The sequence below is a fragment of the Lagopus muta genome, chromosome 2, assembly GCF_023343835.1.
Source record: "Lagopus muta isolate bLagMut1 chromosome 2, bLagMut1 primary, whole genome shotgun sequence".
Lineage (NCBI taxonomy): Eukaryota > Metazoa > Chordata > Aves > Galliformes > Phasianidae > Lagopus > Lagopus muta.
In genome coordinates, this window is record NC_064434.1 from 9443751 (window position 1) to 9587929 (window position 144179).

The 144179-nt window shown below is 44.9% G+C and overlaps 2 protein-coding genes and 2 long non-coding RNA genes across 5 annotated transcripts; 2 read left to right on the forward strand and 2 right to left on the reverse strand.

Annotated features, from left to right (window-relative positions):
* The first annotated feature begins 8944 nt into the window (after positions 1-8944).
* On the forward strand, positions 8945-31216 carry SDC1 (syndecan 1). Its single transcript, XM_048935080.1, has 5 exons — positions 8945-9262; positions 26483-26564; positions 27393-27883; positions 28086-28215; positions 28957-31216. The coding sequence occupies exons 1-5, from the start codon at positions 9206-9208 to the stop codon at positions 29121-29123; spliced, it is 927 nt and encodes a 308-aa protein (XP_048791037.1). The 5' UTR covers positions 8945-9205; the 3' UTR covers positions 29124-31216.
* A 4335-nt stretch (positions 31217-35551) lies between these two features.
* LOC125688736 (uncharacterized) lies at positions 35552-105442 on the forward strand. 2 transcript variants are annotated; one of them, XR_007374855.1, is made up of 7 exons: positions 35552-35625; positions 50416-50545; positions 61505-61716; positions 91707-91775; positions 92796-92981; positions 101100-101253; positions 102578-105442. It is a non-coding gene; the product is annotated as an uncharacterized LOC125688736 (long non-coding RNA). The 2 variants fall into 2 exon arrangements; XR_007374856.1 differs by lacking the exons at positions 101100-101253; positions 102578-105442 and adding an exon at positions 93932-98765.
* LOC125688729 (uncharacterized) lies at positions 36103-40843 on the reverse strand. The gene is made up of 2 exons (XM_048935081.1): positions 39257-40843; positions 36103-37198 (listed from the first exon to the last, which is right to left on the reverse strand). Exons 1-2 carry the CDS (start codon positions 39823-39825, stop codon positions 37072-37074), a joined length of 696 nt encoding a protein of 231 aa, XP_048791038.1. The 5' UTR covers positions 39826-40843; the 3' UTR covers positions 36103-37071.
* LOC125688737 (uncharacterized) lies at positions 85534-112988 on the reverse strand. The gene is made up of 4 exons (XR_007374857.1): positions 112893-112988; positions 99884-99968; positions 98698-98778; positions 85534-89628 (listed from the first exon to the last, which is right to left on the reverse strand). It is a non-coding gene; the product is annotated as an uncharacterized LOC125688737 (long non-coding RNA).
* Positions 112989-144179: the final 31191 nt, after the last annotated feature.

Sequence of the window (144179 nt, forward strand, 5' to 3'; positions counted from 1 at the left end):
AGCCATCATACTACTTCCATCACAGATGCTAGATCTACTATTTCAGTGCAGTGCACGGATCCTTGAAGTTTTTGAGGCCGGAATGCCTGGATGTTCTTGAGTGCTGATGGCAGTTAAGAGGCAGATAATCTCTCTTACCTCCACTCTAAAGAACAGGCAGTTTTCCTTGTGTCTGGTTGTGTGGCAGCATGCTGATCGGGCTGATCTATGGAGCAGGAGCATTTCCTCCTCCAGCCCTTTGGATGCAGCCTGCTCCTTTGCATGCTAGCTCTGCAGTTAGGGAATTCACCTGCAAATAAGATGACTGAATTAGTTTCCTTTTATCAGCCTCGGGGTTTCAAACCCACCTTTCTCACTTCACAGGAGTATGTCCTAACCACAAGGAGTTGGGCAGGTTCATTTTCTGCTCCCGAGTTTGGGCTGAGCTTGTAGCACAGCTTGAGCCATTCGTTGCATCACAAGCAGCGCAAGACGGAGCATGACTCCCGAGCACGCAGGTGGGAGTGGGCAGGTTCTGCTCCTGAGATCCTTGTCTCCACCTTGATTCTCCCAGACTCAGTTCATGTAAAACAGATCTTGGGAGCGGCGTGCTCCCATCATTGCCATACTGGAAATGCTCCTTGAGGCTTTTTATGTTGCAGTTGAAATGTTGGAAGGAGACTGGTCTCTAAAGATCTTCAGCTTGTGAGGAAGAACCAATGTCAATATAACGTACATGCTTTCACCAGTGTTAGTAGTTCTGGAGGCCCTAACCAGCTTCATTTCAGCTCCAGACCTGCCCAGAGGGTTCAGATTTACTGGCAGCACCACAGCCCTTTCCCAGCTCGGTTGCCATGCTTGTCCCAGCCAAGCCCAAGGGGGACAAGAAGAGACCATTCTCCTTTCCTGGCACAGCAGTGCTCAGGTGCGGAGGCTGTTGAGGACTTGCTGCTTGGCTGCTGATCACGGGGCAGGTTCACACAGATAATCCTTATCCCCTTTCCTCTATCAAAGCTGCAGTACAGCATCAGAAAGTGTACTCAGTGCCCCCTTGCACAGGATCAGTCCAGGAGAGCATCCAGGTGAGTGTGTGCTGGTGCCAGGAGAAGTCCTGAGCAAGGATTCGCTGTTCTCTGCGTAGGGCTCAGTTTTGATGTGGCTGTTGAAGCCCTTTGCATACAAGCTGGCTTCCAGAGGCTGATAGAGCATTCAGAGCAGTCACTTGTTAAGCAAGGGTTACAGAGGGCTGAACTGAGCTGAAGAGCAGAGGACAAACTCAGTGCCAACCACAGAACCAATTTCCCACTTCTGCACGGAGAGCCGGGATGAAAGGAGCAGAGTTTCCTCTTGTCAGATCCAGGCTACACACTGATCTCATTCAACTCTTAAAAAGCCTTTTTTGTTTGAAAAGCGACTATCTTAAGTACTCCAGGTTTCACATGACGTCTCCTATTTCCTTGAAATGTCATGTGCCTCATGAGAATGTGGGGTCTGATTATTCATCCCACTTTGGGAGCACCACAAGCTTGGATCCTGTTGGGAAAGAGACTCTTACCCAGCCCTGCCCATCATCTTTGGACATTCGGGCAACCAAAAGCCTGGAGATCTGGTGGGGGCCTTAAAAGTCACTCACTGCATGTTTCTTGGGTGCTGCACAGCTCTTGCTGTCCCCGTAGATAGGAACATAGGATCACACAGCAGCACTGTCAGCAAGGCTCTGGGGAAGCCATCCCAGTTAAGTCATTTCTGTTTAGGTGTGGACACTTCCATGCAGACACATGCACTGGGAACAGGCCCTGTTGCCTGCTTGTCTGTCTGGTGCCACCTGAGGCACCCTGAGGCATCTGAGACACCTGGACAGGGCATGCAGGCGTCCCCAGCAAGCAGCACTCAGCCAAGCCTCCAACATCTGCTCCAGGGAGGCTGAGATGGCACTGCGAACCTCCATACTTCATACAGGTTCTCGTCGGCTGGAAGGCACCTGAAATCAATGAGCAGTTTTTCATAGATGAGAAGTTAAAAAGAGGAGGGAGAGAAAAGAAAGGTAGAGGTGGGCCCAGAGGGGTGGGAGTGAAAACAGCTTTATTCTGCAATCAGGATGGGATGAGAAGTGGAGAGACAAAACATAAGCATCCCCATATGCATACTGAAAACTGCTGTAACCACCATCTAATAAACAACCATAATGGCTCTTGATTATGAATACTGAGCAGAGGGGAGAGGGAGAGGAGGAGCACTCTGGGAACCCACTGATATCTTTAAAAAGTAATAAAAAGGTACAGCAAAACCTTCACTCCAGGCCTCGCTGGGCAGTATAGCTAATACCACAATCACCTAAAAATAATTCAAACATACAGGAAGAGGAAAAAATTGCAATTAAAATATCTGTGTTCGTGACAAAGCACTACTCAGAGTTGGGCAGGCAGCACACACACGTGCCATACAAAGCTTAAAGGAAAGACAAAAATCCACAGATAAATAAGTAGGACAGTGTTGCAGAACCCCACCCCACTGCCCGGGCAGAATTACAGCCTTTGTTCCCCTTGTTTCATAGAATCATAGAACATCCTGGGCTGGAACGGACTCATAAAGATCATCAAGTCCAGCTCCTAGTTCCACACACCTCGAGGCTGTCTGCACTGCCGTGGGCAGCCTGTTCCATGCCCACCACCCTCTGGAGCAGAACCTTTTCCTGATATGCAGCCCAAACCTCTCCCCTTTCATCCAGTCCTTCCCACCCCCTCTATACTCCCCTTGGCCCTGCTCTCCTCCACCTGGCTGTATGCCCTGCCTGCCACCTGGGCAGCTGTTCCCACAGTGGTGGTCAATCACCAGGAGCACTTGCTGACAGACAACCCGAGCAGGGCCTTGCCAACGCAGCTCATCCTTGTGGCACAGGAGCACCATGCCACCCAGGGCTGGGGTACCACAGTCCCAAGCCCGCTCCCAGCTGAGGTTACAACAGAAGCTGGGCAAAGGCGTTGCCTCTTGAATGCGTGAGAAGGTCCAGGTTGGAGGAAGAGACAGGATGGGTGGGGAACCGATGGGTGAATCAATGCTATGACAGTGAGGGCTGAGACACTGGTAGTGCCTGCAGGGATGTGGCAGAGGAGTGACTGCACACAGCTCCGGGACAGCTGGTATCTGCGGAAATGTGCGAGCGGCCTCAAAATGCTAAATGAAGGATGATAATTAAAGCAAGATGCATCCTTTTAGCTAATCAGGAAGAAAACCTGTACGTTACATCACCAAATTCACGGCATAGTCACGACCGATAGCTGGCGTAAATCAAAAACACTGATGCTGGCCCAGGAGCAGCATTCCTCAGAGATCCTCAGCAAGGATGGGCTCCAGATCACACCAGCTTACTGAAAAAGAAAAACCAAAAAGATCAGTATTTTTCCCAGTGCTGCACATGTTGTCTAGCAGGTAGTTACGACGCTGCAGCCTAATCCTTCTCTTGGTAACTGCTCTGCTACAGCATCTGCTGCTTCCAGGACCACGTCTCTTCAGCATCCAGAGGAGTGCTAAACCTGCTCTGGCAGAACTCCTGCAGCTCTGTGTGCTTGCTCACATTCCCTCTACAGCAGAAACACCTGAGCCAAGCCTGTCTGCCAGTGACAGCATGAGAGTATCATGAATGTGTTTCTAAGGACTGAGCACTGCTGCATTTTGGTTAAAAGTCTTTGTCCTTAATCTGGACCTTTTTAACAAGCAGAACTGCACTGGTTCATGCGAATGCTGATAGCTTCCTTCCACAGCCCGTGGTACAATTGCTACGGTCAGAAACATCTCATGGGGAGAACCTGCACTAAAGTTTTATGTGAGTTTTATGCACCCAGCAGCCTCTGTGACAAACCAAGACAGTAAAAAGGAATACACAGAGGAAATACAGGAGTCCTTTGATAAGAGATTAAGTACCTCATTCCACCTGAAACCCACACCTCTCTCAGGCAGATAATGGCTCTCTGTGGTGCTGCCAGAAGTGGCTGTAGGATTACAGCCATACGTGTCTTTTGTATTCTCACAGCAGTCATCAAGGCACTAAAAAGGCATTAAGAATCACATCTCTCCTCTGCAGGATGGCAGGGGCTGTGAATGATGGCCTCTTCTCTGTGCTCATTTTCACAGAATCACAGAATGGTTGGCTTGCAATGGCCCTCAAAGTCCATCCCGTTCCAACCCGTGTCACAGGCTGCCAGCTCAGGCTGCCCAGGGCCCCATCCAACCTGGCCTTGAATGCCTCCACAGATGGGACAAGCACAGCTTCACCACCCTGGGAGTTAAAAGTTTCCCCTGAACATCTAATCTAATCTAAATTTCCTCACTTTTAGTTTAAAGCCATTCCCCCTTTTCCTTTCACTATAAGGCTGTGTACAAAGTCACTCTTCCTCCTGTTTATAAGCTCCCTTTAAGACCTGGAAGGCAGCAATGAGGTCTCCCCAGAGCCTTCTCCAAGCTGAACAAGCCCAGCTCCCCCAGCCTTTCCTCACAGAGGAGGTGCTCCAGCCCTCTGATCATCTTCATGGCCCTCCTCTGGACCCACTCCAACAGCTCCACCACATCTTTCTTGTGCTCTCTTGCCAGGGCAAACCTCATTATGTGTTCAAATTATTTGGGGTCACAGAGGCTGAGGGATCACACATGGCAGGCCAGTGTTAGTCACTGCAGGTGAGTGGTGAGTTGCCCTGAGCTAACCACGGAGGTGAGTGAGTCACAGAAATGCAGGAGAGATTAAGGAGGCTCCCTGGGCAAAGAATAGTAAGTTTTAAAAAGTGGTTATTCAGGTGGGTGCTCTGAGAAATGCCTGTGTAGGCCGCGAGCCCTGAGACTGGTGTGCCAAGACAGCTGAACAGTGCAAGCACCAGCCAAAAGAACAGCACACCATAGAATCATTAAGGTTGGAAAAGACCTCTAAGATCATCAGCTGCCAGCCCATCCCCATGCTTGTCCATGCCCACCGAACCGCGTCCCTAAAGGGCCTCACCAAGGGAGAGCCTGTTTGTGGGCAGCAGCCACCTAACTTCAGCCAAATCCCACGGAGCCGATGGGAGCCCCTCTGCAGGCTGTCTTGCACCTGCCCCCAAAATCCCATCCTGAGACTCTGAGTAACGAAAATGCAGGATCCAGACCCTCACACACAGCGTTAAAGAAAGGCAGCTGGTTTTGTTACAGCTGCTTATGAAAACTATCACAATAGTAGCATGCAACCGCCAATTGGGATTTTGCCAAAGGAAGCTCAGTTTGGAAGAGAAGTGTTTGGCTGGTGGCACAGACATGCTGATAGATCATTTTCAGTGTCCACCTACAACTTGTAGTTAGCAGGACATAAGGAAAGGGGATGGAGGAGAAGAAAAGAAGCCAACACATTTTTGGGAGAGGCAGCCAAGTGGACTCAGCTGATTTCTATAAGGCAGCTACACTGACACTTGGACAACTAAACATTGCATTGTTCAAGCTGGAAAAAAAAAAAATAATAATGAAATAGTTTTTGCAAGAAGGCTTCTTGTCCAAATAAGCAATGCCATCCCTTTGCTTCTGTTAGAGCGTTACATGGGGGAGAAAGAAGCCCGGGGCAGCTCTGTGCTGCCTGCCTCGGGGTGCACGGCTTTGCTCTCACTTCCTGGCAGTGAAAGGTGGGAGGCGGATGGAGCTGCTCACAGCTCTCTGACTCACTGCAAAGAAGGCCGGACAGAACAAGCACAATCAGATATCACCGTGCAAGCACGCTGGGTGGCTTCACATGATCTGGCTGCAAACTACCACTGGCATTTAAAAGGGTCAGAATCAGTTATTTCTATGTTGGAGCAAATTGACAGCCACACAAAACTCACCAAGGCATCAGAGGAGGCAGAACAGAGGTAAGCACAGCTGGCACCATCATCCTGAAGAACAAGCAATGGGCTTGGGAAGTGGGACCACAGTGCCTGGGCTCCCAGAAAGCAGCCAGCACGGCGGCTGGATGAAAATGCTGCGCATCAGGGACAAGTTTTGGTAACACAAGGTTGAAAGTGCAGGCTGTTTCCTCTGCAGACTTGTTCTTGCATTCCAAATTGATTTATTAAATGGGCGGATTGCTCTTTTGTTATTGCAGGGAGCTAGAAAGATGTTGTGAGCCATGGCTAGCAGCAGCACTGGCCAGATGGGCTTAAATTGGAAAGAGCAGAGAAACAGCAGGGTAGAAGGAATAAAACTCAGATCCTCCTGGTCCCTGCAGGACTACCAGCCACATTGCCCTAGTCTCCCCCTTGTGCTTTCAGGACACAAATCCTTCTTCTTCCATCCCCAGACTTCAGGCTCCTAATGTCTCATTGCCAGCACACTGTTCTAAGGCACCATCATCCACAGGAAAAGCTCAGACACAAAAGGGAACTGCAGTGACAGCGCTCCAAGCCCTTACCAGCCACCACCACTTGCTTCAGACCTATCTTCCACCCCATTCCAACAAAGACTCCATCTGGATGCATTTAGCATACCCTGAGTGCCGTGTGTCTACCCTCTGTCCAGTGTCCAATGGATTCAAGGCTTTCATTCAAGGTCTTCTCTATACATTATAGCTGAGAGAAGTGGAACGCATAAAGAGGTTAACTGAGCTACCCAGTAGTGGAAAAAAAATAAAAAGTTTTTTCTCTGGTACAAAAGCAGCAACAGAGAAACTGTCAATCAGTAGCAGGGAGGCCAACCAGAGACAGCACCCATTAGTGGCAAGCTGTCAGCTCCACAACCCCAGGGGAGAAGCAGCTGCCTGTGCACTGAGGACAACCCCACTCTGCATACATTCTAACCTCCCACTGTGTGTAAGGGAATCTACTCTCCTTCATCCCAAGTTGTCAGGCTGTGACATCCTCAAACAAGTTTGTCTATGGCAGAAGTCACAGAGACGTGACGTGTGAGTCTACCAGCTTGAAGCCATAGGTACGACACAGCCCTTGGTGTAGAGCTCAGCTTCTCCTAACCCAAATCCACGCGGTCACACTCCATTCATAACCCATCTAAAGAGACACAGCAGCAGACTTCAGCCAAGGAGGAGACAGTCATCTGCTCCGCAGGCCCCACAGCTGCTGGTGGGCACATGTGAGGGAGCAGAGGACACAGGGTGACAGCAGCCACAGCCTCACATGCTGCTGTGGGAGGGTCTGGCACCTGAAAAGCCAGGCAGGCAGCTCTGCTTGCTGTTTGACACATCCACGGGGCAAAAGGGATGATGCAGAGCGCTGCAAAGAATGGTGGCGGCTGCCCAACAGCAACAGCCGCCATTCCTGCTTGCCCCACGCCTGAGGTGGTGGCGGAAGCAGCGGGCTGGACACGTCCCCCTCTTTCCATGGCAGGACACAGTTCAAACCAACCCCTCGTCCCCGGGGAGGGTGAGTTCAATTGGGCTGCACTGCTGGAAGCCCTTGATCCAATGCTGGGAAATCCCCACAGCCCCACTGTACTGGGCAGAGGCAACCAGCTCGCATCATCCCCCGAGCGTGGGGCTGCCAAGAAGCGCCTTTCCATACAAGTCTCATCTGGCTTTTCAGCATGGAGCTCTTTTGACTGAAACCACAATACTTAGCATGCTTCAATGATCAAGCAGAGGGCACGGGAATGTCACAGCAAACACTTGGCTCCCAAACACATCATTGTTCTTCCCCCTTCCCCATTCACAGATCCTGACCAGAACATCCCGAGCAAGCTTTAAATGTTTTCTAGCAAATCCAGCAAGCAGTACCACAGGAACATTTGATCTGCCATCTTTCTGAACACACACACTCACATGAGATCCATATGTTGCCGGGCCCTGCCAGCACATCCATGCAGCTCCTGGAGGCAGCCCTCATGGCCATGCACTTCCAGCACAGCCAAACCGGCCTTTCCCAGGCTGCAATTAGCCAGGAAGGCTGATGAGGCCCCGCATGCTGATTGCCAATCACCATGGCAGCTGGGATGTCTCCTTGCTTGGATTTCTTTACTTGCACATGAAGCGCACCTCACATTTTCTCAGCCACCTCAGTGTCCCCCCTGGAGCATGGGTTACCCTGTGACACCTGCATGCCCCCACAGCTTTAATTTCACCTTCTTCCTCCATTCTGCCTCGCCCACCCCTCCCACTCAGAGCCGTCTTGGCCACAGAGCCGCATGGGTGCCATTTTCCCCTCAGCAGCCCCAGTGCCAAGAACATGGCGCCCAGGCGGCCCCACGGCCAAGATGGCGCTGGGTGTGAGGCGGCCGGGTGGGAGGGCGGCCCCACAGTGGCGGGAGCTGTTTGGAGGAAGGCTGCATAAGCAATTGAAGAGAGAAAGTGAGCTAATTAAAGACACGTGATAAAGTCATGAGTTTTAGCCACGCTGAATATCTCATTAGGTCTACTGAGCCTTGTGGGAAGGGATCCTCGGCCTGGCGGAGGGCGGCCATCACGCTCCTGAAGCCTCTCCATGGCAAACGCCGACTACGGCTCTCCTTGGGTGCCCCCCAACACAGGGCAGCACAGCCCCGCGCCTGTTGTCCCTCACCCATCATGAGGGCACCATCCATCGCACTTGGGTCGCTTTTAACTCAAAAGGGCAAAGTTACGCAGGAAGGGGCTGCTCTGGAAGCAGAGACCCAAGGCAGCGTGGTTTAACCTCGTGTCACCCCGTTAGAAGGCCCGTCCTTGGTGCCATGCGGACTCGGGTGCACAGCCGCGCTCCCCCCTTGCTTTTGGGGAGCAGCCCCCGCCGGTCGGAGCGCCCCCCCCCCCGGGACGTTCCCACCATAGAAAGGGAAGGGAGCGCTATAAAGTTCCCATTATTTTTAGCGAGGAGGAAGGAAGCTCGGCGGGAGCAACGCCGCCGCAGAGGAAATGCGGGAATGCAGGCAGAGGGGAGCCGGGCTCCGGGCGGGGGGGAGCGGGGCGGCGCGCAGGTACGGGGCGGCAGGAAGCGGGGGCGGGCGGCGGGGCCGGGCCGAGGGGAGCGGGGCGGGGCGGGGCGGGGCCGGAGGGGGGTGGCCGTAAGGTGAAGGTTGTTGCCGTGGGTTCATTAAAAGACAGAGTTCAACTCCTCGCGGCCGCAGAGCGCTGCTGGGACGCTGGTTTGGCAGCGCGCGAAGGGGAAGATAAGAGCGATAGAAAATAGGAGTTCATGTATTGAAAACTCCGGGGGGAGAGGCGGCGGTCGCTTAAAAGCGCACTCCGAGGAGCGGGACAGGAGCGGCGAGGCGAGGGCAGGCTGCGCGCTCCCGAGGCCCGCCGAGGAGGAGGACGATGCTGAGCGCGGTGGCCGTGCTGCTGGCAGCGCTCTGCTTCCACGCTGCCGTCCCGGTGAGCGGCGGGCGGGCGGGCGGGAGGAGCGGCGCACGTGGGCGGCGGGGATCCGGGAGGCGCGGGTTCGGATCCTCGCGGGTTCGGCTCCTTGCGTCGGCGGGGTTAGCGCGGGGGGAGCGGCTCCCGTGGCCTTTTGTGCTCCGGGAATCTTAATTCAAACCAGACCCGCTGCTGCCGCTCGCGACCTGCTGGCGGCCCCGCCCCAGTGCGAGGCAGCGAGCGCGCCGCGTCTCGGGAAGCGGGGAGAGCCGGAGCGCGGCCCCCGCGTGCGGTCCTTTGTGAGCGGGGCAGGCTGCGCCCGGGGCTTCTGTGCCTTACGTAGAGCTCCCGGAGCCCGGCTCGGCGCTTCCCCGAAGCGTGCGCCGTCCCGGCCGCCCCGTCAGCCCCTCTTTCTCTGCCGGAGAGCTCCTCCCAGCTCCGGGAGTGCTGCCGGGGAGCGGCCCGGAGCCTCCATAGGGCTGAGGGCAGCGTGTCAGACCGGCAGCCAGGCTTCCGTGCAACTGCAGCCGCCAGATGTCATCCACGAACAGAGGATGGCTCTGCCTTTCCCCGGCAGCGTGGCACTTGTTGCGGCTCCCGGTCTCCGTGTGGGGCATCGCTTGTGGGGTCTTCTGCCCCTCGGGGGAGGTTAGGAAGGGAAAGGACACGAGAAAGGACGAGGGGAAATGGTTTCAAGCGAATAGAGGCTGAATGCAAGGAAAAAGTTTTTACAGTAAGAGCAGGGGAGCAGTGGCACAGGTTGCCCAGAGGTGGCGGATGTCCTGTCCCTGGGGACACTGAAGGTCAGGCTGGATGGGGCTCTGAGCTGGAGCTGTAGGTGTCTCTGTTCACTGCAGGGGAGTTGGACCAGGTGACCATTAAGCGTCCCTTCCAACTCAATACTGTAATTTGGAAGTGCTTTGGAGATGCTCTCCAGCAGTGGTTGGGTAAGGTGTGGCGGAACATCAGGACCTGAGCTGAGCCCAGTACCTGCAGCTCTGCTGTGCTGCCCTGCCTGAATGCTGCCTGTAGGTCAGGATGTCTGGTCCTCGTGGTGGTCAGTGGTCAGGCTGTGAGGTGGCTAAAAATGACGGGCGTGTGAGTGTAGGCGCCTTGTGTTGTGGGAGAGGGCCTCACTCACTGCTTCTGAGTGAGTGTTTTAAGAAATAAAGTGGAAAACCTGCAGTTTATGTGGCCTCTGGAGTGGATTTGGGTAAAATTACCCTATGATAAATGTTTCTTATTAGGCATAATATAGGCATGAGGCGAACACTCATATGGAGTTTTCCAGTGTGTGGGAGATGCTGGATGATGCTTCAAGTTGAGGGGTGTCTGGCGTGAGCACGGAGTAAAAGTCCTTGGGTGCTCAGCAGTGACTCAGCATCACTGCTTCCATCCTGGGGATCACGTGGCTGACTTCCCATGTTGAAATGTCAGTGAAGAAGCTGCCTTTCCCACCAGTCTGGAGTCATAGTGGCAGAAGGACTCAGTGTTGGGCATGGGAAGCAGGGTGACCTGGGCTGGTCTTTTGCTGGGTTGCATTCTTACGGGTCTGCCTGGCTCTTGGTGGTCTGCCTCTGGCATGTCACTTGGCCTTGGCTATTGCTCTGGGGCTTTGCTAAGCAGCCAGGACAAGAAAGGAGCCAAACAGCAGTTTTCTTTCTGGCTGCTCTTACATGCAGGAATAATAAGGGGGTTCCTACTATGTCCTCAAGATGACACTGTCTTGCTCAAACATCCTGTATTACATTCAGTTCCCTCTTTGGAACAACAGGAGCACTGCTTTTCTTGAAATAAGAAGGTTGACCCATCCTAATGGGTTTGCCTGTTTATTCTCTCATGGGAGACTCCTTTAGGATGTAGTCTTGTTGGGAATCCAGCCAAGCTGGGGTGCATGACCTGCTGCAGGACAGTGGATAACCCAGCCTGTGCCTTGAGGAAGACACAGTTTGGATTGTTCCAGCAGGTGTAGATGTGCACTGTTGGTTAACGCAAGCTTAGCAGAGCAGGCAGAACTTTTTTTCCAGGAGTGATGTCATTCCTATCTGAACATAAGCTAATTAGAAGAAATGAGGTAGCCCAGCTCGCTTATTAAACATGTAGGCAGCAGATGAGAAGGAAACACTTTCTTCTGCAGGAATACACACAGAGCAGCGTCACATAATTTATCAAGTGCTGTAAACAGTGCTTGCTTGTGTGCTTGCAAGCAGTGAATGCTTGCCTGCTGGTAGCTCCCTCCCAGTAAACAGTGATTCAACTCTGACAAAGCAGAGAGCTGTAAGCTATGGTTGGTATGGGGCAGGGGGCTCCAGTGCAAGCCTTTTGTTCCAGGCTGCTCTCGGCTTTAAGTGGCTGGAAGAGCTAACATTTGTAATGGCAGCACTCTGAAACTTCTGGAAACCAAACAATCCTCTTTAACAACCTGAGACGTGTTACAGCAAGTGCTGGGAACTTGTAAGCCTTCTAAAATTGAGTGCACTAACCTGAAGTGTAGGCTGCTGTTTTAGCAGCAAAATTGGTCCATTTTAAGTATGTATTTTGCATTGCTAGTGTGTAGATGTCTCCAGGTGGCCTGTGTAGTAGAGCCTTGTTTGATGTGGCTCTTGTGTGTTTAAGGACCATAGCAATGCCTCTGAGGTGGATGTTCCACAACTGTGTATGCCATCGCACAGCTAGGGAGCTGGGGCTTTAGCAGGGCCAGCTGTAGGAGTAGACAGAGAAGGAATCCTCTTGGGGGAGAGATGGCCTCTTTCCTGCAGAGGTGATGCCAGTGAAGTCACTGCAGCTTGCAGTTCATGGAATCACAGAACTGTTTGGATCAAAAGGAACCTCACAGACCATTGGGTTCCAACCCCCTGCTGTGGGCATTGTTGCCAACCACTGAAATCGGGCACCAGATCAGGCTGCCCAGGGCCTCATCCAGCCCAGCCCTGAATGTCTCCAGAGGTGGGGCATCCACACCCTCTCTGAGCAGTCTGTGTCAGCACCTCAGCCGCCCTTTCAGTGAAAGATGTCTCCCTGACATCTAATTAAATTTCCTCTAAGATGTCACCTTAGACATCTCTTCAGCTATTAATACAGGACTCCAGCACAGCCAGACCCTGTCGTGCCTGCTGACACCTGGGGTGCCTCAGGTGGCACAAGCCCTCAGGACAGTGTCCACTCGGTGCTCAGGCACCTAAATGTGCATTTGTGTGTGCGAGGTAGCAAAGCTCTTATTATAATCACAGTGGTGTAATCGGTGAGCTGGAGTGGTTATTTGACCAGCCCATGTGTCTGCTTCAGGGTGAGTGGCTTGTCTGGCTTCTGTTGACTAGATCTCATTTTGACCATAAGGGAGCATGGATGCCTTTATGTCTGTATCTGAGAGCGATAAGCTGAAAGTGCTGCTCTACTCTGTGCAACTTTCCTGGTGTCCCTCTGCATAAACAAACAGGCCAGACAGGTGCTGTGGCTGTGCCAAGAGAACCAACAAAGCGGTGGGAAACATCAGCTTTCAGCTCGCTCCTGTTCTGGTGCAACTGGGTCAGTGCCCCCAAACAATGCCCTAGCCTTGCCCTGCTGGAGGCTGGAGTTGGGGACTACAGCTGGGCCCTGGATCTTGGCCTCTCCCATCTGTTCTGATGGGAGAAATGCAAGCGTAATCATGAAGGTGCAAAGAGGAAATTGTTGTGACAAGAGGCACGAGGGCTTCCGCTGAGTCTTACAGATTCATTTCTCTGTGCTGAGAAGATGCTCTGAAATGCCAAGGTCGTGTGGTTGTCCCTTTTGGAGCACTGAGGTCAGTATTCTTAACGGGTCCCTAAGTTAGAGCCAACTGGCATGCTCCATTTGAACTGCTGCTCTGCTGGGCTCCTGTTGTACTGCAGCAATGAGCTTTATCTGGCCTGGCTGAAACCTGATAGTGCACTTTCTGCTGTGAAGATGCTGGTGGAAAAGTTACTGTGCTGTGAAGCCTCACCTCAAGGCAAAATAACATTTGTTGCTCCACAAGAGTTGCTTGTAGGAGGTCCATCTGCTAATGCGGTGGTTTCCCAACCCCTTCGTTTCTCAAGCAGTGCCTGGCTGCAGCTGATGTTCTAGGTTTCGTGGAACCGGCCTGGATCCAACAGTCTGTTAGCTTGGGCTCCTTGCCATGCTCGGCTGTAATGTTTGTGTGTCACTGCTGAGACCAGTCTCACCAGTGAGGCCTGCTTCACTGAATGGGAACCAAGAGGGTTAGTGGGCTTTGGATGGAGCTGGTAATAGAACTTCCTCTTGAGTCACTGGAGCTGCAGTTACAACTGAGTCACAGAGATGTTGTAAGCTATGGCGTTCCTGCAAGGCTTCTAGTTTGAAACCTTCTTGGGGTTTTGACTCATGCATCTTGCTGCCATGCTCTCTGGCAGAACTCTCCATTGACTTTATTTTTGCCGTGTGATTCACTTTTATGTCCGTTCATTTTGTCTCCTAGTGTTTGGGGTTCTTCTGATACCTGAAAGCCCTTAAGGACCTCTTTTGCAGAATGAATCCCAGCTAAATTGAAGGCAGTGATAAAAGATGGGAACCCGCTTGCCAACCAGCTGAAAATACTCAGGCTGTCTTGTCTTGGAGACTGTGCTCCTCTCATGCTCCACCCTGTAACTTCACTGTGCTGCAATGGCAGTGTCCTCAGCCTCTGATGGAGCAAAGGCTGATATGTTGATGCTTGGCTGCAGGCAGTGCTGGGCACAGTGGCACCCAAGCAGCTCTCTGCAGGGTACAGCCGGTTCATGCAACAGCTCCTCTGGGTGCCCTGGCTCCATCAGCTGAACTCATATGTGCCATGCTACAGTGGGTTGCTCCTTTGTCTGCCTGCGCCACGTGATCTGGGGCTGATTGCCTCTTAATTGAAAGGCAACTTGAACTCTGCTCCAGTTGTAAGGAGCCATCAAGAAACGCTTCCTGGGCAGCAACTGCAGACCACGGCTGTCCCACGTGGAACACAGAAAAGCTTTACTAATTACTTTCTAATGGTGGTGGTACACGGTCAGCAGCTCCATCCAGCCATTTGCATCTAGGGGTTACTAGGGGAGCAGACTGCATATTGAAGCCAGAGGTAGGCAGAGGAAAGTGGAGTCAGGCTGCCATCTGGAGAGCAAGCAGTGATTAGTGTAACTGGTTCCAGATGAGAGCTGTTGTGAAGCCCTGTGTCCTGGCAGTACTGCTGTGGCTGTGTTGGTGAGAGCCTTTGTCTGCTCTCTTGGGTCAGCTAGCAGCTCCAGTGTTGTAGGAAGAGATTACCTGGCTCTTTCCTGTCCCAAAACAGGAAATGATGCCTGTTGGTACACTTCTGAGGCTAACAGGGGGTAGAGGTGTACATACACATACAGGTTACTCTGTCTTGTGCAGTTTGTTGACCAGCTGACAGCAGGATGTGTAGGCTGTAGCCCTGACCCCAGGATAGGTGGTGTGGGAGGCTTGTGTGCTTGTGCTCTGCACTCCTACAGGAGCTCAGGGCATCCTGTGTCTAACAAAGCAAGCAGAAGAGAAGCCCTATTATCCCACTGACCAGCTAATAGGCACTTTCTTTAGTGACAGAGCCCAGGCTGTCTTTGGTCATGTGGTTGAGAGGTAAGAGGAGTAAAAGTTCAAACCAAAGGAACCACAGACTTTGCTTGAATTAATATCAGACGCAAACAGTAACATGGTATTTTTCCAGTGCTCAGCTGTACTCTGTGCTAATGAAACTGCAGTGGAGCCTCTCGCCTGGCAGATTTGATGGCCGAATGAGACTTACCCACCCTGCTGGCTCTGCCATGTTGCAGGTAGCACCTGCGTGCAGTGGAAGAGTGGTAGGTAGTGAGGCTTGCACCGAAACTTGCCTAACAGCCTGCAGCTAGACAGCGTTGACTTCTAAATCTCTTTCGGTCCTAATGGAGGAATCATCTAGATTGTGACTACTTTCCCATCAGCGAACAAAGCACCTAACTAACAAAGGAGGCTGACTCTGGCATGTCTGGGCAGTGGCAAAGGAGTGCTCTGCTATCGGGCACTTACATCAACTGACTCATGGCCCCAAACAGGGAAGCTGCAAGCTTAATCCTCCAGTGGCATCAGTTCTGCTCTGAAGCATCTTTAAATAACTTGTAAAAAGTTCCTTGGCTTGCTTCTGTAGCTGGAAAATGGTGGGGAGCTTCTTAGTACAGAAGCTGGGAGATGTGATAATGAGTAATATGAAGTCTGAGCTATCATAGCCAGAAAGCACTGAATGCTCAGCACCACCCCCTCCTGTCCCAGCATGCAGCCGAAGGGAGAAGTGGGGGTAGGGGGAAGTGACTCCATGTTATACTGGTTCCTGTAAGTTAAATGGGCCAGAAGCTACTCTGTCCCATAGCCAACTTAAGTTCCAGATCACAGAGCAAACCTTATTTATTTTTTCACCTATCCCATAGCAACACCCCGTGTTCCCTTCTGCATCCAGGTTGCCTGCTGGGGAGTGTTCCCATGCATCATCTGGGGGCACACCAGTTGGCAAGGCTTGAAACTGTGCCTGAGATCCACCTAATAATTTGATGGTATAGATTGCGTTCCAGTGCCTGGGGATGTTCACTTATGTTGTTTAATTTAGGAGTATGCATGTAGCCAGAGGGTCTCTGGCAACAGGCCCAGAATATTAGGAAATTGTGAAAACTGCAGTATACAGTAAAAGGAAAAAAAACAACAAAAAAAAGCCCTTAGTAGGATATGATGACTCTCTCATTGAATGCTGACCCTTTTAGGGTGTATCAGGATAAGCAGCAAAAGGTGCTGGAGAAATTCTGTGCAGTCAGTCCTGACACCCGTAAGGTGAATAATACAAACCTGTAACGGCAAAGCATTCAGTGTAGTAGTGAAGGTGTTGGTAGTACCCAGCCTGCAGTTTTGGAGTTAGCCCATAAGGCTGTCCTGGAGTCCTTTATGCTCGGCTTTCTTTAGAGGTCTGTTGTGCCGACTAGAGCTTGTAGTCATTGAGTAGACCTAGAACTGTATTTCTCTACAAAGCATCTTTAAGGTACTGCTGTTTGAACAGTGTTTTCATAGAATGCATTGGCTTGGGTTGGAAGGGACCTCAAGGATCATCAAGCTCCAAACCCCAGCAGCAGGCAGAGCCACTGACCTCTGTATCTAATATTAGACCAAGCCTGTTACTCAGCATCTAACTGTTCTGTCGGTGTTGCTTGTCAGAAGCTTGTCTGACCTATGGGCTGTTGTGCTAAGACTAACTTGATACTGAATGCTTTGCACTCGTCCGCTCTATAGGTACAACACTGAGCAGTTTGAATGAGCTACTCTGGATCAGAGTCGATTTGTTTAACGTCAATCCACATGGTGTTTACTCAAGAAATGCCTAATGTCCTTTCTGTAGGCAGTGAAAGTATGGGTGATTGGTGCGCAACTGCAGCAGCAGGTTTACTACGACTATTTCTGAAGGGAGGATTTCATTCAAAGCTTCAGCTTTGAAATGATACTCGAACACCCTCGTGATTCAGTTTGGAAATACACCAGCCAGCTTCCATAATCTCCTATAGGCATTGCATAACTTAACTGTGAACGGGGCAGTGGTGACTGCTGTCAGACCTTGGTCTTAACCAGCAGGATTGACAGTGCATCTGTAAACCTGAATGCAGAAGCCCTGGTGCTGGGAGTGTGATCTCAGCACCATTTATGTGGGCACATCTTTCTGCATGCTCCAGTGGTTGTGGGAGTGTGTGTTTCTCATAGGAAATGTGTCCAGTTTGACCAGTGTTCTACATCAGAATAATTTGCTGAAATGTGGTCCAGCTTGTGCCCAAAGACCATCTAACTTACTGCTCTTGATTCCAAGGAAGTTGGTAATACCTGAAATACTGGCAGCTCTGTTTTCCTTTGCCACAGAGCACTTGGGAACTGCTGAGGCTATGTGGAAGGAAGGGGTGAAGCTGGAAGTGCCTCTTTAAAAGGACTTTTGGAATTGGAGAAGGGAGGTTTTCTCAACCTGAGGTGTGACTGCTGTATCTGGTGATGTTCAGTCCTTTTGTGCATGGCTTAGTCATGCTAATGCAACTGCAGCTGTTCGCTAGGGAGGGCGTCTGCATTCTCAACGGGCTATGCTTAGTCAATGCTGTGAGATGCTGTGGATAAAACAGGCCTTGTGGCATGACTCATGAATGTAATGGAAGATGCAGTGTCTTCGCATCCATGCTGGTTTTCTTAAAGCTGGAAATGGTGGGGTGTAGAAGTAAATGCAAGCTTGCAGTTGCATTCATTCTTGCCTCGTATCTTCTTTCTGCCTCCAACAGTTGTTATTCCTAACTGTATGTTAACTTCCCTTCGTAAGGTGAACAGATCATTATTCCCTCTCAGAATACCATGTAGCATGGTTTTGGTGTCTCCTCTGACTTACGGGAATGCGTCTCTTCAGGTCAGGGCACTGGTGCAGTTGTGGCCCTGCTCATGCTGACGCAAAAGAATAGAGTTCATTTGAGATGGGTAGCAGTTCCACCAGCCAAGTTGTGTGGCATCTGTTCCCCAGGAAATAGGCTTCCCAGAGACCAGGGCACACGCATATTTTCCTGGTGCTGCTGAGAGGCAGTGTGCCACCAGCCTACTTTGAGAAGCTGTAGAGCGTGTCGTGCTTTCCTACAGACATTGTCCAGTTTCTGAGCTGGAACTTCCTGGGCTGAATGACTGATCACAGGAGAAGTGCTCCTGTCCTTTATCTTGTCCTTACACTGGATTCTCTCCAGTATGCCCATGTCTATCTCGTATGGAGGGGCCCAAAATTGGACCTAACCATTACCAATGCTGAGTGAGTAGAGAGGAAGAACCACCTCTCTTGACCTGCTGGCAATAGTTTGCCTAATGCAGCCAAGATGTAGTCTAAAACTGGGTTTGAGATAAGAGCTGCAACAAATTGATTTGCTTTGCTGGGACTTCAGTGATGGTCTGTAACACGGGAAGTGTGGACAGCTGGAGATGGTGCAAGGAGAGGAATTTGTGCCCAGCTGCAAACCACATTGTTTATGGCAGTATTGGTGAGCACGTGGATGGGCACAGGGACTGGTTTTGCTAGGTCTGCTTTAGAGACCTAAGGTTAACGTGTATGTATGTGTTAGAGGTAGCACTGCAAAGATAAGTCTCCATTTAAGTGGCTGCCAATGTCATGTGTCTGGTCTTTGCAGCAACTAGGCATGTTGGGATGTACGGTAACCAGAGGGCACATGGCTATGCTGCTGCAAGGGGGTGAAAATGTGTCAGGAGCTGTAGCTCTTGTCACTTTCAGTTGTTGTACGGGAGGGTCATGCTTGCCTGTGCTGTGTGCATGGGTAGTGGTTTTGAGATTCTGAAGTCCTCATTGGAAGGCATTGTAGTTCATAGAATGTGACCTGCAGTATAGACTTGCCTTTCAGTCTGTATTGCTCAGGGTTTCTGGGACTGGCAGCCCACCACTGGCTTTGGGTGGAAGTAGGCCAATCTGCGTCAGTGCTTTTCCAATCCAGTAAGTGAACAGGCTGTTGGCTGCAAAACTCAACCTTTGCTGCTAGTTCTTGTACACCACAAACTAAGAAATGCTGGTGACCTTAAATGGAAGGATTTGAAGACAAGTTAGATAAGTCCAGGTGTCAGCTATTGCACCTTGCTGCTCATCTCTCAGACCAGCTGAAACTGTAAGTCATTCCCCAGGATGAACTGATGCTGTCAGCTGCTGGGCCTTTTTTTGCTACATCTGCTAGGTGCAGCTCTTCAGGATTTTGCATTGACTGTGGCTCTCTTGTACTATCTGAAGAAACATATGACTGAACTATCAAGTATGTTAAAGAGCTGTAGCAAAGGCTTCTTAAAGAAGAGCAGTTCTAGCACAAGACTGAACTGACTGCTTCTCATGAGATTAAGGGGAAAGAGCTTCTCTGCATCTTCCAAACAGGCTGCCTTGGATGTGGGAAGTGAGGTACTGAGCTCTGATTGTGACTACTTGGGCTATATTGTGACAGGCCACACCTGCCACTGGTGCAGTTAAACTGGGTGCTAGTTTGTAGGCATGTTGAGATCCAGTCGTTGGCTTGAACTGTATTGCTTGGCTGTACAGAACAGGTCGACATGAGTAAAAGCAGTGTGTATTAACTCTCCGGTTTGATACATCCAGGTGAGAGAGCAGGAGCACAGACTTGTTTCTCTGTGTTGTTGAAGGACCCGCTGAACTTGTAGAAGAATTGGCTGAGAGATGGTTGGGAGGCAGCTCAGCTGTGTCAGAACTGAGTCTTAAGAACAAACCTTACCCATACCAAACAAAGGAACTCTCCAGAACAGAAGTCTTCTCTCCAGAAGAGAAGCAACCTCTCTGCTTGCTCCCTTTTATATAAGCCTGTGCGGTCCTTTGAGTCAGCCTCTGCTGTGCATGCTGCCTGCAGTCTGAGGGTGGTGATGCACATTTCCATAATGCACAGCTGCAGCAGGGTATTTCATGGCCCCTCTGCCTCAGGGTGCTGAGTGTGTGTCAGCATCCCAGGAACCCGGGCTGTGATGCTGTAGGAGCTGCTGCAGCAGCCCTGGCTGCCGTGCTGTGCCAAGACAAACACTCTGTGCATTCATGCGCTGAGCAGAGAACTGGTCTTGCTGGAAAATTATTTGCATGACAGTGTTGGTTTTCTTTGTTGTTTTTTTTTCTTCTTTAACCAGACCAGTTCCCTGATCTGGGTCACCACAAGACTGCATGAATACGGGGGACGGTCCAGGGAGTGACTCCTTGTGCAGGAGGCGGTGGGGTGAACTGCAGTTGAAAGGGTTGTGCTGCAGAATGTGAAACCCAAGCTGACGGTGACAAGCTGGCTCATTTTCACTCTTGGCATGTTGATTGCTGGGTTTTGGCCCTACTTAATTACAAAAGTTGCCCTGTCACAGTAAGGAGGAGATGTAATGGTGGTTGGGCAACAGTGTGGTAGCAAGCAGGTGAGGCACTGCAGCTAATAGAGCTGTAGCTGCAGTGCATATGTAATAGATATATGGAGAGTGTTTGAGCCCTGGAACGGCTCCCCTGGCAGTGGGCTCTGAGCTGCCAAAGTTTGGGGAGCATCTGGACACTGCTCTCACAGACAGGGTCTGGATTTTGGGTGGTCCTGTGTGGAGCCAGGAGTTGGACTCGGTGATCCTGTGGGCCTGTTCCTATGGGATGTTCTGTGATTCCGTGCAGTCTGTGGGCTGCTTGGGGAACAGTCTGTAGCTGGCTTTCTGCTGCTAGCCTGCTTCTTTGGCACCTCTGAGATGAGAACTATTTCACTAACCTGCAGTGTCACCAGGCTGCTTATCCTGAGCTGGGGAATGACAGGAGGAACATCTGGAAGAGCTGCTAGCTGAGATGTAGCCGTGCTGCTGTTGGCTTCTAACGAGTCAGATGTGCACACCAGTGTCGCTTCAGACTTGTCACATAAAGAGCATCAGTTCTATTTCAGCAACCCCAAAATTTAAGTCTGTCCATTAAAATGAAGGGTACACGTGGCTGACAGTGCTAGCAGGCTGCGGGAGGAGGATATTGGTGAGGTTGGTGGTGGTTCTGCCTTCTTTTTGCTGAACAGCCGAGGTTGTCTGAAGACTCTGGAGAGCTGGGACTGGAGTTAATCATGTGTGGGTTATTAACTGCAGAATATCAAGGTTTAACAAAGCTAAAGTTTCTTTCAGCAGGAGGTTTTATCTTCCCACGCACTAATATAAATATTTTGAGGCCAGAAGCTCTTCAGGCTGCCCTGCCTCAGATAGCAGAGCTAGCCCTCCTAACAGAATTGTCCTTCAATATGTAGAAAAAGATCAAAGAGACCTTTTCACGTGGGTTTATTTTAGGGCTGCTCAAATCCCTGTGTAAGTCTGCAGCGTAATATGTGGTAGGCAAATTAGAAAGCAAATACTTATTAGTGTAAATCTCTTCAAACAGCATGGCAGGCTGTTGGTTTTGCTTCCCATAATGCTGGCAGAATCTTGCAGGGTGCTCAGGGAGGTGTTTGAGCTGGAAGAGCTCATTCCTTCTCAGCTCAGTGAGGAGGATTTACGACTCAGAGAAACAAATGTGCAAATTTAACAGCATTATTCAGGTAATGGAGGATTTCAGGTGTTTTTGACGCTGCTGTAATTGGCTGATCACTAACTAGGATTAATATAAGTGGGATACAAATCACCCCTAATCTAGTTCAGGGCTTGTAGCAGCTTGTGGCAAAGCCAGTGGTTTTGCTTACCTCAAAGAGCAGTTTGAAATGTGCTGCTTCCTTTTACATACACCCCGACTTGAAATTAAAGAAATGTGGCTCCCAGTTTGGGTGGGGTGAGATCAACTAATAAACTATAAATCTTCCCTGCATCGTGAGACAGTGCTTGAGATAGATCCCTGCTTGAGCAGGGACTGAGGAGGATTCTTGGGTAGAGATTGGGAGCAAGATGAAGACTGAAGAATGGGTAGAAATGATGCTTTAAATTTTTTTCTTTCCAAGTCTGGTGTGTGTCAGACTTCTGGAGCCAATAATATTGCTAATGAATTGTGAAAGTTCTTGATTAAATTGAAGATGCCACCGAGCAGCTTTCTGGTTGTCCCAGCAGAACTGAATAGCTATTGTTGTGTAACAATACAGCCCTCAGTGAGAGCAGAAACCAACGGCTTCCCGAGGGTTTCCCCTAGACGGGCTGCTTGAGACTTGAGGAAGTGCTTAATAGGCACTGCTCAGCACTATCAGAAGTGCTGGTAAAATGCTTATCTGTCGTGTTATGCAACTGAGATCCTTGAGAGCAGCCCTGCAGAGAAGGACCTGGGGGTCTTCATGGATGAAAAACTGAACATGAGCCAGCAGTGTGCCTTTGCAGCTCAAAAAGCAAATGGTATCCTGGGCTCCATCAAAAGAGGGGTGGCCAGCAGGGACAGGGAGGTGATTGTCCCTCTCTGCTCTGCTCTTGTGAGGCCCCATCTGGAGTACTGCGTCCAGGTCTGGAGCCCCCAGTACAAAAAAGACAGGGAGCTGTTGGAGAGGGTCCAGAGAGCCACAAAGATGATCAGAGGACTGGAGCACCTCCCCTATGAAGACAGGCTGAGGGAGCTGGGCTTGTTCAGCCTGGAGAAAAGAAGGCTGCGGGGTGACCTCATTGCAGCCTTTCAGTACCTAAAGGGAGCCTATAAACAAACAGGAGAGAAATCAACTCTTTGAAAGGGTTGACAACTGCAGGACAAGGGGAAATGGTTTGAAGTTGAGGGAGGGAAGATTCAGGTTGGATGTCAGGGGGAAGCTCTTTACTATGAGAGTGGTGAGGTACTGGAACAGGCTGCTCAGAGAGGCTGTGGATGCCCCGTCCATCCCTGGAGGTGTTCAAGGCCAGACTGGATGGGGCCCTGGGCAGCCTGGTCTGGTATTAAATGGGGAGGTTGGTGGCCCTGCACGAAGCAGGGAGTTGGAGATTCATGATCCTTGAGGTCCCTTCCAACCCTGGCCGTTCTGTGAGATCAGTGACATCAAATCGCAAAGGGTTTTGCTGTGCTTGGCAAGTATTTCTAGTCAGTTGTATGAGATGCATTTAAAAATAATTAATTTAAAAAAAAAAAAGCTTTTGAATCATGGGGTTGATAGTTGGATGAGATGATTTTCTTCATCTCAGACCTTAATGATTCTATGATTCTATCAATTTTCTTCAAGTAAAAAACATTGTAAGTGCAATAGCAAAATCACCAAATCTTCAGCTAGAATACAAATGCCATCAGAGCTCTGTCCTTAAAGGATCCTCAGCTGTACTTAACTGTGTTCATCCAGTCTCATCAGTTATGTAGGCTGCTCTGAAAGTCATGCTTTTATTTCTGTGGAAAATACAACGGATACAAAGAGTGCAGTGACACTGGTGGATAGAGGAAATTCTCAGCTACAAAGCACTATTTTTCAACATAGTCACTGCCATAAGCTGTGCATTTTTGTTAGTGATGTACAAGAGCATGTATGCCACACTTGTAGAAATCTGCATGGCTGCCTGGAGCGTGGCTTATCTCTAACGTTCTTGTTGCCACTGCTGGAAAGCAGCACCCACTGCCTCACTATGCTCACACCACTGTTTGATCTCCAGAAATGGCATGCACTGACATTCATTGATGTCTGCTGAACGTTTTTTTTTTCTGCCTGAAGGAATTCATTTGCTCACCTTTGCTTCATCCACACTTCCATGTCAGACTCCATGCTCCAGACTGCCCCTCTGCTGCTGTCTGTCACATGGCAATAACATGTAATGGGGTATTGATGGGAAGGTTGGATCTCTGCTGCCATGCCACTGACATCCACCTCTGACCTCATGGGCCAACATAACGAAATAGCAAGCTTTACTTTCAGAGCAGCTCTTGCATAATGTGAATGGTCTGCGAGTAATTCCAGGGGTCTGAAAATTCAGCTGGGTGATGATAGAAGTGATTTCTAAAAGCACACCTGCAGTACACACAGAAGCCAGTGTGATGCAGAGTTTTCAGCAGAGCGAAGCTTTGATTTCTTTGATTTGAAGCTTTGATTTTGTAACAACTTCTATAACACAGCCTGGCAGTTCTATCTGTTCTTCACTCCTCATCCTCTTGACTAACCCAGACCTCTCCCCTTGGTGAAAGTCATTTGCAGTGAAAGGTCACGGATGGGCCTTGACCATGAGGTGTGTGTTTGTCTGAACAGCACGGTGCCTCTTCTATTTTTAATCCAAACCTGGATTAGTTCCATCTCTTCCAGTGCTGCTTTGAGTCACAGTCTTACGTTAGCCTTATGTCTGAAGTTCTTCAGCAACAGCAAATCATTACAGAAGCATGACCTTCTTGCAGTGCTTAAATTCTGTGGTGTCAGAAGGACATTGCTTTTCACACCTTCTGAAGCTACAATTCATGGAGTAAGAAGAGTAGTCTATATCGGTAAACAGATTTGCCTTGATGTTTGTGTCATGAAATTGGATGGTGTCGTGAATTACATCACTTTGTGGGCATTCCTACTGGTAAAACATGCAAGTGGTTCTGTAATGTCTCCTGAGGTTTCTTAGAAATCCTGTATAAGCTACGTCTGAAGGTTCAGATTTGGAGGGAAGTTAATGCTGATCCTAGATAAAGACTGTGGTGTCAGGTCTTAGCCTGTCTTGGTAGTCACATTCTTCAGCTAAAACCTTGGAGGAAACTGTATCCCCCTTTTGCACCCAAAGCCAAGCTGGCTGACAGAACAAAGGATTGTGATTTCTGGTGCTGATGGAACTGAAGTTGGAGAAAAACGCTCTCAGTCCCCCAGTCCGCCCCAGTTGTGTTGTTTATGAAGCCTGACTTGGCTTCTGAACTTACTGGAAAGGAAGAAAGATCAAGGGAGTGGAATTTGGGAAGCCTGGCAGTCTTTCCATGTTCTTTCAGCACCAGTAGTTCATACTCAATACTTGAAGTGCAGTGAGATCAGCTCGGGTGAGTCACTGGCCTTGGACGGAGCAGGAAAGCATACAGGAAGTACTTCTCTGACCTGGTTTCCATGGATGAGTGCATAAGCACAGAGCAGACAAGCAGGGGCAGATCTGAAAATCCAGATCAGCCCATGACGTGCAGCTGAACAAAAGATTGAAAGACAACTTAGAAGTTGTTCTAGAAGTATGCTAGAAGCCTGAAGAAAACATGTATTTTTTACCAATAGTGAAGTGGCAACCGAAGAAGGATGCTAAAAAGGCTCAATGTGTGTGTTCTTGTTCTTTTATTTTTTTGTCCTTAAATTATCTAACAGTAGTGATTGCTTTGAAGAGGTGAGGTCATGGATGTGAATGAGTTGTTGACAGGCTGCCTGCTTGTTTGTGTTCTGAGACGTCAAGCCTTTTAAACATCTAATGGGCTAGTTAACCACCTTGGGAATGAATTGTTCTATAGAAGCATCTGGAATGGGTAAGGCATAAAGGAAGGGAAAGAAAACTGTACAAACCCAATACATTAAAAAGAAATGGAGTGAATAAATACAGCCGTGTAAGTAACATAGTTGATAATGAGGAAATTCAGTTGCTTTGTCTGACATCATTCCACTGCTGAATGACTCCTTCCTAGATTGGAAACAAGCCTTGTTTCTAAACAACACTGTATTGATGCATACAGGAGTTACAGTGGGCCTGGTGCAAGGCCAGTAAGGATACCTGCTCCTACTTTTGTGTAAATGAACTCAGATTTCATGGTCCCACTAAAGCCAAAATGGGAGACAGACCTTAGTTAGATGGTGCAGTATCTGCTAGACTTGAAGACTGGGCAGGGCTGGAAATGGATGGTGAGGGCTTTTTGAGAGGAAGGGTCAGATTCTTTTCAGTGGTGCCCAGTGACAAGACAGGAGGCACAGGGCACTAACTGGAACACAGAAGTTCCTGTCTGAGCATGGGGGAAAATTCCTTACCCTGAGGGTGACAGAGCACAGGCATAGATTTCATGCTCCTTGCTTGAGCAGAGGTTGGGCCACCCAGAGATCCCTTCTCACCTCAGCCATTCTGAAATAGGGTGTGTGTTTGTGTGTGAAGATTCTGGATATGTAGTTAAATGAGGAAAGATGAAATTCAGAAGCAATGACTGGTTAGGTTGTGGTAATTCAGTGGTGGAACAAAGCAAGGGTTTGGCCTCTTCCTTTGGCACTAAGTTTGGCTGCTGGTTATTGTATTCCTTGTACAACACAGGGAGAGAGAGCTCGGGGCTGTATTCTCCTACACATAAGACTGGCTTCTATCTCAGAACTTGATATGAGTGTCCACGCTTTTTAAAAGCAAATCTCATTCCACTTCATTAAATGCTTTGGCTTCAGATAGCACAACAGCATTGGAAGGGCTCAGAAAGACAGAGAAACCAAAGTACTCTGTTTCCCCTTCCTTTCCTTCCCTTAAAAGTGATGCAGGAAATCACCAGTTGAACAGGTTGGTAGACAGCAAAGATGTGAGGAGCTGGAACTTAAAGCGGCATGGTTATGTTGTGTATGGACTGAGCATTGGCTGCTGCCAAGATGAAGCTTTCTGAACGCATTCCTTGCTTTCTACTTTCCCAAAGTAAGTGCCGCCTGTACGCAGCACAGAGAAGGGAGACAGCAAGACTGACCTTTCTGACAGTGAATAGACTGATCAGAACTGCTTTTCTGGGGCAGGAGAAGGAGTGAAGAATGTTAAGAAAATGTAGTCTGAGCAGAGAAAGTTTGTGCAACCTTCAGGAGCCCTTAGAGGACTTCACACAAACAGCACGGTTAGTTTAAGCAATTGCATCACCAACATCTTTTCCCCTTCTCTTTAAAGCAAACTACAAATCTGAACCTTCCTCCTGAAGATCTTGATTCTTCTGGTGACGACGATGATGGATTCTCAGGTTCAGGTGCAGGTGAGTAACTTGCATTTGCGCTGTCAGTTTTTTCATCCTTCCAGTGAGCCAAGGTCTGGATGAACATCGTGAACATCCTGGCTAAAAGGAGGCTGGGGGGAAGAATAATCACACATATCCCAGCATATTGGCTTTGGAACAGAAAAGGAGCCTGACCTGTTTGTCTTGTATTGCTCTAGAGACAAACAATTAGGAGAAAATGAATTGTAGGAGTATTGAAATGGAGCAGAAGCAGGTATACCATATATCCCTGCTGATACATTGCTTGCAGAAGTATGAAACTGCAGTGATTCTTCACTTGTGAGGCAGGAGACTATAAGAAGGGTGTTTGGCCTCTCTCACGAGCTGGAAGGAGATACCATTTGAGGGTGTGTGAACCTACTTGCCAGCATACATCCAGCACATACTTTATCATCAGATATGCAATTTCCTATGGGCCGTAGTTTTTTGTTTTGTTTTTTTTTTTTTTAACGTTATAAAAGGTTTTTAGGGCGGGGAAAAAGTCTGTCAGAATGATTACTTAAAGGCATGAGAGGCACCTTTTGACATTCAGTGTTGGATTGAAGTTGAGGAGATGCCAGTGAGGAAAAGGCAAGCTATTGGAAACTAAACCATGGTATCCTTCTGCTTCCCTCCAGCTACGTGCTTGTATTTTATATGGAATTGATCTGTGCCTTTCTTACTATGCTGAAAAAGGGAAGTTAGAAAAGTGAATTGCTGTTACTACAGAAATTGGCTGTGCAGGTTGAGCTTCCTCCTTTAGACCAGCATCCTGCAGATACCATCAACAGGTCTCTAAGCTGTCTGGGGATATTTTTGGTTTTGCAGGTCCCCTCCCTGATCAGTCTCTCACCTGGAGAACGGCAACAGATCCGACTAATTCCTCATTACTGGCAACACCAGGGGTTTTCAATGAAAAGCTGTTTCCTGGGATTGAGAGCCGAACTGAAAAGAAAGTAACAACTCCACCTGCAACTAGTCGTGTAGTGACAGAGGAGCCAGTTGTAGCTGTGAAGGATGAAACACCCTTGTTGGGCTCACCTGATGAGAAGCCCACAGACAATACAGTTGTAACAACGGCAAGAAGTCCTACTACTCGCTTCCCTTCGGTGCTTCATGTAATTCCTTCAGAAGCCTCAGGCACAGTCCATGAGCTCAAACCTAAAACCCCTGGCTCTGAGATGCCAGGCACTAAAGACGTGCCTGAGACCAACTCTACCACCCATCCAGAGGGGGACATCGCTGCTGCTCCCACAACAGCTCCAGGCGACCTTGCTCCTACACATGAGGAGGTTTCTGAAGATGGCTCAGGAGACCCGGTGAGGACTGGTAGCTTTGGTACCCTTTCCAGGCAGATTGCTCTGGTTGTATGTACTAAGGCTGGTTTGCTTGTTTGTTGTGCAAACAAATGATCAGTTTTATCCTTTATATTGGTGGGGGGGTTTAGAGAAGAAAAGAACCATAGCTATAGAAAGAGACGTGATGAAAAACATGAATAACCTGCTTTGTACATGCCAACAGGGAGACTTCATCTTGGTTAAAGATGAGGACTTGGTCCCTACCCAGGACTCTGAAGTGCCGGCTGACTCTGGGAGGAATGCCAAAGCAGCGGGAGCCTCGGGAATTATGGACAGAAAAGAAGTTCTTGGAGGTACCTGATATTCTGGATTTCTAGTTGGCTCTCATAGGAGCCTCCCAGGCAGCAGAAGCTGCAGCTCTACAAGTATGCCTCAGAGATGAGAGTGAAGCTTTTATGCTAGACCTCTCTGAAATGAGGGTGGTTCATGATTCTGTGTTGCTGAAAACCCTGATGGGGACAACGTATTAATCTGATAATAGCAAAGCAGTCACCACTAGTTATCTGAAATTCTAAGTTCCTTCACTCAAAAATTACTGTAAAACTGCCCTAATGCTGCTTGGGTCTATTTTCTAGAGTTCCGCACACTGTCTGGCTCTGTTGTTGGTGCTCTGCAGCATGGCCCAGTGGGAGATCTTCTTCAGTAGATTTGTAGATGAGGGTGGTGAGACATTGGAACAGGTTGCCTGGTGTGGTTGTGAATGCCCTCTCCCTGGAAGCATTCCAGGCCAGCCTGGATGGGGTTGTGAGCAACCTGGTCTGAAGGAAGGTGTCCCTGCCTATAGCAGGAGATTGGAACTGCATGATCTTAAGGTCCCTTCCAACCCACTGTATGATTCTGTTATTTACCTCATGTAGATGAGTGGGCTCTCGGCAATGGAGGAGTGACTGTTTTGGTGGGGCAAAAGGACAAATTCATATTTGCATGTAATGAATTCAGGGACCACGCTTTAAGGAACAGCCTGGAAGCACACAGTCATACCATTGTTAGCTGGCATGGCATCTGGAGTAATCTGTGTCTTTATCCCCTTCTAGGTGTTATTGCTGGAGGACTGGTTGGCTTGGTGTTCGCAGTGTTTCTAGTTGCATTTATGCTGTACAGAATGAAGAAAAAAGACGAAGGAAGCTATTCACTGGATGAACCGAAACAGTCTAACGGAGGATACCAAAAACCACACAAACAAGAAGAGTTCTATGCATAAACACTGATCTTCAGGACACTTCGTTACATCTTTCTTGGACTCTTCTCTCCCTGCACATGGACCTCTTAGTGCGCTTTGCATTGAACTTAAGCCATATGATCATTGGGTTATTTGCCCTTACCACCTTGCCGTTGGAAATTTTATAACTACAGAGTAGATCTGGATTCACTGAACGTTCCCTGCTTTCTTGCACAACTTTTTTTTTTAAACAGAAGTGGGACTGCAAGTTCCTAAACTCGCTTTGGTTTATCTTAAAGACTGCTTGGGCAGGCGATGGGGAGAAGATAAAGGAGCACTGTATGTATGAACCGTTTGATATTTAGGGAAAGGGATGGCAAGAATAAATGATTAACAGTGCTCAAATTCTCTATTGCAGGGATCCTTCCTATTTAACTCATAGATGTGTTTTTAAGTGTAACAAATGGCTGCACTGGGCAGAAGTTTGGTACACTGCAATACTCTAGCTCTTTCTAGCTGCCGTACTTGGAGCATTTAATGCCTATGAAACATCATGCTGAACATGATTGCTAGTGAAAGGAGGTGTGAGGGGAGGGGTAAGCAAATGACTTAGTGGTTTAGAATAACTTATATTTGGGAAAGATCACAATGTTATCCCATATGCTGAACCAGCTCCTATGCAGCTGGCACATATACTAAAACCAAACCAACCTAAAGACCCAAAAACTAAGTAGAGATTTCATTTTACCAGTTGCATTGGTCTGTCTCATCACCATCTTGCCTATTCTAGGCTTTGGTAAGAAATGGATTTTTCTAAGCAATCTCATCTCAGATATTCCCTCTTCTTCAGTGCTGAGTCTTCTTGGCTGCCCTGCTGTAAATACTCCAACCTGTGCTGTGTAGTTGCCAGATGACTGATGGCACGTTGTAGCACCTACCACTCTGTGCACTGCTTACAGAGTTGTCTCAGATTGTGGCCTGCCTCCTTCAGTACAGAAAACCTTGGCACAGGGGGTGAAAGGTAGAAAGCAGCATATTGTAATTTTGCAGCTAAGGAGTAGAGAAACACAGCATCTGACACAAGCCTGATGAAGGCTTAGTGTAGATGACCTTAAATATATACAAGTTGATGTGCTTGACTCTCATGACTCTGGAATGCCTCTCTTCAGGGGCTGTTCCTGCACTTTGCAGAGAAGCAACCCTTGGGATGTCAGACTAGCAAGGGTTAAGAAGCACCTCCTGAGGGAAGTCTGGATGCCTGACGCTCTTGGTGATCAATGCATTGCCAGATGGAAGGCACTGAAGCCTCACTGAGGGTTTGGAGTTCTCCAGAGCATCTCAAACCGAGCAGGAAGAGAAGTGTGGTGTTCTGCACAAGCCTTACTTCTGCTCTGCCTTCGCCTAGCTCCTCACAAGGTCAGTTGGACATCACTCAGCACAGAAGGCATGGGGGGTGGAGGAGCATTTACAGCTGATGTACGTTTTTGTGCTGGTGAGCCAGAGGGAATGACTGGAGAATACTGGAGAGCATTGCAACAGCTGGTAGAAATGTTGCACGTTAACACTAAAACTCAAAAACCTGTATAATTAAATGAAGTATAAAACACTCCTGAGCTGCTATGCAGCTAAAATCAGTGCCTTCTCTACAAGCCCAAGAAAAAACACTTTTTGATTCAAAACTCTTCTTGATGCCTAAGAAACACTTGTGCATACATGTAGCTGGCTGTTTTTAAGTAAAGCTGCGAAGTCCATTATGTCTTTTTTTTTTAACTGAATGATTTTTTTTATAGGTTAATGCAACAACCAGACGGTGTTAATTTCAGCTGTAATTCTTTGCTTTGTATAGGAATGTAGAAATGTTGTTTGATAGGTTTATCTATGAAAAGATTCTTGTAAAGCACAGGAAGATAAAATGGTAAACTTCAGTTGTACCTCAGAACCTTGCTGAGGGAAAGGAAAAACTGTATATTTTGGTAGTCTAAACTGACAGTTTGTGAAACAAACACGACATTCTGTGTTATTTAAGTGGTACAAATGAAATACAAGTTCTAACAGAAGATGCAACATTCGGATATCTGTATGCCGTGTAAAGGTATACTGCAATAAATGGCATTTTGGCAAGAATGTGTCCAGCTTGTGAGTGTTGCTCCGTATTGTGCTTCACAAAGTAGATGAGGTTTGTGAGACTTTCCATGCCTTTAAGGAATTTGAATTCTAAGTATGAAATGTGAGGTGTGGTGCTGAACATAAGGAGATTCAGCTCGGAATGGGGAAGGCTCTCCCTTGCTCTGGATGCCAGGTTGGTGGCAAGCCGCTTCACTGAGCACACACAGATAGGCTGGAGCAGAGACCAGTGTGAAAGCAGATCATACTGTGCTTTCCTGACGGGGTGGAAAAGGCTACAAGTCTTCCACAAGGCTTGCTCTTATGACCTGGCTTCTGCCTCTAGGATTTTGAGAGCAGGGAAGACTCCAGTATGGGCAATACCAACTCCTTCCTTCCGTGGAAGCGTTCCAGGGCAGCCTGGATGGGGCTGTGAGCAACCTGGTCTACAGGGAGGTGCCCCTGCATATAGCAGAGTTTGGAACTGGATGATCTTAGAGATCCTTTTCAACCCAAACCACTCTATCATTTACGGTTCTACTAAAACGTACTTTGCAGGACAAATTTGGAGATCATACCTTCAGGAAGGGAGAACAGAGCAGGCCTAGGTATTTAGTTTAGGCTCAATTGCTCCTGGGTGCAGCAGCTGGGTGTTGAAGGAGATGAAGGAGCAGTGAAGTAGAGAAAAATGTCCTTCAGGAAATGGAGAAGTCAAAAGTTCCCCTGCTTGTCTGGGTGGATCTGCACCTATGTTGTGGCTGTCCAAGCTTTTGGCTTGCCTGGGCTGCATTGAGTGAACAGGAATTGTCTTGGGTTGCATATAAAATATGTAATAATGTTAACACATATAAGTAACAAAACTTTTATTGTATGCATATTTATTAAAATATAAAAGAGAGCAACAAAAACATGAAACAAGTGAGATATTTGACCTTGCACTATGAGCTATGCTGGGCCATCAGCTGGAATACCTTGCAATACCTTTCATTGTCAGTGCTCTGATGTATAAGAAACTTTTGTTTTGTAGCTAGCCACTGTATTTTTAATTTATAATCTCTTTGCTTGCACAGGAGCCATTTTGGCTGTTCATTTCACAACAGAAGGTGTCAGGAGGAGTGTTGGTAGTTGGTAGGCTTTGAGATGAGGCTGAAGGATGGTGGGACTGTGTTCAGAACTGTATTCTTGCTTCCATAGCAAAAGAGAACCATAATGCACTTTCTGCTGCATGCCAACTTCACCAGGCTCTTAAACTGAGTAAAACTACTTTGGGAGCAGTGCAGTTTCCTGTATTGGGTAAATATCTTCACAGAATGGTTCCCTTCTTCGGGGATTCCCAAGACCTCTCTTTCCACTTCCTCCATCAGTGATCTTATGGGAAATTAGTGTGGCAAGGAGGGGAAAAATTGGTCAGGAAAAGGGGGAAGAATTCTGTGCCCAAACCATTACAAATGAAACTGATCCTCAGAGAACACTTGAAGGAAATTTTGTTGTGTTACGAGAGAATAAGGAGAGACAGCCTCTGTGCTCTGGCACAGGGTAGCCTGGGTTTTCCTGAGTCGTGTTTCTATTCACTGTGCTTCCTGACTCCTTTTCATCCATACTGGAGCAATTATCACATTTGATCTTGTTCACAAGTGAGATGCAAAGAATGCGGCTGGCAGAAAATCTGACCCCTTCTTTGTTCTGGAAAAATGAGCAGGAGGGTGTAAACGTGCCGAGTGTCAAGGCAGGCAAATGATGAGAGCAGAAGGACTTCTCACAGTTCTCACTTTGTCAGGTTGCATTAGGCCCTTTCAAGGGAACTAAAGCAAATCTAAGAGGCTGTATAATCTTGTAATTGAAATAGAAAATCAGGGAATCCCCCCCCCCCAAAAAAGATCCACTCTGTGGACATATTGAGAAGAAAAACTATTTTAGGTGTGATCTGTATAAATGCCTTATCTGAGACCCCATCATGACTAAGATGTAAAGTATAATGCTGAAAACAAGTAGTGGAATAAAAGTGCAGTGTGAAAGTTGCTCCACTTGAGGTAGTGGCAAAAGAAAATAGTTTAAGTATGGCAAGAGATGAGAGAAAGGTGCTGTAACCCAAATAGTTGCTTGGGTATTGCTAACCAATAGTGGCTGTCTGGGGTGGTGTTCAGCTCATGAAACTGGAAGCCAGATGGGCAGCATTTTTCATAAGCTTGTCAAAGCAGAGGACAGCAATTTTACTGCAGAATATGAAGTCCAGTGTCTGCTAAGGAAATCAAAGGTCTGGCCTTGATTGTATGCAGGATCTTGCAAGAGAAGAGAAAAATTAAAAGATAGGGTGCTGACACATGGGATAAAATATAAAGCAGATTCACCGAAAGTAGATGAAACCAGGCTAATCAGATCTCTTGCTGTTTGATAGCTTTTTTTTTTTTTTTTTCCCAGTTGCAGGCAATCCAATGAAATTGGCCTTCAGGAAAGCAATTATCAGTGTCAAGCAGAAAATGAATAGTCAGAAGGCTGAAGCAGGGATTAATGGCAGAATTGGGAAGTGTGAGGAGTGGGCTATGGAGGAGTTAGCAGAGAGAGGAAACCTCATTCTGGGGGCTTTTCTTGAAATGTTTTTATTAAGCTGGAAAGGAAAGGAGTACATGGGATTATACTCACTGCTGGGAATCTGGGGGCTTCGATAGCATGGGGTACTAAGAGTACTTGAATGTTCTGATAAGTAACAAATAGGATCAACTTCAGTGGGACAAGGGAGTCCAGCAAGAGGAAATTCTGCACTGGGCTGGGAATAAGAGAGGGAAAGAAAGGGCACTGTCAATTAGCTGGTTTTAGAATAATTATCTGTGTGATGCACATAAAAAAAGGAAGAAAGAGACGAGCAGGATGTGCTGGCAAAGGCATTTCCAGCAAATATAGGGAATTTTCACCATCATGGATATCATGGCTTGGGTTGGAAGCGACCAACCCATCATGATGGGTGACATTGTACAAAGCACTAGTAAGCTTTTCACTGACCTTCTGTATATGCTCAAGGATTAATTCATGCTGAGAAGAAACAAGGAAAGCACTGAAATCAGGAATAATGCACTCTGCTTTGTGTGTGTAAGCACACATATATGTATGCACATACGCTCGTGTATTTGCACGTGTGAACTAGAAATCAGGAACTGCAACTGCTGATCTTAAAACAGAAAACATGCAATGCTTTTAGAATTGCATTATTTGTAAATGGTGTAAAGCAAAGAATATGCAGGTAAGATTTAAAAATAAAGGTTAGCACTCGGATAATTGGCTTGATCTCATCACAGCTGTTGCTGCAGTTTAACTAAGCTCTGTAACTTTGTTGGGTAGAAAGGGCCTCAACACGAACTCCTTCTGGGCTGAGCATCGAAGCATTTCTGACCCCAAAAACCCGAGTGGGGACAGCTCTGTGCTTAAGATGTGCCATCAGTCCTAGGGTCTTCAAACTGTGGTAGGCATAAACTGTTCCTAAATTGTATGCACCACCAAACCTCAAGAAACCCACGATCAAAGCCAGTCCCATCTGCCTTTCCTCTGGAGGGGACGAGCAGGAGCCAGCCAGATCCTTTCTGTATGCAGAGCTTGGAGCTCAAGGATGGGGGACAAAGACTGGGGAAAAATGCAGCTGAGAAATGCAGCTTCTGAATGGAGAGCAGGGTTTGGCCAGTCCTTCAGGGGCTGTCACACGAAGCAAGCAGGACTGGGCATGCTGCACGCAGCCCCGCTGGTGGAGGAACCAGTCCTTCCCCATTCAGTGCAGCCAGGCCTGAAGTTCATTACAGGAATAACTTAAAATAGCAGTTGAGAGTTAAATCGCAACAACCCAGAGGAATGGGTCAAGGTCTCACTGGAGGTTTATTGCTCTCAGCATGGCACAGGAGAAGTATGGAGGGTTTGTGGCTATGGTACATGCATTTTTGGGGGGCTGAAAGTGTGGTTCTATTGCTATTGCTGTTAATATGATACTGGAAGGAAAGAGAATTTGCATATGCTCTTGGAAATATTGACTGAGTCTGCTCTTCCTGCTGAAATACTGCTGTTAATGTTTGATAGCAGCTGCCCAACACCAGAAGCCTTTGAGCTGTTTATTGCTCTTGAGAGGTGTTTATATTTATTTATTATGTGTTTGTTGTTGTTTTGTTGTTGCTTCGCTACATACCTAAACCTAGCTGAGAGTTTCTGGAGCCTGGTGCAAACGATTAGAGCTCTGTTCAAAAGTGCTGTTGGCTTTAAATAGTCTTTTCAGATGTCACCATTTCTCCTTTCAAGCAAAAGCCCTACTGATGAGGCACAGCGCTGTGTGCTCCAAGGAGTGGTTGTGTGGTTACTCCACAGTGAGGATTAGTCACACATTAACCGCAGCTGTAAAAACATGTCTATGGGAAAATCACATCCAAACATGGAGGGCCTTTCAGTCAGCCGCTTGTTACCGAACGAGGTGAGTTTCTGTATCATTTTTCCTCAGCGTTGTGCAACATGCATCAGAGCTGTTTACTCTGCTGATCCATCATAGCTTTTCCTGTGGAGCTCTACCTTCCTCACTTCCACACACTGCGGTCTGCTGAGGTCCTACAGGTGGAGCTGACTCAGCCAACATTTCTAAGCCAGGAGGTCTGGGGTGGGCACTCACAGTTGAAGTGCTTGGTTAGTCACCCTGTTGCATTGCTACCTGAGGCAAAGCAGGTGGTGACAAATGATGACTTAGGGTTCTGTGGTTGAAATGAATTTAGGCCTGTGAGGAGCAAGTTCACCCTTTCTCATAACCAAGATGGCATCTGAAGCCTGAAGCATCTCTTATTCTTCACTCAATAGAAAATTATCACCCATTACTGTTGTCCTTGCTCTCCAGACCTTCCCAGAGCTAGTAAAGCTGAAGAGCTCAGAGTGGAAAGAGAAAGAGGACTGCATCCCCCCCCAGGAGCTTGTGACTTGGCGTGGCCATTCTGTGCATCAAGCACTTGTCCCTGCTACGAGTACAGCAGTCTGTGCTCCAGGGCTTCCAGCAGAGGATCCCAGATTTTTATTAACCAACCATGGATTATGTTATCCCCCGTTGCTGCTGAATTTCCTTCGAAGAAAAACAGATCTTCTTAATGGGAATTTTCCTTGTGTGGGGGGAGGGCAGAGCTGATGCGAGATACACAAATAGGAACGCTTTCTCTAAAGTTGCTTTGGGCAAAGAAAGAAAAGCAGGGCTCATGAAGAGCGTGTAATTACCATGTCCTCTGCCCCACCCTTACCTTCTCAAGAGAAAATTCTCTCTTCATACATTAGCTTGGCTTCTGAATTTACTGGTTTGCTCCAGGCCCATATCACATGGCCCACTGCAAGTCAGCAACCAACAAAGCCTCTTTCATACAGACAAGCAAGACTCCTTAAGACTCAAGCTGCTTGTTGACTATGCCAGGGATAACTGACCTTGCTAACAAGGTTGAGCAGTTCGCTGGTGTTTCAGGAATTGAAGTCCCTGTAAATGGGGACTGAACATGGGAATCCTCAGCCAGCTTTCATGGCCACTTGCTGAGGCCATGTCCTCACCCTGTCTCCTTCCTCAGTGAAAAAATTTAGGCTGAGATTTGTTTGCTGGGTCTGTGCCCCCCTGGACCCGTGTAAGGAGAAGAGGGAAGAGGGCAGAAAGAGCAGGGGCTGGAGGCTCCAAGAGTCTGTTGTCAAGGTCTGTCTGCCCTTGAGGACATCAACAGCTCCTCCCAATTTAGTGTCATCTACAAACTTGCACAGTACACCTTCAGATCCTATATCCAAGTCAGTGGTGAAAACATGATGAAAAAGATTTAAAACGTTTTTTATTAAAGCATTTTTAAAAAGAGCAACAAAACCATGTAACTAGTGGGATATGTGACCTTGTTTTAGTGAAACTGACGCATCACTCTGGTTTGATGGCAGTGGGTGCAGTTCTCAGTGAGCTCTCATGGTGCTTATCAGCGATTTTTGATGAAATCTTACTCTTCTTGTACTTCATCCTTGAAAACAGTTGCTCACAAATGTGCGTACTGCCAAAAAAATGATGGCATGAATAATGATTGTGAAATGTGAGATATCTTTATCTGGTAAGAGAGGGCTTATAAAAATCTGGTAAAGAGACATGGTCACACTTTTCTTTGCAGTGAATATCTGATTGCAGCTCTATATATTCCATTTGAAAAATCGCAGGTAAGGTATTTATAGTGACTGAAAATGGAGTTGCAAATTTACAAAAAAATGGATTTTTCTGACACTCTTGAAACCTGTTCTAAAAATTCCTTTATCAAAACGCACGAAGATGGTGAAGGGCCTGGAGCATCTCTCCAATGAAGAAAGGCTGAGTGAACTGGGTCTGTTCAGCCTTGAGAAAAGGAGACTGAGAGGGGACCTGATCCAGGTCTATAAATATCTAAGGTGTGGGGGGCAGAATGGTGAGGCCAGACTCTTTTCAGTGGTGAGTGGAGACAGGACAAGGGGAAATGGCCAGAAACTGGAGCATAGGAAGTTCCGCACAAACATGCGCAACAACTTCTTTACAGTGAGGTGACGGAGCACTGGAACAGGCTGCCCAGGGAGGTGGTGGAGTCTCCTTCTCTGGAGATGTTCAAGACCTGCCTGGATGCCGACCTGTGCGACCTGCTGTAGGGAACCTGCTTTGGCAGGGGGGTTGGACTCGATGATCTCTGGAGGTCCCTTCCAACCCCTACAATTCTGTGATTCTGTGATTCTGTGATTTTTCAGTCTTTGCAGGACAGTGTTCAGGCAGTGTATCAAAATGCATATAATTATTTGCCACCACTTTGATTGGCACTGCACTGCAATGTCACCTGTTTCCAGCCTACACAGCACTGACAGCACACTGCTGTGTGGTTGCTGTGGGTGATGGGTGTGATGGTTGGACACACAGGGCCAGGCAGGGCTGCTCAGTGCTGCCATGATGGTGCACAACAGGGGTTGGCAGCAAAACATGCTGGGTTGGGTTGCAAGCAGCCTGTGGGTTGGACATGGCTACTCTCTAGGGCTTTCACAGTCCAGTCTTAAGGAGTTCCCTTGCCCTGTGGCACTGCTAGTTCTTCTGGATGGAAGGGTAGGGATCAGAATCACCACCTTCTGTACCCTGTGAGTTCTTGCATGTGGGGGACTGGGGGGTTGGCTCCAGTGGGATTTGGAGGCTGTGGCAGACCTGGAAGCAGCACACGGGCCAGCTCCCTACAAGCAACAGAAGCCAGCATCTCAGGTGCCTGTGGCTGCTGCCAACCTGGATCTATCCTTTCCTGTCCCTGACCTCACTGTGGTGACCCAGTCTGAGTACCCACATGGCCGTGCAGGTCTCTGGCTGCAGGGAGTGCCCGAGCCTGGCACAAGTGTGGGGGGTAACAGGGATAGGTCCTTCTTTGGAAGTGAAGCAGGGGTTTTGAAGAAGACAATTACCACAGCTAGGAGAGGTGGTGCCCACAGAAGCATCTTTCTGCCGTTCACAGGTCGCTGCCTGTCCTACAGCAGCAAGAAGAATAGGTGCTGGGGCCTCTATCTTCTCAGTCCCACTGTGGACACCCAGCCTCATTGCTTTCTGCCCTTTGCTGCCCTGCAGGACTGCCACAGCTCCCAGCCCATGCTGAAAGCCTCAGGGAATGTCAGGCTCAGGTTCCTGCCCTCAGGGATCAGCACAGCCACTGTGTTCTCTCCATAGAAGATGGCTGAGTAGTGAGAAGAGGAGCTGCAGCTGCTGCTCCTGCACAGGAAAGAGGAGACGAACACCTGTGACGTTGCTTCCAGAGATAGATTTCTTGGGAGAGCTCCTGCTCCCTGGAAGGGTGTGACAGGATCTGCTGCTTACTGACTGTGTGTCCTGGTGGGCTCCCTCCTGCAATTACAGGGGTTGATGTCCTCAGCCAAAGGAGCTCCTCTGGCTGCTGGTCTGCAGGAGCATTTTTCAGGCTTGCTGCCTCTTGTCCCTGTCCTCATGGGGGGATTCTTCTCTCACAGTCTCTTTTCTTGCACCTGGGGCTGCAGATTAATGGGATTCCATTTGGTGGGAGGTGACTGGAGAGGGCTGCTGTGCTCCAAGAGGGGACAATTTTACTTACTGCATCCTCGCGTGCTGTGAAGACGAGTGGAAGTCCGAAACCGTTGGCAAAGGAGACGGAGAGAGTGGATGTGGAGCACCTCTAGAATCTTCCCGGTTACCTCCGTGTTGGCACTTCCTCTGTCTCTCTTCCTGTATGGGCACAGAAAGCAGCAAGTGAGAGGGGAGCATCCCCAGCAGCCTCAGCGGCACCCACCAACCCAGGGCACAGCCAGGCCCAGCCCCGCGCCTGCGTCGGGACTCCCGGCCGAGCCTGGCCAGCCCCGCTGGGACACGGCCTCTCCTCCCAGGCAGGGCCCAGCCCAGCCCTGCGGATGGCCCTGACCCCTCCGACCCCCCTCCCTGTGTTGCAGCGCCTGGCTCAGCACCAGCCCTGACTCCTACCTTCCAGTTCCACAAGGCCGTCATGAATGCAAATAATGCTATGTTCAGCATGATCCGGAGGATGGGGTAGAAGATATCGTCATCCTCCAGGCTGAGGAAGAAGCTCATTCCCCAGAAATCAGCCATGTTTGTCACATATAAAGAGAGCCAAGTGGAGCTTGAGGACAAACAGCTGGACACAGACATACCTCTTGTTCAGAACTCAAAAAAAATAATCTGTGGCATTACAGATCCAAGAATCCAATTTTGTAATGCTGAAAGGACACCATGAAAGTCATTGATGATGTTTTAACTTGAAAAGCAAAAATGATGAGATGTCACTGCTTAAATAAACACTACTTGCTGCACTCTCAGCAAGTTCTGCTGATGATATAAACTGGGAGGAGCGGCTAAGACACTGTGGGGTTGTGCTGCCAGCGAGGACAGGCTGGAGATTTGGAGGGGCAGGAACTTTTAGAAGCTCAACAAGGGAAGTGAGAAGTCCTTTACCTGTGGAAAAACAACCCCATGCACCGATGTACACTGGAAGCTGCCTGGCTAGAAAAATTTGCTAGCACGTTAAGCTTGATTTTGTCATTTTCCTCTTCTAAAACTCTCCTTAGGGTTAACCTCATCAAGCTACTGACTAATTTAGGAAGAAGAACTCTTGATCTGAACTTCACTTTGGCACTGCTTATCTCTGTTCTTCAGCTGTTCCAGCTCTTTGCTTAGCTGGATGCTCAGAGGTAGTGCAATTATTGAAGACCTAATAGATGCTAAATGATGAACTAAATGATGTATCTATATGGTGGTACTTGGGCTTTGCGTGAGCAACCTAACTGAGCTGATAGTGTACAAAAATGGAATAGAGTTTATTTCATTCTGCTTTTGCTGTATTGGTTTGATAAGACTTAATGTTTTCAATAACCAAAAAATTTTCCTAACAGTGAATATACACTGAACATATCTGTTAAGCAAAAGAGTGCAATTTATTGTGCAATTATTCTTCAGAATCATACCATATTTGATCCAATTTTCTGAAGGAATTTGTAAGTCTTCCTCTGGTAGCAAGAAAGATCAGACATATGTTTAAACAAAAAGGTTAAAATGTTCCTGTTACATAAAACATTTTCTTTGTTTTCAAATCTGCTGTTTTCATTTTGTACATCCATTTCTTTCTAGTGTCCTCTTACTACTTCCATCTCTTGCCCTATTCTTTGTAGATCGTTTTTACCCCGTTTTTTGAGGATAAATGTTCAGCCCTTGGTACAAAACACTTGGGCTGTTAAAAGACTGAGCACACCATGCAAACATCTGGAAATCTTGGCAGCAAGGCATTGTTTTGAATAGCCAACTAGTTGGCCAAGTCCTTGACAGGGGATTGCTTGGAGAATGTCCTTGAAAATTTCTTGGAAAAAAACTGAGATCTAGAGGGTGAAAATGGGAGAAATGTCATTTCAAAAGAAGAAGTACGCATGCGTACATGTAGACGTGCATGTCTATGAGTGCACAAATGTCAGTGTGCAACAGCTCCAGCATTCTGCTCTGCAGATGCATTTCAGATGTCAAGGCGCCTTTTGCCATGGCACTGTTCAGTTTTGCATCAAGAAGTGAAATTCTGAGCCAAAGCACTTTGTCCAGTCTTGAAAACCTTCAAGCTGGAAGGGATATTGCTGCATTAGGAGAAATTTAAAAAAGAAGAAAAGATGTCTAAGGTAGAGACCAAAGTTTTGAGTGACTTAGAAAGATCGGAGAAATTGAAGTTGTACAAAAGTCATTTCAAAACAGACTGTCTGCTTGCCCAGAGCTGTCTGAAAACTCTGGAACTTTACCAACGCTTTCAAATCAAGGCTGTGCCCCTGATATCCAGAGGAATTCTCCTGCTCTACACACATCTGAAGAGAGCAAGGAACATAGCCTTCCAAAGACTCCTGTGGGTGTTTCACAGAATCACAGAATCACAGAATTGTTTCATGCAGATAAAGTTCTCAAACTGACATTCCCAAAGTTGTGTTAAGCAGTCTTACTCTAAGAGTCTTACTCTGAGTCCATTGATGATAACTTTCTGGTTCAAATACTGAACTGACTGACCAGAGGTGAAGTGCTGCTGGACCTGGTGCTCACCAATGTGGAGGAGATTGTTAAAGATATAAAGATTGGAGGCAGCCTGGGCTGCAGCAACAGTGCCCTGCTTGAGTTTGTGATCTCAAGGAACATGAGCCTGGCGAAGAGTAGAGTCAGGAACCTGAATTTCAGGAGAGCAAACTTCAGGTTAAGGAATTGTTGCTTCTTCCTGGGAAGAAGTCCTTAGAGGAGGAGTGGAACAAAGCTGGTTACTCTTTAAGGATGCTTTTATGAGAATGCAAGAGTTCTCCATCCCTCAGAATAAGAAAGTAGGAAGGAAAAGGGCAATCTGATCTAGCATGGGCTGGCAAGGGCCTCCTGGTCAAACTGAGGGAAAAGAAGGGCAGGTACAGGTAGCGGAAGCAAGGACATGCCATCTGGAAAGAATACAGGGGAGATAGGATTAGGAAAACCAAGTCACAGATGAAGGGGAACTTGGTGAAGGATGTTAAAAACAACAAGAAGGTACGGAAGAGACAGGCCAAAGAGTGTATCTCATCTCCTAAAAGAGAAAAGAGAATTGGCTGCAACAGATACAGAGAAGGCTGAGGTACTCGATGAGTTCTTTGCCTCAGTCTTCACTGGCAGCCAGGATTCTCACATCTCTGAACCTGAACTTCTGGTTGGGAACTGGGGGAGCAAAATCCTCCACCACTGTAAGGGTGGAGCAAATTTGACATCAACTCATGAGACTGAATGTGTATGAGTCCATGGGGCTGGATAACGTGTGAACCCAGGGTCCTAAGGGAGCTGGCTGATGTGATTGCTGAGCTGCTCTCCATCCTATTTGAAGAGTCATGGCTGTCAGGCAAAGTCCAGGGGACTGAAAAAATCACTCCCACTTTCAGGAAAGGGAGGAAAGAGGACCTGAGGAACTACAGGCCAGTGAGCCTCACCTCTGTGTCTGAGATCACAGACAGATCTTACAGATCACAGAACAGATCCTCCTGGAAAACATATTAAGGCACATGAGGGATGAGCGGTGATCTGAGACAGCCAGCATAGCTTTACCAAGAGAAGTTCATGCCTGACCAATCTGGTGGCCTTCTGTGATGGAGTGACAACATCAGTGGACAAAGGGAAGGCAACTGATGTCATCTATGTGGACTTCTGCAAGGCCTTTTGACATGATCCCCCACCACATCCTTATCTCTAAATTGGGAAGATATGGATTTGAAGGGTGAACTATTCAGTGGATGAGGAATTGGTTGGAAGTTCACAGTCAGGATTGTGGTCAGTGGCTCTGTGTCCAGGTGGAAGCTAGTAATAAGCTCTGTCCCCCAGGAGTCTGTCTTGGGACTGGTACTCTTTAACATCTTATCAGTGACACAGATGATGAGACTGAGAGCACCTTCAGCAAGTTTGCTAGTGACACCAAGCTGAGCAAGGAGGTTGATATAGCAGAAGGAAGGGGTGCCATCCAGAGGGACCTTGATAAACTTGAAAGGTGGGCCCTTGTGAACTTAATGGTTCACACTGCCCTGGAGGGGTTCAGGGCCAGGCTGGATGGGGTTCTGGACAATCAGATCTACTATTTGATCTATGGTTGGCAACCCCACCTGGGGTGTGGGGGGAGGAACTTGATGATCCCTGAGGTCCCCTCCAGCCCAAGCCATTCTATGATTCTATGATTATAACAATGAGTTAAGTCGTTTCTATTCATTAATGGTATTTCCTTTTGGCTTGGCAAGCCTGACTGCTGCTTTAGCTCTGGTGACAGTGCACCAGAACTATATCTCACTAGTAAATACAGAACAGCTAAAAGTGCCTTGCATTTAAGAGATATCTTAATGTATTCTTCGTTCACGTGAGAAAACTCCCTTTATCACTGTAGCAATAACTGTTGGATAGACTGACCAGATTAAAAGAACCAAATAAGTTCTGCTGACTTCACAGGTTGAAAGGGTTTCATTCAACTCACAAAATTTGGCTAAACAAAATCATCATGTAGTTTGGTTAGAAATGCTTAGCAGGAGACAGATAATGTGTGACCTGATTAATACAACAAATAATTAGGCATCTTGTCACCTGAGTGCCTTCAATTAGACAAAGCAACACAACTAAGAACGGTTACCAGCTCTCTACTATCCACAGGAATACCACCTCTGCACATATCGTCCTCTTAACTTACTGCACAAAGTAGTGGAGTTTGGAGGAAGAGGTTCTCCCTGTTGTTTTGCCCTGGGCCATCTTACTCCCCTAAAACAAGGTTGCTTTCATGTACTCAGCAGCTGTTTTGAACAGCGAGTCCAATGGATGGTGAAATATTAACCAGCTGCCTGCTGCCCCCTGTATTAACAAAGTTGGATCAGTGATTAACCCTTCAGCCTGATATTTGAAGCCTTGGGTTTGACATTCTGAGGGTGGGACCCAGCCATGCTCGAGTGAGGGCTGTGAGGCTGATCCTTGATGTTCAATCACCACACAACTGTCACAGCTGGTGGCAAGCTCCCAGAAAGTGGAAATAGAAGAGCTGCGTGATTTCATGAGAAGTATCATAAATCAGTGAGATTATCCTTTGTACATTGGATACTGCATTTTGCTGGTGCTTTAAATGTCTAGAAGTGCATGGCCCTGTTTTCTCTTGGAGGAACTTCAAGCATGACTGAGTTGACTTTCAGGCCCTTCAGAAATTCCTCCTAAAGAGGAATTCACAGAACAGATTGCTGCAGTCCTGTCCCTTGCCTTGCAAATTGCTTAAATGGTTGCACTGGATATTATCTTCTCTAACACGTGTGGAAGTATGCAATAGTACAAATTTGATCTGAAGTAGGTTTGAATAGAACAGGCAGTTTGCTTATGGCACCTGGTCAAATGAATTAGTCATGTCTGACACCCTGAGGTCTGGAAATGCTCACAAACAGAACTAGCGAAAGGAAAATACACAGCAACTCAACGCAGATTTAGAGACAATTTTAAGCCCCTGACCACTCAATAAACTGGTGGCTCCTACTGAATCTCAAAGCACATTTGTTAATTGGCTTCCAGCAGAGAATAATGACAGCAGAACCTCCCCTCCCAGCACAGCCTCATCTGTCTGTTCAAAGTGCAGTGAATTGGTCCTAAGGTGCAGCTACTCTTTTCTCCACGCAGTAAAAAAAAGCCCTTTGAGTGTTTAAAATTTAAATGGGCCAGAACTTAAAATGCAATTTAATTTAAATATGCGTTCAATCCAACAGCCTAATCACTGAGCATCTTGAAAGAGCATTAGAACTCATTTAACTAGTAGCTTTTACAGGTCATTTAGCTAATAGCAGTCTTTATGGCATTAAACAATTTTAATGGAGTCTGAAATCTGTAAAGGCGCTCATTAACATGGTTTAGACAGATATGTCTATCAGGCCGTACATGGGTCCAATCCATTCTAGATCTCATAGGGTGTAATACTGTTTTCCACAAAGGTCATCATGTGTGTATTTAAGATCCTTTTCTATTCAGGAAAAAACAAATGCTACTATACTCTGCACCACGGCTGTCCAACTTTTTGGCTTGCCTGCACAGCACTGAGTGAAGAGGATTTGTCTTGGGTCACATATGAAATAAGTAGGCTGCTCTGAAAGTAATGCCTCCTATTTATTTCCATGGAAAATACAATGGATTCAAAGAGCACAATAACACTATTTGATAGAGCAAATTCTCAGCTACCAAACACTATTTTTCAATGTAAGCACTACTACTAGCTATGCATCTTCACAGGCTACGAACAAGAGCCTGAATATCATGCTTATAAAAGTCTGTTGCTGTTGCCACTGCTAAAACTCATGGCCGACTGCCTCACTGTGCTCACATCCACTGTTTGGTCTCCAGAGATGTTCAGCAAGTGTCAGTGAATATCAGTAAGTGCCATTTTTTCCACATAGAGGAATTCAATTCCACATTTTGCTACGTATGCACTTCAGGTTCTTCCTTTCATTGGGAAACACCACACACCATTATGATATATTACAAATCTGCCCACACTTGCTGACTTTGATGCTGAGAAGTGAAATATTTTTACAACAGCCTTTGCAAAGCGAGGCGTATCTGATTAGAACAGAAAGAAAGAAGAGTAATGATGTTAGGGATTCCTTCTTCTCTGGAATAAGATAAGCAGTGCCACAGAGCAGAACAGTGCATGAAGATATGAGTGGTTGGTGGTGATGGCACAGAGTGTACCCTCAGCATGTTTATTGATGATACCAAATTGGGTGGAGTGGCAAATAGTCTGGAGGGCTGTGCTGCCATTCAGAGAGACATGGACAGGCTGAGAACGGACAGAAAAGAACATCATGAAGTTCCACAAGAGCAAGTGTAGAAACTTGCACCGGAGGAGGAATAACTGCGTATATCAGTACAGATTAGGAGTTGACCTGCTGTAGCGGAGCTCTGCAGAGAAAGACTTGGGTGTCCTGGTGTAGGGGAACTTTTATGTCATGACCTCAACTGATGATTGAATACCTGGTGAAGGGGTGGCCGGCCCAGGAAGCAGAAGTGCAAGCAGTTCACCTGAGCTTCCCTTGTGACTCTACCCCTTCCTGGGCTCATTTAAGGGCTAGCTTCCTGGAGAACGTTTCCTGGGTGAAGGTCACTTCTTGAGAAGGGATGTGTTATAGCTAGAGAACTTAAAGCTAGTTGAATGTGTTAACTTTTTTTTTAATGTATGATTATTGATATTTCTAGTAGTACCATCTGCAGCACTGCGTCCAGGCCTGGGGCCCCCACTACAGGAAGGACGTGGAGCTCTTGGAGCGGGTCCAGAGGAGGCACTGAGATGATCAGAGGGCTGGAGCACCTCTCCTATGAGGAAAGGTTGAGGGAACTGGGCTTGTTTAGCTTAAAAAAGAGAAGGTTCCAGGAAGACCTCATTGTGGCATTCCAATAGTTGAAGGGAGTGTATAAACAGGAGGGGAAACGGCTGTTTAGGAGGGTGGACAGTGATAGGACAAGGGGGAATGGTCTTAAACTGAGACAGGGGAGGTTTAGATATTGGGAGGAAGTCTTTCACACGGAGGGTGGTGAGGCACTGGAACAGGTTGCCCAAGGAGGCTGTGGATGCCCCATCCCTGCAGGCATTCAAGGCCAGGCTGGATGTGGCTCTGGGCAGCCTGGTCTGCTGGTTGGTAACCCTGCACACAGCAGGGGGTTGAAACTAGATGATCTTTGAGGTCCTTTCCAACCCAGGCCATTCTATGATTCTGTGATACTTTGTCTGGTATTGCAAAGAACTTGTCAGTAGCAGTTCTGCTGCTTCTTAGGGCCAACATCTAGTTGTAACAGTTTGGCTGTGAGCCAGTAGTGTGTTCTTGTGGCCAAAAAGGCCAATGGTGTCTAGGGGTACGTTAAGAGAAGTGTGGCCAACAAGCTGAGGGAGGTGATCCTCTCCCTGTACTCTTCCCTTGTGAGGCCACATCTGGAGTACTGTGCTCAGTTCTGGGCTCTCCAGTACAAGAATAACCTTGCTGTGCCCAGCAAAGGGCTATGAACAGGATTAAAGGCCTGGAGCATCTGTAATGCAAAGAGAGGCTGAGAGAATTGTGCTTGTTCAGCCTGGAGAAGAGAAGACTGAAAGAGGATCTTATGAACATAGCCTAGATGATCCCAAGTGGTTCCTTCCAACCTCAACAGTTCTGTGACTTTTCTTTTTTCTGATGAATCAGAGGAAGGCTGAAAAAAAAACTGCTGAGGGGGCAGGAGAGCAACCTCACACCAGTAGCCACTGTGCCCAGTACCATTTCCCGTCTGTCTGTCCTGTGGTTGTTGTGCAGTGTGAGGTTTTTGAAGTCCAGAGAGTTCAGACTGAGGCAGTCTGTGCTATGCAGGTTCTCATGTTCTTGTTTTTCTTGCATGGTTCTGCTTATCCAAGGGGGGAAGGCCAAAAGGTTGTCCGAAGTCCTTAAGGAGCAAGAATTATGGAGAAATGTAATACCAGTCCCAAATGTCTTAATCACTAAAACCTGTGCCTTAGTCCTGTCCTCTGTCTTTGGGAACAGGCTTGGCTGATGGAGTCACACGTATGGCTGCCTTCATTGCTTCTTCTGGGAAATCAATCTGGGGGAAGAACAAGTTGGACGCTGTGCAACATAGGTTGGGGGGGAAGGGTTGACACAAATTTCATCTGCACTGATTTGCAGGACAACTGCAAGCATTTCCAGGATCCCAGTATGGTTTAAAGCTCTTCTATGCGCTCCTGGCTACAATGTCACATGAACACTGTATATACTCGTTATGCACACATGCACACTATGCTGACAGAGATTAGAAATACGGTGAAGTGAATTAAATGAACGTGATTAAGAAATACTCCCACCCTAGCGAATATATATTGACTGACATGGTAACTTAGTGTTGATGAGTCAGGTAGCATAACCACACAAAACCTTATATTCATATGGCCAGCTAAGAAACATTTGTGGGTAGCAGTTGCAAAGATCTCTATTTCCCATAGATTTCATAGCTATAGGAAAAGAAAGCAGGTCCCATTCGTGCATATACAGATGGAAGGCTGCAATCTTAGTATAGCCCCTATTAGGTGACTGAATAGACATAGATCTTAGTACATTGGAAAAGACCAATAAAATTCACTGTCAGCTCTCAGAATACTTCTAACATAGACAGGAATGATCTTGTAAGGATGAGATAAAAAGAGCAGAGTGATGAGATTCAAGCAACTTCAGCCAGTACTGCTCTGTCTCACAACTCCACCACATTGCAGGCAAGAGGCTGTGCTTCTGCACTGTTTGCAGGGACAGCCCAATGGAGACTGGTCTCTGCCCACACTGAGCAGGGCACATGGCTGTTTGTGGCAGACTGCAGCAGCCTGCAGAGCTCAGCCCAAAGCCTCTGGCTGCTTTCTGACCTCATGCATGGTTAGGAACACAGGGATGCTCATATTGGGACTCTTGGCAAGCCCACATGGGGAGATGAGGGGCAGCTTCTCCCTCAGCTCATTTGGCAGATGTGCTAGCTCCTATTCTAGCTAATACATAAAATATTTAAACTTGAATTTTGGAGCCAAAATCCTGATTTTCTGCATTTCAAGCTAGCATGGCCAGGTGAGAAAGCCTACTTTTGTGGTGCATGGAAAGCCCTGTATTAGACACTGCCTAATACAGCCCTGTATTAGGTACTGTCAATGACATGAACTGTAATCTCGCTCTTCATTCTTCTTGCCTATTGAACTTCTCTAAGGCCCGCTTCTGCCACCAGTGTGTAATCCATTAAGTATAATTGTGTATGTTCAGTAAGGCTTTTTGGGGGTGAATTATGCAAAGCAGTAGCAGATAATGTGATCTAGTGGTTGGCAGCCCTGCCCATGGAGTTTGATTTCAAGCCATTCTATGATACATAGTGCATTTCCAAGCTGTCAGCCTTTGTGAAGCCCTAAGAGTGGTTATAGCTGAGAACTAAGTGTTGAGATGTGCTCAGCGCTCCAAGTGTTTGTTACCTGCTTTAGGAGTAACAGAACTTGTTAATTGCTTTCCAGGCTACTGATGGATAAATCTAGAGGAAAAGATTCTGAGCAGAACAGTGTATCATTCCTGCTTTTCTAAGTGCTCCCTGAGAGCCAGGTACCCCAAGAACCTGCCCATGAACTTTAGCCATGTGAGCCTGCTTGGCAAAACCTAACCAATTGCGCCTGCCTACACCCCTATTCATATCAAGGCTGAAGTTGTCTGACTCATTATGGTGTTTAGTGAAGAATCAACAGCAAAATAATGGTCTCTCTGGGCTTTATTTCTTCCTAATGTTTTATCAGGATGATCTTGTCCCGTGGGAGAAGCTGTCCTGGTCCTTGACCATTGGAAGATGCTAACAAAACCACATGTGGAGAATTAAAATACATAAAACAATTCTGTGGGCTGAAAGCATCAGTGGCTGTGCAGGTGTTAAATTTCAGGATTATTTATACTTGGTTGGGTTTTCCTAGACCTTGTACTCTGCATATGCACCGCCACCCCCTCAAGAGCACAAGTGGAAAATTAACAAGCTAACTCTTCATGTAAATAAATGAAAAATCTCAGCTTTTTTTTCCATCTGTCGTCCTGAGAACATATATTACAAGTATTTAAACATTGTTCCTCCCAGAGAACACCACGGGCTGGGGACTGTTCCCGGTGCTTTTCACAAAGGGGCAGCGAGATCAGCCATATGGATGGGAGCTGTGCTGCCCACTGTTCCTCAGGGCCAGCACATGGTCCCTGGCCTGGTTTATTTATTAATAGAGACTAAAGAGATAATCCAAAACTGGAAGCAATCTGTTAAGTGATTTAAAAATTGAAGTCATTTGAAAATGTGAAATCAGGCACTTAAAAATATGAAGTGTGAATTATTTGCACTGAGTAGACATGGCTTACATTCTGGGCCTACTCATCTGCCTTTCTGTTTTCTGCAACAAACGCAAGCCCCATCTTTCCAGCACAGTTGTTCAGAAGATTGCTTTCACAACATTCAATTAAAGCATCTTTCAGCAAGTGGAGGCTTTTTTCCCCAGTGTGAGCAACTACAAAAAGATGTGCTGTCAGTCTGTCGTGTGCCATCAGATAGGCATTTAGCAGGTGGGAAGGCTGAGAGCATCAGAAAAGGTGTGACAAAAAGCCTGAGGGATGAGCCATAAACCCAGATGATTTTATTGTGGTAGTGAAAAGGAAAGAAAGTCCTTTACTCTCTTTTTCACATATTTTTGGTCCTTCACAGCAGACACTTGAAGCAGTCCCTGTCGTCGCTGCCAGGCCATTTGCCCAGTGGTAGGAATGGCTACCAACAACCATCCAGCCTTGGAAACATTTTGTTCCCGGGAAGCTGCAAAACCTGCCAAAGAAGATGGGTAAGTACCTGAGCCTCAGTCAGCCCAGGAGCTTCCTTAAAAGGCTTTTGGAGTCAATCCACGAGTGGAACAACGTGAGATTTTGCAAACCGCTCACCTCCAGCTCTTAGTCTACTCCTGTTAAAGTCACTGGAGAGTTTTTACTGAGGGTACGGCAGTGTCTGACAGTCTGACTACACCCAAACTTTATGGGCATTGAGGTGTTATGCAGGTCAGCCCAGATGTTGTCATGGCCTGGAGCAGTGTTCCGGCTCCCCAAGGGCTCCTCACCTCTGTGCTCAAAGGCAGAGCAGAGGGCAAGTCCCGCTCCTCTTTTCATCTGATGCACCAAACACCTCTTAGAAATGGCATCTGGTGCCAAAACAGCAAGTAATGAGCTATGTGAGGAACACTGCATCCATTGCCAGCCTACTGTTTTTCTGCGACACCACGATGAGCTACTAAAGAACGTGCTCAGTGATTTTCACTTAGCACAGGTTTACACAGAGATTTTTTTTTAATGGCCTTCAAGAGTAAAGAGTGCTGTGTACATAGGTCATGGCATTACATCAGTGCATATACTGCATTATTTCATATACCACGTAACAGATTATGGAGGATACTGTAGGACTTCCAGGCTCCCATCTCATTTTCACAACAGGAAGCCTCCACCTTGCTGCTGTACTGCTTCTAGCTGTGCCAACAGATTGACAGCAGAAATACCATTAGAAAGACCATCAAGAAATAACATCTATTTCTGAGCTGCAGCCAACTCCTGACACAAGAGGTCAAACATTAGCAGTGTACAATCAGGCTCCTAGCAGTCCGGGAGAAGTGACCAATACCTAATTTACCTGGACCTGCAGAAGGCTGGAGCTGCATGCAAACCCATCTGATCTCCTGGAAGGAACTTCAAGGTCAAAAAATGAGCACCTCCAGTCACAGAACTTAGGATTTCTACAGCTCGCATCATACTGAATATTAGGCTCCAAATCATCACCACATCTATTACTTGTTAGCTTTGACTTCTCTCAGGAAAACTCACATGCCAAGATCACATCTTTTTAAAAACATCCCTCATGGGACAGGACCCTGATAATGGGATTTCACCATCTCAAAGTCCATATACTAACTTTTTAATATATAAATGTGCCTCAGCATAATTCTCAGTTTAATGTGGTTTGCATCTTCATAGCTTCACTTTAATAAAATGTTAATCATTTGTAATAATACTAATTCTGTAAAGTAAGTAAGCACTACACAGCTGTTTAACTTCTAACTTTAAATATCAGAACAAACATTTTAATAAGCAGATAGATATTGCTTTCACATATACTCTGTACACTCTTCTCATCTTTAAAATGTTTTAATATATAAGTATACACATTTTATGAAGGAAGTTGTATCATGGCCAATTAGTAAAGATGCTACAATTGATACCATCTGCTGGGTTCAAGTGATGTTCAAGCCTTAGTAAAATGATGGTCAAATATTGGCCTGCTCTCACGCCTTTCAGCTTCAATGAAAATGTGACTGACATCAATACAGTCATGTGTGACATGTTTCACTGATAAAAGTGTTCTGTTCTAAAAGTTCCTTCTTTATTTGTGGCTAGAAGTTTGGTATATTTGTTATTTGTTTAGGTGAAAAGCAGTAAGTCTGAGAGTGACTCATGAATGGAAGTTAAGTACATTACAGTGGGCGATAATGCAATCTGAAAGGTCAGGTAAATATAACCCCCAGAAGGGAAATTTACTTTATTTGTTCCCTGGAAGATCAGCTGAACTTTGTGGCTGTCAGTCATGAACCTAACAAGTTCTGGCTAGTTCCTGCAATTTAGGAACTTTCACCCTCCAATTTTGATGCTTTGAAACTACCTGGGAGAATTTTATTTCGAGTTTGACTTTATCTGGATTCTGTCATCATCTCCAAGGAAAGAAACCAATGCAGAGCTTTTACTTCAGGGCGATGTATGACTTTTTTTCTTTTCCAACTGAAAAATCACATGATGGAAGTGCAGCTCCCAAGTTTTACTCCTCAAAGCTGCGCTGCGCTTGGCATCTGCCCTGACTTGCATAGGCCACTCCGCACGTTAAACAGCAGTCCTTAATGACTTGTGTAGCCAAAAAGAAACAGTGTTTCAGTGTATGTTAAAAGAAGTCTTGCTTCTTCTGATTTACTATTGACTTTCCTCATCTTTTACGTTTTATATTTTATGTCTAACTTCTTTTAGGAAAAGCAATCACACACCCATCCCCCTCTTTTTACTTTTGTAGGTTTCTATGCCTATCCCTTTACAGACATCCTCTGCAGGGGGGAACAGTAGCAACAAGTAGATTCCTGCACTGCACAGCCTCGCTTCTGCTTTTTGTTCTTTGTCCCAACCAGAATGTACCTGTGTTTGCTTTCCTGCGTGTGCTGTGGTACTATGTGTGTTTATTCTGGTCGTGGTATGCTGTGAAAACAGCTGTAATAACCACACCACAGGTTCCAAAAAGCTTTTTGCTTTCTTCCTTTTAGAATCATAGAATCATTAAGGTTGGAAACAACCTTCAACATCATCCAGTCCTACCATCAAACCCATCACCATTGTGCCCACTCATAAAATCACAGAATCATTAAGTTCGGAAAAGACCTCTAAAATCATCAGATCCAACCATCAGTCCATCCTCTCTGTGCCTGCTAAGTATGTCCTAAGATGGTGTGTTCAGTGCCAAAAACAGAGCCTCAGGTGGGGCTCACTGGGACCCGCAGGCCCCAGCCACAACTAACCAACCTACACAGCACTGCTCTTTGTGGTAGAACACAGCACATGTTGTATGTTGCAGCATGCACGTTGTCATCTGTGGCATTTTAGGTGTCAGTTTTGCAATCTGATTTTAATCAAATTATTAAAAAAATAAGTATAATTTGGAAGGGAGCTCTGGAGCTATCAAGCACAACCTCAGAGCAGAATCAGCTTCAAATTTAGGGAAGGTTGCCCAAGGCGTTTTTCCACCCTTATCAGTTGGTCTAATAAAAGATTAACGTGCCCCACAAAACTTGCCCCAGTTACCCACTTTCACATCAGCTTTTAGAAAATCCTTAAGGACGGAGACTCCAACACACCTCCACGGTACACAGCTCGCAAGTTCTGAAGAAAACTCAAATCCTGAGACGGTCCCAGGCAAGATTATAGAAAATGCATCACGAATTAACACTTACACGGCCGAAGCGTGCACTTGTGTTTTAATGTGTGGTTTTTCCTTTACGTTATTCTCTGTGTGCCTTCACGGAAGCGCGCTGCATGGCTCTCTGTTGACGCTGCACAAAGGTGACGCATGGGAAACACAAGGAGGTGTGATGACGGGCTGAGATAAGCGGAAGATCAGGAGGCACCTGAGAGCCTCACCCCGCAGCAGGCGGGCGATGATGTTTTGCAGGAGAGAGGTCTACGTCTGCCTTTCCTCTCTGCTGAGCAAGGTTAGGTCTAGATCTTATCTGAAAGTAGCCTGTATTGCTTCAATGACAGGCACAATCCCTGGGCTGTGAACGTAGTCATAAAAAGAGTTTATTTCTTTGTATATTGAGAATCAACAGGGAAGGGAGTGAACTCTGCTGCTATACAGTACTTTAATACTGGAGATAATCTCTCTATATTGATGATAAATAATGCATATTTAAGTGGCTTTATGACAGCAGGATGAAAAAAAAAGAAACACCAAGCACCTGGATACAAAAGCAGGTCTGTAGTTTTTTTATCATGACTGAAACAAGTAGAGATCTATGTTTAATTATTTCATGCAGAACAGAACAGTGTCAGCTGGAAAGGCTGAGCAAAGGCCATTCAACCATATAGCTGGATGGAGCATTTACCTGGGGGCAAGAGGACAGAGGTTCAGTTCAATGGAGACATTTTCCTGTGAAATGAAGTTTCCCTGTTCCTTTGGTTCAGTTCTCTCACCACTATGCAAGAGAGCTTGGGAAAGAATGGGCAACAGCTTCATTCTCAGCATTCTCAAGAAGAGGGCACCTCCAGTCTGTATATGCATATATATAGGAATGGTTTTACGTGCATATTTCTTTCTATGCATATGCATGCACATGCTTTTTAACTAGACTTCACAGCCTCCCTTTCACAGGGTTGCATCAAGGGTTACTTTGGAAATAATCTTGATATCTTTCGCGATAACAAAACTTTCCATTTGTTCCCAGATTCCAATTCATGGCAAACACTTCTCGCAGTCTGTGAGCTCTCTGAGCACCTTTCAGTACTTAAAGTACATACCAGCCACTGTAAGCTATCCTTAAATATCACGTGCAAATGTTTACATTCATGGAAACTAAGCTGTTGCTGCTTCTTTTTTCTTGTCTTGCTCTCATAGGCACCAGATTCTTGTGCACTTACTGAGAGTGCACATAACCATCAACAGTTTTATCGTGAACTCATAGCTAGAAACCCCACAAAAAATGCTTCCCTGTCCTGTACCTTCTCTCTGTACTGTGGAACTGTCTGGGGAAGCTCAGCCCACCTGCCCAAGCTGGGCAGGACATTGATGGTTATTCATCATGTGGGGAGCAGCCTCAGTGGGCAGCTTTCTTAATGAAGTAATCCAGAAGTGAAAGGGTAATGTTTACCAAACCTGTTTCAAAATGGCTGATTAATCAAATACACGGGTGTTTATTGAGGCTGTTGCTAGGTACTTACTGTTATTGAGATAATTGCATGACTCAACCAAGCTAGACAAAGAGTGTTACTGTTGCTCTAAAGCACCAACCCGCTGCAAAGTTTGGATCACGACACCAGGGCAAGGCAGGAACTGCATTTTCTTCTTTTTTTCCACGAAGCCAATCAGTTGCTATATCAACACATCATCCACTTTTACAGTGAGCTTCAATTGCCCTTCTTCCATTAAACAAGACACAAACCTACTCCTTCTGCAGAATCACTTCATTCCAGCACAGTAGCAATGGGTTTTCATTACTGACACACAAAAATCCACCTTTTGTTCACTTCTTTTCTCTACTATGATCATAGAATCATAAAATGGTTTGGGTTAAAAGGGATATTTAAGATCGTGTACTTCCAACCCTCTGCTACAGGCAGGGACACCTCCCTCTAGACCAGGTCGCTCACAGCCCCATCCAGCCTGGCCTGGAATGCTTCCAGACAGGGGCATCCACAGCCTCTCTGGGCAATAAAATCATTAAGGTTGGAAAAGAGCACTAAGATCATCTAACCCAACTGTCTAGCTACCACTAATATTGCCCACTAACCATGTTCCTCACTGCCACATTTCCACATTTCATGTACACCTCCAGCGACAGTGACTCCCCCACCCCTGGGCAGCCTGTGCCAATGCCTCACCGCTCTTTGCAGAGAATTTATTCTTAAGAACCAACCTGAACCTCCCCTGGAGCAACTTGAGGCCATTCCCTCTCCTCCTGTCAGTGATGTCATAATATTCCTGCTGTTGTCTATTAAGCATCTACATAAACTGCAAGCTCTTAGCCATGCAGAGCACTTGTTTGGTAAATAATTGAGGAAAGTTTTGTGGGGGATGGCAATCTTTTATTAGACCGACTGATAGAGCAGAGAGGCTTTCAGACATACAAACTCCTCAAGTCGCACTTCTTGCTTGGCAGCCTGTCTGCTTTTCTAACTGGATGTGGGTTTGTTCCCCCAATAAAACCTGTTACCGACCCCTGAAATTAGTGCTGCACATATTCTGACCTCCCACAGGCGCAAAGACAACGCTACCAATAAACAGCAGACAATAAACACGTGATGAGGCAGGCTGCTAGGGAAGATTCTATGACAGAAAATACGCCAGTCAGCTCCTGCTTCACATTTTTCTTCCAGAAACAAAAGGAAGCATTTTGAAGAGACAGGTACTAATGAGGATAATTACAGAAAATTTTCCTTGCTTCTTGTCAGAGGAAAGCACTGTGCAGAGCCTGGTGTGCAGGGCTTCTATCTGCAGATCTGGGGAACAGTAAGGCCACAGGCCTACCCTCTGGTTAAGCTCCCTCTCACTATTTGTTTTAATATTGTTTCAATGTAATTGGCTTTTATTTTTTCATTCCAAAATAGCACGTCCATGCTCTGCTGATGGCAGTTTGCGTAACTGAGAGATATGGGCTACTGGAAAGCATAGGGGCACATTTACTTCAGATGTTAATTACTTCAGATGTTGTTTCCAGTCCATCAGTCTCCAGTCGAACCAGTCCAAATTTAAGAGCAGCCCTGTCAGCAGGGTGTTAGCAGCAGGCTTACACCAGGAGACCCAGCAATAGAGTTTAACTCTGGTGATCCATGTTCCCTAGCAGTTTTAGAGTGGGTTTTTTTTTTTTCTTTTTACATCTTTAACAAATTGAGTTACACTGTGATGAAACAGCTTTTCACAGCCTGGAAATGTCCAACAATTATTCAGAACACTTCACCACCACTTTGTTATGGTAACATACAGTTGTAAGGAGCAGAGTGAAGCCAATTCTGTAAGAAAATCTAGGGCTGATAGAACAAGGTCTGTGCTGGGCTTTGAACCGGGAAGCTGCTTTGTTTGAATTGCCCACACTTGCATTTGATTTCTCGAATTAATGTTTTACCTGCAATTGGCAGTGTGTTCACTGAAGGCTGAGGATGGTCCCACTGCTAATTTAGCAGTGCTATAGTCCCAGACATGTTATTGAAAAGATAACATAAATGCCTCAGTTGTCTTTTTGCTTCTAGTGTTTCTGATCATGAATCATTTTATGTATGTGAGTCTGGGGCCAGCATTCCAGATGTGATGCTGTTTTAATGGATCTGCGGATATATGAAATGGAACAACTGGGAAAATATCATCAGAACGAGCCACTGAACAGAGGTAGTTCATGAGTGATTGTTGAGTGCTAAAGGAAAGCAAGTGAAGGGTGGAAACACTCTCTCATATTCTACATGTGGCCCAGGGAGGAACAAATGATCATAGAATCAAAGAATCATAGAATGGCTTAGTTTGGAAGGGACTAGGAAGATCACCCAGCTCCAAGCTCCCTGCTACTGGCAGGGTGGCCAACCACTGGACCAGGCTGACTGGGATGCCATTCCCAGTGATGGTGTGACCCTGACCCTCAAAAGGCTGCCCTCTCCAACTGCTTGGCTGCAACCTCAAACCGTCACATGGCTCCCGCTGAGCTGGCGTTTGTCCCATTGGGAAAGGACCACTGACAGCAGCGAGGCGTGAAGCAGGGTGGGAAAACGAGAAGCGGGGCAGGATCCAAGGTTCAATATTGATCCGACTGCCTCCAGAGGGCAGGAGGACTTTTCAAGCCAACAGCTGTCTGAGGGACTCTTCTGCAGGCCTATGTAAACTGGCCACAATAGGAAAGCAATAACAATGGTAATTCTAAAAAACGCTTTTTGTACCAGAAAAGGTTAAGAGGCAGCAGCCCTCTGTTGAGCTGTCCTTTAGTTTGTCGCAAAGCCGAGCTTCTCATCTCCCTGCTGATAGGACACTTGGAGCTGGGACAGAAAATCAACAGCTTTTTTGACATCAAATTATTTTGCAGCCTGAATGCTGAATATGTGTAACGCTTCTTCTCCAGTAACTGCAAATGGCCTTTTGTGACAAAAAAGTTTATGAGCAAGTTCGGCAGCTCAGCTCCACCTCAAAACACTTCTGGTAGAGAATTAACTATATTATTATTAATTTTGTGACAATCCTGCACATAGCATGGGGGTTGAAACTAGATGATCATCCACCCAGGCCATTCTATGATTCTATGAGTCTGTGATTCTATGATTCCATGATTATTAAAGCTTGATTTTCATTACATTGCATTCCATCAAAAACTTTTTTGCACAGAGGAATCCATATACTGAGAACATTCAGCCCTTCAGCCCCTCGAGGCTTGGGAAAAAATGAAAAAATGGTACACATCAATTGATAGTTGATTCCTGTTTTAAATATTCAAGGTCAGCTTTTTCTTTTTGCTTTTTTTTTTCCTGTTTGTGAGCATTTTGGAATGACAAGCCTCAGCTCTCACAGCTGTTCAGGAGAGTCCCTCTCGCTGCCTTCTGACTGCTGGGGTGAGCTGAGCTCTGTGCGTGCTCTGGGTGCTCACATTCGCCTTCTGTACCGCCCAGCCAGACCTTGCTCACAGACTGCAAATCCTCTTGGGATTAATTCTGCCAGAAGACACCGATTCCTTTCATTCCTTTTCCATTACCAGTTCCTTGGATGGTGCTGAACAGAGCAGGGATGGGGCTGCACGCTCCAGGTCCTCCTGACCGACCGTTCTGCCAAGGGCGAGGCAGCCTGTTTGCAATCACTCCTGCTATGAGTGAGCACAACTGGCCAAACTGGGGAAACTGTTTGGGATTCAGGCTGTCTTGTGGAGCATTTTTACACCACGCCTAGATCATCTGCAACATGCATGATCCTGATGAAGGACAAATGGTTTATCTTTGCTTTAACCCTGCAACCCATGTACACGTTTGCACAATTCCAGAGAGTGGGTGAAAAGGAGGAGAAGCTGTGGATGTCCCATCCCTGGAGGCGTTCGGTGCCATGTTGAATAGACCCTGGGCAGCCTGAGCTGCTGCTCACAGCAGGAGGGTTGGAAATAGGCCATCTTTGAGGTCCCTTCCGACCCAAGCCATTCTATGATTCTGTGAGCTCCCAGAGGGTCTGTCCAGATCTCGTTTCATAAAGAGCTATTAAGCCAAGCACATGATCTGATGGAGTTTGAGTGTTTCCTTATCTGCAACATTGCTTCTGCATGTGCTCTTCACCTACTGCAGTGCAAGGAGATGCTCCAAGCTAACTCATCCTCCACTGGGGCAAGAACTACTTTTACAGTCTAAGCTGCTCTGCCTGGCCGTATCCTCATCAATCTCACTGCAGTTGCACACAGTTTGTCTTCTTTTAACCCTCACCTATGATTAACAGTCTGAGCTGCTGTGCATGATATACAGGACGAGGACTGTGAGCTGTGGGGTAATGCATGCAATACGTCCTTATTTCAACTTTTAAATACCTCTTAAATAAAACCAGCTGCACAGAGCAATTTACAAGCATGAAAAGAAAAAGCGAAACAATTAGATTCGGGAGGAAGAACAAGAGCAGTTGCAAGTTCAGTAAATGAATGACCTCTTTTTTTTTTACATCCAGGCAAGAACACATTTTCTTGAATACAGAAATGTTTCAAAATAAATTACTGTATGCTCACATACTATAACATGTGTGTGTGCACACATTGTAATTAAGCTGGCACAGCCATAGCTATCGGAAGCAACATTTAGAAAATGCAGAGTCTGTTCTGCTTTAGAGTTCTGCTTTGGCAATGTGTTAAGCAGAGTGTTACTTATTGCCTGCTGGAGCAGTGTAATGCAAAGAAGCTGTTACTGTCGTACAACTTTTATTTATAATGGCAGCACTTGCAGCTTGCATTAAAAAGACCATTCTTATTTTTAAGTAAATTGTTGAAGCAGTTGTTGAAGTCCTCCCTGGGAACTGCACTAGATAAATTTCTTTTTTGCTTCTGGAGGCAAACAGTGTCCCCTAATGCCACTGGTGAGGGATGAAGGACCACACTGGGATGCATTGAGCACTAACCAATGAGGAACGTGATCAAAGGAAGTGATCAACCCGTCTGCCACATGCTGTGCATGGCTTTACCAGTCTCCAGACTAGTCCCCACCAAGACCTTCCACCCTGTAATGAAGAATTAGGAGCTGTTTATCGTCTGTGTAACACTGGTCAACCTGAGGGCCATGCTGTCCCCTGGAGACTGAGATGAGAGCTGCCTGGCACTTTATGGCAAGAGCAGACCCAGCAGCTCACAATATCAGCCCAGGACCAAGCTTACAGCAGACCTTGGTCTGAGCCTTCAAAGCAGAAACATCTCCCAGCCAGGAAAGCAAAGCTGTTGTAACACCGAGGGGTTGTATTGTTGCACATCCCATGACTGTTGCATCCCAAACTTTCATTTTAAATGGATGCAGACACATAGAAACTGGTGGTTCTCTCTCTTTCCCCCAGTCTCCTACTATGGCCATGCTGATCACTGCAGGTGACCCTGCAGCCCAACTTTGTCTCTTACACAAGGCTGTGGGAAAATAAGGGAGCTTCTTAGTGCAAAGAACAAGATTGAGTGCCAAAGAGGTGACAGAAAATGATGAAAACCTTCAGGTAGGGCCATTTCCATTCTCACCTGGCCAGATGCAATCACCTAGAAGTTCTTCATATAAATGTCTGGGAAACCAAATGATGTGTCCATATGGGTGGTAGTCAGCACTTAGAAATATGCAAACAATACACTATATTATATATATACAGGTTGAAAAACATCTGGAATTTGTTGGGGGAACATCCATTGCCTGGATCCATGCCTGGCTTCAGGCTAAGCCGCAGGGCTTTAGATCTATGCCAACAGAAGCAAACTCACAAGGCCCTCCACTGCTTCTCCCACTGCTCTGAGTCCTCTGAGCTTACCAAAGCTACCATTTGCTGCTCCCAATAAGAAACCATTACCAAAACGGCTCCTCTTGGTGGCTCATGATGCATTCTCACCAGTCTGGTGGTCACAATCCCAGATCCCTCTACCACGTCTCCACTCTGCAGAAAAGGATGAGAAGCCTCATGAGAAGCCTAATGGGCTCCAGCAGAGGCTACATCGTTGCAGACCCTCCTGAGCAGAGCCCTTCCTTTCCTGCTTCCTCCTATGTTTTATTTCTCCCCTGTGCTCCTTTGCCCCATAGCTGCAGGCTACAGTTACTAATAGTGACTAATAAAGAGGCAGGGCAGCACCAGATGAACCCTGAAAGGTCAACCTAAAAGCAGTGGTTTAAGAGCAGCCAAAATGAATTGTCCAAAAGCAGTCTGAAATCAATTATTCTTCAGCCCAGCATTACCCTCCTACATAAAATAACTCCTCTTGACCTCAACAAACCTTTGATTTGCTCTGAGAAGCTCTGCTATTGCTTTCCATTCAGAAATCTCATCTTCCTTTGTGCAGGTACTGGGGCAAGTTTCCCCAGGATTGATGCCAACCAAAAGTGAAGCTCCTGTGTTTGATCTGAACCCAACCACAGTCTCTTGCTGAGGTTAGAAGCACCCAAAATTCAGCCCATGCTGGCCCAAAGAGTTTACAAATCTCAGGGGCCTTGAGGCAAGCCAGGAGGAAATTCTGATGTTTGGTGAATGCCTGTGCTATGGAGGAACCTTCTGGTAAGTCCACATGGTTATCTCTTTTCTTCATGAATCATACTGAATCCTTTATATTAGCTGTACTAAGGATTTTATCAGAGAGCTCTCCGCAGAGACTGCAACGTAAGAGGGAAAGAAAGTGGTAGCAAAAAGATGAGAAATGCAAAAACGACTTTTTCGTACACCTACACTTTGTAACAATGAGCTGTCATTGTCCAGGCCCACCATAAATATTCAGTGAAGTGTTAGTCTGTGTTTTGTAAAACCAGAAAAGTTAGAGAATTAACAAGGACTCAACAGCTGGACATTGCAAAGGCTGCCCAGAGAGGCTGCGGGTGCCCCATCCGCAAAGGTGATCAAGGCTGGGTTGAACGGGACCCTGGGTTGAACCACCCTGATCTGGTGGTTGTCAAACCTCACCATGGCAATGGGTTTGAAGTAGATGATCTTTGAGGTCCCTTCCAATCCAAGGCATTCTATGATTTATGCTAATTAGATGGGCATCCACTACCCCAACATGAGGATGACATATCACAAAATGGAAGCAACAGTGGAAACTTTCCAATGAATGTCTAAGTTTGGAGTTTTCTAAGAACGTATGTCTGTCTTTTCTATTGCCAATAAGCAATGCAGTTGTCCAGAATTTTTGAATATCACACCACTGTTTAAATACCTCACTGGGGAATTAAGAGCTTGCTTAAGGTCTTGTTTTTGATGCTTCACCTGATAAGTATTTAAGGAATTTGCTATAAAAATATTTCTTTCCACATTCTTTTTCGGCTGAACATAAGTCTTACGCTCTGTGGATTTTTAAAAACAGGTTTTTGTTGCTCCTTGCTGCACAGAGTAAATGAACTTTGGGTACTTTATAGAAATATTAAGCTACTATTGGGACTCATATATGAGAAGTTTTCACTGGTTGCTACTTTTCCTAAATCACACTGGCTAGGTGTTAATGTTCTGATCTTGCAAATATTTATGCCAAAGGGCAAATATTAATTGCATGCGTCAAAGTAGTTGCAGTCACAAAAATGAGTCAGACCATGGTTTCATATTGTAAACGTTCACTTGTTGAAATTAAAATCATAGGAGTTCCTGATCCATTGCTTCACGGGTTGATGGCTGGAATAGATGATCTTAGTGGTCTTTCAATCTTATTGGTTCTGTGATTCTATGATTCTTTTAACGGCAGACATTTGACACTATTGTTTGGGATACTTTATCTCACAAGGTGCTTAGTGCTGAAACTGCTCTGTTGTAACCAGGTGGCAGATGACAATTTGTACATTCACGTGAAGGAATACAGGATGCCCCTCTGCCTCGTGTTTTGTGGCAGCTAACTACAGAAATCATCACTAGCAGTATTCTTCAGGGAATGACCTTACTTCACTCTTGACTTCCCATATTTTCTGGCCAGTACCAAGAAAAGCATGTGCTCCTGACACAATAGGATATGATGAATTAAAGCAAAAGCATCTAGCACTGCAAGCAATTGCAAAGGACAGCAGCACCGCATAGTCCATGCATCCAAGCACTGGTGTTGCATCTAACCCCTTAACAAGCCTAGAGAACAAAGTTAAGCAAAATGCAAACACCTAATAACAAAATGTTTCATGCTAGGAAGCCTTCATAAAATGGTGAATTTTTTTTTAAAGGGAATTAATCCAGCTGCCCACCATATTATTACAGCAACAGAGTTGCATCATTTCTAAGAAGGAATGTGAGAAGGAACAGCCTTAAATTGCAGGGGAGGTTCATGCTGACTATTAGGAAAAATTTATTCTCTGCAACAGTGGTGAAGCATTGGCACAGGCTGCCCAGGGAGGTGGGGGAGTTGCCATCCCTGGAGGTGTTCAAGAATCATGGAGATGTGGCATTGAAGGATGTGGTCAGTGGTCAGTATTGGTGGTAGGTGAATGGCTGGAGTAGATGATCTCTGGTCTTTTCCAACCTTAATGATTCTATGAGCATGCTACGAGAGATCACCAATATAAAGGCATTAGAGCAATGAAAATTAGGGCTGTAACTCAAGATGCATGAGCAATCTTTTCCCACTCCTTTAGGACAACATGAGTATTCTCTTAGCAATCTTTCTCCATTACTTGACAAGGCAAATATTACATGGCTTAAAAAAAAACAACAAACAACAACAGAACAACAGCCTGAAATGGGAGAACACTTTTAAAACAATTTAAGGCCTATTTTGCTCCTTGGTGAAAATTTGTTTTACATAAAGACAACATAAAACCAGATCAGCAGGAAAGTCCTGACAAGGAAACAAACACGTGCTGCACGGAGCATCCACACTTCAAACACCTTAATGCAGTAATTTGTTTTTAATGATCCGTGCAACAGAAAATATGAGGAAAATGTCATGTAAGTGTCCAAGAATAACAGTGGTTTGTTGTTTGGATTTAAACTCAAAGGAAGTTTCCATGCTCTTGAAGGTTTCCATACCAGTGGGCCTGGGGGAACACGGGTACGGTAGGCTTACATCTGCTGAGAGGGTGGCATCCATCCTTCTGAATCTCCTCCTGCAGCTCTGTATGCTGTGTGACTGCATGGTCGGAGCCTGCTTTGAGTCATTCATCTTGCTGGGGCCTTAACCTCTTGCCCAAGCCTTGCTCTGGTGCTGCCCATGCCCTCACAGCTGCTGGCAGCCCCTGGTGCGGCACTAGGCTGAGTTGTTGAACCATGTTGAACCAGAACAAATATCACTTCTTTCCACAGTGATGACAACAAAATGGCTCTCTGTGGTCACTTGGGGTGAGCAATCTCTCCTCTGTGTGCAGCGACTCTCCAGCCTGGTTTGGGATGGAAAGGAAGTGAATTTTTGTCATGGGGAAATGGAAGGCAGAAAAATCTCTTACGCACCTGTCTGTTTCTTTTGGTGCCTAAATACCTTTGAAAGTCTTGCCTTGAGTGCCAAAGCTATGATGGATCACACAGTATTTCCTTTTTATTATTGCATTGCATCCTTTGGGCCTCACATTAACATAATGAGGGCCATATGGCGTCAGAATTTCTGCTGGTTCAAACCAAGGCAGCTCCTTTGAAGTCAAAAAGCCTGTGCCAGTTTATACCTGCTGAAGATTTGGTTTATGGCCTGGGAAACGAGAGGGAAGGTGGGGTGGGGGAAAAGGGAGCCAGCCACATTTTTGTAGTTAATTAAGAATTATGTAGATATACTTGTGTCCTGCTTCTGCTGTCCACCAGGAGCTGTGCCTGAAGTGCCTTCATGGTTGTAATATTCTTTGCATGACTCTCATTATCAGCTGCTATAACTCAGTATTTCAGTGGTTGGTGGTGAAACTGCAGTGAGCCGGAGCCAGACAGCCACCTCTGGGCAGTGACCACAAACATCCCGTGTTCCTGGCCAGCAAGTCATAAGGACATAAAGATTTCCTTGAGTAACCATGACTTTTGTGCTAGGAATTTAATATTCTTGAGTTTTGGTTTTCCTTCAATTAATTGTGAAAACACTTGATAGTTATAACTAAACAAAATCTTATAGAAATATCTGCTGAATATCACCAAAAGTAAAGATTAAAGATTAGTCTGCTTAGAAAGTAAGCAACCTAAGTAAAAAAATTAAGGCCTAGGAATGAAAGCTAGGGAGAAGGAAATAAATAATACGCCTAGATAAAATTTCAAACTCCATTGCTGAAGTTCTTATTCGAAACACCCAGATAAAAGAAACTGAACTTTCAGAAATGTTGTGACTAGTGAACACAGCTGCAGTCAGTGAAAGCTCTGTGCTGCTGGTACCCAGAAATGCCCTGTCACATGGGCCCTGAAGTGGAACATGTCTTCTGGGGAACCTGGACATGGATGCTGGACATGGCACTGAATTTGTGCACCTTGATGAAAACACTCTGCCCAGTTTCTGTAACAACCTCACATTGATGCTTCGATCCCAAACCTGGAGGTAGTTCATATTCACATCAGTCCAAGGATCGATATTGCACATGCTCTTCCTCTGTCTGGCCAGCTCCTGAAGTGCTGTCACCTTCCTGTGCTCTCAGCACTGTGACTTCATTGAGAGGGTTTGTATGGCAGGTGATGGGATGTAGAGGCAGCTCCTGGGAAGAGGGAGAACATCAGTTCTCTGTGGGTGTCAGTGGGAGGTGCTGGACACTGCTGGAGCTGGGGAAGAGGGATACATTCTCTCCAGGTATAGCTGCTTTGCTAGATCACACCTGCTCTTAATCTTCTGCTACTATGCACAGTTAAATATTTATTAGTCAGCTCTCAGTTGGGACTCAGAGCTGATTATTCTGAGGAATTTCCTGCTTTGAAATTAGATTATCACAGGGCAGAAAGGGCTCATCTCTGATGGCAGCTTCAGCCCACAAGGACTCCTCCTGTATGTCTCCATATGGCAAATTGATCTTATATGCCCCCTTTGTAGCAGTGATGTAAATCAGCAGTCCTTCATAGGGTGACATTCAGGTAAAAGCCATAGCACTGAGCTCTGAGCACGGTAAAGAATGTAGATTTAGGCAGAGACTGAAATATGGGCTATTACCTGTTCAGGAAATGTTCTTTCCAAAATGAAATTAAAAAAACCTGAAGGCTGTTATCTCCACTGTCTCACATCTCATCAGTGCAAATCAATCCAATCCAAATGGAGTAAACTTACACCACTGAAGCAAACAGATTGCAAAAGGGCCAGCTGAGAGGACTTGAACAGGACTTCTGATTGGAGGAGAAGTGTGGGTCTTCTCGGGTAGCTGTCAGGAGCCACTCATACATTGTTGCAGTGACGGTGGGACTCTCAGTCCCTCACTTGTGGTAAGAGGGGAAGCTCCGGCTCAGGCAGGTCACGGGGTGAGGGACAGCTCCTTCCTCCATCCTATTCCTCCTTTCTGTGATGCAGAAAAAGATGAGAATCGTGCAGTCTTTGTTCAACTAGATAACAGTGCACAGAGCAATTTCCCAACTGTACTGAGTATTTTACTGGAAAAATCAACTATTTGAGATTCCTTGCATTTTGCATATGCAGTGATGTCATGGAGGAGGTTGCATTCATAGCACTGTTTGAGTAGCTCAGCTAGGAAAATCCTAGCTTCTGTTCGCTGCTTTAGTGTTGCTGCTAATGTTTTAATGTGGTTATGTAACTCACAGCAATTTGAACATTTCATTAGGCTTGTTTTGCAGGTTATGTATCACCTTGCACTCAAGTCCCCTCCATTAAATCATCTTTGCACATTCTGCAAGGACTCTCTACGTCCCATGCCTCTTCAGCAAGGTCAGACAGCACCTTACATTCCCTTTAGCAAAAAGTGAAGAGATTCAAGTACTTATTGGTGCTGGAAGAAATGGAGGAGATTGGAGCCTCAAAGCTGCATAAGACATGAGTTTTATCTGATCATATTGATGACAAAGTCAGACTCGGCCGTTTTCTCTCCTTGCTAAGGATGCTGCCAGCTCCTTGACCAGTGGTGGTTTTGCACTCACTGAAGTATTAAAGAAGTCTCTGATGCCATTGTGTGGTTTCTCTGGACTGCCTTAGTGCCCTATGTTAGGCCTGCAGGCAAATGACCAGGTCCTTGAGTTGACTGTGGCTTGAGGTGAGGCTAACTAAGCAAGACAAGGGAAACCACAGGTCACAGCTGAAGAAACGGCTGAAGATAACAAACAGCAGTGTAAGAAATAGCAGAAAGCTAGAGACAGCACTGTGAGAGATGGCTGCATCTCACAAGTGGTGAAGGGACTGTTGTGTGAGAAACTTCTGGACTTCACAGGTAGCTGAAGGGGAACACTGGGGACTTCCTGGGGAGCACAATCTGCAAGGCCAAGAGCACTCAGGTAGCCATATCCATAATCCCATGGAAAGCTGTCCCCTGACACCACTGCATCCCAGCCGTGCCCACATACAGGTGACCAGATCTCCCAGTATATACTGTCCCCACACTAGCCTTGCATCATTGACTATTTTATCATAACCAGGAGTGCCTAACTCCAGGATAGATCATTGTCACCTAACTTTTGGCACCAGGCAGAGGTGCACGAGGTTGAAGCACAGCCTCTTTTTCTTATTCAGGGAAGCATGAGGGAAAGATAAGTGTCAAACCACTTTGAGCCTCACATCACTGATATAATACTATTAACTGACCCTCAGGAGTAGCATAAGGCTTAATTAATTGCTCTTTGCAGAGACAAACTGATGGAGGACACTGTAGAAATGCAAGCAGATCTATTAACCTGAAGAACTAGTCTAATTAAGTGCTTGAAATTGCTAATAGATATTTAACTTTATTAAAGCAGAGGCTTTATACCAATATTTTCATGTAAGTGTAGTTAAAGTTTGATTGTCTGTTTTGAAAAATAGTACCATAATGTTAATTATGGGCTGGTTAATTATCTTATGGTCATTAAAAGTCCTGTGTACAAATAATTTGATTTCCCTATGCCTTGCACACAAACATGGCTAACAATTGTCTTTACTTCTAACATACGAGTGTCTGAGCTGAAAACACAGGAAAAGATCCATCACTTTTTCAAAACCATCCCTGCATCTCTGAGAATGCCCTTGACTCCGTACAATAATGCTTAGCAGCAACTGTAAACATTGATGTGTTATCAACATTGTATCTCTCTTAGAACCAAAAGCACAGCATCACACCAGACACTCTAAAGAAAACAATTCCATCCCAGCTGAAACTAAAACACACCCACACTGCACAAAAATAGATGTTCATGCCAGCTCCAACCAAAGGCCCAGCTATCTTACAATCATGCTTCCAATATGGACTAAAAATGTAAACCTAAGGAAAGTGTAAGGAAAATACATGTGCACAGTGATAGCCACCCAAGTGCTCTATCAGCTTAAACGTGCCTACAGCTTCAGGAATCACAGCGTAAAGAAATATTTCATTCTGTGTGTTCTGAATTTGCATCTCTTGGCTTCATTTCAATCCTGTAATTGCAATAAAATCGTATGATAGAATAATAGAATTGGGTTGAACGAAACCTCAAAGATCATCTCTTTCTTCATCATTTTATAGATATGTATCTCAAAGCCCTCAGCTGCTTCTCCCAGCAGAGGAACCAAGGCACACTTAAGTCACGCTGTGACCGTCCTCTCTCCAACACTCATCCCTGTCAGCATTCTTGGGTGTTCCCTTTCTGGGACAGGGACCCAAATCCTTGCCAAATGTGACAAAGGACATTTTCTGCTGGGTGTAAGGTGATAAGCATGACATCAAAAAAAAAAAAAAAAAGTTGGTGTCATGAAAATATTATGCAGCAAAATCCCAGAGAAGGTGTTGATGAGAAGTCTGAAGATTCTACACATGTTCCTTTCCTTCATTAACTACCAGCTCACTATACTTCAATCTTCTGGTTGCTTTTCCTGGTGTAAGGCTATTTAAGGAAAATTCTACTGATGATTTTACCAGTCAAATACTTTAAAGACTTTCCATACAATCCTAGTTAGTCACTACTGACGCATCCCGTTTACAATGCTCTTAGGGCTGCACACCATGCCCACTGTGTGACCTCTAAGGGAATACGTCCAAAAATGTTTAAGTAACCCACAGACTGAAATTCTTTTTTAGAACTACTTCAGTTCAGATGTTTTAGGCACCTAAAGGTGCAGGTAGGGTCTTAGCAGAACCTGAATTTAGAGGAGTGTTAGCCACGTGCCTAAGTGCTATGCAGAACTTCACTAGAGCTGAAACCCCCTTGAAAATGAGATCAGGCCTCTAAGATAATGTGCAGCTTTTAGAAAATGCAGTCTACAATTTTGTCATACAATCTTTTAAAATTCTCTTGCCATCTCCACTCTGCAACAAGAAGCAAGAATACATATAATAGGGCATTTAAGAGAGAAAAGTGGGACACATCAAGTGAAACATTTCCAGCAAAAATAGGGAAGTATCAGTACTATTATGTAGAGATTTAATAAAACCTCATTTGGTCACTCTGAGTTCAAGAAAGAGGAATTCAGACTGGAACAAGAATAGCTTGAATGGTTGGAAGAACAAGCATGCTGTTAGACATGGAGAAACCAAAACAACTTGGGTCTTTAACTGCTCACATTGAATCTGTATTGTACAATATGGAGTCCATGCCTGGGATGGAAAAGACTGCTTATGAAAAGGAAAGTGTTGGTACTGCCAAAACAGTTATAAACTCGCCATGAATAAGTTTAGGCTGGAAAATGGAAGGAAGCTCCAGAGGAATGATGTCCTCTGAGTCTTTCCCAGGGAAACAAACAACCCAATCACTTTTAAGCTCGAGCAGTTTGTGAAAGGGATTGTATCATAAAGCCACCTGATTATATCACAGCAAGTCTCCGCCAGCTCTACTTGCCAACACGCTTATACCCAGATAGGCTGAGCCAGACAAAAACACCCTACATGAATGGGGAACTTGGCACAGGGACCAGACTTTGTAGCTTCCTTGTAAAACTGCAATCCAAAACTGCCTTGGTTTTTTGGAATTCCTTGGAAGAAAGTGAAAACATTCAATAAATACTTCAGTATTGGCAAGAGAATGGTCAGTTTCTTTAGCTAAGTTGGTTAACAGCACATTGATGAGCACAGCTGAGAATCTGCAGGTCCAGGCAACTTGAACTCAGGAGCCATAAACCAGTTAGGGGAAGGAAACTTGGCACGCTAATGATAAGCACTGGAAAAGCTGGGAAGTTCCAGAGGGCTGGAAATGGGCCCATGTGAAGGCAGTCACACATGGCAGTCAAGATTATTTGAGGAACTACAGGCCAGCTACCCTGCTGCTCTCAGGCAAGATAATGGGAATGCTTCCATTAGCAAGATTCAATTAGCAAAGTAAGAAATGATAAGCAGATAATTATGTCAGACACATGGTTCGCTGTCTTTTTCAAAGTAGTTTGATTTCATTACCAGAGGCACTGTGGAGTTGAGTGGTAGTAGCAAGCAGGGATTTTTAAAGCTTGGTACTCCTGCAGCATCGCAATTAAAAAGAATTCCATGTCATGTCAATAAAATGCATGTTAATTGGGTCAAAATCATGCTAATTGACAGGTCTCAAAAAGTGACTGTCACTGGGAATCATTTGATGATGAAATGCTGGCTTCATTATATAGTCAGTACTGCTCAACATTTTCTACAGCACTCTGAAAGCAAATATAAGAAACACTGCTGAGTTAATTTACTGTAGATGACACAGATTGACAGAATGATAAATAATTATGAAGATAAGGCTGTCATCTAGAATCATTTGAAGAGAGAGATGAATCAAGATGATTCAAACAAACCATGTTTTAAATTAGAGAGATGGAAAATTACAGAATTCATAGCAAAGGAAGCTGACCATCTGCAGGGCAAGGCTGTCTCCAAAAAGCAGGAACTCAAGAAGGATTTAAGAGTTCTATTTGGCAAGGCACACACAAGCTCTCAAGGTGACAGGATAAACCAATTTTTGTGTGTACAAGGCAAGGAAGTTATTTAGTAGGAAGAAAGAAATTATTTTACCTCTTTAGTTGGCCCAACTGGAAAAGATTAGATTCTGGAAAAGAATCCTACAAATCTGGTGTGCATTTTAAAATACTCTGCCAAGCTGGAGAAGTCAAGAAATGCATCACAGGAGAGGGCTGTATTTCCAGTGGGAAATACAAGCTCAATCTCTTACTAAAAGCAAGAATGAAATGAGTCTGTTTACAGTATGCATATTTGCAATGCAAAAATGCAAAGTCTAAAATGCTGTGGTGTGCATGGCTGTGATATCTACTGTGCCTTTGAGTATGTAGCCTTTGTGTGCTCACAAAACAGAATTTATCTTCAGCCCCAGCTCACTGCAGGATAGGATGAAACAATCTGTGAGAGAGGGCAAAGAGCAGCATGATGCGTAACAATAATAATTGAGTCTGACAGCACAGCACACTCCAAATGTTGATAAATTCAAGCTCTTTAGAGTACGGGCCATTATCCTCATTAAGTCTGCGGCTCAGACCTGGCCAAATTCTGATATGTTCAGCTTGCTGATGGCTTGGGGCTGTGGACATCCCTCTCATTCACCACACAGAGATGCTGAGACTGTTTGGCCCTGTCCAGTCCCAGCCCCATTGCAGGAGGCTTGTGTTCAATCTGCCTCTTGCACGAAAGGTCTCTAGCTCCTTTCAGCACCAAAAAGCTGGTCCTTGTAGGAAATCAGGAACCTCAAAAGCCAAACGTAAGCACAGAAAGAGGCAATGATTACATGGTAAGTTGACAGATCCCAGCGAAGACATTTTAAACTAAAAGAGGGAGATTTAGGTTAGATGTTAGGCAGAAATTTTTTTGCTCTGGAGTGGTGAGGCACTGGCATGACTGCCCAGAGAATCTGCAGTTGCCCCATCCCTGGAAGTGCTCAAGGCCATGTTGGATGGGGCTCCGGGCAGCCTCAGCTGGTGGGTAGCAGGTGGTTGGAACTGGTTGATCTTTAAGGTCCCTTCCAATCTAAGCCATTCTATAATTGTATGATTTTTTGGGAATGTTCTGACCCTGTATGTGCATGTAGAGCAAGGGACGAACCCTAGGTTGAGGAGCAGAACAGGCCAGGAGCCCACAGGAAAGGAAAGAGAGCAGAGAAACCATAGCTGTGTGCCATGGGCACTAGGAAGAGCTCAGACATTTTGAGAACTAAGACCAAAATAAGCCAGTTACTTAGTGCTCCTGTGCTCAGGGAAGAAGGCTTTGAACTTTCATGTAGCAAACCAACAGGTATGAAGAGAGTTGAACTCATCTTCAATTTCTACCTGTAACTGAAATGACCTACAAGATCCCGAATTTGGCTAAAGAATCAATGTGTATGAATGTGTGTGTGTGTGTGCAAACGTGTGCTTAGACACAGACTGGGAGTCAGCTTCCAAGAATTGCTTCCCTGCAGTGTCAGCGGCCTGACAGGAAAAGCACGTTTCTAATGAGACAAATGCAAAGTAGAGCCAGAGAGAACTTAGAAGACGCTACAAAAAGGCGACTTCAAAATATTGTTAGAAGTGAGCTCATTAAATCTGCCTGTTTTGATCTCTGCATCCCACACAGTACAAAGGGCCCACTGGCTGTGTATCAAGGGGGACGGAAAGATCGATTCGTATCAAGGACATAGGCAGAAGTACACAAGGGTACGAGTGTCTTGTTTCATTCGCCTGTTTTAATCTTTCACTTGCAACTACTTTTCGTTTTGAACTCTGAACCCAAGAGCAAAGGTGTGCGGAGCAGCGGATGTAAGAGGAAGGCATGAGCAGAGCAGGCCTCAGGTGTCACAGGGCATACATAGTGGCCACCAACAGAAACAAAGGGGAGAGAAGAGGTCACAGGCAGCACATGTGGCTGTGCAAGGAGGCTCTGTGTGAACACAGCATGTATGTCGGGGGAGGTGGTGTGGATGCAGGAGTTTTGCAGGGCTGCAAATATTGCAAGGCCCAAGTGCAGTGAAGCAGGAGTGCAGGCTGCCAGCGTGGAGGAGATGGGGTCAGGAGGATGCTCGTACATGTGGGGACAGAGCAGACTGGGGTGTGGGGTGGCAGAAAGCAGAGATGTGGAAAAATAGAGGCCTCTAATCATGAACACAGTGTTACATTGCAGCTGTAACAAGAAAAGTGACACAGGGAGGAGACTTCAGTCCTCAGATCCAGTAAGAGCACAAGGGTTGAGCAAAGCAGACCCTCCTCATTGTGGCCTTCCAGTACTTGAAGGGATCTTGTAAGCAGGAAGGGAGCAACTCCTTACACGGTTTGATAGCAACAGGACAAGGGGGAGTGGCTTTAAACAAAAAGAGAAAATTTAGGTTAGATGTTAGGAAAGTTTTTACTCAGAGGGTGGTGAGGCACTGGCACAGGGTGGCACAAGATGCCCAGAGAAGCTTTGGATACCCTATCCCTGGAGGTGCTCAAGGTTGGGCTGGATGGGGCTCCAGGCAGCCTGAGCTAATGGGGGGCAACCAGCCCACAGCATGGGGGTTGAAAGCCATTCTATGATTCCTTCTTAAGGGAGTATGTGTTACTGAGAGTACAAACCAGCATGAGATAGGGCAGCCTTTGCACAGGAGAGAGATGTCATGGAAAGGATGGCATTGCAGACATGAAGATCATCTTCCATAGGCAGCTCTGACCTGTGGAGAAAAGTGAACACCGGGTTAATCTTTCTGATAACATAGCATCCAGTGTTTTTTTCTGGTAAAACTGGGCTGGATATCATTGTGCTTCTGCTCCTGCTCTCATTGTTTCCACTGGATTTTGTTGGACTGAGCATAGGAATCTTATATTTGCCATCATACCCATTAAGATGATCCCTACTGTGAGGATGACTGGCACAGGTTGCCCAGAGCAGTGGTGGATGTCCCATCCTTGGAGACACTCAAGGTCAGGCTGGATGGGGCTCTGAGCAACCAATCTAGCTGTAGGTGTCCCTGTTCATTGCAGGGGAGTTGGACTAGATGGCCTTTAAGGGTCACTTCCAACTCAAATGATTCTATGAATCTATGGTTCTATGACCCCACATACTGTGACTTTGCTCAAGTCACCATATTTACAGTGAACCTGGTCTTGTATCAGAGACAGAAGATTAACACAAGATGAGAATTATGTTAAGCAGTAGTTACAGGAGGCTGAGTAATTGGTTTTATAACTACAATACTTCAGCTGGGTGGGATGAGTTTCCTCCTGTCCTCTCCTATCCCCTCATACATGACACAAACCCATGAGCTCCAGGGACAGAGCTCACCTGCACCCTGTCCATGGAAACCACTGAGTAAGAGGCACTGGGAGCTGGTTGGTGTTAAGGTAGGTCAGAGCTCTTAACAGGGTACAAAAATGTCATGGCAATTTCACTGCTCCACATGTGAAGGACTACAGTACATATTTTTATTTATAAAATAAGAAAAAAAGATATAAAACAGGATTCATACCACAGATACACTGATTTGAAAAGATACTGCTATCATAACAGAGGTCATTGACATAGCTGAATCGAGGAAAATGACCAAGAATTTAAGAAATCTGAGAATATATTATTTATGGGAAAGAGATGCTCAGCAAGGAGCTGTGTGGCAATTTCTGGGGGTGGAAAGACTCATGGTGTCTGGGTAAGAAACAGCTTGTGCAATCTGTCTAGGAAGGGAGAAGTCATCTAATTCAAGGAGAAAAGTATACAGATAACCAAAACAACCCCAGGGGGCTGCTGTGTGCAGGCTCTGAGAGAAGTGCAGAGGGAGTACAAGGATCTATTTCAGTAAACACGAAAGCCCTGCAGAGCACTGAGAACACAGATGGGAGCAGAGTTTCCTTCAGAGACTGTACATATCATAGTGAAGGGCAAAAGCCAGTAAAAAAATTGGGACTTCATCCAAAATCCAGTCAAACAGCACAAAAACACAGATACTGTGCAACAGATAGATCTCTGTTGTGGCCTAAAGGATCCTGGTTGTAATGACAGGGCAATTGTCTTGTTGAGAAAAGTATATGTGGGCTCCTGACTGGTTTACAAAGAGCTTTCCCTCAGTCATTGAATTTGTCTTTCTGCCAGTGCTTTGGGCATGATAGCAAGTCCTGCATTAGTATCTTTCTAAAACCTGAGCTGTTAGAATGAAGTGGTTTTACAAAACTCTTTGGGGCTGTTTTTTCTGAGTTCCTAAGGATCTGTGCTTGGCTAGTTGCTCCTCAATCGGTTTTTAGTAGCAGTGATCTAAAGAGCTTAAACCATGGGACTGCAGTGAATTGGCACACATTAACTGAAACCTCTTGGGAAGGAATGACATGATGCACAGGCCAGCATCGTTTGCATAGGTACAGACAGTGGTCAGGGTGGTCAAGACAGTCTCATCCTTGGGCAGTGGGGAGCGGCTTGGGGATCAGCCCCAAAAACTTGGAGGAACTCTGAAATATAAGGCTTAAAGAGGAAAATATCTGCTGTGTGCCTTGGGTAAGAGCCCCAGAAAGCAGAAGGTGAGCAATGCTGTTTTCTTCTGCACTTTTCTATGGGCAGGGTGAGAATCTCACTTCACAGAGCCCTTGTTTCTCTTTTGCTCCTTCTCTGCCTTCCAGGTCCTTGATACTTCCCCCCACCTTCAGCCTGCCATTGCCTCATCCACAGCAAATGCTCAGTGCCAACATAAACCCAGACTGAATTTGGTGGAGTTAAGCCCAGCCTGCCTTTCACGGTAATTTCCTATGTACAGGCATATTCATTTCGTCAGAAAATTGAATGGAACCTTAAAATATGAACCTTTTGGAAGAGACTTGTTTCAGAACACGTAGGAATGTGAACATGTTTTATGACTGAAATATAAATGCCTTTAAGGTGGGAAAAAAATCAGTGGAAGAAAAAGATAATGGAAATAGTGGCTCACTGTCCAGGACAGAGCTGGCCTGAGCCCAGTCTGGTGCTCACAGACCTGCTGGTTTCACAAGAGCTGCCTCCTCAGTGAGGATCAGGCCCTGTAGTCACATTTTATTGAAACACCGGTAGAACAAATCTGAGATTATGGCAGCTAGAGGTAAGATAAAAGGAAATGAACCAAGTATGATGCCTTCATACAGCTGCTGGTTATAGGAATGTACTCTGCTGGCCTTATGGGTAATCCAGACTTTGAGATCCCATTCATTCCCATTCTCTCTCCCATGACTTAAAATAATTCCTTGTGACTGTCTATAAGCCCAAACTCCTTGGAGCTTGTTCTGTGCAGCGTTACACTGCTGGGGCTCCTCCAACTGTTGTGTAATGGAGTGAGATCACAGGCTAGCTCCATCCATGTGGCTTGCACTATCTTGCCTGCCTGATGGTTAGCTGCAGTTGAAACATTAAAAAAAACAGTTCATGTAGGATTACCGTTGTAATTCTTAACAGCAGCAGGAAATTCTGATATATAAATGACCTTACATAAGCAAGAAATCATCTGATGTGGAGATGTTTTCTACTAATGTTTGTAAGTTCATTGACTGCTGTGGCTGCTGTTTGGGACGTTCAGTCTTTGCTTCATGTGCTGTACAAGCATATGGATATAGGCTGGCCAAGAAGCAAGGACAACAGTGCTGTGATGTTTTCAGACATGACATTTAGCCCGTGTTAAATGAAAAACTGGACAGTATTCACATACTTAACCTTTCAGACTATGCACCACGATTTTCAGATTAGAGCGGCCCTGACAATCACAAACTTCCATCCCATGTGGGGTTTTCCTTTCAAGTAAGTCATAGGCCTTTGAAAAAATCTCTTACTGAGAGGCTATTGACATAAGAGGCATAGAGAACAAGCAGTCTAGCTTCCTGAATTTTGGCTTCATGAAAGCAACCAGAATCACGAGCATTCAGTGTCCTTTTATTTACACAAAGACTCTGGGAAATGCAGTGTAAAAATGAGCCCAGTGTATTTTACTGCATCTGACCAGCAAGTATGAGCAACTGGGGTGGAACTCAAAGCTGTACCTTGGTGACTCATTAAGGTTTCTAACCACCACAAAAATCACAGTGCAGCATAATGTAAACAGTGAATGTGCTTTGTCAAGAACAAGGTTCTTTGGGAGCTTCTGGGCAGCGGACATTCTTTATTAAGTAAAATTGAAAGAACTAGAACAGTCTCTTACGTCAGCATATGAGCAAGTTGACACAGTCAGGTGAATAAGAATACATAGAGTGGTCACTGAAAACAAAAAGAATGTGGCCAGCAGGTTGAGAGAGGTGATTGCTTCCCTCGAGATTGCCCCTGTGAGACCCTGCTTGGAGTAACGTATCCAGCATAAGAACAACATGAACCTGTTGGAGTGGGTCTAGAGGAAGGCAATGAAGATTCTCAGAGGGACAAAGCACCTCTCCTATGAAGAATGGGTGAGAGAGCTGGACTTGGCCAGTCTGGAGAGGGCTCCAGGCACACTTTCTTGTGGTCCTTCAGTACATAAAGGGGGCTTAAAAGAAAGATACAGAAAGTCTTTTTACAATGGCCTGTAGTGACAGGACAAGGAGCAAAGATTTTAAACTGAAAGAGGGTAGATTTAGGCTGGATATAAGGAATATGTCTTTCACAGTGAGAGTGGTGAGGCAGTACCTGTACCTCCAGTACCTCATTGGGGGTGGTACTGGAACAGGCTGCCCAGAGAGGTTGTGGATGGCCCGTTCTTGGAGGTGTTCAAGGCCAGATTGGATGGGGGCCTGGGCAGCCTGGTTTAGCACGGGGAGTTTAGTTTAAACGGGGAGGTTGGTGGCCCTGCATGTGGCAGGGGGGTTGGAGATTCATGATCCTTGAGGTCCCTTCCAACCCTGGCCATTCTGTGATTCTGTGAGGCACTGGCACAGGGTGCCCAGAGAAAATGTGGATGCCTCATCCCTGGAAGTGTTCAACCCAGGTTGGATGGGCCCTGGGCAGCCTGATCTAGGAGGATTGGACTAGTTGGCCTTTAAGGTCCTTTCCAATTCAAATCATGAGATGATTCTATGATTCTGTTTCTCTGAAGAGTGCAGGATCTGCTGTGGGTGCAGGATTAGGAGCACCAGGCCTCCAAAAGCAGCCTGGTAGCACATGGGATGTTTGTCTCTGGTGTGCAGGCACTGTCTCACCCATGCTGCTGCTGCTTCCCCAGTCTCTGCACCTTCACCTTTGTCTCCTTCATGACATATCCTTGCTATACTCTTCACCCTTGACTGTACAGTTATTGGAGCCTGAAAGTATGATTTGGGAGAGATTACTATAACATTTTATCATCAAGTCATTTGTTGTTGGCCTGGGTGGCTGTAAACTAGAGTGAGTGATGTGCCTTTAAAACAAGCCCTTCAGTCAGAGAGGATGAGCTGTGGTTGCAAAATTCTGTGCATAGCGTAGGATGGTCTGAAAAGAGAAGGCTGGAAATGCTCAAGAGCCACTGGCTTAAACATTTACACATGAAGGTAAACTACGACATGCGGCCACTCTGCAGCCAGGTGTTGATATTTGTGGCTTGCCCCTGGATTATTCCCTGGGCTGTTTTTCTGCATCAATGACATCCCAGGCTGATTAGAGACAAGCCCCAAACCAGACAAAGGATGGGACTGTGCCTGTGGGTTTAACCCAAGGGCCAGAAAATGAAGAGTTGATGAGAAAATTGTTTCCTGTTTGCTTGACTAAATACAACTATAACATTAAGATAAAAACCTATCCACAGTCCTCTGCAGGTGTGCTGTGATGATGCACCACTTAATGCTTGTAAAGTGTTTGGAAGTAGAAAATACTGCAGTAATGTAAAGCCCTGCCCTATTACAAGAAAGCTGATTGCTTCTTTTATAAGGTAACAAACCCCAGAAACATGGAGTGAAAATCATCACCAGATCTCTGGCAGCAGTCCTATCCCCAGCTAATGTCAGTGGCTACAGCTGTTGTAACACAGTGCTGCAATCTTCTGGAAAGAGAGAAGGAAAAAGCCTTCTAGGATTCTTTGGTTTCTAGATGCCCAGAGTTGCTGTTATTTCCACAGAAGAGTGCTGCTGCATCCCCCAAAACAGGAGTTCAGGCCTGAATCTGGCTGCCATCAGTGTGTCTGTAGCAGTTCTAAACACATAAATGAATGCATCTTCAAAACAGAAGATACTTAGAGCCCAGTGCAGTTTGAAACAGAGCAGTTTGTACTCAGTTGGCAAAACTGAGTACAGAAAGAGCCACTCTTGTTTTCTTAAAAACATTTTTTTGTATGAGGATCAATACACGCATTAATTTGTGAGCCTATGGGACACAGAACTGTGAAAATCTTGGATAGGCAAGACAATACAAAATGCTTGTCAGCAGTTCTGGTAAAGAAGACAAAATCCTTAATTTATTGAAAAACCACTGCAGGACGCATTGCCTGGGGACTGGTAACGAGCACAGTGTGAACAGTCTACAGCTCCCCCTTGGAGATCAGTACTGAGAAAGCTTGCTATGCAATGAGATGCAAAATATCTTCCTTTTTCCTCATGTGCAGTATCTAATTTTATTTCCATGGGATGCTTCCAATGACACCACGGATAAGCGCAGCCTGCCAGCCAAGTGCCACCCTTGAGAAGACATCAAAGATGAACAAACAAGAGCCAGAGGGGGATTGATAGTGCAGAAATTCTACACCCAGTTTTCTGCTGAAGGAAACGTGCCAAGTAATGATCCCCTCATTTTTTTTTCTCGTCTAGATTTGTTATTAGAACAGGTATGGGTGACACAACTTCTCATGAGATACAATGCTATACAGCCTGGTGTGAGGACCACAGTGTAACTCCCAGTAGTGGCACTACTACGCACCATGGTGGCTCAGCCACCAGCAACGGAAACAGGAGGCACAGAACCATAGAATCTTTTTGGTTGAAAGGGACCTTACAGATCATCTAGTCCATCCTCTTTGTCATGGGTAGGAACACATTCCAACAGATCAGGTTGCCCACAGCTCCATCCAACCTAGCCCAGAGGTGGGCTTTCCACAGTGTCTCTGGGCAGCCACAGTCAAGAAGCCACCATGACAGTCCCAGCTAACTTGTGGGATGAGCAAGTACCCCAGGAAAAGCAAGTACAGACCAAATACAGTATAATGGTTCTTCCATTTCCAAAGTCCTTCCCTTTCTTATACTACACATCTCTATATACACAGCTTTACTACACATCCAGACGTACAGCTGGGGTAACAATAGAGACCCACCTCCCAGGGTGCTGATTTCAGCAGGGAAATTAGCCCCAGTTCCAGATTCAAAGTTGTACCACATGGAACAAAATTCCCAGCCTCCCTTCTTCCCCGTCCTGTTGGTAAGAGGTCAAACGGCTCCATAGGAAAGCCATGTAATTCCTGCCTCAGTGGAGTGCTGGTTCCCATTGGTTCCTTCCAGCTTTTTTTTTTTTTTTTTTTACAGTTTCTTCAGCCACACAAGGGGAGAAGAAAAAAAAAAAAAAAAAAAGCACAACAAAAATGCCTTGGGAAAGAGAAAATGTGTGTCATTTTGTGTTGCAAAGGGAGCCAGGAAAGGTGAGCTACATGCAGAGCCTAAATATCCAGCAGCCATACTTGTTATCTGAGCCTCTGTGCCATTAGCAAAGCAGGAATACTGGTTTGGGTTTTCCCCTCTGTTCTCCATGTGAACAGGTCTCCACAGGCTCCTCGCTTACTGGATTGATACTATGAAAAATAAAACCCTGTCGAGAAATGAAAAAGTATGAAGAGGCAAAGAAGTGATCTCAGAACTCCGGAACAAATCTTGGCTCTGATTTAGTCTGCATGGGGGCAAATTTATCTGCCGCCAAGGAAAAAAAAAGCAACAAAATACTAACAGCCTGGTTTTGATTCCCATTCATTCCAGCTGACTGTTGTTCTCCAAGCTGAGCCTGTTGTTTTATTGAGAGCTTCTTATTCAGTGAGCCACAGGCAGCGACTGCTGGGGAAAGCACAGCCTGGTTTTATTTAGGTAGTTTCAATTGTAAGTAAAATGACACTTCCTTCCGTGAATGTCACAAAACCTACTGGACCAAAATATGTCCTATATATTGCAACAGGATTTCCTTGTACTCTGTTAGACACAGATGACCTGAGACCCACTCAACCCATTTGACCATGGGAAGGAAAATGAGATGAAGAACGAGGAGAAAGAGCAAGAGGGTGAATGCAAAAGCAGAAGGCACCCACCGCTCTGTCCTTGCCTGGCTTTTGTTGCGTGCTCTTTCTCTGGCTTTTAGACATGTAAGTTTAAGCCCACTCTGAAGCACTAGAGGGAAAAATTCTGCTTTGGTGAGTTTAAACAAGCTGGTAGTAGGCTTGTTTTACCTCAAGTGCTTGCCCAGTTTGTGAAGGCTACAGATGGAGTGCTGCTGACCTCCCAGGTAAGATGCAGCAGTGGTTCCATGGAATGGAGAGGAGTTTTGTCTGTGACAGAGAAAAAGAGGACAACACGGCCATATTAGGAGTAGCTTTGCTGCTATCTCTGCATATCCGCTCAGTAAGAGATTTTTCCACCTTCTCCTGCTGGAAGCATTTAATTCAAACTGAAGCAGCTCAGATATATGCAGAGATCTGTTTGTGTGTGCCATGTATATACATATGCATGGAGATACATGCAAAGCATGCACAGACAGCTGTACATTTGTGGTGTTGTATTTCTTTAGGGACTCATTGATCTCAAGCCAGTGTGCAGCGACAGCTTTCTGCTGGAAAGTCAAGAGGGATCTCCTGTTGGCCATTTAACAAGAGGTGGAGTCAGATTGAGATTTCTGAGGCCTTGAACGTTCAGCCTTCTCCTTTCTCCAGCCTATTTGCCTTTCATTTTCACATTATGCAAGAGATGTGATCCTCAAATAAAAATACTCACTGTGGGAGAATATTGCTTAATTGTCAGAAGTGGATACTCTGCCAAACATGGCCAGTATCCCATCAGAAATATCAAGATGCTCACAAGTAAGTATATAACCAAAACGAGATCAGAATTGGAGGCAGGAGAGAAGCAGGGTCAGGGCGGTAAAGTGGAGGAGGAAGTCATAAAATTCCCCTGTATTATCTGCACCCAAATCCTACTGCCTCTGAATCACAGTGTGCAGAAATAGCTCACAATCATCTGCAAGAGGTCATCACATTTGTAACCATTGTCCCTTTTACCCCAGAATTTGCATGGTTAAACTATTAGTGGTGCAATATCTTGATCCATACACAAATTATACCTCAACTATGTAGGGTGTAATTCCTCTAATCCAATTTAGCTGTTGAACATTGCTTGAATGTAGCTGGGGAGAAAATCTAATGCAACAAACCAGACCTTTATCCACTAAGGGAGATGAAAAATCATCATTGCTTCAGTCTGAATATATCTAATTCAACCACAAATTGCTAGGCTGAGTAGAGTCCACTGAGCAGCCAGGAAGGCTAATTTCTCCCTTGCAGGAATTATCATATTAAACTCCCTGACCTGGGTTGCACAGGAGGTCAGATTAGATTATCACTGTCCTAAATTCTGGTCTCAGAAGCCAGTTTTCAGTGCCAATCTGGCTGAAATCCCAGGTAAACATCATGAAAGAAATGCGGGCGTGTGGTTAGCATATCTCATTTCTGTGTGCTGTGGTGGATGAGCCAGCTGGCTGCTGTCGGTAAGAAGGCAGCAGAACTTCCTGAAAATGGGAAAATCTTCACCAGATGTCGAGAAGCTGCTCATGGCCAGTGTTGGTCAACATGGGCCCCCCAACATGGCGCATGTTATCAGGCTGGCAGCTCCTGCTGCTCAGGTGGGGTTCTCAAATGTCCCAAGTTTGGCTAAGTAGGTTTGAGAAATGGTTTCAAACTAAAAGAGGAGAGGTTACATCAGATATATGGAAAAAGTTTTTTATGATAAGCGAGGCACTGGGAGGCCCAGAGATACAGTGGATGCCCCATTCTTGGAGACACTCAAGGCCAGGCTGGATGGGGCTATGAACATCCTGATGGAGCTGTAGGTGACTCTGTTCACAGCAGGGGAGTTGGACCAGGCGACCTTTAAGGATCCTTTCCAACTGAAACAACTCTTTGGTTCTATGAAGGCCCTGTTGGGAGCACCTCCTGTTTGAAACGCAGAAGCAGATGTTATCAACAGGCCTTGGGCTCTCTTCTTAGGTGCCAAGAAATCACACAGTGATTGATTCTTCCCAGACTTGTCCACCCAATGCTCACCCAGAAGAGGACAAGTTCTCTGCCTCTGACTGCCTGTCCTTTCCCCACTCCTGGAAATCTAGCAAACAGCAGGGCTGTGACTAATGGCAGCGTGAAGCTGTCAGCCATCTAAATCAGGCACCGAATCAGAAGGAGCAGGGAAAAAAAAGGTATCTGAACCAGCTCTGATCACGCACAGGCCACAGCAGGATCAGCTGGGTATGTCACTGACTCACAGGTGAACGTGTGACACTGCGAGGGGTGGCATCAGTGCTGCTCCCAGTCTGTGCGGGAAGGCAGAGACATGGAGACTTTCCCACGTGTATTCCTTGCTCAGCACATGATGAAATTTGGTCAGAAGACACGGCACAGAAGCAGAATGATATTGTCAGGATGAACATGAAAAAAAAAAACCATACCACCAACAAAAAACAGTGCGGTAAATTCTTGCAAAGAGTGGTATTTCCATGTGCAGGCTTGCTCCACCTGCAATTTTACATGTGTGTGGTGATTGCTGATATAATGCCTCTGGTTAAGATGCTTGATCTGAGCTTTGGGAAAATCCCTTCCTTATTAATCCATGATTTGATATAAATGTAAAGCAGCATATGATGTGGTCTCAATCCACGCAGACTTGTGCATTTGGGGCTGCAGGTATCTGAGGGATGAAGGAGAGAGAAAAGCTAACAGCTGAATGCCCTGCTTCTAGGCAGTCACTGGGGCTATGATTGGGCTATGATTGTCAGCACGGTGGTGGTATTAGCACAAAGACAAAAACTCAGCCGAGGGATTTGAGGCAGAAAAGCATTTCCGAAGGAGTGTTGTCTACCCATTGCCAAGCTCGCCTTGGTAAGAGATCTGCGCATGATGGAAAACCATCTAAAACGCACTGCTCCATAGTGAGGAAGCTGCTGTTGGCCAGCAGTGACATCCCAGCCCACTATACACACCGTGCCATTGCAGCAGTGGAAATGAGGTGAGATTTCCTGATGGTGTTCCAGGCACTGGCCTGCAGGTATCCCAGGACATCAGCCTGATATGGCAGTGTTGCAAACAGAGCATCCTTAGACTAATGATAACCAAAAAAATCATTGGGAGTGGAGCTCAGAGGAGAGCATCCTGACCAGGTCCTGCAGTTCAGGGTGCACATCCCTGCTGTGCCTGATGATTTACATGGAGCCAGCTGCATTTCTGATTGCACCACAGAGACTTGCAGCATTTTAATGTTAAGCAAACTGGGTATTTTTTCATGTACTCTGGTTATTTGCAGAACCAGGTCCTAAAGTGAGACACAATGCAAAGTAAGTACAGTGAAGGAAGAGAGGGGATGGGAAGAGATGGAACAGTGCTCTGTAAAATCAACCAGAAGTGTAAGTGTGCCTGCTTCAACTGTTACCAATCTGAGTGTTATTTCAGACGTACCAAATAGAGGAGGAAAATGCCAGAAGCCCAAGGATGCCTAGAGCCTGCCACAAGCCCACAGGATAACAAATCTACTGTCTAGTTCTCAGGCATCTGGAATCCCATCTGCACATCATAGTGACATGTACAGGAATGCTTGGTGGCAACAGAGTCCCATGGGTTTTTTGTGTTATATCTTTACAAACCACCCTGGGAGCTGTATTTGCTGGGCTGTCCTGGTGTGGACACTGCCAAGACAAGCACAGGGTGCCTGCAGCCTTCTGCTTGCTGCCTTCCTGTGGTATTTTCCATTGGTTTAGCACATCTTCTGTTGTTTATCCTGATCTTTGTGTGTGTGTGTGCAAAAAATGACCTCTGTCTTTTGCAGGGAAGAATATGCTTGCTCAGAGCGTTGCCAGCCAGGATCCTCATTAGCTCCTGCAGCTCCTCTGGATGCCAGTGCAGCCCTGTGCAATCCTTGCAGTAGTGTGTTTCTATGGATATGTGAATTCTAATCCATGCTGTCTCATGCAGACGCCCCAGAAGGGTGGTGGATTAGGTGCAGCCACCCTTCACAGGCTCTTTTGTTATGTGCTCATGAACAACCATGATCCTGGTTTCCAAGTCTCTGGTCACTCCATACCAGCTTTTCTCAGGCAATGCAATCTGTGCTTCTCCGTCACTAGAACAAGCACCTCCTCTATCCTAAACATATACTTCCATCCTAGTATGCAGATGGAAAATGCCCACTGTCCTGTCCTCCCTTTTTGAGTTCTGACTCTGGTCTCTCCATGATGAAATGGAGTTGAAAGATCCCATCTCAAGTGAAGCTGCAGCTAATGCAAGCTGCACTTAATGAAAACTGCACTGAGCACTGAGCTCCTGGTGCTACCGAAGCTCTCTGCCTTTCCCAGACTTCCTGGGAAGTGTTTTGAACTTTATTTTTAAAAGCACAATTAATCACGGAGCAGAGCTTGAAATCAGTCCAAGTGCAATAAAAGCACCCGAGTGGGGCTCAGCCCAGCAAGCATTGTTTGCCACGGCCTGACTTCAGGCATCGGGAAACTTTTCAGATGTGCTAACTTTGCAACTCCTGGCTCCTGCAGGAATCTTAACTGCTACCATCTGTACGAGGGAATAGCAATGGAAGAGCAGCTCTCCCTCTCCCTTTACGTACATTCCTCGGAGCACCCATTTAGCACCCTCTGCAATTTCTCACTCTCGTTGACTGAAAGCTTCACCCTACAAAATTGCCATTTCTTAGTGCTTCCATCCCTCATGGGGAATTCTGAGGACCGGCAACATCTTTGCGGAGCCCCTCGCTCTCGCCCCTCCATCTGTTGCTGCTCTCCATGTGGTTTACAAGACGCTACAGGAAGGCATTTTCTCACGCTATTAAGTTTTCACTAGATGCGGAGGGGGATCAGGAATGCTTCGGACGGCGTAAAAAATCCCTTCTCGGCTCAGTTATTAGGATCTCGCAGCAGCAGCAAGCAAAATTATAGCCTCCATGAAATCTGAGTCTGCTGCCTCACCATGGGCACGGGGTGCTCTTCCAGGTATGCCTGGATGTCTCCCAGGCCACTTCTCCTTCCCTTATCTGCCTCTCTTTTTGGAGCAGAGGTTGGTTGCCTTCTGCTGCACATCCATCAGATACTGGGCTATGGTTTTGCTTAGCTGCTCTAAGAACAACACCAGCAATAAGCCTACTGCAATGAAAAGACCAGGGCTGTACCCTTGGGCTGAACCCAACAATCTGCCTGGATGTGCTGACTGTCATTCATCTCCAGGAGAACTCAGTTGGCTTTCCTTACCTTTGTTTCTTTCCCCAATAAACATCTTTGTATGTCCAGAAAAGGGCAACGAAACTCTGAAGAGTCTGGGGCACAAATTTTATATAGAGTTGCTGAGGGAACTGGGGTTGTTCAGTCTCAAGGAGAGGAGGCTCAGGGGAGACCTTGTAGCTCTCTACAACCACCTGAAAGTAAGATGTAGAGACGTGTGAGTTGGACTCTTCTCCCAGATAGCAGTGATAGGAAGAGGGGCAACAGCCTTAGGTTGCACCAGGGGAGGTTCAGGTTGGATATTAGGAAACATTTCTTCTCAGAAAGAGCAGTGATGCACTGGAACGGGCTGTGCAGGGAGGTGGGGGAGTCACTGTCCACGGAGGGTGGATGTGGTACTGAGGGCCACGGCCCAGTGTGGTCACAGGGATAGGTTGGTAGTTGAACTAGAGAATCTCATTGGTCTTTCCAACCTTAATGATTCCATGATTCTATGATCCTCATACATGGTCTCTATAGAAGGTTCTAATCATCCTAACTGTACTCAGCACTTGTAAAGTACTCTGCATACCAGAAGCCCCTCACAAATGTAAACTAGTCGTCCTTTCCAACACCTACATGGAGGTGAGCAGGAGCTACAGCTCCACTTTTCAGCTGAGGAGGCAGACAATGGAGGTCCATGGCTACAACCAGGGACACACAAGGGCTAGCACAGCTGGGATCAGGCATCTCTGGTTCCTAAACTATGCTTAAACCACCAAACCTCATTGCAGGGGCACACTAGAGGGGGTGGATCCAAACCAAAATGAGCAGTGCCCAGGACTATATATAATTTCTCCTGATTCTGCAAAGCTTGTGCAAAGTACAGAAAAGGCTGGTGTCATCCTGGGTTTATGGTCGTGTTTCCTTCCGAAACCCCACAAATCATTCAGCTCCCAAGTACTCAAATAAGTTCTAGAAATGAGAAGCTGTTGAAGCAGTGTATGTAAGCAGACTTTGTGCCTGGACAAGGACTGTGTCTATAGCATTGTATCACAATAATAACAGTAATGAAGAGCAATACTCAAAAGCAAGCCTACACACAAGGTCTTGAAATAGCAGATAGCTAATAGAAAAGCAGGAAGAACAGGGAGGGGGAAAAGGAGAAGCCCAGTAAGAATGACTTTGGTAATCTGGCCTTCTCTGGTGAAAGCTGAAAGGAGAGACTGTTTCCCTACCAGTCATCTCACTATGGCTAGCTATATTTGCACCCAAATATAAAGCTGAACTTCAGTGTTCAAGAGGCAGCTTTGTCTGCCTCACGCTCCTGGCCAGAAGAAAGCCAACTATGGTTGGGCTGAGCATAAAATCACCACATTTCCCCGTGTTTTTCATGTAATGTTCCACTCTGCATCTCCAGAACGTTTCCCTTTGTGTGGGTTCAGCTTCTTGTCCCTGTACAGTGGAGGTAGGGGAATGTGACTCAGCCCCACTCACACCAAGGAGCTACAGTCACCCTGCTAGCAAACCAGGTCTGATGTCCACAGGCTGTACAAGCCTCAGGCGATGTCTTCTGAGGGCAGAGCTGGTTTGATCACCACTGTGTCAAAGGGGAGACAGGATGCACAAACATCCGTTAGTCATCCTGGCTTCAACCCCACAGGATATCTCAAGTGACTGAAATGTAGGTGGAAAGCCAGCTTAAACAATACATCTGGGGATTTCAGCATTAGGTGATCAACCTCACAGAGGTCCAACACAAGATGGCCAAGTAGGTAACCCCAAATGACAGCAGAACAACCGCCAGACAGAGTTGCTAGCTCCTAATTGGTCTGGTATCACTGGTGGCAGCCAACAACCAGGCTTTATTATGATATTGTCAGAGCAGAGAAATCACCGTCATGGGGGAAAAAAGTCTCAAGGGCAAGATTTTCTGAATATGCAGCACTCCTATGATTCTGCTCCCATGCTCCCACCTCAGGACTCTTCTGGCTTCCAGATGAAGGAAAGCAAATTGCTGAAGGTAAAGCAAATTCCCATCCTGTGTGCCTGCAGGAGTTAGCAGAGAGAGGACAGCATGCAGAGAGCTGGACTGTTTTAGGGGAAAGAGACTCTGCAGAAGGCACAAGGTAAATTTGTGATAGAGAACTCTAACATCAATCCTCATATTTTGCTTGTCTGTTTTGCTTTTCAGCTGATTATGCAATTTTGAAATTAAGAAGATGATCCTGTCTTCTCCATTTTTCTGCCAGTACAGTTTCTGTGTCTGAGGACAGTTCCAAAAACAGAGCATTGGAAGTGAGATGTGAAATGAGAATTCAGATTTTACACTAGAGTTAGGAATTGTGAAGGACTGCTGGCTCACCCTCTCCACTTTCCATGCAGGACAAATCCACTGACTTCCATTTTCAGTGCTTTCTCTATTTGCTTTATCTGATAGAACAGATGTTTCTCTTGGAGATTAAAACGTTGGAGTGTTATTGAGCAGTAAAGAGCTAAAATATATTTAAGGAACATGGATGTGTCTAAACATGGTAAAAAAAAAAAGCAAGGATTTTACTATCTGACTTACACAGAAGATGGCAAGAGATTTATCTGAATAGCATTTGTAATGTATGCTAATGGTGAGTGTCTTAAAGGGAAATGAAACTGGAAGACAACATCTATGACAGCCGTGACAAAGTGGAAATAATTCAGTGTCACTCTTTAAGGGTGAGCATTTCTCAGCTCATTGCCCCTAAAACAGGCTCCAGCTGTATTTCATCTGTGTAGAAGAGTCAGCCATCGCCATTTCACAAACATCTTTCCATGAAGTTTTTCACTGGAAATAAAATCAAGACAATCTGCTTGAACTAACTTATGGTAGCCCTATAGAATGCCAGTGATGTGCTGGTGAATTTCGGAACTTTTACCCTCAGACATTTTCCCAGCTAGAAAGTTCTTCTTTCCTTGGATTCTTACTCTTTTATCCCCAGCAATGACAAAGGGACTGGTCACCTCCATTGTCACAGCCTGCTGCCACAAGCAACCTCCTTAATATCCACATAAAGTACGTACAGTTATTGTGTGCTGAATATTTTCTAGTGCTGATTTTCCTCATAATGCTCCTCATTTCAGGGAATGCTTGCAATTCCTTGTGGCTGATGGTTCTACAGATGTTGTACCACAGCCGTGATGGCAGCTGGAGCGCACAACGTGAGAACTGGAACTCTGCCCAAGGCATCTGCAGGAACCAAGGAAAATAATAGTCATTCTTATCTCATCCTATCCACTCAAATGCTGGAGTACACTCGTGGACTGCTGTGGCCAGATGGCAGCCATTGCAATTCATTTCTACTGTGAAGATTTTCTTTAGGATCCACACTGAATAGCATCCGCCAGCCTAAACTTACTCAGCTGGCCTGACTCGCTGTGATCATAGAATCATAGAATGGCTTGGGCTGGAAGGGCCCTCACACCCATCCAGCCCCAGCCCCCTGCCATGGGCTGGTTGCCCCCCACCAGCTCAGGCTGTCCAGGGCCCACCCCAGGGCTGTGTGTACCTCAAGGGATGGGGCACCCACAGCTCTCTGTGCAACCTGTGCCAGTGACTCGACACCCTCTGAACAAACGTGGCAGGGTTTGTGTCAGTCATCTCTTGATGAGAAAAAGCAAATAAAAGAGCAAAGAACATCCCTGCTCATGGCTGCAAAGGCAGCCATGACAAAGGCAGCACACGGTTTGCTCTGTGATTTGTAGTAAATCTTAAGAGGACTATTTGATCCTCAATATATTTCAGCAAGTGAATTAACCAGGTTTTTTGAGAGCCTTAAAAAATTGTCCATCCCATAATTTCTTCTTCTTCTTTTCAGAAAATTAACATCATTGGTATCAGCAGTGTCACTCAAAAGCAACCAAAATGTTGTTACCAGGTGGCTTTCCATTAAGATTGGCTGAAATGAAAAGACAAAACAAAACCAAAAGCAAACAAAATAGCTGAGTACACAAGAGAAATAAAAGAGGAGAAAAATGAAACATTAACCAATGGGAAAAAAAAATATATCACAAAATAGTTGCCATGTCTTCTGCTCTGCTACATCCTTTCTACTTGGAAATGGCCAGTCACAAGACCTGCCCGTGCCCTTCCCTTATCTTGGTAATGGATAAGATCTGGGATGAAAGTCACTCAGCTGAAACCTCTCCTGGAAATTAAACAGTTTTCAGTAGAGCATTCAACAGACTGCATCTTGAGACACAGGTGGAATTTCCACTTAGAAGTGTTGATATCAAGACTTTTATTCTGATCCCATTGGTTTTCTCCTCAGGCTGTTAAAACATCAACTTTTTTCAAAGTCTTACAAATATAATTCCCAGCAAGGTAAAACATACCTTTTGGGTGGGTTTTGTGGTTGTTTATTTTTTTATTTTTATTCCCCCCCCCCCCGCCAAAAAAAACAAAAAGCTTTAGGGTTTGCTTTGACTAGATATCAGGAAGAAATTCTTTCCTGTGAGAGTAGTGAGAAAGTGGAACAGGTTCACCAGTGAGGCTGTGGATGCCCCCTGTCTGGAAGCATTCCAGGCCAGGCTGGATGGGGCTGTGAGCAACCTGGTCTAGAGGGAGGTGTTCCTGCCTATAGCAGGGGATTGGAACTATATGATCTTAAAGGTCCCTTCCAACCCAAACCATTCTATGATTCTATGCTCCTAGCCAAATCCATGGGAAAAAAATAAAATAAAATAAAATAAAATAAAATAAAATAAAATAAAATAAAATAAAATAAAACAAAATAACACATCGATTTCATCAGCAGTGGATTTAGGCCGGTGCTTGGAAAATTCCTTCATGTAGCCTTTAATGAATAACAAATCCAGTTAATAATAATTGCTTTGCTCTTTTGGTACAGTGATGTACTCAGGAGCAATCATCATTACTTATCATCCTACCAGAGGTCTGCTCCGAGCTAGGTCAAGAGGCGCTTCTCAGCAGCTATTTCTCCTTTATACTCCAAAGGGCGGTACAAGAAGCCCTTGCAGACATGGGGTAAATGTTTGTATTCGTGCATCCTCGAATGACTTGAGCTCATCAGGCTGTAAGCAGCACTAGTATATGCTGCTGCAAGATATTATTCTTGTCTTTCTCTCTTCTGCACTGTCCTTTTTCAGGCTTCCTCGCCGTGACGTATCTTCCTTTGTACATTGTAGCTCTTATTCATTGAAAAGCTTCAGATATCTTAGCCAGCTTTTATAGTACCTAGCCCTGTGGAACCTCTTGGTGAGGTGAATCAAGTTCTGTCTTATTCCCCTCTTCTTCCTTATTCCCAGGCTGATTTTTAGAGAGAATAAAAGCAACGAGGTGCTCTGAAGAAAGGAGCAGTAAATGCTGTGTAGCAGGTAAGAAAAGCATCACTGTGTCATTTTTCTTAGCTCCTTTTCCTTCCAAACACGGATATCCATACAACTGTGCAAAAGTTCACGTGCAGCTATATATGTCCATACATGTATATGTAAATAAAACACTCTTTTTATGAAACTCATTTAATGGGGGGTTCTGTATATCCTAAATTTTATTTTTCTTCTGACACTGGAAAATTCCCTTAGGCTATCAACATCAGCTGCTTTCTGTTATGCTGCCATCTGTTATGTAAAACAGCTAGAATTCCTTTTTTCTCTTTTCCCAGTGGCTTTCCTGTTTTTCAGCTATGGTCAGCTCTGGTTAGTTTTGCCTTTTTAGCCCTCTTTTATGATGCAAAATAGCCTTTTAGTTGTTACATAATTATAACATTGTGAAATAGGATAAAAGGATTTACCTCTACATGGAAAGTGTGTGTTTATCTATGTCAGCCATTGGAAAAACACTTCTGCTTTCCTTTTGGATTGCAGTTTAAATCATGACATACTCCTTGGTGCATGTGGCATTTACAATGGGAGCATAGTGGTATACTTCAGATCAGAATCCAAATTCAGATTTTAAGACATCTTTGGAATATGACTGAGGTTGACCCAAGGATTTTGATTTAGAACTTTGATTTACTTAAGATCCCATATCCAAATGATGGTGCCAGCAGCTAAATATCCATACTATCTATGTTGCCAGTACTTAATGTAGCACACCGCAGATGGCTTTGAAGTCTTTGAAGACTTGTTAGGTTGGCACAGATTTTGAATATATGTGAAATATGCAGTAAAACAGACTGCACAGCTGTATTGTTATTCTAATGCTTTTCTTGGAACTAGAACTTTTTGCTTTTTTAGGTGACCCTCAGACAGTGCTTTGGGATAAAGCTTTCTCCCCACATCTTCCTGTGCAGGCTATACATTCTCAGTTTCTTTAAACTGAAAGAATGTTCACTATATATATGGGAAATGCAATTTATATCTGACCAACGTGTTAAAGAAAAAATGTGTCTCCAGGTTTTTAGGTGACTGCATTAAAACCAGGATTCAGTAGCCTGTAAAGATACCAAAGGCAGTGATGTGATGTCAGTCCCTCCAGCTCACCTTTCTCCTGGGGGTCTGTGCAGCTCCCTCTGGTCCCTCAGCTGCTGGAGGTCATCTTGGAGTCTACAAACTCCCAACACCACCACTCACTCTATAAATGTAAGTACTGGGGGGGAGGGGAGGTGGTGCTTTCCCATTTTTTAGCCTCTATTTTGAGCTAGATTTCTAGGAGGAAGGAAAATGTAATGGCACAGGACCAGCCACAGAGAATTGATGAACCTCTGTGGTTTTAAAACGAGCATTGACAGAAAGGTGTCTAGTCTACTGACTGGTGCAACTAGCTTTTCAGATGTGAACTGGGGGAACTGGGAAGGTCTGTGGTTGCCTCTTGGAGCAGACTGGGAAAAGCAGAGTGGAAGAACCAGTATGACTGCTCCAATCTAGGACTGTTCTATCTGCTGGCCTTCAATAGGTGAGCTGAAGAAAATACTGCAACAGTCATAAATTGTGTTGCTTTCTAAACAATGTGAATCTTTTTTTTCTTATTTTTTAATCTTTGAGAATAAAATAGACTCCAAAACTCAGAAACCCAGGGCAAAATCTGTCTGTCTCTGTATGTAAGTGCTGTACTTGCCATGTGCTCCTGTAGATAGATATCTGTGTGGCTCCACAAACTCACTACCTTCCCTGGAGAGCTCACAGAGTATTTAAGTGATCCATATGTGCTCCCTGAGAGCTGTGCCTCTGCTTCCAAGAAGACAGAGATAGCTCTCATTCTGCCTAAATTCAGATATGTAACATTTACTACCTAAATCTCAGCTGCTTTTCTGGGCAATAAACTTTTCTTCTTATCTAACTTTAGCATTCACCTTTAGAATCATAGAATCATTTGAGTTGGAAGGCAGCTCTCAAGGTCATCTAGTCCAACCCCTCAGCAATGAACAGGGACACCTACAGCTCCATCCGGTGCTCAGAGCCCCATCCAGCCTGACCTTGATTGTCTCCAGGGATGGGTACCTACCACCTCTGGGCAACCTGTGCCAGTGCCTCACTACTCTTATTGTAAAGAAATTTTTCCTCATATACAGTCTAAATCTCCCCTCTTTTAGCTACCACAGATAACAGAGAGAGCCCAAAACCAACTTAGAGATTTAGATGAAACTGACTGAACCTGGAGTCCCAGTGAGACAAGCAAAGTTGAAAGCTGGTAAGTGCACTGAGACATATCACAGTGGGCAGGGAAATGTCCATATGTGGGAGTACCAGCAACATGGGCAGCACCACAGCAGACCCAACATGCCAAAAATTGCTATCATATGCCAGTCACAGGTTTAATTAAAACACAGCTCCATAGAGATATTCACAATCAGTAAGGTTCCCTGCAGCAGATAAGTAGTGTTTTGGAGTTTCCTCTGCAAGAGTACTTGATGTGGGGATGCTTGCTGTGTGGGGAATTACCCTGACTTCAGTCTTGCAGCAACATGATGGTAGACTGAAACAGCTTCCCTCTTGTGGAAGAATTCCTGCTTTCTTGGATCGCTTGAGGCAATAAATAGTGACTTTGAACATTACACCTTTAAGATTGCTAAATATGTGGGAAAATTACAAATATACAGTTTTTATCCTATGCAAGTCCTCCAAGGCTGTATGTCATGCATTTACTGAATAACAAGGGGGAGAATACTCACTTGCTATGGCCCCTTGCTGTGTGCAAAAAGTTATGTCACATGGTTCTGTGGGCACGGTGGGGATGGGTTGATGGTTGGACTAGATGGTCTAAGTAGTCTTTTCCAACTCATATGATTCTATTCTATCATTCTGTGACACTATTTGTGCAGACATGGATTCACACAAATGTCGCTGAAATAGAAACTCTCCAGCTAGGAACCTGAAGGGAGTCAGTAACCAGCAAGTCACCCAAGCCACACAGCAGTGAGTTTGCTGCATGAGACATGCCTACTCAGAGCTTAAAGGCAGATATTTGGATGTTAGGAAATTTAAACCTGGATAGGAAGGGGGTTTTTTGCTATATGACAAATGTGCTGATAAATGTGTGATAAGTTACTGAAACTCCTCAGTCGTGACAGCAAGTTCAATATCCCAGACAGAAACAAGGATTTATCAGTCAGGAAAACCAATAGCTCATCCTTTCCATCACTTCTGAATGATCTATACTTGGACTGCTTCCTGCTCTGCTGACTTGTCCCATCCCTGAAGGTGGCTGCAAGTGCAGCTGTTCAAACAGTGTGCAGCAACCCTAAACCATGCAAGGAATGGGAGAGAATTCGTTTTATTACTCTCATATTCCTGCAAAGGAATTCTAGAAAGTTGAAATTACTTTGCATCCCTGCAATATTGTCTCTCTTCTGACAGAAAATATGCTAAGGTATCTTCAGTGCCCAAGTATATTTGTTTGTTTTATGATGACAGAAGCAAGGCCCACAATTGCAAGCTTCATAGAAAGAGCAATATTTACTGGTCAGCTTGTTTTCTTTATGAATTGAGAAGTGTTTTGAATGAGATGGCATAAGGTAATGGGAGGTTTGAAAAAAAATATATCTTGAAATCTACCCTATTAACAAATTAACAAATGCAGAGAAGGGGGAAAGAATTTCTGTGGACATCTTGAAAAAATTCCTTTAGTTGAATGCCATTTATGGCTCTTCTATCCACATACGACTTGATTTCCTTTCCTACAACATTTTTTTTTTAGTCCCTAAAGAAGAAGAATTCTCATTCCAGTAGGATTATTTTCAAGAAAACATTCCCAGTTTGAAGATACCTTAGCAGTATTTAACTACTAAAGGAAATTGTTCTTCTGGTCGTGTTAAAGAGCCAGAACTGTCTTGGGAGGTACACTACAAAGGGGGTCTGGATAATAGATAACACATCTAGATCACACTGGAAAGATTTGCAATCAGTTTAGTTGAGACTATAGCCTTTGCTAGTGTAGGCACAAGACACAATTATAAGCCCTATTGAAATATTCAGATCTTTAAAATGCTGGATTAGTAAAGTCAGCAACCCGAGCACATATTAGAAATATGATTTTCAGACCTTTACGTGCCAGGAGTTGTTTTTTACTAACCAGGTCCATTGGACCTCATGTGTGCTTCAAGCCCTGCCTTCAGAAGAGCAGCCAGATGTACAACAGAGAGAAGTCCTGGCTGACCACACTGCACACTCCTTTGCCTTTGACTGTTCCTCCCATAGCTCCCACCTCCCTGTCTGTTTGGTCTCTCATTCACTTACTTTCACTAAGTACTCCCAATGTAGTTTGAGGCCTGTGGACAGTACTCTATTACATGTGTATATATATATATAACATTTTCAGAGGAATAACAATTCATTTGCAAGCGGGAATGACCTGTTTTTCCTCTTTGAGCTCCCTACAACAAGAGCTGCTAACGAGTCCACTGGGAACTAACTGATCTTGCCTTTCTCTTTCTCTCTCCCCTTGACCTTCCTGGGGCTCCATAATTTCTAGGGGTGAGGTTCCTAGTCATGCTGAACCTTACTTTCTGAGACATACAATTCTGCATATTCTTTCTCTGCTGCTTTGAAACTTGTAGCAGAAAAACATGTCCTAGCAGGTCTAATAATCCAAATTAATTCCTCTTAATTCCTCTAGTTCTTTAGGTCATCTACGTTGGTCCATCAGGAAACTGTGGAACACAAACCAAACATGGTTTAGTGGGGAAGACCAGATCGAACAAATATCTTTCCTGTTAGGACACTCATGGCATCATTTATCACCTGCAGTGAGCCCACCTCAGCTTCCCAGCTCTGTGCAATGTGTGCTGTTCTTCCTGTCTGCAGAATGCCTAAGTTGAGAATAACTCAGGCACGGCCACAGGGACAGCTGGAAAACTCTTGAAAGGAAGCATAAGTTTTTCAGTTCTTTCTGTGCAATTTGTTCAGCTTCGGAAAGGAGAGCAACATGCAGTGGCAAGTCTAACTGTGAATGGTTTTAGGGAGGGTGAATCTGTGGGTGTAGCTGTCATCCAGTGTACCCGAGTTCACAGCACAGAAGGAAAGAAGGAAAAAAAGAAAGAGAATGAAAGAAGGAATGAGAAAGTAAGAGAGGGGATCTTCTATAAGTTGTTTATTATTTATGACTTTCCACACAGCCTAACTGTCCTCTCTGAATCAAAATATGAGATTTAACATTAAAAAATGTACTTTAACATGGCAAATACCATAATGGTGGAAATACAATCACAGCTGTCAGTAAAGTGAAATGGCTCAAGGGCAGGCAGCCCTGCTCTGCAGACAAACACCAAGCAACACTCCATCCGAAATGCTAATAGACCGTACAAAGTCTTATGAATATCTCTGGATAACTTCTGCTCTCAGAGAGTTCAAACCACATCTGACCTCTGCTGGCCACTTTTTTTCTAGTCTCTCCATTTGCAGAAAACCCACTCCAGCTCCCCAGCTGTGTCTGAGTGTGGCAGATATTTTGCTGGTGACTATTTTGGTTCTCTTTCAGTAGAGGAATTATACCAAGATTTTAAGCAACTGAAGAATATGACCAAGTTTTCCAACTGTTTTGCAAGCCCTGAGCAGACACCAACACTTTAGAAGGTAACATCTGGCAGAGTGAGGTTTATGACCAGTGTCCCAACAGATCCCCAGGCAGTGTGGCCTCATTTCACTCCTCTGCCTGGGAACACCTCAGGTGAGGTTTCCCACGACCAACACACCTTACTGCCACCCAGCCACCGGGGCAGCTACGACTGCACTGACAGAAGAAATCCACGCTTTGCTTATGGTATACCTTGTGGCCAGATTATTATTAACAGAGATTTTCACGTCCATACTGTTTAATTATGTTTGTTTAAACCAGAATTGACATTACCTGGTTGTTTTAAACTTACAGTGAGTGCAGAGTATCCACAAGGCATCGTGCCATCAGTGAGGGATGACTTTTCCTTTTCGACTGCAAAACTGAGTCAGAAACACGCATGACAGGTAGCTTATTGGTTCAGTACATCACTGAAAGGCATCCACATCCCGCAGCAATGGGTGTGTTATGGGGACAGCACAAATAAACCACGGCAAAATGCATATTGCAGAGGTACGGGTTCCCACGGGCACCCTAATGTTGTGCTCAGCCCTCACCAAGAGCCCATGTCCAGGTAAGCCATCCCTCCCACTGAGAGCTGTGGGGTGTCCACCCCACTCCTTGGGAATAATAACCATATGGTTTGGGGTAAACATCTGACAGCTACATCATCGTTGATCACAGTCTCTCAAAGTCATTTCAGACATCATTGTTAGCATTTCTCAGAATGCCCAAGCCCTGTTTAATGGCAGAGTTTGTGAGCTCTTGGGCTGTAATATAAAGCGTTTTGTGCAGAGTAATCAGCAGCTTCACATCGACTTCAATGTACTTTCCTCTTTCATGCATCTATATGTATTACAGGTGGTTTCACACTGTAATTCTTGGCTAGCCACAAACGCCTGTAGACATTTAGATGCCTGTCCCCTGTTAAAAAGGCCACAACACTGATTTCTCAGTGTTATGGCATCAATGCAACCTCCTATTTGCATGGAAAGAATCACTGACACAAAATACCAGCACATGACAAATCCTAAAATCTTTTCCTGAGCACAAGCTCATCAAAATCAACAAGAGCAAAGATGTAAGGATCACTCACATAAATGTTTCAGGTCTGTTCTTTCAATCTACATCTCTTAAAACAAAGAAAACCTTTTAAAAATGTGTCAGATCAGTTTGCTTTGTGTCTTTTCTTGCCAGCATGAAGAATGCCTTGATGGTTGCACAATCACGGTCCTTCAAAGAGTAGCTGTGATTTTGCTTAAAAAAAAAAAATCATAATGCTGGCTTAGACATGTAGACTACACTTACCTTTGGGATGAATGAGATACTTTCTGCCTATCAAGCTGAAATCCTTGCCATAGTTCTCAGATTTTAATGAGCACAAAATCTCTGTTGGAAAGACAGGTTAGACTTGATTTATTCTTTTTTTTTTTTTTTTATAAGATGAGAAAATGCTGTCAGTAGCAGTGGGAAGGAGGCAACACGTTCATTGGTTACAGCAGATACAAGATCATAGAATTGTTTCAGTTGGAAGGGACCCTTGTAGACCATCTGGTCCCCCTCCCTGGCAATGAACAGGGACACCTACAGCTCCATCAGTGCTCAGAGCCCCGTCCAGCCTGACCTTCAGTGTCCCCAGGGACGGGGCATCCACCAGCTCTCTGGGAATTTTATGTATGGGAAAAGTATTAGAGCAGTGTGGATTTTACCTTTTGTAGATCTGGAAAATTTAGTTCATAGTGGGGAACAAATGCCATACATTGATCTCACTCCTAACAGTGCTAGGGACGGTTTTGTCATTCGTTCCTCAGAAGCAGCTTTTATTTTTCGTTCCATGCCCAAGAGTCGCACCTGAACAGCTCAGGCTTTCAACTCCACAACACGCTCTCGGTACACTTACAAAACAGGCAGTGCAGAAAACCTGGTTTTTCAGATTAACCTTAGTGTAGGCAGCCCTGAAGGAAGAGGGAACAGAGTGCACTATCTAGCTAGCGGGCAGCCCTGGAAATCAAGGACTGCAGACTGGATTTAAGAGCAGCAACATGAGCTCTTAGTGTAAAGCAAAAGGAGATAATGTGATTCATGGATGTATAAACAAGGAAGCAGTGAATAGGAGCGGGGAGCTGATCTTATCTCTCTCTACTGCTCTAGTAAGCCTAATACTGGCATAGTGTAAAAAGTTCTGGTGCCTGTGTTTAAAGTGGGAAAAGCTGGAGATAAGTCAGGAGAGAGGATGAGAGAAAATGCCTCTCTCTAGTGAAAGCCTGGAAGGGATCTCTCCACTCATCTTATCAAGAAGATGGAGACGTGACTTGATTAAAGTGTACAAGTACCACCACAACAAGATAATAGCATATGCAAAAGATCTCCTTCATCTAGTGGAGAAAGCGCAGCAGGAATCAACAGCTAGAAGCCAAAGCCAAACAAATTCATACAAAGAAACCCAGGCATGCATTATTAATAGTAAGAGCAATTAATCCTGGGAACTACTTACCAAAAGAAGAGTTGGATTCTCTGTCTCTTGATGTTTTCAGATCAAGATTGGATGTCTTCCTAGTAGAGATGCTCTAGGCAAACCCCTATGAAAGAGAAGCAAGGTGAGACATAATAACCCATGATATGCAATCAGACAAGTTGACTGGGTGATCCTTTTGTTACTACTCACTGGCTCTACTTCTGCTGGTAAATTAGTGCCAGAACCCAGGCCCAGAACATGATTACGTGCACTGTTAAATTCAGAAAGAAGACCCCCACATGTCGTTGTTCTATGCCACCTACCCGTCTCCCAGACACACAGTTTGGGAAGTAGCATAGTCCAGGACTACGAGCAATTTGGATATGGTACCCTGTTTTGGAGAGGAAGGAAATGTTATATATTTGCCAACTAGACAGTGCCAGAAGGCCTCAAGGCCCAAGAAACAGATCCTTGCATTATTTTGGTCTTAGAAGTACCCTTTCAGCCTTTGGATATGATAAACCAACCTACATGCTTCATTTCTCCTCTCGCGGTCAGCAGAGCACTGGCACTGAATGCTGTGCCATGCTTGGCAGGTTGCTAAAGGCAGTAAAGCAACCCTGGCCATGTTACCTGCTTAGATTATGCCAGAGGTCTGGGGGAGGAAGGGTGGGGGTGGTAGGGTGCTCCTATCACATGTGGGTTTGTGTAGCCCCTTCTGAAAGCAACAGCAGCAATCGCTTCCCCCAACCTTGTGTCTTGGTGGGAGCAGCAAGCTTGGTGCACACTGCTCCTGTCTGCCCATCCCACCTCTTCCCTTCCCACTTCTCAGCTCCTTTTTTTCCATTGCCAGGTCTGGATGCTCACGCCTTTGTTGGCAAACTCCATTTTTGCCTGAATTACTTGTAAAAGCTCAAGACAGCATTGGCTGCACAAGGCTCAGTGCCAAGCAAGTGAAATGCCTGTGAATCAGATATTCCAGAGCACCTCCCAGTAGGTGGAATGATGTTGACACACTCACAGCTTTGATGAGCCCTAAAAGGGAAAAGGGAAGAATGTTCTGACATATTTTGAATATTCAGAAAGGATAATTGTTTCCTCCAGTAACTGACATTCCACAGGGGTAGTGTATTCCTGCCGGTCATGTCCATACTAGACAGATACACTGGAGCAGTGCTTCCCACACAACCCTCACAATTAGGCAATGCGGAACCTCATAACTGAGATCTTTCAAATGTCAACATTCCTCTTCCAGTGCTCGCTCGCTGCTCATTAGCACCATCGAGTTAATGTGTTTTGTTCCTGATGGTGGTGACGTACAGGGACCCAACTGCTACCCTCGATGTCTGCTGTAACAGGAGAAGGAAGAGTGCAAGAAGTGTGTTGAAAGGTTTACCATCTCATCTCAGGTATCCCAAAAGGATGATCTTTGCTGTTTTCAAGTGCTGGAAACATTTCTTGCCTCTTGAATATTAAACAGATATTAATCCTTGGGCACTTTATCTTGGGGAAAAAAAAACACCATATAGCCTAACTACAGTTTTACCATTCTCTAAACCTACAGTGAAACTGCATCTACAATGTGCTGGTTTCCAGCACTACTGAACCTGGGACAACAGTAAGTATTGCATGGTCCGAAAAGAGATGGGAGCTGTTTCATGGAATTATTTAATTCGTTAATACATTCAGTGGAAAGAAATATCCAGAATACTCATGTAGTGTTGGCAAATGTTGTCATTTTCAATGTCTCAAAAAGCTCACAAGAAGCGTAAAATAATTTGCAATGTGTTTTTAATTAGTTTTGCAACAGCTCACAGGTTTCGTATTTTTCGTGGGTTTGACTGCTCACTTAAATGAGCTAAACATGCATCTTCAAGGTGAAAACCAGCTTATCTGTGCTGTGTTCCAAACCGTAACAGTGCTTAAAGTGAAACTTAAATTATGTCACAGTGAAGTGATGGCTAATAATTGCATGCATTGTGATATACTGACTGAACACAGTCCTGTGAACAGTGAAAAATATGCAGCCGTGCTTTTCATTTTTAAAAGAATTTGAGATAAGTTTCAAGACTGCAAAAAAAAGATTTTTTTGTGTGTGTATTTGCAACTCCATCTTCAGTCAATCCAGATCTATAACACATACAAATACATTACATGTGGATTTTCAAATGGAATACACTGAGTTGCAATCAGACATTCAACCCCAAGAAAAATCTGACCATGTCTGTTAACCAGATTTTTATGAGACCAAAATATCCCTTGCTTCACAATCACGCCTTATTCGTGCTTTTTGGCACTTCTGAACAACTGTTTTCAAGGATGAAGTACAGGAAGGGTAAAATTAGATCAAAAATCTCTGACCAACACCTTAGGAACTCACTGAGAAATGCAACCGCTTCCATCAAACCACGCATTGCTGCATTGGTTTCACAAAAACAAGGTGAAATACCCCACCAGTTTCATGTTTTTGCTGCCCTCTTTTTTAATGTTTTAATTATATATATATATACATAAAGAAGTTTTGATACTTACAGACATTAACTATACTTTTTATTTGGCCCAAATACAAAATTCACTTCACTCAGTGTCTCCCAGACAAGCCAAAAGATTGGACACCCATGCATTAGAGCAAGCCTCTACATAAAGACCCAGACTTCATCACCATTAACAAATCAACCAGCACAACACTCCCAGGAGAAAACTAAATAATATTGTCCTTTTTTTTTTTTCTAGTTGAAGAAATCGAGACAGAAAAGCTAAGTGCTTTTGCTTCACAAGACGTCCAAAGAAAACAGAGAGCCAAAGGGCAAGCCTCTGTTGCTGTTTGCTGTGGGGAGACACCAAATAGCTTTACGAACTCTGCATTCCTCAAAAAGAGATATTTTCCTCCACACTGAGTAGCACGGTGCCAGGACTAAGTTAGCAAAAAGTGCTGGGGCTGGGGAGTTTTATGTTACATATCTCCTCAAAACACCCAAACCAGCCTTGTGCCCTCATGTGCATTTGACTTGGGGATTGTCAGAATCCAGAAGAAAAACACTACAGCTGCAGCACGGCAACGCAGAAAAGACCCTTTCCAGTCCTCTTCCACAAGCAGAAAGATCCTCTGCTGAAAACAAGGTCATCTATCTTAGATTAAGCTTTATTTTTTTTGGTGAAACTCACATCACTCAACACCTGGAGGCAATTTCCTAAGCATCTGCATTTTTACAACACGCAGCCAAGGTGGGATGAAAGGGCAAAACTTACTCGGCTGTCAGAAAAGCTGGCACTCCCAGGCTTGGCAAGCTTGCTTTGGCAGAGCAGCATTGCCATTTGCAGGGTATCCGTGCAAAGCTTCTGGTTTAAGCAAAGCAACACCAGGGCTGTGATTCCCCCTTTGCTATGCAGAATGTACACATTTTAGGAAATTTCAGTCACACAAAAGTGGGTGTAATGCTGAGCAGCAGCACTACAAACAGAGGATGCAATTATACTTGCAAAGTGTACAGAGCCCCGCAGGTTGGCCATCTCTCATTCCTGACCTGAGTCAGTTTGCAGTTTTTATCCTTTCAGTTCTACAAGCAACATGTAATTGGATTCTCCTTCCTCCCTACCGTGTTCCCATGGGTTACAGTAAGTTAAATGTCCTTGAAGAAATAAAAGCGTTTCCTGGATTTAAATTTGCATTTCAAAAATGTTATGAATTTAAAAAGACGGGCAGAAAAAATGGATCCCTAGAAAGTGTTATATTGGTCTTATTTAAGATAATTATAAAGAAACAATCAGAATACTACTCTTATTTATGCCAGTGTTGATTTCCATGCTGTATAGTACCTCATACCCCCTTGAGACATTCAAAGCCAGGTTGGATGGGGCTCTGGGCATCCTGCCCTGCTGGTTGACAACCAGCCCTTGGCAGCCAGTTGGGATTGAGTGGGCTCTGAGGTCCCCTCCAACCCAGATCATTCTGTGATTCATTCTATTGCTGTAAATACTGAAACTCTTGTCTATGTGAGATGGCATAGCATTTTTAGAGAAAGCCACGGGTGGATCATGTCTGTGAAGAGGCACAACACCGGTCTCTAGTGTTTTTTATTGGTTTTTATAGAGCATAGATAGCAAAGGCCACAATATGTGGTTGACCACCTGCCTGATCCTGGGAGCATCCATCACCACTTTGAGCCTCTGCTGCCCTTCATCCCATTTCTTTGGTCTCACCTGCTTACCTCTGTAATACTTCTGACGTGTTGCTACGCTGGGACCACTTTTGAACTATGCCTCCTGTAAACTCTAGCAGCCCAGACTCTAACTCCCATTCAGAAACATGAGAAGCTAAATGCTCTGTTTGTATGCTCTGATTTCAGCAATGTTTTCCTGGTCACAGCAGCAAGCCTTAACAGAACTTTATTAGAGGGAAGGGCAGGAAACGAAAGGAAGCCTTAGCCTGGGAAACTAAACTAAAAGCCATCAAGCTCCAGCTATACTCCTCAGTGCAGTTCTTAGGAATTACTTTGGATCCAGCCCTCTGCCTACAGACATGAGGGTGCCAAAGAGACACTGCCACCTCCTCCCAGGCCATGCTCCCCTTGCAGCATGCCCATGCTCATGGCAGTTCAGTGACATGTTCCAGGCCTGTGCCTGTCCCAGGATGTCAGCTTCACTCTCCCAATGGAGTCCTCAGGCTAGACATGTGCTCCCGGTTGTCCCAGGTCAGCATTCAGTAGCTTTCATGCCATGGGTTTTGCCCTGGACTGCTGTGGCTTGCAGGAGTCTTGGGCTCCACTGCTTAGCAGTGCTACCTCTTGCTGGGGACTTGCTCTCCTCTGCAGTTCTCATGCTCTCAGGCCACCTCCTCACAACCTCAGGACCAACATAACTCTGGTATCAAACTATAGTTCCCTAAGGAAGCTGAGGGTGGCTCTTCTGCCCACTCATTGTCAGGGCCAATGTCTTCCCCAGCTTTTTGTTGTGCTCAGCTACCATTTTAACAATGTGTACCAGCTGTCTCATGCATTTCCATTTTAGAAGGACCTAAAAAATGCAAAGCTGATGGCTATTACTGATGTAATTAACAAAATAATGGCTTCAATGATACAATGCTACATGGTTCCTGTCCCAGAGAACTGCAGCTCTCGAAATGGTCAAAAGTGATGGGGGTGCAAACAGGAGAGTGGGCTACATAATACCAGTAGGTAGTGAAATGTTGAAGTATTGACTTCTTTGCAATGGACAACGAGGTCGGTAGCACTGGAAAGGATTAGCAGATGACCACATGAACATGATGGAAAGGGATGGAAAGGTGGTGCAGTGTGAACTGGATGTCTAAATGTGGGCAGAACTGCGTCCAGTGAGCGCCATTCCTGACTGCTGGGGGATGTCCAACAGCAGCTCACAGAACAGCAGAACATCCAAGAATTCAAGTATATCACAATGGAGATAACACTTTATTAAAAAATAAAAATAAATAGAGACCACTCCGTGTGTGCAGGTGCCACAGCCTCCCTTCTCTCTCGGGTGGGAGTGAGGTTTTGGGACTTTGCAGTTTCAGCGTGGGAGTTTCAACGGAGCTCTGTGTGGTTCTTCACTAAATAACTCCTATTTCAATCTATTTCTTTACCATCAGAAGAATCATTATGGACAAATCCTATGCCCCTTTCTTTCACAAATGACTGCCATGAGCTCACTCATACGCATGTGTCCTGCATTGCTTAAAGTTAGTAACTTCAGGAAACCAAAATCAGGACCTTAGCCATTTCTTTCTCAGATTCTCATTTCCTGATTTCACTTCACGCTATTTGTAAGAGGAAAACAAGTGAGGTCTTCAACCTTTCTGTCTGTGAGGCAATTAATTCCTCTTTTTAATTGCAGGGGTGTTTTGCAACAAATGGTTTAACTTCTACCCAGGTTGTCCTACATCTCCCATGGCTTCTCAAAATCTCTCGCTGCATGGGGCTCCTTATCTCCCACATTGTTCCACCTCTGGAAAACACTTCTGTGGGCATAACTATTATGTCAACCGTGTTTTAAAATCGTAGAGGCTCTAAGCAATGCTCCTCGCTGTCAGACCCCACTGCATTGCCATGAGGATGGAGACAGCCTCCTATTGCCCCTGCTAAATATTTTCCATGTTGTGAAGGTGGCCTAGGCCAGAGTTTAAATACTCTGTCTACAAACAGCTGGACATTCAGACAGAGGCTTAACTTTTAGTCTGTCTCATCGTGCTGAGTATAAAAAAAAAGTTTCCTGTTTATTGAGAAGTAGAACAAACAAGTACAGTGGAAATTCTGGCTTGCGTTGAACCAACAACAATAACAACAAAAGAGTAACACGGGGTCTTATGGAGAATAAAACTACTTTTGTCACTGTCTAAAATATTTTTTATCTAAAACAAAATGTTTTAAGACTTTTGGGGGAGATAGAACTTAGCCCTCAAAAAAGCTTTCTTTGGGAAATTTTGTAAATTTTAAGATTAAAAACGCCTTTTTGTAACGAAAAGTGAAGAGTTATGGTTGGCCAATACCAAGAAGAAACAGCAAAGTAGTATTTTCAAAAAGTATTCCTGTATTTTGAAGGTAAACATCTTTGGCCAAACCCTACCCAGATCTGTAAATAGACAGACTCTTTCCAAAGCAGGTTTCTAGAAGTAAGTAGCTGCCACACCTGGTTGAAGGACCTGGCCCATTCAGTTGTGCTGGAGTAGACAAGGGGCTTCTCCCTCATTTTTTTCATTGCTAAGAATCATGGTTTTCTTTCCTGTGGTGAAATGATGGATCAGTTTTTCTGTGCCCCACCTTTGAGGAGGGGTGAACTCAATTGCAAACCTGATTTCCCATTACTTTGATCTTCCAAGCATGAAGGAGCATCTTACGAAGGGGAGCGCTACCAGCAAACCTATGAGCACTTCCCATTTTTCTGGCTTCCCATCAGGATGCTGAAAGAGAAAGTGGTGAGAGAGGAATTATCTAAGCTGTGTGGCACAGTCTCTTGTGGACTAATTCCTGCAGAAATAAAGCCAAAATTATCCTCTGGATTTCAGTGTCTTGCTGTCCAAACAAACAAACAAAAAGACAAAAAACCCACGACAGAAAATAAAAGATTTTGGGTGAGCTAAACATGAGGGGATGCACTTGTCACGAAACATGTCTTTAATTAATTGAGCTGCAGATCAGTTACACCATCACAAGAGCTACCAGTGGGTTTTTGCTGTTTCAGCACTCCTGCAGACTTGGGATGGGAAGCCCAAATCATTGCCTTTATCTGCTGCTCTTGTGAAAAGTGAAAAGCGAGGGACAGGTTTTTCAGGGATCATCGTTAACGGCTGCAATTGCTTTCAACACAGCTCACACCCAAAGGCAGGTCAGTGAGCATGATCTTCACTTCCATTGGAAATGTACTGCGAATGACGGAGATGAGATTTTATGTAATGCAGAGACCTGGTGCAGCACTCAGCAGGCAATTTACCGGACCCTGTGATTTCACCTTGCACGAAGAAGCAAGGTTACTTCACTCAAAGCTCACTCCCGCCTCTACAGTATCATCGAAACAGAAAGTTTCACATGATGTCTGCATCAGACATACTGGTTATCAATGGCACTGCAATGCACCGATGCTCACGGGAATGTAAGTTTTACAGCCAATGCATGCATCATAAACTCACACAAAAACATGCTTTCCCTGTATTTATGGCTGCTGTCACGCACAAGGCCTTATTCTTGGATTCTGTAATCATTCCCTTCTCTGGGCAGAAGCCTTAATACCGACAAGATAAATAAAACTGAAATAAATGCCAAGGGAATATTGGCCTCAGCATAAACTGTCTAAATTCCAGCTACCTCAGCTGGCACTTTGCTTGTATAAGTCCAAGTGTGACCCCAAATGCTCAGTCACTGCCACTTAGGTGCTATGGGGAAAGCTGAGCCGCATCTCCCCAGCAGCTAATTCTCTAAAGCGTGTCATGAAGCTTAACACATGGAAGGGCAGGACTAAGCTTTACATCACTTTTTAACTCAACAGCTCATTCATTCAAGTAAGATTTACCAAGACATTTTGCAACTCTGCTGCATGCAGTCATCAGGGGCGTGTAACGAATATCTGATCTGCAGGCTGAAAGATTTAATTGGATGTAGATTGCCTTATGACCGTGGCCAGAAAGCAAACAGGGACTGAGCACCAAATGAGCTTGTAACAGAACGTGTCGAGGTCTCTGACTCAGTTTTTGCCTTACATAAAGGAGAAATGCTTAAGAATTGTGAAACCTTGGGAATTACACAAGCAGGCTGTTTAATACTTTTATGGAACTTACAGGTCTTTTCTGTACTGCTTGTAGTTCTTATTATATTCTGAATACTTCAAAACCAGAAATAAGAACTGCAGGCAAATCTGACCTTGATATGGCTTTAGAATAATGGAAAATTATTCAGGTTGGAACAGGCTAAACCAGGTTATTTTACAGCGCCATTTTAATTCATACAAAACATAAGAAAAAAAATGCAGAAAAAAAAATAGATCATCTAATTTTCTCATTTCTTACTGAAAAATTGTGAAAGAGTTTAAATGAGTTTAATTTTCAGCAATCCTATGGAAGCATTTCTGCCTCCACTTGAAAGAATCTCCTATTTTGAGAAACCAAACGCATTTATTTACGTTACCACAGAGCATTTCAGAAAGTTACAACACAGAGATACAACACATCTGTTTTCCAGCCTGCAGTTTACTGAAAGTGTCACATAGATAAAGTATAATATTCATTCCTAATTATATAAGAATCCAATAATGAAACTTGACACGTGGATTAACTGAAAGAACTTCTTTTTTCCACACTTAGAAGTTCTGAACATATCATCAAGAGGTAAAATCAGAAACTTCAACATGCCCCACTATTGCTCAAAGCTGCTGCGTGCAAATGGGGTGAAAGAGACAGTGATGTGAATTTTTGTACGTGGGCACATGCAGCCATTCATTTTATAAAAAACACTGGAATAAAACCAAGTGAAAATGCGTTTGTAAATGTAGCATAAGTACTTGATACAAGGAAATGAAAGTGATCTGGAGAGTTATGGAAATTAACATATTTTAACCCAGAAAATTGCTGAGCATTATTTCTGGTAATGGTGACCCAACCCTACTCAGTTCCTTAATATAGTCACCTTGGCCATGGACATAACAGCCACTGGAATTAAATTTAATTCTTAATTACAGCTGTGTAGTTATTAGTGAGCTTAATTTGTGTATTTGTTTTATGAGTTAATTAGTTGTGTGAAACTAAGAATAGTTTCAGGCACCTACAATTCAAGAAACTTGTAGATGTGGTACTTAGGGACACAGTTATTGGGCAGCATTGGTGGTAGTGGATGGTTAGAAGAGATGATCTTGGAGCCCTTTTCCAACCTCAATGATTCTGTGATTCTATGATTATAGGAACTAGCAGTACCTGTATTGTGCAATACCAAGCATTGCCTCTCCACTGATTTTATTGACCAGCAGGGAATAGAATCTGAATTGCCATAACGGGGGGAAAAAGGGTCATATTTGTGTTCCTGTATTGCCAGCGTTACTAATTTCCACTTAATCTGCACACTGAGCATCTTTAGGGTTGCAGTAATTCTTGCTTTCAATTCAGTAATTGTATTTCTCTGCTTCTTAATAGACACATATAGACAAAGCATCTCAATTTGATTTGAGTATTTTGACATCTCCTCTGACATCTTTACACCTTAAACACATCAATAGCAAATCACTATCCTTATTTATTATCTCCAGCAAAAGCATTGGCTTCAGTCTGGACATGAGTGTAGTAACTTCTTTCTTTGTGAAAGGGATGATTAGGTCTCTGCCTCAAAGGTCGAAAATGACTAAAAAAAACAATTAGTGTAACTGCAAGGTTTACTCCTCCTTATTTATACCGTTACTTACACTGATCTTTCATTAAAAAATAAGGAAATTTATATATGTATGAACACATTAAAGATCACTTAGTTTTGCTGAAAACAGATGTCACAGTAATTAGTGCCACTCTGCTCACCAATTTTAGATGGGTTAATTGCATGTATTACAACACAGTCTTGCACTGTTTTAATTTGTGAGTTTAGGCTTCCTCAAATACAAAAAAGACATGAAAGGGAGAAAACAAAAGTCAGATGTTTTGCTGATAGACTCTGCTCAGCTCAAAGAGGCACTTTGGGGGGTTGGTGATACTCCAGCTGCTGGCCCCTGCATGGTTTACAGACTAAAGCCTAAATAATGTGAAGTTGTCATACCACTGCTCTGTATTTATGCAGTCTGGACATTCTCAAGCAAAGTTTTCAGCTAGGAAGACCTTGGTGCTAAACACAGAAACGAAACAAAAGGATAAGGGCCAGTGGCAAAAAGCCACAGGTCCGCATGGCTTAGTGGGCCTCAGGCTTGGCTGCCCCAGTTTTGGGTCACAGCACATGTGACTTGGACAGGGAGAGCAAAGGACAGGAGGGGCTGGGAATAAATGTGTTTGGGGGAGGAAACTGAAGGAAGAAAACTTTTTTTATAGTGGAGTAGAAAGGTCATATGGTGGAAATCCAACATGAACCTTGTGAAAGTCTAACTGCTCTACCTCCAATGACTGCATGATCCTTCCTTAAGTAACCGAGGCTTCAGCCAAGAGAAGTGTCTAAGTTTAGGCTTTGTTTAATGCTATCTTGAAGTGCTTTGCTGAATCGGGGCTTATAGCATCAAGCTTGGAGCACAAGATTTATCCCACCTGATTTTAGGCATTTGCAAAGCAGGTATCTGCGCCAGAGCTGGTGCCCACTTGTTATCAGCAGGGAAACACAAGCCTTGCCAGGGCATGTTCATTAGGCCCACTCTACATTGGGATAAGAAATACCATGCAGTAGAAGTGCTAGGAAGCAGAGCTGAAAACAGTTAGATCCAATGTAAACATCTACAGCCTCCGTATCTACCTCCACATACCCAAACCACAACAACCTCTGATGACAGATAAGTAGGAAAAAAATGCACTAGTTGTAATGTATCAGGCCAATGCTGACTGAATTTTTACAGTCAGATGGGCAAATGAAACTGAAAATTCTTTTCTTTGTGAAAAAGTTCCTGTTTTAATTGTTTTTAAGACAAACAATGGAAGGAAAGAATAGACCATTATGATTTCCATGTTTAAAGCATTGTTTCTTTCATATTTTCCTCATCTGAAATTGCCTCTCTTCCTCCACTGGCTACTGAGGGTTCAAGACATTTCTTTGCTGCAATATTCAACTCAGAACTGGTATTTTCTTTGAATGCTGTAGAGAGCTGCTCTTCTTGTGCAAGGAGATGGGAAGCAAACTTCTGAGAATTACTGCAAATTTGAGAATGCCTGGAATCCCTGTGGAAAATAACTGCAAGACCCTTAGTCCTTGTTATCTCTGAATGTGCATATTTTTGTTTGGTTGATTAGCAATGGGACAGGATGATAGATGAGCTGGATACTAAAGCATCACACTGCTTCGCTGCCTCTGGGAAAATGCTGGTTCCAGGACAAACATTACCGAACTAAGAAGCTGCCTGGTCCTCAGTGTAAACCCATGGTGGAGCCAGGGAATATGCAGCAGCTGCAAACACATCAGCAGCAACTGCAGTTTTTGACAGTACAATGCAGTGGCAAATACTCTTCACTTATACATGACAAGTTGGTGCTTAATGTGGTCTGATACCTAGGGAACAAGTCAGGGACGCAGAGGAGTATGGTGGGACTGTGGCATTGGTTGATGCCACCTATTCGAGCACTGATCTGGGGCAATATGTCGAGATTAAAATGGCGTGACATTTCCTTTTATGAATAGTGGTGAAAGATAGACAGCTCCAGAAAACAATTCATCCTATCCCAATAAAAAGACATCAAATATGTGGTTTGAATCACTGTCTGAATACAGCAACCTTTCTAGCAGCAAGAAAATCACCCAGATTCTTAGCCGAGTTGGACACTCCAGTCCTTACACGCTGCTAATATAAATGATCGGCTTCTTAGCACTGCAAAGGTGTTTTTCTCTGCACTTCTGCAAAGCCCACAGAAATGTGGACCATGCTGAGGTGGCTGCTTCTGTGTGCTGTCACAGGGAGGCTGATAGCAGAGCTCTGGACTCAGTGAAATCTCAGAATTCACATATAGGACCACAACACAATTGTCTCTGTTGATGTTTAAAGCTTTCCAGTTCTAACACACATCAGAGTTTCTACTACAAGCAGGAGCCTTGGAGTTGCATTAGAGTTGAACCTGGTAAAGGGTTTGTTTTACTTGGGGACAGATTCTGTCTGGGTGTTTTGTGGGACTCAAAGAAGAGGAAATGATTCATTGGCAAAGTGGGGAACAGACGCCTTGACTCAGTTTCCTGATCTAACCACTAGACAGTTCCTCTAGCATTTTCTTAGCATATCAAAAAGATGGATTTGCTTCTTCTTAAATCCTTAAACCTCAGCAAATGGTCATCCTGAATTATATGTCCAGACTTCCCATGCTGCCCTTTAAGGGAAAATCTCTAGGTCATAATCTATGTGTTTGTATAATGAGTTCCAAAACAAGAACATTTGCTTAACAATCCCATTGATGATAATGGAATCCAAATGCTACGTTTGCTGCACTCACATGTTCAGGGGCTGGACTTTGGGAGCTGATATATCTTGTTTAGGGCACAAAATTCCAAACATTAGAAGCATTTTGCTAATTTTCTTGTGCCTAATTCTGTAAGATACTGGATGTGTACTAAGAAACACAAAAAGATTAGATCTGCATGGAAGCAAATCATATGTTCAATCAAATAGTTGTAGAGTTTCACCTCCCTTCCACTAAACAGAATGTCTCTATATATCTCTAGCCACTATAAATTGTTTCTACTTTATATAATGACAATTCACGTAGTGCCTTATGATACATGGATGCAGAAAAATAAAACAAAATAGTAATTACATTTAAAATGACAGTCATACCTGAGAGTCCTGAAATAAACTCCACTGCCACCAAGTTGTCTCAGAAATGCCATTTCTTTTATAAATAATTTGCCCTGAAGAGAAAATACACTATTTCCAAAACCAGCCTACTTACATTGACAAACCAGTAGATTTACTCCGCAGGACCTTTCCAGGGGCTTTCAGATTTGTGTCCTGCGAAATATTTCCCCACGGCTGCACTGCGGGCTGTAAGCGTTAGGATTGTGCCATCTGCTGTTGGAATCGCAAATTTCCCCGAGTCCGCGCTACGTGCAAACACTAGCTCTGACAATTTGGCTGTGCAGTGGCTGCAATTTGTTCTCGTGTCAGAGACAGATGAAGGGTGATGCTTCCTGCCATTCTCATCAGAGGCTTGGACCTTCCCAGGACCATTTAGGACCACTTTGAAGGCTTCCACTTCGTGAGAGGTATTTAAGGACCTCCTTTTGTCTCTCTTGTTAAGAAGCAATCTTATCAAATGCAGATTGACAAAGGTTGCTCAGAGATGTGGTGGATGTGTCACCCCTGGAGACAATCAAGGTCAGGCTGAATGGGGCTCTGAGCACTGATAGAGCTGTAGGTGTCCCTGTTCATTGCAGAGGAATTCATATCATCATAGAATCATAAAATCATAGAATGGCCTGGGTTGAAAAAACCACAATGACCATCTGGTTCCAACCCCCTGCTCTGTTCAGAGTCACCAACCAGCAGACCAGGCTGCCCAGAGCCACATCCAGCCTGGCCTTGAATGCCTCCAGGGATGGGGCATCCACAGCCTCCTTGGGCAACCTGTTCCACTGTGTCACCACCCTCTGTGTGAAAAACTTCCTCCTAATATCCAACCTAAACCTCCCCTGTCTCAGTTTAAAACCATTCCCCTTGTCCTATCACTGTCCACATTTTACTAGATGACCTTTAAAGGTCCCTTCCAACTCAAATGATTCTATGATTCTATGAAATAACATGCAGGGCCTTATTCTGCAATATAAAATTTTCACACCACAAAATTGCAACTCCTTTTTGCTGTCCAGTTCCATGCATAGAGAAGGTGCAGATAAGGACAGATAAGGACCCGGCAGCCCGAGGCAGCATGACCCTTTGTGCATGCTTTTCACAGAGCCCCTTGTGTGGAATGCATCATGTGCCTAATCCCATTGGCCCACACAATACGGTCAGCTGGTGGCTTCCCATAGCACACATTACCTCTTCAGTGTGAAGACCTCTGTGCTAGCACCACAAAAACTGGGTTACCAGTGCAGTATCTCTGGGCAGCATTTTGTCCTGCTACACAGATCCTAAATCTGCATTTGGAACAAGATTTATCATGGCGATGGATCATGCGGCAGGGATATGAACAGAATGTTCTCCACTTGGGACTGGCAGTTTTTGTCAGGGCTCAGAACACAGCACACACCAGGATTTGACCATCAGAACAGGCTGAACTCTCACTAGCTAAATAAATAAATGAATGAATAAATAAAAAAGCACTAACAAAGTTTAAAATGCCATCAATTTTCTGAAAAATAAAATAAAGAATAAAATAGGAAATAGTTCTTGGGATAAACACCGTGCTCGGATGAATGTAACATGAGTTGGAGCTTAGGTGGTGCCACCACCACCACATCCAAGCACCCTCCCCTAAGTGCTAACTTGGCAGTGGTGCTTTGATCAACAGTGTGATAAATAAGCCTAAAAATGAGATGCTGGTGATTGAAATATAGTACTGGTTGCTGCTCTTGGAGCTTGTTGCAGACTCACGTCATTTGTAGATCAGTGTCTTAAAGGGGCTGCTTGTGTGTGAGAATGAGAGGATCGAGAACAAGAAATGAACTCCCAGCACTAACACTGTACTTCAGTTCCCATTCTTTATAAGCTGCTGAGACTACGGAGCTACAAAAGATTAGAGGGAACAATAGAAGTATTTACTGCTGAAACTACATTACACTCAACCACAAATCTCTCCTATCTGACAACATGAACGCAACTTCATCTGCCACTTCATTGGGAAAATGGAAAAGCACCGCGCATTTGGGCCGCCGGCTTCCTCACAAGTGTAGCTTCTCAGTCTTAACATTCTGACAGAAGGGACGTCTCCCCAGCAGAGCAGAAGTGGTGCAGCTAGTTTGGGGAGTCAGGTGGTTGGCATACGGGTGAGCTCTTTATGAAGCCAAAATCACACTTTGAGAGACACAACTAACCTGAAACTTTTTAATTCTACCCTTGGTTCCTGCTGTAATTACATGAGAATGCCTCACACCACCAACGTATTTAGCTACTGACAGTGTTAGGAGAATAAATGTCTTGTATCTTACTTGGACACAGAATAGTCTTAATAGCTCACATGAGGATTTGGTTACTGAGAGCTGCAGACAGTAACACTGAGACTCACAGGGAGAGCAAAGCCTGGTGCTGCCCACAAAACTTGTCTTTGTAGCCCATGGGCCTATGGGCACCATCTCCATAAGTCTTTGGCCTAACGCTCCTCAGTCAGTGCTTTGCCCCAGCTCCTATAGCCTTCCCACTGGAGCAGTCCCTGCCATCCCACCAAGCACAGAGAGCATCACTTCGCAGAAAACAGTAACCCCACACATAAAACCCATGGGTGTATGAGGGGGAAAAGTTGCTGCGAAGAAGGAGTTACGTCCACTGTTTTCTTCATGATGGTATATGGCTTCCAGCTTGGTCATGGGCTCCAGCTCCCTCTTCAACCCTGCCTGGGGTTTTGCCTCACAGACCATCTGAGCTACACCACCTGTCAGCACAGAGAGCACGTGGGTTCTTTATGAAACCAGAGCTTTTGAGTAGAAAAGTCATGAATGTTTGTGTGATGATGCTGGGAACCCAGAGTGCTGCTTGCTGTCCACACTGGTGACAGTGCAACTTCAGGTAGTTTGCTCTGGGATTTTTGCAGGCAAACTCACGATTTCTCTGCCTTTAATGTTGAAAACACTGAACACAAGCCAGGTCTGGGCAACCAGCTGCAGGTAGAACAAATAGGCATGTACCTACAAAGCACCATGTAGACAGTCCCTGACAGCCACTTTTATTCTTAGGAGGTATGCCAATAATGCAAGAAATCAAATACATCTATAATAATTCTTTTCACCCAATCCTTCATTACTGCTAACAGTCAGTACAGAAGCAATTTTTAATCTAGTGCCTGTACCTGCTATACAGACACAATGAAAGAGACAACCTGAAATCTATGCAGCAAGCACAACTCCCTTCAGCGTCCTCAGAAAGATTTACCTTTTCAGTGCTCCAGATCCTCTGTTAACTGTGAAACAGAAACAAGTTCTTGACGATGTTATGTTAAAACTGACTGCACAAAGCACTGCATAAACACTAATTCTCCTGTGCAGAGGCAGGCATTGAGCACAGGGCGCTTACCTCCTGCTGGTCTGTGTATGTCATTTACTTCAGTAACCCAGCAAACATGTACGGACTGAAAGTAGCAGCGTGCCGGTCTCAGCATCTTAACACCAAAATGTGAGCAATGCTCTTTGTGTTGCTCATACATTTTTGACTCTAAAGCCTTCCTGAGGGCAATGGCTTCTTCTGTTCAGGTGCCAGTCACAGCTCTCCAAGTGCTGCACTTCATAGCAGTAAATTATCCCTCATTTAGTCTCGTTCGCTGTGTCACATGACAGTTTGGAATAAAGCAAGGCCTGATATTTATCTTGGTTTTAGGAAACTTCCCTGTAGTCACCATTGTCTTGAAGAAAGGTATACGTGCTGCTTATCTCAGATTAAGGGATTTAGGAAATTCCTGAAGAGAGAATTTGAACTGCCTATCAAAGAAACAGAAAATTACCAGCTGGTTTCTCAGACAGCTGGATCAGAGACAGCCTGAAGAGCAGTGAGACCAAAAATGCATGCAAAGAATGTAATAACAGCCCTGTCTTCTGCTGCTAGACAAATCCATTTTTTAAATTGTATAAAATATTTACAAAGGGATGTGGTAGATTGCACTCAGCTTATTTTGTTCTTGTTTCTGTAAAGGGGAGGGGGATAAATTCTACTGCCCAGTTCCCAGATCTCCTCTGCAGATGGGATGCACAGAAAAGCCACCAGTGCTGCTGCACACTCCTGCAGGTCTTCAGCCAAGCAAAATGAGGGGGCACGAGTGACCTGTGGTGTGCAGCAGCTTCTTTATGCACTGCTTCACAGGGATGCAAACTTCTCACCTTCAGGAGAGTTAACCATGCATATTTCTATGTCTGCTTCTGCTTTGCTCTCGAGGCCCTTGATTTTATCTTTAAACCAGCAGTGATTACAGTTCTCAAGATGATCATGTTCTGCTAAACATGTTTCTTTGTCCCATACTGTTGCTGACAAATCTGCTAGCGAAACAATTCTATTATGCACTAAGTTCAGTTTTGCCTCCAACTTTTTCACTGTACCCTTTGAACTAACATTGTTTGCATTAATGCCTGCTATGATTTTGTCCACCACACATGTCATTGCTGTATCCTATGAAAAGCAGTTGCAGCCATTCTTACTGCTGGCTTCCTTTTCCCTTTTGAAGCAGCTTTCTTTGACTGGTCTTAATTAACGCCTAAGCTGGGAAAATGCCTTTTTTCCGCCTGGTGTTTCTATTTCTTTGTTTCAATTTCACTTGTATGGCTGAATAGATGTTTTCAGTATGCTTCTTAAGAAAATGAAAGGGAAATTGAAGTTTGTGCAATTTTTTTTTTATTATTATTTTTGTAAAAGAACCCAGGTTGTGGTTCTACTTTGACTGCATTACTGTTGCATGTTTGAGTCAATTTCTTCTCCCTATTCTGAAAAGCCGAGTAATGTTATTCAAGTTCTTTTCCAGCTCAAAGACTTTAACAACCAGCAAAGGTGGATCACTCACCAACTGACAGCAGCATCTAGAGGAAACCAAGCAACTGTTAAACATATTTACTAGGGGAATCAGCTAGGAATGGTATTCCAAAGACCTATCATTAATGAAAACAAGATGAAACAAGAGACTGAAAGCCTATTAGATCACTAATAACAATCTAAAAAGCTGCAAACCTCGGAGCAGACACAAATGTCAAAGGAAATACTTTTGCTAGATACCAACTTGCCAAGGAATTAATCATCTTATTTAATAGGCAATACTGGGCTGTGTGGGCACCATGCCAAAGGCAGCAGCTGGGTAATGTGGGCATTAGTTCTCATTACTGGTCACTGCTGCACTTTGGCTAGGTGTGCACCCAGCACATGCCTCATTTTCCTCATCAATAAGCTATGCAATCTTGGCAGGTCCTCAGCTTCATACGTGTCCATGAGAAGCCCCTAGTGCACCGCAGCTTCAGATGGGAGAAAAATGGGAACTGTGTGAATGTGCTGGAAAACACACAAATGTTACCAATTCACCCGTTGTCTATTGATAAACCTTGCAGTTTGGTGCCTCTTTGAACCTGTCAATAGGGCTGGAAGATCATCTCCACCTGAAAATGAGCTTCAGTGCAGCAGAGAGGTTGGAGTTGCAGCTCAGGGACACACCTTCGCTCTGCACCACATTACCTGCAAATGCCTGTAACACAGACCTCAGCTTTGATCTCAACATCCCTAAGAAACAACTGGCACAGAGCTCAGGAACTGGCTGTAGGAAGGAGAACTGCTCCAGGTCGCTTCAGAACAGTGCAAAACCCATCGGGCAGTTACTCAACATTCCCCCAGCTTCAGAGCAGGGAGGATGAGGAGGACATGAGAACAGTCTGTTCTGAACAACCTCGTCACCGCTGGGTGTTTCTAACAGTGAGGGGAAGGCTCATTCTCTCCCTGTACTGAAGGCATTCAGAACAGCTGTTACAAATAAAGCTGGCCTGTCTCCTCACAGCTGTAGCTTTCTAAACTGTCAGCTCAGGGAAGCTGATAAAAATGTATTAAATACTGCAAAGGTCTTCTTGCTGCCCCTCAGAAGGTGTTTCTGCTGAGTCAGTTTAAAAGCTTCCTGTGAGCATCTCTGACTTGTTTGAAATCACTCATTTTTCTGTCTCATCTGGTGCTCTTGATTAAACACAAGCAAGATGTTCAGCATCAAGGTTACAGCATTCCCCTTAACTGCAACGGGTGAATCCTTAAGTCTATTGCAAACACTTTAGATCAGGGTCTTACAATTTCTGTGAGATGTTATTAAAATACTTCAATTCCTTCCCAGGCACTGAGGACTACACCTATTTTGTCAGTGTATGGGAAGTGTAGATGGATTTGCAACATATAAGTGGTTCCACTTCCTGGTTGTTGCACTGCCTTTGTGAGCGTGGAGAGCAACTTCACATCAGATTTTTGCCATTACTGTACATCATGCCTAAATAGAAAATTATCTTCTCAGGCTTTCAATAAAATTTCAGGCTATCTTTATAACATGGCTTCGTGATAATCTGTGCTATTTTCCTAGACCAATTCTCTAAGTGGTATGTTGCCAACTATGCCTGTATTAATATCAGAAGAAAATTTATTATGGTGATCTTTTATCTTTGAAGATGAATGCCATCACAGGCCATCCACAATAAAGCAATTGTCTTTAGTTTGTGGGGGAAAAAAATAGACGTTATGCTCTCCAGATGCAGCATCATTTTAGACAGATCCTGGAGTGCATTAAAAAAAGTGTGGCCAGCAGGTCAAGGGAGGTGATCCTCCCCCTCTGCTCTGATGAGATCACATCTGGAGTACTGTGTGCAGTACTGAGCTCCTTTGTTCCAAAAAGACAGGGAACTTCTAGAGAGAGTCCAGCAGAGGGCCTCAAAGATGATTTAGGGCCTGAGCATCTCCCTTGTGAGGAAAGGCCAAGAGACCTGGTACTGTTCAGCCTGGAGAAAACTTCTGGGGGATTTATCAACATTTTAAATTATCTAAAGGGTGGGTGTCAACAGAGTGGGGCCAGGCTCTTTTTGGTGGTGCCCAGAGAGAAGACAAGGGGAAACAGGCAAAAACTGCAACACAGGAAATTCCAACATGAGAAAAAACTTATGTGAGGGTGACAGAGCACTGGAACAGGTTGCCCAGGCAGTTTGTAGAGTCTCCTTCTCTGGAGATATTCAAGACCTTCCTGGGACTACTATAGGGAACCTACCTTAGCAGGGAGGTTGGACTCAATGATCTCCAGAGGTCCCTTCCAACTCCTATGATTCTGTGACATTCTTCTAAGAAAACAGTGCCAGGTCTCAGAGTAGAAACACAGACATTTGGAAGATCAGTCAGTACTGAACAACGTTCTTGAGATCAGCAGGGTGAGAGGCAAACAAAGGGTGGATTATCTCTGGGATCCGTATTTAAATGGGACCTTCCAGTCCCAACAGTAGTGCTCCAACTAGCACTGTACATACCCTCACGGCTCTTTACTATGTATTCAGTATTCCTCCTTCCCTCCTGAAGACTTATTCTCCCCATAAAGCTTCTTAGCACATCATCTTATTGATAATCAGCCCATGTTTTTTGGTAATACCCAATGTTACGCCTTCTTATTATGCTTCTGAAAACTAAGCCTATCCAAGACCAACAGGAATTAGGCACAGAGTATGAAAATATTTAGTCTTTCTTCCTTGAAGCATTGGTAATTCAATGGAAGGGTCATTGATGAACCTTCCCCACTGCCTTCTTGAACATGTTTGCAATGCTGACAATCATGACTTCAGATGTGCCATGCTTCCCATCATAATACTGGCTTTCAAGGTTTTATTACTTTGTCTTAGAAATTTTAACTGTTAATTGTATTATGGTTGTATCTTAATTGACTATTTTTTTTGTCTTTCATTGGTGAAAGCAGAATCTGCACCTGACAGCATACGTGTCCTTGAATTAGCAAAGAACAATTAAATCAAAATCAAATCCTACTGATAGAATCATTGAGGTTGGAAATATCGCATCTAGTCCAACCATCAACCCATCCCAACCATGCCCACTAACCACATCCCTCAGTGCCACATCTCCACGGTTCTTGAACACCTTTAGGAATGGTGACTCCACCACCTCCCTAGGCAGCCCGTTCCAGTGCCTCATCAGTTCTTCTGAGAAGAAATGTTTCCTAATATCCAACCTGAACTTCCCCTGGTGCAAATTAAGGCCATCACCTCTCATCCTGTAACTGTTACCTGGGAGAAGAAGTGGACCATCACTTGTCTACAGCTTCCTTTCAGGGAGTTGTAGAGAACTGCAAGGTCTCCCCTGAGCCTCCTCTTCTTGGAATAAACAGTCCCAGATGGATGGACCTAAGGGATGAAGAGGAATTGCAGTAACAATTTATTAGTAGTTTTACAATCATTGTTTTACAATCATAGATTTATCATCATCAATATTACATAATTTGACTTTAACATTTTGCAGAACCACTGGGAGCAGAGGGGGGCAAAAGGGATGGACAGCCACAGCACAGATGCTGGGCTGTTAGTTCAAGCAGAAGACAATGATTCAAATAGGTATTTCCTAGTCAGAGATGCTGTACCTCGAAGGTCTGAATAACAGAAACCAAACTAGAAGAGGAAGAGGCAAACTGAAGGGACGAATTTGTTGACAGTCACCTGCAGTTTCTATCATTAACCTCATCTTCTGCTGCACTGAGCTGAGTCCTACACTTTAGGGCCAGACTTAAGGGCCAGAAGCAGCCACATCTCACCTGTGTGAGACCCACCAGTTGTGGTGTGAGTGCAGAGGAGGCAAAATATGCTCCTAAGGAGGTGGAGGATGAGAAGAGGATGATCAAGAAAAATAAGTTAAAAGACCCTAAAGGCAGATAACCTGGGGAAAACATCTCACATGCTGAAATGAAAAATTCAGTTTGTCCTCCCATGACAGTACCTTGCCCTTCCTCTTCTCTATTTTTCTCTTTTGTTTTCTTCTCCCCACCCCTCTTCTCCATGGCTCCTTGTCATTTCCCAGCATGTTATCTCTGCCTTAGGAACACCATATCCTCGAGGCAAAAACTTTATCTCCTTACGTAAGTGTAAAACACTGTGTGCAGCTTTGGCACTCGGCTGATGCGAGAATGCCAGAACTGCAGAACACTTTTAAGATGCCGAAATTTGCGTCTGGAAATTCCTACCAAGACAGCATCTGTGAGATTATCAGTAACAAAATACTGAGAGACATGGCCAATGGCATGAGGTGGGGAGCACAGGTACAGCAGGGTGGGAGCCCCGCTCTGCTGCATGCTGAGGTATGCAGCCAAAGAGGAATCGCCTCCAGTGCTCAGGTGTGTTGATGCATCCCAGCAGCCAAACATCCGCATATCCTGGAGTGGTGGATAAGTCAAGGTCTTAATTAAAAGAAACTAGGTGGTTAATTATTTTTTCAGTTTGGGAATGCGTGTCTGCCAGTGATTCCCAGCCGCTGCCCCGTGGGTGGGCTGTGAGACTGCCTCTGCAGGGCAGCTCTGCATACAAAGCTGTGGATCTCTCCAATATAGGGCTGCTCTGACATCCCAGAGTCAATGAGGCAAACGTCAGACCAGGGTGCCTTTGCTTCACTCTCTGCAGGGCTCCTTCTCAGCCTGTGGCCCCCCGCTCTCACAATCACCCCCACACTTTCCCAAGGCCCAGTCACCAGCATACAAAGCTATAGTGACCGCGTCAGTCTCTCTCAGTATCAATGCTGGTGGCAGGGAGCTTTGTTTAATTGACTCATTAACTTTGCATATAGTGTTTGCAATGGAATGATTGCAAGTCTCAAAGCAAGCGGTGCACTTCAAGGCGAGTCTGGACTTTTTTCACAGCTCATGTGAAGGAAGTATGTTGAGCAACATTTGTTCAAATGTGAGCATGGTCTTAACACAGTCATACAAGCAAATTTTGAATGTGACCTCATTAGTCATCATGCATGCCAAGTAACATACTAAGTCAATTTGTGTGTTTGTCACACATAAAAAAACTTCTAGAAATGATGCTGCAGGCTTTAAACCTTTTCAACACAGTTTCTTCCCCAATTAAAAGTTTTTGAGGAAATCGTTAGCACAGTTTGCCAGAAGACATCCAATTGAACAGGATGGCCATTGGATTTTTGAGGTTTAACAAAAGCAAGTGTAGAGTGTTGCATCTGGGGAGGAATAATTCCATGCACCAGTACAGGTTGGGGGATGACCTGCTGGAGGGGAGCTCTGCGGAAAGGGACCTGAGTGTCCTGGTGGACGACAGGTTGGCCATGAGCCAGCAGTGTGCCCTTGTGGCCAAGAGGGCCAATGGCATCCTGGGGTGCATTAAAAAGAGCGTGGCCAGCAGGTCGAGGGAGGTGATCCTCCCCCTCTACTCTGCCCTGGTGAGGCCTCATCTGGAGTACTGCGTCCGGTTCTGGGCTCCCCAGTACAAAAAAGACAGGGATCTCTTGGAAAGAGTCCAGCGGAGGGCCACAAAGATGGTGAAGGGCCTGGAGCATCTCTGCTATGAGGAAAGGCTGAGTGAACTGGGTCTGTTCAGCCTTGAGAAAAGGAGACTGAGAGGGGACCTGATCCAGGTCTATAAATATCTAAGGTGTGGGGGGCAGAGTGGCGAGGCCAGACAGTTTTCAGCAGTGAGTAGAGACAGGACAAGGGGAAATGGCCGGAATCTGCAGCATAGGAAGTTCTGCACAAATGTGCGCAAGAACTTCTTTACAGTGAGGTGACGGAGCACTGGAACAGGCTGCCCAGGGAGGTGGTGGAGTCTCCTTCTCTGGAGATGTTCAAGACCTGCAGGCAAGGTAGTTTTGCTTTCTTTTATTTCCAGCATCCAACCCGTTTTGTTCCAGTTCTCTGAAAGGGGCAGCCTACCTTTCTCTGCATCTTTATTCATGTTCTTAAGCAAATTAGTAGATCCCCAGTGTGTGAGACACATACCAGCTCCCCTTGGGTTTCCTGGGCTGGGTTTGCCCTGTATTGGTGTGCTGTTAAGGAAGCAGGCAGTGTGAGGTGGGACGCAGGGCTGTGCCTGGAGCTGCAGATACACTCCTGGCGTTGTTAATTAAACCTGCAGCCAGCTGGTGGCACCCAGAGCAGAATGCAGAGCTCCTCATTTGACAAGACACTTAATTGTACGAGGGACTGCTCTTTGGAAAGGTAGGTGTTTCAGGGTGCTGTCTTTATGGCTTTGAACACACGTTGTTGTATTTTCATGATGATTTTTAACATTCAGCCCTATCGCTGCACCTTCTTTTTTTTTGTTACTTTATGAGAACGGCACGAAAGAAATTAAACACTGTCACAAAAGCACAACGGTTTCAGAGCAATCATCAGAAATATAACCGTAGGTTACATCAGATGGAAAAAAAAAACACACAGGGTGTGTGTGGGGGAAATCCTGTTCCACTGGGTTGCAAACCAAATGGCCCTGAACTAAAAATAATCTTTCTATTGTTCCACAGCATGTGAGTACAAAATAATATGCGAAGTCTGATACCACTAAAAGTCCTGATTTTTTTTCTCTGCATGTATTTCATGTATTTGGAATCGTGCTGGGGACAGGATCCAGTTCGTAAATTCATCCGGTGTAGACGTGTTCTCCCTGCACAAAACTACATTTTTCATAAGGAAAACATTACCCTGACAAAACTCATTTCTCCTTAATGAGTCCATTAGGTTAAGTGAAATAAATCATGGAAGTTCCTCCTTTTTCTTTTTTTTTTTCTTCTTTTCTTTTCAGAATGGCTGAACAGCGCGATAAAGAGGCTTGACTAATTCAGTGTCCTGAGGGCTTTCAGGGGAAAGAATAGGGAAGGGTGAGGTGGGGCCCCTCATCTCTACAGTCTGCAAACAGGGCTGGATAGAGGCAGGATTTAACATGAAGCTCAGGCTAGAATAATGCTTCTCCACTAGAAGGAAGCTGAACTCGGTAGAATTGCTGGTGATGAAAGGAAGGGAGTTGCTGTTGCTACCAAAGGATGGTGGAAAAGCAACAGGTATTTCAAGTTTGGAAGAAGACCTTCACAGAGCTATTTGGTGATCAAGGGTCAGTGGTCAGATTTGGTATTTATCTTGCACTCAGCAGCCCATTAGGAAGGATGCAATGAGTTTCTGGAGTTCCAGGTGGGTATTTAGGGCTGAGGAGCAGCCAACGTGAGGACCCTTGGGATATAGTAAATACTGTCAGCAGCATATTTTTAACATCTCAGTCATTGATGGAAAGGAAATAGGATCTTTGCCTAGCAGATGAAATATCATTTAAGTAGGAAATGTTGTGCTTGTCTGGTAAAAGCATATAGCAGTCAGATTGGCAAAACATTAAAAGAAAGTGCTATATTTTTTCCAGCTTATAGCTTGCTCTCATTTCTATAGGGAAAAAATCCAGGAACATGATCCTGCCCTAGCTGAGATTTTGCCGTCAGAGCAAGTGTGGGTATAGAATATAGGTTGTGTCTTCCCTAATTCTCTGTTGCACTCCAAATTTCCCCTCTGGAATTTTCCCAGCCCCAGGTTGTTCTGGCTTATGGCAGTCCGTGGGAGGGAGATGGTGCTTTTCCTTCATCCTGACAATCCTCCTCATCTCTCTGTGCATCCAGCTTGCAGAAGCATCTTGATGTAAAGAGACACTAATAGGAGGTGGGATGTCTCTTACAGTCTGTGTTTGTCTGAAAAATGGCATAAAAGCCTCCTCCTTCCTGCCTCATGATTTGGCGCTGTCATTTTTGTTGCTGATGATGGCAGTCTTGCTACAAGTAGCTTTACTTGGGAGCTCATTGGTAAAGTCTTTACAAAATGGTGACTATTTAGTTATGATAATTGGGAAATCAACTAAGTTTTGTTGAGTTTGGAAAGGAATATTTTGCTTCCCTCAGTTATCTCTTTCTGTACTCGTCCTATAACACTGTTTTCTTGAAGTCCTGTGTCATGTAGTAGGTTTTTGCATCAGAAACTCCTACCAACCCCAACATTTTATATTGCACAAAGACACAATCTGTTTGGATTTTCACACATTTCTCTGGACAGATGCATATGCTCAGAAGATAAGAATAGTGTAAGCTTGAGATCTTCATATTTAAATCCTATTTTTTTTTTTCAGCAAAATTCCCCTGGCTTTACATTTTTATTTTGTTTCTTATCCTATATGAGAACCCGACTCTCTCCCTATTAGTGGCAAGATGCATGTGAGCACTTCCAGATGCTTTGCCAGTGAGTGGGTGGGTGCCACTTTGATGCACTGTTCAGATCAGACCTTTCTGAGACTGGTGGAACACAGCTCTGAAATCTGCAACCTGCACCAGGGAGAGGAGTGCAATACGCTGAACTCCTGTTAATTACAGAGAATTAAAATAAGCCTGCCTCGGCTGCTTCTGTGAGACAGGCTTGCTCTATTTGAAAACCAACTTTGATCCTAGACAAATTTTAGGATAAATCACAAATATGTCTGCTTTGGAATAAATCTATGCGGTGTTTCTAGATTTACATTCATAAAGGCTCAGCTAACACTAATTAATTTGGAATAAGTTAGCTCAAACTGGAACAGGGCCATCAATTCTAGCCCAGATTTGTACTGGGTGTTATTTAGCTATGTCTTTCATAAAAAAAATAATGTTATGTATATATGTTTACAAACACACATTCACATATATTCCATAATGCATTTTTACTGCCAGTCTTCTAAGTTCCAGTCAGTGGGCAGCTTGAAGTGTCGGTCAACACCAGGGAGAAAAAGCTTTAGAGTTTATGGAGCATCTTTCAAGAGAAACGTGTTGGAGATTGCTCCTTATTTGATATTTCTTTGTTAAAATAACTTATCGTACCTGGTGATGGAGAAGTCAAGGGAAGAATGGGGAACACGAAGCTGAATAATGCTGTGGCACACTCATGCCATGGTGCTTGTTACTGTATGAAAATGGCCTGAGGCATTGCTGGGTCCTTCTAAACCCGTGTAAACTGCAGATACTTTCATTGAAAGTAGCCTGTTGTATAAGTGGCTTTTATTTGTTAAACATAAGCAGGGTCTTAACTGTTGCTAATTGGAAAGGGGATGAATATTTGTAAGTTTCCCTCCTCTACAGTCTTAGGAATGATAAATGCAAATCTTACAGAGTTGGGGCCTGAATTATAAGATAAGCTTTCTATCTTGGCAGATATGTCTATTTTTGTAGACCAAGAGCTGTTACGTTCATCACTTGCAAGTTTGGAATAAAATGTGCTCAGGAAGGCTCCTACACCCACTTACAGAGTCCAGCAGCCTCCTGCTGTCTCAGTTAGCCCTCTGTGGTCTCCATGTCAAAACTATTGCACTGACTCCTCGTCTCCTCTTTTGGAGATGTGACAAATGCCTGTTAGATCTTTCTTTGTGCATCTCTTGGTTGCTGAGGTATAAGAAGAAGAAGAAAGCCAAGTGCTCAGATGAGGTGTTGAAAGATTTGCCTTGTATAGAGAAAGACAAACTGTAAGAGAAGGAAGGGAACAAAAGTTCTGGTTGTTCTGTTACATGATTGATATTGCCAGAAGAACATGGGATAAAATACTTGGAAAGGGAAGTGTTCTCCAGCATTCTAGTGTTCCATGTTATGGGGAAAAACAGGCATTTTGAAAAAGACTTGTGTCATCTGCTCGTAACTACATGTAACTACACAGACAAACACTATGTGCTTTCCTGCCACACTTAGACCAATTCTGCATTCACATTGCTGGCAAACCTGTGGATGAGGAATCACATCTGGTATGGCCAGAGGTCCACTCAAAGCAGGGTCCTGTCTTCCTGTTCTGTTTCTTTGGCTTCTGTGATATTGATCCACGCTGGAGTGTTTTGTTGGGGCCGTGACTGAGGCTGCTAAAGGCCCAGGGGCAATGTACAGCCAATTTCTAGTACACCTACCATCAGAGCCAAGATCTTTGGTTACAAATAAAGCTGTAAAGAAATCTGGCAGAGGCAAGCAAGGGTCAGGCAGCTATAATTTCACCAGAAAATACACTGCACCTAATTTTCTCCTGTCTCTTTCCCCCCACTAGGGGTCATATTGTAAACGATCACATCTAAGCTTTCCCAGGCTTAAAAGATACAATGTGATTAGAGTGGAGGGGAGAGCAAGAGGAGCCCTCAGCGCTGAATGGAGTCATCCCTGTGAGCTCCAGGACCAATGAGTGCTGCCAGGGCAGGGGAGAGTGATGGGAACAGCAGAGGCTTTCTTCAAACGGCTGTTTAGTTTTTTGGACAGATGAACCAGCTGAAGTGTTTCACATGTTCTGGGATGTTTAGAGAAAGATGTTTGCGAGGGGATGGTGTTTTTCCTTTATTAACCATTTCTGGTGGTCCCTTCTGGGTCTCGGAGTGCATGGATGAGGGCAGGGCATGGCCTGATCAGTGTGAATGAGTGCTTGTGGAAATCAGCTGCTTGGCAGGGGCTTCACATTGCACACCAGAACTGAGGGTGTGTTCAGGGCTAGGGAAAGTCAGGAAACTGAAGCCATGTTTGATGTTTGAAGCCAGATTTTCATAACTTCTTTCCACTGTCAGATGTACGAGGCAGCTGATGCTCTGCTGTCACATCTCCCCAAAGCAATTTACAGCCTTCATGGGAAACAGTCAGCGAGCATCTACCTTGTAAGCAATACTGGCAGCAAAGAAAGTTTCTTGTTAACTTAAGATGAATCACGGTGACCTTTGCTCTGTGTTGTAGGAGTCTGGCAGAGTAAGATCAGAAGTGGACAAAAGAGACACTTGAGGAAGGAAAGGCTGAAAAAAAAAGTAAATTTACAGGCTATGGAGAGTTTGCACACCTGATCTAACTGGGCTTCATACCCCTGTTAACTTGCCAGTCTTCCCATTTTCTCTGTACACCCATTTAGGCTGCTCAGGAAAAAGGCAGGTTGGGGAACTTTGTTCTTTGCTCCAGGCTTTCATTACAGCACAAATTATTACCCACAGGACTTTGAAAACAAATATCCATTAGATCAGGCATCTGCTGAAGGTGAAGTGTGATGGGATTAGTTACTTCTGCATGACTTGACAAAAGACTTTTCCAACAATGAATGTGTAGAAACCTGCATTATTTGCCCAGCTCCAAACAAGTTCTTTAATTCATGCCTGCCCAGAGTAAACAGATGTAAGAGGGGAAATACAGTGTTAACCCAATGAGATAAAATAATGCAATGTTTTGTACTCACACCATGCTTTTCCTCTGGGGATTTCAAATCCCACTGCATTTACACTGATATACATTTCTACTAATTATGTTATTATAACTGCTGTATAAAAGCTGACCATTGAACTAATATACCTGGAAATGTCTTGATAATTTAATTATCTGCATTAAAACTGTCAGCATAACAGCATAACAGAGAAACTTATGAAGTTAAACTTATTAGAGTAATTTAGAAACTAAAATGTTTGAGACACACAGCTGAGTAAATACGGATATTTCTGAACTGAGTGCAGTAAGACATTATCTTAGAGTACTCTCAGATGCTCCACTGAAATAGAAGATCAGAGCAAGTGAACAGAAAATTTTGATCTAAAAATATACGGACATTTCTCTATCACTTGGATTGTAGAAAACAACAGTTAAATATCTATGTGATGATGTCTAAGGGCTTAAAGCACTGAGGACTTGAAGTGCTCTCCAGCAGAGCACATGGGCTCACATTTATTCATGGAAGTTGGCCTATTGGCACCACTGGGCTGGCTGCCTGTTCAGAAGTACGTGCACATTAACCCAAAGCCCACTCAGCTGTATGTGCTTTGCTGGTCGGGGGTGAGGGAGCTCAGAGGACCAAGTTGCAGCTGAAACATCAGAAGTCACCCATGAAGTCCAGAAGGCTGCTTTGTGCAATGGGCTAAGTCAGCTGTTCGTGCTGGTCCTTCTTAGCAATTATATTTACAGAGCAGTGAAATATGCTCTTCCCACTTCCAGGAAGAAGCTCTAATCCTGCTGAGTGCTGTTTTCAGCAGGGAATAAGCAGCAGCAGCAGCAGCAGCAACATCAAGCTATGTGAAAGCAGGGTTTATGTCAATGCTGGTCCCCTGCTCACCACAGCCTCAGGAAAAGCCTCTGCTATTCTGAAAGCTGGAGTTGTAAAGTGCTTTGGGAGTCCTGTGGAACAAAAGATATCGAAGATAAATGCCGTAATTTATAATACATGTATGCCTAGCACCAATTTCTACAGTAGCCTTGAATTATCTACATGCAGGAGGTTTGCTTTCTTTCCCCTTGGATATCTCACTGTCCTCTTTCTCCCATTTACTGCTCCAGGTGCCAGCTGGTCCCTCAAGGCCTTAAGTCACGCGTGCAGTCAGGGAGCAATGCCCAAGGCCTCTGCTGCTGAGTCACCTCCTGCAGGGCTCAGTGCCCAGCTGCATGGTGCCTTCCTTCTGACACGGCTTTCAGCCGTTGCTTCAGCATTCCTTCCCAGCAGCATGCTTTACTGCCACTGTTCCTGTAAATAATTTCAATTGGAATCTGGACATTACATCTGATGCATTCGGATCAGGCTTTGTTTCCCTTGTATAAAATCTCTGTAGTAATTAAAACTAGTAATAACCTTGTGATGAAGTTTAGTTTCCCTAGAAGATGCCAGCAGGGCATCACAGGGCAGCTTGATAGCTGAGCCAACCTTTGGCTGGGATAAAAAGGCTCTCATTGGCAGGGCAGAGTGTGGGACCATGCCAAACTCTTCAGAAGCTACAAAAAGAGGAATCTGTGCCCTCCTGGTCAGAAGATTTTTCTAATGTAGGTGAGCATCTACATTCAAGCAGTCTGGGAGGGAGCATTGCAGAGGGAAAATTTAGAACTGCAGAATCATAGAATGGTTTGTGTTGGAAGGGACCTTAAAGATTATCCAGTTCCAATCCCCTGCCTCGATTTCATGAGTTAGAGTTGATTTTGTGAATTTTGGGGTCCTGCAGCACACACTGCTTCAGGCAGTCCTGCCTGCTGGCATCTACGCTGCACACGTGGTGGTGTTGTCCATATCTGAACCCTGGTAGCTGTCCTTTATTTTCTAGCATGATAGCAACATGAAAAGAGAAGTGTTTAACAGAGGAATTTATCTTGTTTTGCACACTATATAGTGGGTGTACTTTCTACCCACAGGTATTTAGCATTTGGTACCTTTGCAAAGTCTGAGGCTGCTCACATTCACAGTTAGGCTTTGGGGTAAATCCATGTGTTTCAAAGAAGTATGAAGTAAGATATTCGTAAATTATCTTGGGTATTTGGCAGTTGGAAGCAGTCTTTTCATGTCAGCGCTGTGCTGTACCAACAGTTTGCCCATCTCCCCAGTTGATTCACCCCATGTTGGTAGCTAAACACAATCGTGTAGAGCTACTGTGAGTCTCTGGTTGTGCTACTGGGGCATTCTCTGGATGCTGGAGATGGGAAACTGCATCTTTAGAAATTCAGACACCATGAAGACAGTGAAAAGATGGATTGCCAGGCCGTTACGTTAAAGATCAGGAGACATAGATATCTTACTCGTTTTTGATGACTTATCATTTCCATCATGGCTTAGTTTTTATGGCAAAGCCATGTCTCACATTGTATTTCTGCTGCGGATGGTACTGCAGATTCTAGAGTAATGCTAACAATTAATATCTAGGTGGAAATTGGATGCTTATACTTTTTAGATTCTCTCTCTAAGTTTTTAGGAACGAGGGGGTATGACTTAAAAATTAAAGTAGTTAATACTGTTTTTTTGTTCATTTCCTAAAGTGTCTGATTTTCATTAAGAGCTCACTGACTGATCAACCTAAATGGCTGGGTTGATTGGTTTATAAGGCCACACAATGTCTCACCTTCAGTAGAAGTAGTCTGGGTCTCTGATGATTCAGAAAGGTTGCCCTTACATTAGTTGCTTTCTTTGCTGGAGTCAGGTTGGTTTAGGATGGACATTAGTACCATTTTTCACTCTCCTGCTTTCAGAAGGCTAAACTCCAACCTAATGTATGACATCCTCCTGATGTATGATCACATTCTGTTGTTCATGAAGAGCAGAGCAGTCCAGATGAGCGGGGAATTAAGTCCAGAGAAATGCTGCGTTGGTATGACATACAATTGGAAGGGCTGAGAAGGTGCAAATAGCAACTTGGCTGGATTCTGTCCCTAGGAGATCATTTCTCCTTTGCTTGATTCTTCTCCAGCAATAAAAGTAGCCGCGGGCTTGGGATGATGAGAACATGGAAAGGCTGTAAAAGGATTGGGAGTGTCAGACTGAAAATGCAGTTGCCAACTGTCAACATGACATCACATTTTGGGTTACTGTTGGTTTGCTTTTTTAAAATGCAGGGCATGGGATACTGCAGAAGTAAAATTGTGTCCTGTGATCTCTGGAACTTTTCCAGATCTGTCAAAGGAGTTAGGTGTGTCGTCTCTCTTTCTACTTTTTCATTGTTTTGTTTTTTTTCTTCTGCTGTCTCAGATGCTTGGTTTAAAGTGTTCATACTGGTCGTGTCTGGGTCTTTTCCCTCAAAGCAATGTTTCATTATTCACTCTCCTTTTTAAAGCTTGCTCACATCTGCAGTCCAGCACACCAGTGTTTTGGGGAGTGACATCCGAACGTTTTACTGAACGCTTTCCAAACTGTTGCCTCATCTTGGAATAAATAAAAAAATATTGCCCCCTCTAGCAAATTCCTTCTTGGTTAGATTTACTCACAAGGAAGGCTTCCTGTATGTTCTGATGATCAGCAAATTCAGAGGGTAGCAAAGGCTGGGGATGGGGGGGCCTTGGTAGAAGTTGCTTAGACGGAATTTTTCTCTCCTGTGCAGTGATGAATTTTCAGCTTCAGACCTTCATGGTCAGCTTCATGGCCTAGAGAAGGAAGTACTCCCTTGGCTTTATGTAAGTCTTGGGCCTTGTTTCTGGGTTGAACGGTTGGACTGGATGATCTTTTAGGTCTTTTCCAACCTTGGTGATTCTATGATTCTATGATTCTATGATTCCCTTTGCCTCTCTGCCTCTCACCGCCCAGCACTGAGTGCTCCTGTTGTGAGGCCTCTGCCTGGGTGCTGAGTGCCCAGAGAGCGAATGCTGTGGTCTTTTCTGTATACGATAATGGTTATTTCCAAAAGATTCCTTCATATGCCCTCAGCCTGTATGGAACTCCCATTCATCTGGAGGTCTGGCTGAGAAGTGAAGAATCAGATCCTAATTGGCTTTGAGATGCTAAATGCAGCACAGATACACGTAGATGGGCATCCACACACAAAACTTAGTTTGTGTGGAGTAAGCCAGAACAAGGAAATTCAATTTTGAAGCCAAACATTACAGTCCATGTAATACTTGTCCTATTTGATCATCTATTTTCCAACAGTGCATCAGCAGAATGAAGCAGTTCCTAACATAACACGCACTCAACAAAGAGAAATATTTATTAACATTTACATTTATGCAGCAAAAAAAAGTTAAACAGGAGTGAAAACAAGGTAGAAATTTCTCAGATATGTTAAAAAGTTTCAATTGTGTATGATGGAAATGAAGAAAATGCTAGTCTGTTAGGTACAGCTGTTAAGAATGGGGCTAAAGGAGTCCTTCAGGGATGCGTGTGAATCCCACCAGTTACTTCATTTGCTGAAAATAATTATCCAAAGAACTTTTAACTTTATTTCCTCCACTAACTCTCTCTTACTGTGCTTTCTCTGATTCATTTGGCAACTAAGGCTGTAGCTGAATTGCTGTCAGAGTGAGCAGAAGCTTTCTCATGGAAGTCAGTGGGAGCTGGAGCTTCACTTGATGTGGCTGGAACTGTAACTCCCTTTTTACATGCTCAACAGAGATTTGTTGGAGTTTACATCTCTGAATAGTATTAGTGTGGGCTGTTTTAAATAGCTAGCGTGTGTAGTGTCTTCATCCAGCTTTCTTTAATAAATCCACTGTGATAAGCAGCAGAGATTAATGTGTGGCTTAAATTACATAACATCTAGGCATCACAACATAACATGCAGATAAAAACATGATTAGTTGGTTTTAATAATATGAATGTAGCAGTGTGATTATCTTTTAGTTTAGGGCTTATTTTCTGTTGTTGGTGGTCTTTTATTATTCTTTATTTTTTTTTTTAAACATGCCTTTTCTGTATAGAAAACATGTAGAAGAGTGCATGGAGAGTAAATCATCCAAGGACAGTCCTTCAAGATGCTGCTGGAGTGCCAGCTTGACTTTCTTCCCAGCAGATGACGTATGACAGGGACAAGGTAGGTCTGGTCGCTTATTTTCTATTCAAGAGGGATGTGCTAATATTGATGCCCTTCTAGGTCTGCTCTGTAAGCTGCAAAAAATCAGGATCCACTTTCCTCTGTGGCTTGCTCACATGAGGCTGGCAGAAGTAAGGGTGAAGCTCAGGTTGGGTCTGGTTTTGGGTGGGTGCCCAGAACTGCTGTGAGCTCAGAGCAACAGGCACCCTGTGTGGCACCCTTGAGAATAGTGCACTTTATTTATGTATTTACTTAAATGGTGACACAAAAGGAGCGAAGCAGGTACAGTCTTGTTTGGTGTACACATACTGCTGTGCAAAAGGTAATTAGAGCTTCTGGGCAGCAAGACCAACTGTAATGGGACTGTGTGAAAGCTCCCATACACTCGTGTCCTCCTTACAGTTGCACATAGCAGCTGCTGGCAGATAAGCTCAGGAACAGGTCAAGCGTAGAGCAATCACCCTGTGTCCCTCTCCACACCCAGCAGAGAGTGGTTCGGGGATACACTGAGCCAGAGGCAACAATATGAGCCCTGTGTTTCAAGCAAAAATCCAAAACACATGTTAGCAATCGTCTCAGATTGCTAAATTTTCAAAACAAATTCAAAATTAGGTTTGGTTCTCATAACTGAAGTGTTACGTCTCTCTTCACTGTATGGTCCCGCTGAGAAGGCGGAGCTGAGCAGCCTCCATCCAGCTACCCAGTGGGGTAGCTGCATTGTGCTCCCACCTGGAGCCCAAATGGGGCACCTGGAAGGGCAGGACAAACTACCAGTGGATGGTGGCAGTCAGGATTTCAGTCCTTTTATGATGAGCAACCTTTTTCTTGACTTTAAAAATCCGTTGGAAAGGCCAGAGTAGGTCCTGAGTGCTGAAATGATTTGGCATGAACAGTATGTGTATTAGGTGGCCTTTTCTCTTGACCTTTTGATCAGGGTTAAGTGCAATATCTATTTATACCCCTGCTGTTGAGGCACCTTCCCCTGCTCTTGCAGGAATGGTGGCTGCCAAGCTGAGCAGACCCAGAATGGCTGAATGCAGAAAATAAACAAAACTGCAGTCTTCTTGTTTCTCTGCTACAGAGCTCAGGTTCTCAGCAGATGCATCACTTTGGCCATCAGAAAGTCTTGTAAGTAACACTGTTTGGTTTAAAATAAAAATTTAAAATAAATAAATAAATAAATAACAAAAAAAAAGAAACAGCCAAGCTTTCCCTTCCCTGAGCGCAGCGTTAAGCCTGTGAAGCTGCTGGGAAGCTCCAGGCCCCATGTAACTCCTGAGCCTGGCTCAAGGGGGAAGTGACACTGGCAGACCTTTAGCAGCACGTCCCTGCATGGCATTTGGCACACACCAACCTCAGCATGCCCTGGGTTTGGCGTGCAGAGCTGAGCTGTTCTTCTTCAGCACAGCAATGCCACGTCTCTCGGAGGGAAGGACGTACAAAAGTGCACTCAGCAGCTGCTCCTACAAACATTTAAGCAGATGCATGGTGATTGAAAGCAGGACTGGAATGAAGGCTTTCTGTCCCTTTACAGCCTTCTCCTAAGAAGCAGGAGTTTTTTCCCTTTGAATCATCAGCCCTGATACCGATGCAGAGGGGAGTGTTGTGAACATGTATTCCCTGAATTCAGATGAGGTAATGGTTGGCATCGAGGCCTGCACTGCCAGCAAAAAGAGCTCTCTGACAGTCAGACAAGGCCTGTTCATTCCTGCCGGCCTGTGAACTAAAAAAATGCCATTCATAACCTGAATATGAGCTGGGGTCATTTTATCAAACCTAGATCAGTACACTTAATGAGCCTCTTTGTTCGGTGGCAGGGCCATGCAGGGCTGGGCCTTGCCCAGCTCCCACTCAGCACTGGGCCATGCTGGGAAGTGCTGGTGGGAGCGGTGGCCTCACTCTCAGGGCTCTCAGGCTTACCTGTGGCTGCATTCCAAGCATGTGTGCCGAGAGGGCTGCAATTCAAAGCAGGGAGAGAGGACAAGAGGGAGAGGTAGGGATAGTTAGCAGGTACACTGTGATGTGGGAGTGTATAAAAGACTGATAAATCAAGCTGGTTTCAGAACAACATGTTACTAGCTTGGTGTTCATGCACAAAGTACATTGCCAGTGGTTAATTCTTAATCTCTGTCCTTTTTAGAGTGTTCAGGCTGGACTCCCCACTACCAGGCAGGCAAGGACATTTGTGGGTTCAGCAAGGTTCATCAGTGTGTATAGACACCTGGTGGGAGAGTACAGAAAATATAGGCAGGCTCTTCTTGTTGGTGCTCAGTGAGATGAGAAGCGGCAGTCACAGAGGGAAGGATGGGAAATTCCATGTAAAAGTACAATAAATATTTTTTTATGGTGAGAGTGGTCAGGCAGCAGAATGATTGCCCAGAGAGGTTGTGGAGCCTCCATCCTTGGAGATACTCAAAATCCATCTGGACGTGGCCTCAAGCAACCTGCCTAGCTGACCTGGCTATGAGCAGTAGGACCAGAGGATCTCCACAGGCCCAGTGGTTCTCTAATTACCATTCTGTAAGCAGTCATTGTGTCCACATACTCAAACAATTAGTCCTTACCTATCTTACCTTTAGTTGGCTAGAGGTATTTAGGATCTTGGAGCTAAAGCCACCTGGTTAACACTGATGGGCTCTTCCATGAGGGAACAAGGCCCTGAAATGGAAGCTTATTTCTTCCTCTTTTTGCCCTGCCCATCATTGAAGTTTTTATGTTTTTCATCCTTGTGCGTGAAGGAGGGAGCGGTGGGTGAAGCTCTTGTAGTCCTGGCATAGTTCACTTTAATTCCAGGCCCCGGAGTTGTTCTGGTTTTGCCAGACATCTTTCCATCTTGCTCTGCAGGGTTGTCCTGATTCCACCAGACATCATTCTTGCCTACCTTACTCCTCCTCCCCTCATACCTTTCAGGCTTTACTGCTTGCATATATTTCCCAGTATTGCCCTTGTGCCTCTCTACTACCAGTCTCCCTCTGCCCCTCTGGTGACGTATTATTTATCTGTTTGTGCTTAGCTGTCTCTCAAACACATACACACTATGGCTGGAGATGCTACAAAATGTGTCACTTGCACAGTGCTGCTGGCACGACTGTTTTAGCACTGTGCTGTCTGATTCCCAGGCAAGTAAACACTAATTTTACTGTATGCTTCTGCTACCAAGAGCAGTGGGCTTGTGCTTTGGTGACAGCCTGCACAGCTGCTGGTCTATCAGGGCAGTTTCTGGGAATCCATATACTGCTTCATAAATTCAGAATGTCCATCTCATTAGCATGGGTGTAGTCTTTTTACCTATGGCTTTGTATTGTCCCAGCAAATCCATCTTCTTTGCTGGGGCATGTTTTCCCTGGGACCTTCAGAAAGATTCTGTCTCATGATTCCCTTCCTTCCTTCTGTCCTGGGGTTAGACTGAATTTGAATTCCTTGGTTTCATGGGAATAATCCTCCTTTGGATTAAAAGAAGTCTTCAGTCTGAGATTTACTTTGTACTTTTGCATCTTATGAATTATATCAGAATAAGGTGCCGATGAGGAACTCTACCCCTAGCTGTTGGCAGCAGTAATTTCTACTTGTATTATGTAAATGGAAGCTTTCCACTGGAAATTGCCTATCCATTTCCAGTGAAGGGATTCCACATGGCTTACAAGGAAGGACCCAGCAAGGATTCGGGCTAGGACCATGCTCATTACACAGCCATCTGCCCTTTGTAAAAGGATTTTCTACACCAGCCACAGAAGGACTAAATGGTGTGGACAATACACAGTCCACTAAGGATTCTGCTCTGCCATATGAAGGATGCTGTCACTTAGGTTTCTGCTGACCATACTGGGTTAGAGCATGTCAAAGAGAACTCCTGACATCATGGGATCCAAAGCTACAATTCTGGATAAAAAAAAATTTAATGTTCTTCTTGGAGACACAAACTTAATGGAAAGTGACAGTTTTCCATGAGGTATATTAGTGAAAAGGCAGAGGTGCACGGCACAGGCTGCAGAGGGGGTTCCTCATCTCCTCTTCTGCTGCTGGGGCTGGAGATACAGTCTGATATTGCCTTCAACCACTGCTTCTTAGTCCTCCAGAACTTGAGCCCAAAGCTCATGCAACCTGGAGAGAAGGAGCAGAAGCTTTTTGGTGGTAGTATCCCATAGTGCAGCTTAGAGAAACTGTTCTTCACACAGAAATCTCAGTCATGTATATTGTGTACCCGTCTAATGTGGATGCCTTCATTTGCCTACAATACTGGAATTTTGTTGGGAAACAAATTAGAAAATACTTGTTTCTGTCCCTTTTGAAGGAGGAATGAACGCATAGGAGATAGATTTTGAACTGAAAAGCTCAAGCAGTGTTTATAATCATGTTTATAAATTTGGCAGCAAGCTGGACAGAGCAACATTTTGGAAACAGTTGTATTCTATCATCCCCAGCATGCTTTTGGTTTTGGCTCTGTTTCAGCTAGAAGTTTTTCCATCTAGCCTGGGATTTTTTTAATATATCTTTTTATTTTAAGAGACGTGATCAGCTAAGATTTATTATATGTTGTGTTCTCAAAGTCTTTCTCCCTGTTAGGATAAGACTGTTAGACATGACCCATTAAAAAACAATCAAATGGTCCTTTCAGCATCCTATGCTGATTTATCTGCTTTTTTGCACCTCACTCAGTATGGGCAAAATAAATAAATAAATAAATAGACTGCTCTGTTTTGCTTTCCTGTCTGAGGATCATTTGCCAGTGCTTTGTGGAGAGGCAGCTGAGGGCTTGAGGCCAAATTTGCAGAGCAGCAGATGCCTGCAGATACAGAAACCTAAAAGTTTTTCAAGTTTTCTGCCCAGCCCCCATGAAATAATCAGTATCAAAGCAAGATAGGGATTATCTATTTAGATAGCAACGTTCAGAGTTGCATGTTAGAGTTTTGGAAGTCTGTGCCGTGACGGTGCCTTTTGGGCGTATATCCAAGAAAAAAAGAAATAGAAAAGGAAGCTGAAGTCAAGAATGCACTCGGTACAACTTTTTATAGGAAAGAAAATGCCAGCAAGAGTATTAACAAATGCTCAAACATTTCACTGATATTATTCTTCCATATATGTAATTGGCCTGAGAATCGCAGTGAGTGGAAGAGGAGGTGGGCTGAGAAGTAGTCCTAATAAAAATGTATAACTGAGCCTGCAGCCTCTGCTGGTATTTCTGGATATACCTGAATCCTTCTCCTTGAAACTGAAAGAAAATATCTGGCAAGCTGTTCTACTATCAGTTTGGTACAGCTTGTGTTATTAATGCACAGGCTGAAAGGGTGTCAGTTGCTGTATGTGTTTTTCTGCCCTTCTTTAACTTTGTGCCTGTCTTGAAGAGTGCTATCACTTATTGTCACTTAGCAGTTGGTGCATTCTTTTTGAAAAATACATTTCAAATTAATGTGCATACGTGTACATCCAACCACCCCATCTGAAGGCGGGGAAGGTGAGATATTTTTTCCACTGTTTGTTACTCACATGAGCCTGGGAAGTAGTATGGATTTTTATGTAAGTCATGCATATGATTGCCTTAATAGACAGTCCTTCAGTGATTGACCTGGACTCTGTCTGGAAGGCTTCCACAGAACAGTGGGGAAACTGGGCAAGAAATGAGCAGCATCAGGCATGAGACCATAAAGAGAAGTGAGGCGGCGGTGTTGGTGACCGGGAAAGACCTGCTGCCTTCAGGGCCAGCCTCAGCCAGGCTGCGGTGTCCAGCCCAGCCCCAAAACAAACTTCTCTAATACTTGTCTTAAGAGGTTTAGAATCCCCACCCAACACCAGCCTTCACGCCATCCCAGGTGGCTTGAACATAGTTATTTAAGTGAGGTGATTTGCTGATAGTAATACAGATGTAATTCAAGTGGTGAGAGGAAAGCACCAGGCTTCCTGTTTTACTGCTTGCTAGAAATCCAGGGAGACAGCACACTTTGGCTACAGTGGGGAGGGTGTGCAGAGCTCTTTGCAAACAGCTATGTTAAGCCAAGGTGCGTCTCTTACCCAGAGATACTCTACTTGAATGCTGTCAGCACACACTCCAAAAGGTAATCAGCTTTCCTGGAAAAAGAAAACAACCAAACATGTAACCAATGAATCAGCTGTCCCAGGCCGCCTCTTACAAAATCTCTGATGCTTTCAGGATTTGCCAAAGGGGAAAGAAATCATTAATTTCTGTCCATCTGGACTCAAAAGCAAAACGTAAGAAGAAAATTGAAGTGAAGGAAGCTAGGGGTGGAGCTGGACTGCTGCTTCTGAGTCTTCTGTATTCCCAGAGTAGCATTTGGTTGTCCAAGAGGGAAACTGAAGGGAATGTCTTCTTCATTAGGTTGATGTGACCAGGGCAGGTCTGTCTTCTCTCCGTTGTCTAGCTCCCTATTCTCTTTCTCCCTGCTCTGCTATAAAAGAACAGTGAGCACAGTGACCACTGGGCTTTTGCAACATGGCATTCCCTAACAGCAATTTGATTTTGCACTGCCAACAGGAGCAGATGGCTTTAATCATGGAAGAAAAATGCTTTCTCAGGCAAATGTATTCCAAGTTTACTGTACAACTGGGCTGTGTTTTATCTCTGTTGAAAGGTCACCTAGAGGTATTTTTAACAATCTGCAAAGGTAATTCCCAAAAGCCAGTGAAGATAAAACGAGGCCAATTTTATACCAACGAAAAGCTTATTGAGAGAGAAATGGATAAGAGTGCAACAAAGGAAGGCTGTAGAAAATGTTAGCTCATTTGGGACGGAAGTACAAAAGAACAGTGTTAAGTGGATTTTGGACCATTTGGCTGTGATGTCCTTGATGCTCAATGAAATGAGACGTGGAGAAGACTCCCCAGAGTGTCCTAATTGTTTTTCATTCATTTATCACTGAATATGTTGCTCTGGACTCTTATCTTACTCTCATTTCTCTTCCCTCACACCCACTGTGGTCTTTCCTGATCTTTTGCTCCTTGAATTGATGCTCCCATTTTTAGGGAAAGACATTTAGGTAACTCACTGCCCGCAGTCCTTCTAATGGTCATTAGGACAAGCCAAAGAGTCAAGTGAGTGCTGCCAGGCCACTCTTTCTCTTGCACATCCAATTAGCTGCTCTAGCTTCGACTGGACCTTAATGGATAATCTTAGCAGTACTGTTCAGATTCCTTAGGACTGCATTATTCCTGTTGGCATGCTTACGATGAGCCAGGAGTTTGATTTGCATGCATGCACCAAATGCAGGTGTCTGCAGCTGTGCAAGCTCATCTTTTGGAGATGTACATCAAATAGTAAAATAAATGATGACAGATATAAAGTTGTTCATCACTCTTATTCTTAAGTCTCACTATACAGTTACAGCGCTCTCACCTTGTTATTCTACTCTCTGGGAAAAATAGAAAAAAGATGGTCGTGAAAGGCAGTTGCAACATTATAATCCCTTCTAAAAAATATACGGGTAGATAGATGACACGCCAGAATAATCCAATCATCTCAAACCTAATTTGTTCTGCAGTTTCTTTAAATACCCTAATTCCCTGACATTCTCACTTGTATTTTGTACTTGCATATGCTTTGTTTAACTTACATGCTTGGTGAAGCACATTGTTTCAATTAAGCCTCAGCAAGATTTGGAAACAACAGGAGAAGACCCAAGGGACTTGCTATCTCCAAAGCACGGCAGTGATGCAGTCTGTGCTTCCTTCACAAAGTCCTTAGACATTCCTAATAATTCACCCAAGAGCAGTGAGTTATCAGTTTTGTCTCTCATGAATTTTGATTTCAGAGCAATGTGTAACCTCAAAGGTGTTCATAAATGCATTTTGAGTATGCTAAGTGCTCCTCCTTTAGCTGTGTTACTTCTTCCAGAGGCTCTGTAATACTTACAGGTTTTTCTGTGGCAAACACCTTCTCCTGCTCCTGTTAATGAGCAAAACTACATTGAATCTTGTGGGAGTAATTTCTGCAAAACACTTTCAGAAGTGAAACAGAAGAAAACGTGTCAGAGCTCAACACAGCCATTCACAGCCTTTCCAATGGCTTTGGACTACCCTTGTAAGTAGGTGGCCATTGCAGAACGCATCTAAGAATCACAAAATAGCCAGAAAGAAAGACAATGAGGAAAGAGACTTGAGGGACCAGTGTAACTGCCAGAGTGGCAACGAAATGGGGGCAGGCATGCTGATGAGCTGTAAGATGCAATGTCACTCTGAGCACAAAGTAAAAAGAAGACCTAGAAGACTTCCTAGTGAGAGGAAGAGAACAGGAACGATGAGCAAGAGAGAGTGCGAGCGTGTGAGAGAGAGAACAAGCACACTGTGGTGCTGAAACAGAATGGGTGTTAATCACAGAATGACAGAATTGTAGGGGTTGGAAGGGACCTCCAGAGATCATCGAGTCCAACCCCCCTGCCAAAGCAGGTTCCCTACAGCAGGTCGCACAGCTCGGCATCCAGGCAGGTCTTGAACATCTCCAGAGAAGGAGACTCCACCACCTTCCTGGGCAGCCTGTTCCAGTGCTCCGTCACCTCACTGTAAAGAAGTTCTTGTGCACATTTGTGTGGAACTTCCTATGCACAACTTATGTCTGTTTCCCCTTGTCCTGTCTCCACTCACCACTGAAAAGAGACTGGCCTCACCACTATGGCCCCCACACCTCAGATATTTATAAACCTGGATTAGATCCCTGGATTAGATAATTGTTTAATAACAGATTGCTGCCCTTTATTAAAAACTGTTGAATGGGTTTCTACTGGTGGCATTAAGTCGTTTCAGTTTTTCACTGTCACACTGTCACATGCCATTGTAGAAATGGTCGGGTCGTAACTGACCGTGATTACCACCTCAGTTCCACGGAGATGCAGCCTGGTGTCCTCTGGCACTTTTGCAGATGTACCCATTGACAGACTAGTTATGTGCAGAAGACTGTTCAGAGACAAAGGGAAAATAGCAAGGAATGTTATCAACCCTTCTCCATTTTACAAATCCTTGTTGGTTGCTGCAGTCTGACTTTTGCCTTTGACGTATTCCTACTTTTCACCCCATATCAATGCACAAGGCAAAATCTCTCAAGGAGGTTTTAAAGTTATTTGGAAAGACACAATAAACCCTTTCATCTTCCAAATTTTCATGGTGAGCTAAAGTGTAAAGCCTGTATGTCCAAAGCATGCTGCACTTGTACTGACAGTAGACTAAAGTTATTTTCTGAAATCATTTTTGTAACTTGATGTTTGGAAGTTTTTATCATTTTGTTATTGAACTATTCCAAGATAAACTTAATTTGTGAATGAAATTTTTTTAAATGTCATTTTAATATTTACTGCAGTATGTGTACTTACCATTGTCAGAGTGTTTATAGCATGGGTGTCCAACCTTTTGGCTTGGATGGGCAACATCTACAGCAGTTGCTCCAAAAGTAATGCTGCAGAATGGGCTGGGCCAGGCCACCTGTGGGCTGCGGATTGGACATGGCTGGTTTATAGTATGGAGGAAGGAGCATCCTAAAAGCGAGTACAGTGATTTATAAGTCATTGCAAGCTGACACCACTGAAAGCTGAAGCCCTTCATCTCTAGAGGAGCTGCAGCTTTGGCAGTAGCTGCCAGACTGTCCCAAGACTGGGCCTCAGCATGACCCATCTTAGAAGTGTTACCTTGAAGGAGAGGCAATGACTGCCAAATCTCCTTCAGCATTCTATTCTGCGCTTCAGAGACTGTGTGGGAAGGTAACAGATAGTAATGCATGTTAAACTAATTCATAATTCACTTATTCATAGGCACTGGGCTGATGATGCTCATTTCATATTGATTTGCGGAATCAAACTTTCTAACCCACGTAAGGTTAAAAGAGCAGATACATCTTTATTTCAGCGTTGTGCCACACGCTGGGTGCAAGGAGGATCGCTCCTCCTAGCTTGCACACCAGAGAGTGAGGTCCCGATACATTCATTAGCCAATCCGTACATATTCAGTAGTATTACCCAAAACTCATTGACATATTCATTTCTTTTCCAGGAATTCATTTACATACTGTCCCCTCTCCCCAGGGCATGCGCTGTAACTTCCATTGGATGAAGGCTCGACGTCTTCCTCCCCATTTGGTGGTTGGTGGTCGTTTGGGATGAAGTCAGTTGTCCACCTCACCACGTCCTTCCGACCTTTGTCCCAGTTCTGGGCTCTTCTCTTGCCCTGCATGCCTCAGCAATTTCCTATTCTGCTTATCTTCCCTTTTTTCAATGCTCTCTTAGGGGCCCCTCTTCCACTGTCTAGAGAGGGCTCCCTTTTTAGACTATGCCTGGGCTGACAAACGGTTAGACTAAGCAATAAGTTTCTCTTGAGTTAGCAAAAGGTTAAACTAAGCGATGCTATTTGCA

Excerpts from the sequence above, each read along its gene's own strand:
- SDC1 (XM_048935080.1), top strand. The coding sequence starts at position 9,206 with ATGCTGAGCGCGGTGGCCGTGCTGCTGGCAGCGCTCTGCTTCCACGCT. Across the intron at positions 9,263-26,482 it reads GCTTCCACGCTGCCGTCCCG|CAAACTACAAATCTGAACCT; the intron begins GTGAGCGGCGGG and ends TTCTCTTTAAAG. Across the intron at positions 27,884-28,085 it reads AAGATGGCTCAGGAGACCCG|GGAGACTTCATCTTGGTTAA; the intron begins GTGAGGACTGGT and ends ACATGCCAACAG.
- LOC125688729 (XM_048935081.1), bottom strand. The coding sequence starts at position 39,825 with ATGTCTGTGTCCAGCTGTTTGTCCTCAAGCTCCACTTGGCTCTCTTTA. Across the intron at positions 37,199-39,256 it reads TCACAGCACGCGAGGATGCA|TACGCACATTTGTGAGCAAC; the intron begins GTAAGTAAAATT and ends TTTTTTTGGCAG.